Source organism: Thermobia domestica, chromosome 5 (genome assembly GCF_964235325.1).
Source record: "Thermobia domestica chromosome 5, izTheDome1.hap1.1, whole genome shotgun sequence".
NCBI classification, from domain to species: domain Eukaryota; kingdom Metazoa; phylum Arthropoda; class Insecta; order Zygentoma; family Lepismatidae; genus Thermobia; species Thermobia domestica.
The window spans coordinates 223,546,539-223,668,434 of NC_137458.1; the positions used below are offsets into that span (position 1 = coordinate 223,546,539).

Here is a 121,896-nt window from a genome sequence, read left to right on the forward strand (position 1 = left end):
TTTGATCACGAGCTGTGCATATTAGAATGAACAAAACAAAATAGCACCAACTATGCAGGAAACCGACGTACCTAGAGTCGAAAAGAAAAACGAGTTCCAAAGTTGGCAACACTGCCAATGGAAATCCAGACAATTCTAATATAGTTAGGCCACTCGCTTCACAAAAAGAAAATTCCGGCAAGAGGCATTAGCTTTCGCATCATTTGTACATGCTCGTCCACATTGTACGTGCAATTGTTCGATGAGACAATGGTCTAAACAGAATATATATTTGCAGTGAGCACAGCGGAATACTGCCAATTCGTCACACATGGTGCAATGATCGCCTGTGAATGTCTCGAAACAGTACTCTAGAGGTGTCGGAACCTTTGGAAATCTTTCTATCACATATCCACACCTGTAGAAAGCAAACATAATCAAAGGCTTGATCTGCTGTGTGTTGCTGTCTGCAGTACTATCACCGCCTATATGATATATCCAGAGTGTCCCACCTAACTCTGCGATTGAAATAGTTTCAAAGCGAAAAAATGTGACACATCCAGTTGTGTAGGAATGTACCCATGTCAGCGGACGACAAATTTCTGTGATACGCAAGTGCCCCCAAGTCCCTATCATAGGGTCCCAGGGGCCGATTTCAAAATTTCAAATAGCACCATCGGTCGAGTTATATTTCTTTCGATAAATCTTGGAATATGCAACAACGCATATCAGAAATATTTAGTATATGGGATTTCAAAATGGACGCCAGAAATTACTGCTCGGTGACAAGAACAACGTGCATTTTTGGCGGCCATTTTGAAACCCGTGCTTCATATAGCAAATGTTTCTTATAGGCGGTGTTGTATCTATCCAGAGAAATATCATCCGCCCCCTGTTCCCATTTGAAATGTTGAGGTTGACCCCGCGAGCCTTATGATGGGGGCCCTGGGGGACTTGCTTCTTACAAAGTTTTCTTGGCCCTCGACATGAGTATATTCCTGTGCAATTGGATTTGCAACATCTCTTTTCGCTTCGCAGCAATTTGAGATCACAATGTTCGATGCCATGTTAAGACACAACATATATTTTTGGCGGCCATTTTGAAACCCGTGCTTCATATAGCAAATGTTTCTTATAGGCGGTGTTGTATCTATCCAGAGAAATATCATCCGCCCCCTGTTCCCATTTGAAATGTTGAGGTTGACCCCGCGAGCCTTATGATGGGGGCCCTGGGGGACTTGCTTCTTACAAAGTTTTCTTGGCCCTCGACATGAGTATATTCCTGTGCAATTGGATTTGCAACATCTCTTTTCGCTTCGCAGCAATTTGAGATCACAATGTTCGATGCCATGTTAAGACACAACATATATTTGTGGCGGCCATTTTGAAAAACATGCTTCATATAGCAAATGTTTCCTATATGTGTTGTTGCACATTCCATGATTTATCGCGAGAGCTACCCCTCGGTCCCTATTGCCATTTGAAAGTTTGAAGTTAGCTCCTGGGGCCCTATGATGGGGATCCTGGGGGCACTTGCTTCTCACAGACTTTTATCACCCCCTGACATTGGTACATTCCTGCATAACTGGATCCGTCACATTTTTGTTCGTTTCGCAAATCTTTCAGGTCACAAAGTTTGGTGGGACACCCTGTATATTCCCACATACGACCCAACCATGACATAATGTTTACTTCTATTATCGGTTGTTGGCTCAACTCAACCATTTCATGTTCCCCGACTTTACATTGCCTCAACCACTCTAGCATTGATGCATTCCGAGTGATGCCTGTTGCCGAAATTTTCATTTTGTGAAGCGAGTGGCCTAACTATATTAGACTAGTCTGGATGTTCATGGCCACTATTGCCAACTTTGGAACTCGTTTTTCTTTTCGACTCTAGGTACGTCGGTTTCCTGCATAGTCGGTGCTTCTTGCTTTGTTCATTCTAATATGCACAGCTCGTGATCAAATGTTGCGCATTATGGCCAACTCCGTCTTTTCCATATATATTTTGTACTTCTGTTTTTTATTTTCTTTTGTTAGATTGTACCACTGATTATACACGTCATATCTTATGTTCTACATGACACTGAATATTGAACTCTCTTCATATAGTGCTCTTTGCAAAATATGTACTTTTCATTGCAGTTGGCAACACTGTTAACCCCACTGGTGGCCTTCATTTGTTCCCTATTGTGGCAAGTCTCTTTCTATACATCACTTGTCAGCATTGTATTTTGCCGTATTTTTTTTTTTTTTTTTTTTTTTTTTTTTTTTTGCGGAATTTGCACTTTTCCCCCTTGTCCAACCTTGCTGTTTCCCGAACTTCCACCCCTTATATTTCTTGAACCTATTGCTATAGGCAGTTAATTTTTTGGGAATGAACATCTCTGTTACAGCTCTTTCAATTGGCATAGGCCACATCTTTCACTGCAACTATCATTTTCGGAAGGTTTCCTTGTGAGTTATAGGTTAGCAGTCCAAAATCTAGCTATTTTTTGTGTGAAAATGCTTAATTCCTGAGGGTCATCTAGACTTGTTTTTTGGGAGGTTGTTGGCAACACTGTGCTGAACTCTAGTTGATAAAGTTCGGCACAAGCTTCAGTCCAGTGTTGCCAATTTGGGTGAAAAGTCGCTAAATCTAGGGGATTCGCCTTCCAGAATAGCGACAAAAAATAATTTTTCCGATTAGCGACTTTTTTGGTGATTTTGGAATGACGATTTGGCGACTTACTTACAAATCTAACGACTTTTGCGCTGCGAACAACTTATCCTAAAATAAGTACTATTAACTCGAATCAGTTCAGATATATGTTTATTTTTCTTTTGCTTATTTGAATCAGTTCAGATGTTGACGAGCTGGGAAAGTAGGCTACGTAACATTTGTCTCTATATCCCCTTCTTTGATTGCTGTTCTCTCTTATCTTCTAACGGGGACCAACTCCAGCTTTTATAATTTAGTTTACAAAGCTTCCGTTTAGAGGCACAAATAATACATTAACGTTAGCAAACAGATTATCTGTAGAAGCGTGAATAGAAGTGAAGTAAGATTTTTTTCTAGACCTTTAATTTTGTTCGTTTCTCTAAACTCACTTTTGATTTCGTTGAAGCAAAATTGATCATAAAGTTAAAAATATATAAAAGTGAAATTATTGTTAGTTATACAATGAGTTTTTGAGTATTTTATATACGTTCTTGTAGCGTAGATAGTACTATGGCTTAAATTGATCACGTATCTTATATATATATATATATATATATATATATATATATATATATATATATATATATATATATATATATATATATGAAAGAGCAAAATTCCACGAAAATTTTTAGCAACTTTTCACCCAAAATTGGAGTCATTTCGTCTCCTATTTAGCAACTTTTTGTATCAACTTGTTGGCAACACTGCTTCAGTCAGTTCCTGGTGAATTCGGGCGCTCTGTGGAAAAGAAAATGATGGATGTTCTTCCCAGAAACTCTAACTATAACACAACTGAAGACACGGGAAAATACTTTCAAGGGTTATGTCCCAACTTGCCAGAAATACAGATAACTAGTAATATTACTTCTCTGTATAAATGTTTTCCAGCAACGTTTGTTGATCTTCACAAGTCATTTTCTGGTTATAAACATCACAAACAGACACCAGAAAATGTAGAAAGCCATCTTGTGATATACTGTAAAGTTAATTATGGGAAGAAATAAATTCTTAAAAACGAACACTTCGTCGCTGCACCTCGAAGAACCGCTATGTAACATTTTTGTCGAAAATGAGTTATGTCGTGCAAATAAACCAGAAAGCTGTGAGGCAGCGTCCCTTAAAATGTCATAAGTTCATATTCAATTGTTTCGCCACAACAATGAAAAATTATAGATTCAAATTAAAGGCTTCTTGTTGTCATCACGTACGCATTGATTAATAAATCCTCTATGTTTATAAAAGCGCAAAAGGTGCTACGTAAACATAAATATAGTAATATAATACTGTTGAAGCAAGCTATAACAATGTGCAGTGCATAATATATGCAGAACCAATTTTATTACATTTTTCAAATGTTTCCGTGTATTTGGCAAAAAATTTCGAGTTCGATTTTTTTTTTTTTTTTTTGCTTAGCGGTCCTTCGAGGCGCAGCGACGACTTGTGTTTTGGGATAGTGGAAACAAAATCTGAGGCTCATCAAAATGGATGCACTATAAAATACAGTTATAAAGAAAAACTAGTAATTGCGATTTGGTATTACTGTCTTCGATTTAATCTCATAATATGTGTATGTTTTTAGAACTTATGAATATACAAGCTGTAAATATCATGAAAAGAAGTTCTGAAGAGAAATCTCTAGAACGTAAAGTACACTTTCGATGTTATATTTCACCTACAAAATTTCTGTCACGACTTCGCTGCATGTTTCGAATTGTTCTATTTTATTCCATTATTAGTGCATATTAAGTGCATACTTTAACGCATTTAACAGCATAGTTGCATGCATATAATATACATTTTTTTGAGTGCAGAAATTCTGATGTCTACTTCTGGCACATTATCCACATTTCGAAACGATTGTGCTCCATCAGGTAAGTACTTCATAGTTTCACCTGCAGCTTATAGAGTGCACTGTCGTAGTGTTTATAGAATGCTGCCATCTTTCGAACATATCGTGAACTATTTAAAATGTTCTTTTTACTGTCAGTATTGGCGGTTAGCAATAAGTAAATTTTACAACACGAAACAACCAGAAAGACAACTTTATTTTTCATATTTCCTGTCACAGATATCACAAAGAAACTGATTGAAAACTCAATAAGGTAACAAAAACAAAAAAAAAAAAAAGCAAGCAAGAAAGAAAAAAGAAAAATCTGTGTTTAAAAAATAAAAGGCAAGTAAAGCTAACTTAGTCATTTCCAAATAAAATTAAAATTGAAATTAAATGTAATATTTCAGATTAATGTCCCATATTTATGAGCTTTAGGTTAAGGCAGACAATGTTGAAAACAAGTGAATAACGATGGAAGAACTGGTGGAATGAGAAAGTGGGAGGAAACAGAAGTACCCGAGAGAACTAACAGACACAATGTTGTCCACCACAAACTTACCTGGCCGTGGATCGAACCAGGGACCCCATTCACCAGAGATAAGCACTCTACCATACAGCCACCTTGCCCCTCTAGAATAAAAGAGATACTGTAAGAGTAAATAAATGGACTTCAGCTACGCTGCTCCCTGGGTTTCTTTTAACGCTATTATTTCTTTTCTTTTTGTATCTACTCGGAAATTAGACACATATATAAGTTCACTAGATTCTCGGAGGGGCGAAGACTAACGTATTTTAATAAAGGAGAGGAAGCCGGAGTAACCTTGTTACAAATATATTACTGCTTCTGATGGTGCCATCAGGTGCGGTTCACATTTCACAAGCGACTCCTATATTTTGTTCATGATCTCAACAAAAATCTATTTTAGAACGTCAAATCATGGAAAGAAAATTATGTAAAATCAGAGTTATTAACGGCTCTAATTAGATGTCAGACCAAAATTTGGAAGGACCAGAGAAGTGGATTAGCCCAGCCGTTACTCACTCTCTCGGGATACATGTTAAGTATCAAAGAACATCAATATTTCTCTTTTATCCTTTCTCGTTTTTCTTTTTATCTTTTTTTTATCTTCACATAGTTCCCTCACTCCAGCCTCAGCTATCAATAGTATTTGTTGCTCCAGTTCATCTACTGTATATTATGAACTAAACTTATGATCCTCGCCCTCACTCTACTGTCTTAACATCAGTGTTTCTTCTAGCTATATTTCTTGGGAGAGAGAACCTATGCCTGCCGCAGTTGGCCAATAGCCCTCTCGAATCTACGGAAAACTAAATTGCAATTTAATGGTACACTTGTGCAGGGTATGTATTTTTTAACATATAACGTTCAAGTGTAGCCTCATAGTATTTTGATTTTACTCCTTTTCGCCGGACAAAATTTTCTGAAAGGAGGCCTGATTAAAATAATTATAACTGAGGATAAAGGAGCTCTCATGAGCAAAGTTGTCCCCTTGGATTTAATCTTATGCTCACTCCATCAGCCCGATATCATGTTCACCTAGAATGACAAGATTTAGAAAAAGAAAAAAAGGAAACTCAGCACATTGGCATGATTTGATAATCTAGGGCTACCTGGGAACAATCATTGTTGTATCATTTTTCGCGCCAGTAAGGGAGAAGTCTCTAGCTTCTCAAAAGTAGCTAGATGTTTACTTATTTAAACATATTCTAATTTTAATATTTACATTTTGTTTTGACATTTAACACGAACAAGGATTACAGGCATTGATTGATTCTTGAATATAATTTTTTATGACTAAAATTCTGGTAGGAGTGTCTTCCCTTAAAAGTTGTAGAAGTCTAAAGTTTTTCACTCAAAATTATAGACGTAAACATTATACTATTTATACTTACTTACGAATCAAAAACGAGATACTTTTTTATTTTGCCCCACGGGGGGAAGAGGGCCGGCTCCCCTAAATTTTTACTCGCCCCCCTAAAATTTTCACGGAATTCTTGCAAGAAATCTCGATTAATTCTATGTGTAAACCCAAGAATAAAATGCAATATAAAAGAGATTATTTCCCAAAAAAATTCCATTTTAACTATTTGACGAACACTTCTAAACATATTTTAAAGGAGTTAAAGTGAAGTTTATCAGTCTTCTCGAATGTCGATATGAAATCAGGGGGGCGCGGTAGCTCAGTGGTAGAGCGTTCACCTCCGGTGCTTGGGGTCCCGGGTTCGATCCCAGCTCGCGCCGTGTGGCCTTTGTGGTGGACAAACACCGTGCTCGTGAGTTTTCTCGGGGTTCTCCCGTTTCTTCCCACTTTCTTCATTTCACTCATCTCTCATCATCGCCACCTCCTTTAGCCTAACCGGCATAACCATGGGACGTAAAACTTAACGATTTCATTTCATTTTCATTTTTCGATATGAAATCACACAATACATATTGAAGCAAGTTTTCCGAAAAGACGGAATATGTTCATAGTATTTCACGCCACAGTTGTAATAGCGATCTGGGAGATAGGAGACGAAGTGTGAAGTGCTTACTGCAAGCCAAGTCATAAAAACAGAAGCAGGAACAAAGCGCTTATCTTTTGTCGATTGCAGTAACGGCGGTAGGTTATTGTTATTCTATTGTGTAGTTGTAGTACATACATGCATCGCAAAATCCTCGTCAACAGAAAACCTTAGACTAACAATTAGTAGTGAAGTGAATTAAGAGCTCCGAGTTCCGTTAAAGGCGATTGATTCTAGTAAATTATTGTGGTGTGATATGTAAAACAAGAACTGTGGTAAAATATTCACAAAGAGTAATGGTTGCGAAGACTTTCATATGTTTCTTCTCGTAGAAGGTAGTTAAGCAAAATTATCTTAATTAGATGAGTAACTGAACATGTGAACATATTTAACGTTTAAGTTTAAGGATTAAATTCCGGGTTGTGTAGCCAGGACTAGTAAAAATTTGCAAGGTTTAGAGGAGAAATTAAGTAGCAGAATGTTTTTTATTGTACTTGAGGTGGAGGATCCCGTATGTTGTAAATTGGAACTATTTCTTAGTCGCGTAATTCAACATGAAAGAAGCAGTGATGCTTTTACTCGATACTAGATGGGCGTAACGTTTTAATTACATTGAGAAAAATCCGTTCTTCGGACAGTGGTATATTGTACAAATTGAATAACATTATATTATTTTTTTTAGCTGTTTTGGCATTATCTTCTTGGTATAGTGTAGAGGTGGTTCGTTTATATAAAACGAGATTAATTTAAAATTTTAAACAAGAACTTACTATAAATATTTTTAAAAAAATATAACTGTAATTGTAAACAAGGGAATTACTTCAAAGTTACCCATCCACCTAATTTTTAACAAAAAACATAATAAAATCTACAATCATCAATTTCTACTTAAACTTTACTCATTTTATGTTCTGTTACGTTACCTCGAGGGTGGGAGTATGAGGGGGGACCACATTTACATATGGAAATCCATTATTAACCTACAGGTGAGACTGGCGGGCCGCGCCGAGCCACTACTCTCGGAAGAGAGAAGGCCTTCGTCGTAGCGAATGACGTCACACAAAGTAGGGACAGGCAGGCGCAGTGTGTCGGGCAGAGTTGGGCAACTCTACACGTGAGCTAAAAACAAGTTGTATTACAAAAATGATTTTTAAAGTATATATATATATATATATATATATATATATATATATATATATATATATATAGGGTGGGAGAGAGAGAGAGAGATAAAGTAATTTCAAGCGATACGCATAGAGTGCTAAGAAGAAATGCGAAGGGACAGAGAGACATAGAACTTTGATCATATTCAAATTAAGAATATTATTGAGAGGATAATGGAAATAAGAAACTTATTATCAAGAAAATTATTCTTAAATATTATATTTCTGACATCGAAATTTTAACAGAATATTAGGTTAGAAACATTTAAAACTACAAATTTTTCCAAAATCTTTGTATCATGTTAGAGCGCATAGAGAAAATGTTCATGAAAATCTTTCGAGAGCATATTTGGCAATTAGAAACACATTTAAATGTATTACTGGCGTGCACGCATATGTTGTTTTGTTTTACTTTTTAGGTGTGGTTTGTGCTTGCTAGGGATTAGTTGCATTTGTTTTTAACTAACAATTATGATCCTAGTCTAATGGAGAAGGTGATGATGATAATGAACGAAATGGTGGAGTAAAGAAAATGGGAGAACTCCAAGACACTCACCCATGCGATATTTGTTCACTATAAAGCTCACTTCGAGAGAGCTGGGATCGAACCAGAGACTCCATACCCCAGAGGTGAGTGCTCTACCACTGGGGCACCATGAACCTGTTGCAAATTAATGTTGTTATACCAAGGAAATAAAACTCGCACTACTACTGCGACTAACTCTTCTTCCTCTTTACTATTATTATTATTATTATTATTATTATTATTATTATTATTATTATTATTATTATTATTATTATTATTATTATTATTCCCCGCTTTCCACGTCACCCAGGAGATACGGTGATCAAACGCGTTTACTACTTCAGCTTGTTATTATTAGCTATTTGCATTTAAGAAAATGTTTTTGGCGTATTGCAAGATACAGTCCTCGCGTTTGCGAGACGAAACTTTAAAAAAAAAAAAAAAAAAGTTGATTACAAAGAAGTTATATTTAAAAGATAAGCTGAATTTAAGAAGTGACACGAAAGGTGACTGAGAAATTCAGTAGTTAAAGAAGCTCAAGAGTAATGCCTCGATACAGAAATTTCTGGGAAACGAGACGAGAAGTGTATGTTCAAATTGGAGACGAGCCTACAAAAATGACAATTCTCGTCTCATCTTCGAGACAAAATATTTGGTCAAGTCTCGTGGGCAACACTGGTTTACTCAAGTCTTAGATCTCAGTGTTTTACTATTACACGATTCATAGTAAAATTTCATAAATTATTACAGTGATTGTACGAACATACTGAAGAGCGTTCATCAACATTTGAAGATACGTAAGTGATTACATAATATACTTCAATAACCAATATGATTTGAATGTTGTTCTATTACACTCGTCGTGGACCACGAGAGTAGAAAATCTTTCTCCATTTTTGTAGGATTCTCGTCTCGTCTCGATTTACGAAGAACTATTTCTCGTCTTGTCTAAATTCTTTAAAAAGATTTTCTCGTCTCGTCTCGTAAAGTAATTTCTGGTCTTGATACAGAAGAAATAATCTGCTAAATTTTGTTGCTTAATGGTAATTGTTCAGAGATCTTCAAATCTGTTTTGAGAAAGCCTTCTGTAATTGACTATGTAACTGGGAGAGACACGAAACCAAATCAAACAAAACCATACTTTTTCAGCACCGAGTCTGTATGAGACGAGGACGGTAGATCTACAGTTGAGGGTGGAATTTAAACCCGAGACCTGATGCACAAAAGATTCACGCACTAGCCACTGAACCAACACCTAGGGCGAAGATAATAACTGAAATCGGAGAAGTCAATAAAATTACATTCTGTAACCAACACTTAACAATTAACACGGACAGTGCCAAATCATCAGAATCGAATTTGTGTGAAGGACTGAAAAATAAAAACTTTCCATTGGAACGCTTTGACAAAGATCACATATATGAACATTCGTAATTATTACATAATGTGGAATTATGTACACAAAGTTGACAGATCATAATAACCCTAGTTGCTTCTTGTCTTTCTTTAATGTTTGAGCCATTTTCTTCGTGAAATTTTGCGTACACCACTGACTTTCCATATCACTAGTTCACCCGTTAATTACATATAAATTACTGTAATTAATTTTCATACTACTGACAATTGTATAATTTTATTCATTCCCCTACCCAGCCCCAATAACTTGCTAATGGGATTAAACCAAAACTATTAAGTGAAGGTAAATTTCTTTCGTTCTCCCATCAGGATTTCGCATCCTGAATTTGTTCTACAAATGAAGTAGACCTATCGAAATAATCACATTCCACTCACTGACCCTCTTAACCATATAGGCTAAATTACTGAAGCTTGTTTCGAAGAAGATACAGGCTCCTTATTCATATTTGATGCTGTTACTTCTTTTTATAATTAATGTATGATAAACAAATATTGCTGCTGTCTGTCAATTGTGAATGCCCAAACATGAATATAAAATAAATTACCATTCTTTTTAAAAATACTTTTTTTTTAACAACCATAGGCATTATTGATACTCGCAGATACATTTTTGGCGTTTTTGCCATTGATACAGTAAACAAATTCTATAATTAAACTATAATTACGTATGGTACTGATTTATTGATCTGGTACTTAAATATAATTATTATCATTGAATCTGAGGAATATGTCAATATATCGTACTGTTGCCTACTTCCAGAGAAGACTATATGATATGTGATTGAGAAGGTCGTGGCCGAGCACGGTTGTGGGTAGTTACTGGGGAGTGCGGAGTTGAGAGGGAAGAACAAGCGAAGCGAGAAGTCGTAGTAAGGTGGGATGACGCACTACTAAGTCACTTAGGTTAGGTTATGTCTACTTCCCACTTACCTTAGTACTTAGGTTTGTAGAGCTTTCCTATCTCAAACAGAAAATCGTGAACGATTGTTGGTAGTCTTTGTTCTTTCATTCATTATCCCATGAATTTTACACATATTCAAAAGATTAACCTCATTATCAACATCATGTTTTACAAATGTTAGTACTGTCTATTCACATCCAGCACAAAGACCCCGTACACTTGCAGGCATGTTTACTCCAAAATTATCCACAATCCAACCGTCCTGAACCTAGACACAAGTAATTCCCTCTACTTGCGAATTAGTCCCGTCTTTATAACCGCTTATCAAAAGATATTACACATAAATTACGTTTCACTTACATGTTATCAAGCACACAAGCAATCAAATTATCAATTTCTTCTAGGTAAAATTTCAAAATTTTGATAAAAACGGACGGGCAACTTTGCAAGATAACCCTAAAGAGCCTAAGTAAAGTTGAATTTCACAGTAGATCATCTCTCGTTCGTGATCTTAATGGTAGTATTATTCTACATGTGGGACTATTAGAACATTTATATTTTAATTCTAATTCGTGTAGTTAGTAATACCTATTTAATAAAATTTACCTTTTTTTAATGTAGATTACAGAATGTTAACTTAATACGTGTGTGTAGAGGGGGATAATAGAATTATGTAGAAGCAAAATACTTAAACATTAGGCTCATACCCCCCAACTTTTACTAGGCCCCTCTACATTTTTGAGCTGCCTACGGGCCTTCTGGTTACCCTATGCTAAATGCTGGATTTATACGTATAAGGTAGATAAGCTATAACTTAGGTCCCCACTCTCTTGGGAGCCCCACAAAAACTAACAGGAAAAGTGTAATCATCACAGTCTCCTTTAGCTAGCCGGCGTAACTATGGGCTGTAAAAGTGAAAGATTTCATTTCATTTCATTTTTGATCTCACACTCACAACATTTCAACATCACGCAAAAATATAACTTCGACATCATGCTCACTCAATATCACGCTTACTTCGTAGAGTTGAGGTCGAGCGAGCGTGAGTTTCGCACTCGTTAGCGCCAACTTCACGAGAACGATCAGTTTTGCTATGAAGAGGAAATGAGAAAGTCTATCCCTACCAAGTGTAACAATTACAGCAGGATATTTCTGGTGATAGCTCCCTAGCAGCACAGACAGTAAGACTAACAGTGGGGGAACGGTAGGCTTGTCCACTGCCAAAGTTGACCTTACATGATACCTGGCCTATTTGCCCATTACTGACCAAGCAAGTGCCGCGGTGGGTCTGTAGTAGAGTCCTCATTTCAGGTACATGGGGTCCTGGGTTCGATCCCAGCTTTGCGGTGGAGAAACAACGAGCGTGGGTTTCCTCGGGGTTCACCCGTTTCCTACCTTTTTCTTCATTCCACAATTTCACTCATTTATCATCGTCTCCTTTAGCCTAGCCAGCAAAATCGTGGGACGTAAAACTTAAGGACCTTATTTCATTTTTGGCTAACCAACTAATTACCAATATAATTCCTATGAAAGAATTAAAATTGTGCGTTGTACTTGGCCAACTTGCCAACATTGGCCAACGAATTCAATTACCCATATATTCGATAAGTATTCGATAAGTTACGGCAAATTGTCGGTTGGCCAACACACACGTATTTTAACTCAATTGCAACAACAGCAAGCCCCTTCTTCAATTTATTTATACATGCGTAAAGTGAATGTCGCAAAATATGGGCACTAGTTCCACATCGCCGGACCAAAAGAAAACTGAAAATGCATACCAAAATGTACTAAATTACGTTAGAATTATACAAATACCCTTTTTAATTACTAAAGTTAGACAATATCCGTTGAACAATGGGTAAGAACGAAACCAAAATGCGCGTATTTTAATAGGCATTACTCAAGCAGACGGTTCTACCAAATTTTAACACGATAACTGTTTAGTAGTGGGGATCAACACTAAAGAAGACAGAAAACAACGTGACCTACAGGGCTCTAACCCGCCTTCACTCCTTAATGCTCGTTCGGGAATACTAATTTAATATTGTTAACTTAATCTAACCGAATGTGAATAGAATATCGCAAAAAAAAAAAAAAAAAAAAAAGGTCGGTTAAAAGCCTGGCCCTCAAAAGGTAAACAATAACCTTTGACACATTTCTTACATTTTCAGGTTAGGTTCGAACTTTTTATTTCTTTTAGCAGATCATGCACTACATGACGAGCTCCATTTCTACTTGCAGAATAAATTCAGGAGGACTGAGTTGAAAATCTGTGTGGGAGTATGGCATAAAAACTACAGTGCGTAAAACACGTACCGGTACCAATTTGTTCTAGGTGAGCACTAAAACACGAAAGTTACCTGAGTCAGAGCAGGAGTACAACAAGTGAACCTGAGCGTTAGTGAGGAGGGTGTGTCTATAGGGGGCAGGCACATCAGCGACGGGGGTATACGCATAAATAAGGATAGTGAAGACCACACTTATAAAATATTTTCACTGTCACTCAAAATTCATTTTGATATGCTGTTCACTGACAGTAATTACATATATTCATACTCTCATTCCTTTAAAAATGTTTTATACCTTTTTACCTATAAATTTTCTTTTTGGTAGAATCATTTGCTCATAGGCGGCGCCACAGTGGATGCAGGTGCACCCACATTAATTTCGAATGTAAGATTTCCTATAATAATCCTTTCAATTTTGTATATTTCTTGTTTCCCATGTTTGGATATATTTGAGTGACTTCTTAAGTTTCTCTTAAATTACTTGCAATCATACCATGTTTTTTTTTTTTTTTTTTGTTTGTTTGTTTTAAGTTAAACTTAGGGATTATTTTTGAGATCTTAAGGCTCTATAATGTAGAAGATTCTGGCAACAATGTTAGGATGTGTCCCATCCTAGTCTGCACCCACATTACCAAAATCCTGGCGTCGCCTATGCATCTGCTCGAGTGATCCCTTCTAATAATAGGATGAGGGTCGAGGTAGGGAATGCGCGAAAATATATAACGCCTTCGGTTAGAAAAGGGTTAGGTTGAGTCACTTTTTCATTAATCAAAATATGCAATATCAACTGAATTTCGTTAACTCTTTCTAAGAAACCCCTATAAATTCTCCAATTCATATGGTAAACTTTCTAGAACTGATCTGGCGCAGCGGAACTTCACCCAAAATTTGGGTACAAGTGTATCTAATATTGGATTTTAATCCGCAGAGAGGGACCAGAAATACACCAAAAAGCTTCATTTATGTATCATTCTGGAGTTCAAAAGGACAAAAAAGTGTAAAATTTACAGGGGAAATGAGTTCAAGAAAGGGAAGCATAATAGATTTTTGTCTCATTCAAAAGAATGGGATAGAATTTAATTTTCTATAAGTGTAAGGTGCTATTTATAGGAGTACAAGGGGTAAAATTCTGCACAGAAAGAGGCTTGCCTCCAGAGGGGTACCCTTAAGAGATTTTGGGAAATACACCACTAGTTTCCTTCTTAAATTGCAATTATTTCACTAGTCTTCTAAATAATTTACGTAAAATGAAATGAAATATATCTCACTTGGCATAAATAAAATTCAAGGAGGCATAAGAAGTAAATGCTGAAAACTTACAATTCTTTATGATTTGCGTATAAACATGGCATCTTAATGTATGGCATAAAAACTAAAGTGCACAAATTACAAATAAGCCTCTCCTATGTGGCCACTATAAAGCGCGAATGCTATCTAAACGAGTCAGGAAAGGGTAAAGCTGGTTGGCCCGCGCGATAGTGCGGCGTTTTATTCAAAATGAGCAGGCACGTCAGTGACGGTTGGTATACTCGTAAGTGAGGGTAGTGAAAACAAGCAGCTTTTGGCAATGATATGTACTAGTAGCGTTCCACTTATAAACATAAAAGACGGCTTATCTGCACTGTCCACAAATACACTAAATGTTAAAATAATATCTAATACCGGTACCTTTTTTCATATGCACTCACTTATTTTATCAATCGCAGAGAACTTGTAATGATTTTACAATACTAACCCTACATTCGTAAACCTAAAATACAACTCTAATACTTTGTATTTAATAGGCCTACCATCGCCAACAGAAATCTGTTCATTGTAAATAATGTATTGTATTGTATTGCATTGTATTTATTTCGTCCTTTTTCATACATTTAGCACTGTATTACAATATATATGATTTGGACATGTCATTTATATATAAATACAGAAGCAAACGAAACAATAGTAGTGAAAATTACGCACACTGTGTTAATAATTATGCCTTACATCTTATATCTTATTACACAATACATTTACATGACATCATTGTTAAAAATAAAGTTAGAGTAAGCAACTATTACTTGCAGTGTATTTAGAAGTCCTTAAACAAATATCTAATATTAAAAGCAAGTAATTACACTGATTTACTGTACATTTTTATTCAGTTAGTAATTCATGTATTCCTCTACCGAGTAAAAGCAGTATTGTAATAGATATTTCTGGAGTACTTGCTTTTTTAATTTAGCAAGAGTCCTGTGTCTTTATATCTTTGGGAAGTTTATTGTAAAACATGATACCCGCGTATTTACACCCTTTTCATATAATACTGTTCGTTTATTTTTTGTATCATGGTCATATTGCTGTTCTACTCTCGTAAGGACACCTTGTAGGTGTCTCTTTACAAATATCAGTAGAATATCAGTAAAATATCAGTAAAATATACAACAGGGTACTCGAAGTATACGAAGTTTCTTTAAACATTGGTTTGCAGTGATCTTTTGGTTTAGTAGTTGCCATAATTCTTATTATTCGTTTGTGTATTGTAAAAATTACTTCGGCCTTGTGTATTTCACAAAAATATAATATTATCTGTTAAATTCGACTGTGATAATCCTAAGGAAATTGTTTTTTAAAGTAGACTCTCTTGAAACATTTTAAGTACCGGTACTTTAATTGCGAAATACATTTGGTTTAAAGTTTTACTAAGCTTAGTTATTTGCACATCTCACGAGAGATTTTTATCTATTCAAATTCCTAAGAACTTAGTTGAGTTTACATGGTCTATTTCGTTATTTTGAATTACATTGTTCACAGGCTGTGTATGTTTGTTGCACATGTGATGAAAATTGATTGCTTGTGTCTTTTCAATTTAAGCTTATTTTCTTTAACGAAGTGAGATAGTTTACAAAGAATTTCGTTAGCACTACCTTCAACATCCTCATTTATTTTACCTTTAACTACAATATTAGCGTCATCTGCTTAAAGGGATGATTCTACTGGAACAATAGTACTTGGTAGGTCGATAATATATATAAAAATAATAGCGGCCCTAATACGGATCTTTGTGGCACTCCACATGATGTTTCTTGTTTCAGTGATATATAATATGTAGCTTGGTTTTTATATCTGTTATTGTATGTAATTTCTACCACTTGCTGCTGATTTCTCAGATACGATTGAAACCATTTGGACGGAGTTCCTCTTATTCCATAATCTTGTAGATTTGGAAAAAGATTTCTATGTGACACTAAGTCAAATGCTTTGGAAAGATCAAGGAAAATACCTATACATTTCTCCTCACTATCTAAACTTTTATGTACAATTTCTACGAAGTTATATATTGCAGTGTCCGTTGATTTCCCCTTTAAGGAAGTCATGTTGCTCGTGTGTTATTAGATCATGTTTAAGTAAAAATGATGCTAGCCGGACACTCATTGTGGTTTCTATGATTTTTGAGAAAGTTGAGAGAAGTGAAATAGGTCTATAATTTTCAAGAGCTGATTTGTCGCCATTTTTATATATTGGTTTTACTTTTGCAATTTTTAATATACTAGGGAATTGTCCACTTGAGAATTAAATATTTATGTGAAAAAAGAGAGGGTCAGCAATCCATTTAATGCTTTTCTTTACAATACTTGGCGGTATGCCATCTACGCCAGCTGACCATTTACTTTTCATTTTCTTTACCACTTTTATTTTTTCTGCATTAGTAGCTGAATGTAGATCCATTGTATTGCAAGCTTTTAAGAATATTTTCGAAGAGGACAATGCTGGATCATTACTGTACGTTCTTGATAAGTTGGTGTAATAGTAATTAAATAGGTGTAATAGTTATTAAATTGTTACCAATTTTTTCCAAAAATTATTCTCAAATTCTTTCAACTGAGCGCCATTCACTTTATTTTCCTTCTTAGGTTCTTCAAACTGAGCACGATATTGCTGAAGAAGTAAATCTAGTTTCCGATCGTGTAATGCTAGTTCTGCTTGCGTATATGACGTCTTGGACAAAATTAAATAAACTTCCATAAATACATATGACAAAATTCACCTAGAAGGAAAAATTGATGGGTCTAAGCTGGAAAAGAAATCGACATTAAAGTATTAAACTTATGTATACTTAAATGGTGCTTGAATTAAACTTATTCAAGCACCAACAGTCTCAACTCGGGTCGCTGTTTTCAGATATCGTTATCCTGTAACCGTATTCTATATTTGTTCGAGCATAAATGGTCTCGATTTAGGTCGCCTTTTGTTCTGTAAGCGTATTCCATATCTATTGGAGCACCAGTGGTCACTATTCATGTTCCTGTATTAGGGCGACATTTATTCTTTAACCGCTTTCCAGATCTGCCCACTGCTGTCCCACCAACGAGTACTTTCAGAAGACCTGAACTTACTTGGTTAAGACATCAAAGAACATTTCCAAAAAGGGATTACAGAACTTTCAACAATGAGATGAGCATCAAGCACCGAGAGGTTCTGATGTCTAGTCCCGAAATCCTCACAGACGTCCAGATGATCGCTCAGACTACGACACATAAAAATATCATTCATATACATGGAATCACAACGTAGAATTAGGACATTAGAGGACCTGTACTACTTATACCAACAGTCAGCGGACCCGGGACTTCACTAAGTAGGAGCTAACCGTTATTCAGTCTTTGATCACCTGCTAGCTCATGCCCTTTTGCGTAATTCTATATTGAATTAAACGAACCTATTGGCTATATTGACGCGTGGAGAAAACTCTTAGAGTCCAGGTGCCCTGGGTGTAAGCTGAATTAACCGACTGGTCAATTTTGGTAGTTCATTTTAAAATGTAATTAGGTTAAGTCACCTGTATGGATATGCAAATTAAATGTTAAAAGAATTCGTGTTAATACACAGTTCACTGGCTATAATGCAAGAGAACACGATAAACTTATCGTGGGAACTTCTAGATAAAACTGAGTGAGCAATATGGTTGGCCCCGCTGTGTCGTTCGCACACCTGGCAGTCTGCTTTTGCCTGCCGCAGCTGTGCCTAGTATTTCCATAAGCAATTAAAGAAAACGTAATTTAATTTCAAGCGCCCATATAACGTAGTCTTTGCATATTAATGAGTAAGGAAGAAGCACTCAGGACCCGAGGACACTGTAAGAGAAAATACAATTATGATATATGTAGTTCAGATAATGAACGTAGCCTTTGTTACTCACTAAAAGCATCTCACAGTGAAAAAAACGTTTCAGGTATAGGTATGAGTGATCGATGAAAGACGCTTTTGTTCTAGTTTGTGGGAAAGAAATTGAATTATCAGCAATTCCCACCGAAGAAAATAAATTATTTGCGTGGCAAAAATAAAGTATAAATTGAAGAATGATTTCTGTCTTTCCAAAATATACAGAGCGTCCACAAAAATTTTTATATAATCTGTTTGGGGGTCTATATTCAGTAAGAGAATACATTATATTATCATTTGGGAAATCATAACTAGAGTTACAGAAAAGTTGGGATTTCCGCAGGAGCCGAGATCCCCAAAGCCCATCCCTTGCAGTCTCTGAGTAACACAATTAGGGTGCTCATAAACAGTAATACACTAAGAAATTTTTAATTTATATTGTTTGTTTTGTGGGCATACAAGAACATGCTTTCAAGCTATCATTGTGAGAGTACGTATTCTTCAAATAGAGGAAATTACGTAAATAACTGATAATTTTCTCATTATAGTTTGGGAAATATTTAAACTAAACCAACACTGATCAAATCAACAGATGTAACTGTTTCGGCACTGTAACCAATCTAACTTTGAACTCATCGGAAACTTTACCTAAGCTACATTAGCTTGTGTCAGGAGTAGCATCGGAAAATAATGTATACAAATGGTAATGGTGGACAGAATGTGATTCCTTAATAGTTTTGTGTTGTCATCATATTATATATTCCTCCCCTCTAGAGCCACTCTCCTATGGTGTTAATGTCCTGAGAGTGTTGATGAAAGTTTCCTAGCTTTTTGGGAATGTTAAATGACATATCTTGAGGTAAATGACACATGTATCGTGGAAGGTGCTCACTGTGAATAGTGCCTATGGCCTCAAAAGCAATATTCCTAGCAAAGAAGGGGCCCTTTTTCACAGGGACATGAAATTATTACTCGTTCAGGCCGGGAGACTCTCGTCTGGATACTTGCGACATTTGTATTCGTTTTAATATGAAAGACAGGTTCTCACCATTGGATGGGTCCTGTGATGGCCCCAAGGGGACATGGGGTCTCAAAACGTATTTTAGGTAGGTTTATGGTCCTCAACAGCTTAAAATTATTATTATTACACATATTAAAAATTTATTTCCAACACTGGATGGGACCTGTGATGGAATACAGGGATTATTGGGTTTAGAAATGTATATTCCGTGCAGAGTTTAATAATATTTGGCCAGCATGCACGGTTTCAAGACTGCATTCACGTTTCGAACACAGAACATTTGTAATTGGATCCAGTGCCGTCGAGTGAGTTGCAAGTGCCCGGGGCGATAATTTCCACCCCCCCCACCCCCCAGTGTGTTATGAGAAACAACCAGAGTTTATTCTGTACTGTTATATAAATATGCAATGTAAAATAAAAGAAGTTTGTTTTATGTCAATTTTTAAAAGTGAATGGCTTTTGTTAATGAAAACTGTTTTGAATTTTTGAAATCGAGTTCTTGTTTTATTTTGGACTTGATATACATCAACATACTAATAGCATAGAATATACAAATAACAATACCAATATTAAAACCCAATGTGTAAGTGATAAAAGCTGTAACTTTCTGACTTTTGCTAAAAAAAAGAAATAAAAAAAGAAAAGAAAGAAAAGAGAATAAATAAACTTTTCTTTCCTTGCGATTAATACATAAAATTTTCAGTAAATTTATCGTAGCATTAGAATATTAATGCAACTTTTTCAGGTGACGTCTGTAATTACTTGTATTTGCTTCAATTCAATCCTACAATTATAATTTAAGTTAAAAATCAAAATGTGCGGTTTGTTAATATTTGTTCTGCAAAACGATATTAACGATACGTTGCTGCAAACGTGTAAAGATCATATAATGATAACCTAAAAATACTAATAAATTAAAATAAAAGTGAACTACATAACGATATATATATATATATATATATATATATATATATATATATATATATATATATATATATATATATATATATATATATATATATATGTACTTTATTCAAACACTAACTGACATTCTCCTGACTTTTCTGTGAGCTAATGTGGGCAATATCTCCTTGAAATCTAACTTTATGGCTTCATCATTTTCAATAGTTACTATGGTCAATTAATTGTCTTTGCTGGGCCATTGTTGAGCCTAAATATGCCTTTATTAGCTTCAAATTACTAAAATGTCAACTGGAGAGGCATTCTTACATAAATATAAAGAAAATAGAAAATTATTTTAACCCTTTATTGGGCAGTGTTACTCTTAAGCAATATCGCATTCTATTGGGTTATCTTTCATTCAATATTCATATACATGATTTGCGGGTCGCTTCTTTAGATACTTCTAATCTTTGTCAACAAGGGACAGTTAAATTTAGTATTGTAGAAGCTTTATCTCCTACGTTCCACGAAAGTTTTTTTTATATTTTTTTATTTGTTATTTCTTGCTTTGTAGGAAAATATTTCAATGAAACTGTTTGTAATTATTGAGATTAATCTTCTGATAATTGACCATAATATTGCAATGCTGTTCAGTAAAATATCTGAATTAACATTAATTAAAAAAAAAAAAACATTCACCAACATAACCTGAATTCCTTAATTTTGTTGGTGTGTTGTCCTGGTGGCATCCCTGGTCGCCCTACCTATGCGACGTCCCTGATGGGATCGATTAATTTTAAAATGTTCATACCTTTGATATTCTTGAAATTTATTTGATTGTTAAAAGTTGTGAGATATTAAAGCCATACAGTATTGTGTCTTCGCAAGCTGCGGGACCACACATTGATTGATTATGCACTTTACGGAAAATACTTATCTATGTAAAAAAAAAAAAAAAAAAAAAAAAAAGATAAAAAAAGATAAAAAAAATAAGACCTACCACGGTTTAATAGCACGAGAGAGGGAAATATATAAAGGATGAATGTACTTATTCATAATTTTTTTTCGTACTTACATGGTATATTCTGGAAGAACATACTTTGGCATCTTGATTGGCAGTCTTGACATTAGAACGTTGTTGAAGAAAGGTGGTGTATTGTAGACCGGTAGACCGGTGCATTGTATTCCCACTTCTTTTCGAGTATTTGTCGAATGGTAAATGTTTGGTCGATCGTTGATCGATTTCGTCCAAATCCGCACTGATAATCTCCAATAATTTCATCTGCGTATGAGGTCAATCTTGCTAATAGAATATTTGAAAAGATTTTATAGGATGTTGACAGATGAGAAATTGCTCGATAATTATTACAGTCACTTTTGTCGCCTTTCTTGTGAATTGGAACAATGATTGATTCTTTCCACTCTTGTGGCAATTCTTCCTTGTTCCAGATAAGGAGAATGAGTTTGTGTATCATGTTCCAGAATTTTTCGCCTCCAGCTAAAATTAACTGAGACGGAATTTCGCCTACACCTGTTGATTTGTGTTTCTTCAATTTCTTTATAGAGGTTTTTATTTTATTCGGTTGGGTTCTGGAATATACGGTTCTGCGGTGTGTATCTCCCTTTCTCCACACAGATTAGTTTTTGGCTGCGTGTTAAGCAAATCGTCAAAGAAATCTTTCCATCTACTTAATATGCTATCTGTATGAGTGTGAATTGTTTCGTCAGCTTTCTTTAATATATAAGCACGAGGTTGATAACCTTTCTTAAATTCGTTGATCCCCTTATACATGTTCCGAATGTTTTTATTTTTACTATTATCTTCAAGTTCCTTAATTTTAGCTTTCAAAAAATCGCCTTTCTTTGTTCTAAAAGTTCTGGAAGTTTCCCGCATAATGTTTGCGAAATTTTGTGTAGTTATTTCATTCGGAGTTTTTGCCTGTTTTCTCTGCTCTGTTAGTTTAATGCATTCCTGGTCGAACCACGGTTTGTTCCTACGTATTTCCGCGTGTCCCAGTTTCTTTTTTGCAGAAATTTTAATGCTATCTCTAATTTCAATCCAAGTATCCTCAACACTAGTGCACTCCGAATCTATTCTATTAAAACCGAGAATCTATTCGAAACTTCAATCTGGTATTCCTCTCTTACTTGACTCTCTTCTAATTTCTTTAAATTAAATCTTTCTGTTTTCGGACATTGAATATTACCTTTATTCAACGATAATCTCTCTCTTATTATCGCCAGTAGTCAGTGTCACAATCAGCCAATACGTAATTACTTGTTTAAAATTTAATTTAGATAAAAACAGCATATCGAATTAATTTATAGGTGATCTAATATTTTGTAAATGGCGTATTCTTCTGATTACTTTTGCAGTTATATAAAATAGTAAATTTAATTAGGAATAATCAACAAAGGGAAGCAGTTAATATCTGGAAATCCTTTGTATCTTTTCCCGTTCATTATTTTATTATGTTACAATATATTTGATTTTCTTACCGCCCTCTGTTCCCTAAAGTAACTATTTACTTTAGATGAAAATGTTTCATAATTATTAAAGCTAATAGCCTCTTTGTTTTGTAATTACTTGTAGAATTAAGGAGATTATTGAGTCATTTACAGACAATATAATCCGAAGACTGATTAAAGATTATAAATATAAAAGGAGTAAACACATTCTATCAAACGCAGAAAAAGATTGAGAAAAAGAAAAAAATTATACATAAAGGAGGAAGAATAACTAACAACACAAATATGTACCTGAGTATACAAAGTTATGAACAGAAATGATGAGGGATTTTTTAAGTCAAAGAAAATGAAACATAACTAGTGTAAATAGCTCTTCGAATCGTTATAGGAAGAGAAGTGGAAGTGGACTTAATATCTAAACCTTCACTTTTAACATCTTCCTTCATGGTGGTAATTTCTAAGCTAAAGATCTTAGAACACCATTAGCTAGTCTTGCAAGCAGGCCATTCTTGCAACCTACTTCAGATCTAGCAGTTTGTAATGGCCAATTGTTTGCTTACAAGTTAAAGCAGTAATCCGCAACCGGTGTGAAGTAGCAAACTGGTAAGTGAGACGCTAAGTTTTATTTGGGGTAAGAAATTAATTGCTGAGTTATTATTATTATTATTTTGTCCCAGTTAATGTGTTTTACATACTTCTGCAGTATTTTCGTCTACTGTCAAGACAAAACCAGCCATCGCACTAAACTTTCTCGCTCTAATTTCTCAAACTAAATCAGGTTATGCTGCTTTTATTACTGATATTTTTTTGTGAAATACGATAAAAATTATAAGACGTTTTCAGGAAATTTCGTTCAAAGAAAACTCACTCTCAATTGTAAACTACCCCTTGTAAATTTATATAAGAAGTAACTTAAGCAACATTATAGGTTATTAATCAAATATTTACTGATAAAATTTGAAGAAAATTACCTAAGTCGTTTTCGAGAAAGCTGTTCCAAAAGAAATTTACGTCCAAACATAAAGTCCACCTTAACTCACCCTAAATTAGAACTACTTCGTATATATTGTAATGAAATTTTAAGAACAGAGATTTTGTTTCTTTTAAGAAAAAAAGAACACATTTTATAACCATACTAAGACGTTTTATTCTAATGTTAAAAAATGTCATTTAAGTAATCTATATTATTTTTGTATTGATTTTAAAAATGGCAAATTCTTAAAAATCTGAAAATACTTCGTTAATTAGGCGATGGGAATTTAAATGGAACAAAAAGAATTTTAGACAAATAGTTTTAATGTTTTGTTAGTTAGTGAGGTTATGAGGCACGTAGCATTAAAATTCATTTTAGAAAAGTAATTATAGAGAACGTGAGGATTCAGAATAATGTAAATCATGAAATATAAAAAAGTACGAGAGACCAGGCATTCATTCAGATTACAAATTAAAATTAAAATACAGATCCACAGTCGGATTCAGAGCCTGACTCGGACATGGGTGCACAACTAAAAACTGAAGAACCGCTCTTAATCTTAATGTAAATTGTATTTTTCATCCTTGTATATTAAATGCTATCACTTAAAGAGTTCTAAGCTTCACGTTTTGGTTTCCCAAGTAATGGTAGAAAGTTGTATTATTAGTTATCCTTTTTATATCATTTGTCTTTAACTTTTACATAAACAAAGCCTTGTATTTTGTAGAAAAGAAAAAAAAACGCTAGCCTTTTGATTTAATTTTGCTTAACGTCTAATTCAATTAACGACAGGCAGAGATATTTGTTTTTCAAAAATTTGGTCCCCATGGCATTCAAAATACTAAACCCTATTATCCTCAGGATTTAAACAATATTTATATATTTATATATGAAGTAATGTACGCAATAGGCTATACGCTATTAATGAAATATGAACAAAATAGCTTTAATCGTTTTTGAGAAAACGTCTGAAAAGAAATTCACTCGTAGACTGAGATATTTATGAGAAAATCACCTGACAATAAACTGTCCGTTCTGATTTCTCTAAAAGAAATAACTTTTTCTATACTATAGATTCTTAATGAAACATTGAAGTACAAAAAAAAAGTTAGACTTGTTTTCAAGAAAATTCGTTATTACAGTTTTTCTTTGTCAGCCTTCAGTAAACTACTCTTATTTTGAAGGGCAAGAAGAAAATTCTAAATCTCTCCAATAGAGAATCTTATAGAAATCTTAAGTTTAGAATTAAGTTCGAGCTGAAGTTGAAACTGTTACGTTGAACAGTATGGTCTCTAGGCGAGTGAACATGTTTCTATGTGATTAATGAACGAACGGATAGACATCATAAAACAACTTATTAGGGATGTTGGGACTATGAAAAGTGTAAATTCGTTGAAATTTTGAATTAGACTTCCTTTTCACGATGAGGTTTTTTTTTTATCATCACAGCAAAGTAAAGTTTTTAAATAAAAAAACGTTGATGACTACTACGGATAAGGTACAGAAAATTAGTTATAAGACAGCCAAACTCATCGTAAAGGCTAAGAAATCTTATGTAATAGCTGAATTGTTATTAATGTATTTCTTACCTTTGTAAAGAGATGATGAAAATAATATGGGACTCAGAAACTGTAAGTGAAATCTAAAAGAAAGTCATCTATCTGCTGGCACAGTCACCAAATTAGTTTATTCTCCATTACGTATTTGTGTGGACAGCGAGAGCTATCGACGATAAGTGACATTTAAAATATCCGAGGGAAATATTTATATCAATGAACGAGAATTGCATTGTTCGTTTCTTTCTTGGGTCAGTCGCTTTGATGCAGTTAAGCAGGTATAAACAACACATTGAAGGTGTGTGTGCAATTATTTACTATTATAGTAACAGAAAAGTGATTTTGTGTGTGTGTGTGTGTGTTCCTGGAGAAAAATAACTTATGTCATGCTCAATTTCAATTCTTGTTCGAAAATTATTAACAAATAATCTATTCGATTTCTGTTTAATAATAATAATAATAATAATAATAATAATAATAATAATAATAATAATAATAATAATAATAATAATAATAATAATAATAATAATTGGTTGATTAGAGTATTCATTATTTTAATAGTGTCATTATGTAATGCGTTTTTGAGTGGGATAATATTTTGGTGTGTCATGTTGAGTAATGGATAATTTATGCTTTGCCGTGGTAGAAAAACGTTGCGGAACACTAGCTTAGACAATTTCGTTGTCTTTATAAAGTTGCTCTGCATATGCTTGTAGTGCATGATGGAAAAAAAAAAAAAAGGAGTTTACTCAAATGCTCGGTGCTTTCTACCGTCAAATTTCAAGTCTAGAGATGGGCAGCTGAAAAATAGCTATTTCAGACATTTTTCCAATCATCATCGATCAGCACAACTGTTTTTAATTATTTAATTTTATTAAACGAAAAGTATAAATGCCAAATTACATATCTCAAATCTTAAGAAATTCCAAGGTATGGACACTTCGTTACAATAATTGCAACCCCCATTTTCTCTCTTCCACGTCTAATTTCCAAAACAAACAAAAAAGATCCTTCCTTGGTGATACTTTATGTCACAAATTCTGTGAACTGTCCTCATTTCAAGTTTCTAGCTTAAGTAGTTTGGTCTAGACATTGATAAGTTAGTCAAAACTTCAACTTTTATATAGAAAGATGAGAAAATGGTTCATAAAATGTAGTGATTAGAGAAACCCACATTATGCTTTATTTTTTGTTTAATTAGGTCTTATTTTTTGAAATTATGCTTTGTTATGCTTTATTGTTAATTTCAATCATTGTTTTACGTTAATCGTGTATAATATATAATATTTACTATACATTAAATATTCTAAATATCTTGATCTATTTATTAATATTTTATGCAACCGGTTTCTTTTATATTCAATGAACTTTCTACTTGATGCACTGTAAAGAGATACGCTTTACTCGAGTCAGTTTATCACTTGTGTGCACCTTACAAGGGAGGGTCACGAAGTGGCTCCGCTGAGATCCGAACGAGACAATTGTGTTTGCATTTGATGTATTATAACTAGACAAATCCCAAAGTTGTACGTGCCACCGGGCGGAATGTCGTGACTTACAACATATTTTGTAATTTAAAAGCTACAAAAAATTACCTGGCAGAATAGTTTAAACCGGGTCATTTCTTCGGAAACGGTTGCTTAAATGGAAAGCTCGGCGAACACGTATCCCATTGTTTTCAAGGACACATTTTTTGGGATAAAAAATTTTGGCCCAGGGTCCACTGCAGGGTAACAGACGGGGTCCTACTCACAATTTTCATACGGCAAAAAGAGTTAAGTGGCACTTCGTTGGAAAGGTTGTAAAATGAAATAAAATGGAGCAAGTCTCGACTCTCTACGAGAAACCTGTGCAAAATGACGGTGGGTCAAAATGGAAACAGAAACCTAATTGAAAAGTCCATGGTCACCCGTATAAATTGGAAACGGTGAGACAAATGTGAAAACAGGAAAGGAAATGTAGTATTATTTTCAAAGTACGATTTAAGTTAAAACGTCCTGGCCCAGGGTCCCAGGTGGGGTCCAACTGAAAAAGTTTCAAATTGCAAGAGGGGTTAAGTAGCACATCGTTTGAAAGCTGTTGTTAAATGAAAAAAGATGGAGTAAGTCTCGACTTTCTACGACAACCCTGTGCAAAATGGCGACGGGTCAAAATGTAAACAAAAGCTTAATTGAAAATCTATGGCCACCTTGAATCTAAGATGGTGCTTAAAACTTATGTCATTTATAACAGTACAAATCTAAATTTCTGTTTTTCTATATTATGTATTTAGAAACAATAGGAAGACTAAAGAACAATTGAATTTCGATTCACTTCAACTATTATTCCATTCCGTAACAACACATGTATGTTTTGTTCCTAATTCACGTTCGTCATGTTTCTCTCGATATCATTTACGTGAATATAACGAATATGCGATGAACACACAACTCTTACCTAATATTCATACTGCTAAACAAAAGTTGAATACCTTCGGGTATTTTTCTAATTTTGTCATACGTGGTTCATACATAAAGGATTTGCTGCACCAGTCAGGTAGGGGGCTCTATTTTAACGTGTTCGTGATTGGTACATTTGTATACTACTCACTGGTTTCATCGCAATATTTCAAGCAATACCAAATATACAAATAAATAAATAAATAAAAATAACATTCATTTACAAGATTGGCGAGCAGTACCAAACTAGGTGTAAACTATTTCAGTGCATCGAGCTGCGCAAACTTTGTTAGTTTGTCATAATATTCCAAGAAATAGCATATTTATATACAAACTCATTTTGCACGCTGGTAGCCATTTTGGATTACAGATGATACTCTGATATTTTATGGATATCTGCTATTAACCAGAGAAATCAGAGAATACAAAAACACATGTTGCATTATTTTAAATGAAGAGTATTACTACCAATTTCAAATCTCTAAACTTAAAGAATTGGAAGTATAGACATCTTACAGTTAGTAGAACCCCTACTTCTTCCCTCCACATTCTCTTTCAAATCGAATTCCCAATAATACTTCTTGAACTTCCTCCTGGCTGTGTTGTTTGCGTGCGCACCTTCAGTGCAAGAACAAGGATTAGATTCTCAATGGAATTCCATGTGGTTTCCATAAACGCTAAACTGTACGTCCACGTCTCACACAGCCTCTGTACTGAACAGAACGCTAAAGCCGAAAGCAACCAGTCACTAGAAATTAAAAAAAAAGAAAAAACTTTCCTTATTGGCACTTTATGTCACAAATCTTATGAACTGTCCAAATTTCAAGTTTTTAACTTAAGTAGTCTTGTCTAGGAGTTGATCAGTCAGTCAGTAAGGACTTATTTTATATTGAGAGATTGTGTTTTTGGTGTTTACAGTTATTACCAAAAGAAACACTTCATGAAATATTACGTATTTAAAAAAATAAACCAAGACCATCATTCGATACATTTCTTGTTCACATGAGAATTTAAATGTATATCTGTGTATTCTATAGTGTTCAGTTTGATGTTTTTATCGCAGATTAAGATTTTATTTAAGTGACAAATATGCTACATGTACTTCTAAAAAATACTTCAGTGTTGAGATATTTGTTACATAAAATTCAAACCAATTAAAAATGAGTTGAGAAAGAAATCTACTTGTATCTTTCTTTTTTATTTTCTTCTTCTTTTTCACATTTGAGTTTTATTTTAGGATACAAACATCTAAACAATAGACATATGGAACTACGGACATCTCTTGAATGTAACATTCACATCAAGTTTCGCTACAATCTCGTTAAAATCATTATTTCCAGATAATACTGACACGTTCTATATAAAATTAAGGAACAGTGAATTACTTTTTATTTGATCAATCAGCAAAAACCGTCAGTATTTTCTGCAGGTATTTGAGTCTTTTATGTGACTATAAATCCAGTCAACATAATTCTCCACTCGTGTGTACACTCCGGGTCTTCCAGGTTCTGCACACCCTACTCCCCATGATACAATGCCTACAAAGAGATATATATTTATGAGATGTGATTGTTTACATTGGAAGAACATAATTAAAGTAGAATATCATAAATTTAAATCTATTTAAAAAGTGTAGTTCAGATGATAGGCTTTCGTTAGAGATTTCTAAATTCATTCAAATAAATCAATCTCATCCCTGAAATTCATAAATATTTCATTAGTGATGCAATATGTAGGTATGTGTAAGATCTAATACTGCAAGTCATAAAAAAGTACTCATAGTCTATCTTGAAGATTGATGTTACAACAATTTCAAATTGATCAGAAGATGGAGTTAGAGCCCTTAAAATAGTTTTCTGCATTGATGATCCATCTTTAACTTTTAACTGTCTGGTTTTCTTAAATTTATGCTGATTCTCTCTTTGCAGTTTACTTCTGTCTAAACCGTTTCATCTCCACAGCATATATTTTTTATTTCTTCTTATTACTTTGCCATAACATGTTCAAAATGCGAAAAATTATGAAATTTGCCTGACTTATCAAAAGCTGATAAGGAGAAAGAACAAAAATAAACGGGCAGAGAGGGTAACGGACGAAAATGTTTTCAAACGGATAGGAAAGAAGAGGGATATTTGAACCGTCATCCTCCGAAAGAACCCTAATTGGATTGGACCTATCCTGCGAAAAAGAGTCTTCTTCATGACGCCATAGAAGAAAAGGTGGATTGAAAGCAAGTAGTAAGTGGAAGGAAAATAAAAATGATCGATGATTTGAAAAATGGAAGGAAATATTAAGAGTTAAAAGAGGAAGCTGAAGATGGAAAGGCGTAGAAGAAAAATTTCAAACTAGAAACTAAAAGGAAAAAACGACTGTTAGTTCCAGGATTTGCAGATATGCAGAATAGTTAATAATAATAATAATAATAATAATAATAATAATAATAATAATAATAATAATAATAATAATAATAATAATAATAATAATAATAATAATATAGTATATATCATAAATTGTATTAACGTAAAAAGGACTTGACTGTCTACATATTGAAGACGATAACGTTGTGAAGTTTCCAGTTCTCTTAGGTTCTAACAAGTAAATTCAATTACTTAACTCCAAACTATTGCGTGTCTGTCTCTAACGTAACTCGGTAACCTTTAAGAGATTACTCTAGAAGAATTTATAAAATCGACCTGAATTTTCTGTTTTTAGAATTGGTCGCAATGTATGTATTAAATAATGTTTATTTATACTCATATTAAAACATTTTCTACTTTTATTTATTTTAACAAATAAATAAATAATAATCATTCATTTGCACTCAGAAGAAACTCAAATTCACTTATAAAGCTTCTCAACTGTGATCTACTTATTTAACAGCGCAAAGACCCAATGGAAGATCTCTGATTTGAAACCAGGTAATGTGAATCTTTTTAGACAACATTATGTCCGTGTTTTTCGAAGGTCTCCTTTCTACTCCCTCATTCTCATTTCACGACAATTTTCTCATAATCATTTATTATCATTAATCGTTCTCCTCCTTTAGAATACAGGTCAATTGCCACTCGCTGAACCCTAAGTGTATGATAAATAAAAGAGAGGCTAACAGAATTGGCATAGTCTCTTATAGAATCGCACATGAAAAGACGTCCCACACTTGGAATCCAGTGGAGCACCAAACTTGCAGTGAATATTAGTTCCGGAAATACGAAGATACAGGTCTCTTTAACATACTCACCTGTTACTGAGCACTAATTCTGAGGAGCCCTCAAAACAAAAAAAAAAAAAAAAAAAAAAACTATTTTGTGCGACTGTAATGGAGGCCATAAACGCACACACTTGCATGACCAACTTGAATGAAAGATTTGTGACGTCATGCATGTGGGAAGAATTTTTCGCCCACACACGTACCAACTTGCTGTTCAACTTACTAGAAGAATAAATGTGGAGGAAGAGTCACGAGATTTCTTTTGCTGTCGTTATTGGCGAACCTAAATATAAAGCAACCAACTTGCATGAACGAGCACATACACAGTAAACATGTATGAAGAACAGCAAAACCATCATGCATGTTTTCAGAAGATTTTGAAAACTTTCAACATGCATGAACAAGGCCATACACAATTAACTTGCTGTGGTTTTATCATTTTTCATGCATGTTGGAAGGTTCTTCATGCATGTGTCTGCGTGTATGAGTCTCTTAAGGAAGAGAAGAGGCAGAAATAAATCGGTTACAAATTCGAAAGAAATGTCTACTCAGAACACTCAACTCAACATGCCTGTGTTTGCTTATAAAATTCAATAATATGTGAATAACTTTATTTGTATATATAATAATCTGAAGTAATGACACTCAACAGAGGCAGTAAAACAACTCTAAATCTTATACTTGAAACTTGTTATACATGAAACTACAGAAGGAAGGCATGTTTTTTCTTTAATTTAACGTCCCACGTATATGATGAGATTTATTATAATAGGGGAAACAGGAAAGTGAAAGGAACCAGAGAACACAGTGAAAATTCAAGCACACGGTGCTTCTCCACCTCAAAGCCCACTTGACGGATGCTGGGATCAAACCAGGGGGATCAAGTGTCAGACGTGAGTGTCGTACCACTGATCCACCCCAGCCGCACAGAAGACATGTAAAGTTACTTCTAGATGCAATGTATAACTTAGTAGTTCCCCTATGTAGTGAGGTGATTACAGAGAGATAAACGGATTCACCTTATGTTAATTGTGTTAATTCATTTGCAATAAGCCTGAAGCTTACTACTGTTAAACATAGGTTATTGCTATTCTAAATTTTATATATATATATATATATATATAGAGAGAGAGAGAGAGAGAGAGAGATAATTCAACCCCCTGACTCTATGGCACATATCCCTGCCCTCCCTCCTCTGAGTTCCAGTATGGTATTTGAGTATGAAACACATTTGTAATTTGTATAAAGTTTTTTTAAGTAGTTCATTCCTATATATATATCTAAAAAAAAAGTTAAATCAAAAATGTTTCGCAAAAGTATTACTTCCTTATTACTCCTTAGTTTATACCGTTAAAAACATAAAAGAATTTGAAATCCTAACAGTATCACATTATAGCCTCTCCCGTTGATGCAGTAGCTAGCACGTGCGCCTTTGAAGCACGTGGTCCAGTGTTCGATTTCCGGTGGGAGAGTACAAAAATTAATTTCACAATAATGCTATTTCATAATAATTCTTGTCCTTTAGCCTAAATGGCACATACATGAGACTTTAAGCTAAAATATTTAATTTCATTTTCTTTTCATTTCACTATCACATTAAATTTAGATAAATTCAGAAAAGAGTGATACCAATAATTTATATCAATGTCACAATATATTTCATATATCAGATACCATGTTGGAACTCGGATATTGTGGCATCATAAGCGCTAAGTTGCAAAGTCCCTTAGTTTACTTATAAGATATTATAATCTTCCGATACCTATTTGCTGATATTGGTCACTTCCTGGAGTAATCTCATTAATCAATGGTCCTCCGCTGTCACCCTGCAATAAAAGTTTATATTTTTAATAAGAATAGTACAGATGCGTATTACATTCAATTACATAAAATTTCCGAAAAACAAAAATTATAAGGACGTTTGAAATTTAGATTCGTGACTTATAATTAGGGAAGCAGTAAGTTTGTTTGAAAATATACGTTTGACCTAACGATGCCGTAAGTGAACTTAGTACAATTTGTTTTATAATAACTTTCATCTAATTGTATACCTTCACTATCTATATAGTTTTCGTGTAAAGACATTAAATGCAGTTAAACAACGTAATACGAAAATTACGTTATTACATTTATTAAATTTACAGAACTAGAATCTATGCCACATTATTACTTCCATAATATAGCAATGTGTTTCTATATTTTTAGTAGCAGAATTAGTAAGCTATTGTGAAGTGGGACAATTCTGGCACGGGGCAGTTATGCCAAGGTCCTATTATTTCTACGTATTTCAGTTATGTAGCATAATTCAGTATCCAATACTTAGCATTACACCTGCACAAGGTAAGTATAATTGCTTAAAACACTGGTTTTAGTAGCTGTTATAAGCAATAGAAAAATGTTTCCATCCACCCCAAAGGAGAGTTCATAACGAATTGTCGGGCGTTAATTTTTAAACTGGTCATTTTTTCTTTAAAAGAATGTTTTAAGTAATGGAGGTGTTTCCACCATATTCCAAGACACTATAAAAATTATCATATTAATTATTACAATAAATTATATGATTTACCAGGGATGTTATAACTGTCCTATTTTATTATGCTATGGGTTAATTATGGCGATGTCCTCTTTTAGCGAAAAAGAAAATGTATTAATACAATTCTTATTGTATTAATACATTTCGAAAATTCGAAAAAGAAAATGTATTAATACAATGCTTATTGGGACTCTTAGTCCCAATTTATTTTTGTTTCAGAATTTCGTAATTCTTTCTAAACTTATTGTTTCTGACCTCATTTAATATATTTTGAGAATGTTAGTGGTAGTAGATGGGCTGGTACCAGGTCCTAATTGTAAAAGACAAAATAAATTCATAAATAATCCACTAACAAAAAAGGATAAAAATAAATTGTTCCCATTTGGGAACAGTGGGCTTAAATGGGTTTAAGACCTGCTGAAATTGGATGTCTTTGTAAACATATGAGACGTACATTACTGGTCAGGAATTTTTTCGACGTTAATGTAGTGAAGTGGATTTTTTTCGCCCGCATACGCTAAATATAGTACTTGAAACGTATAGTAGAGGACAGTGAAATAACAGTGAAAACATACAAATGCGTTTCTAGGTATAACGTTGATCCTTTCCCAATAGATCTGGACTCAGACTTTGACAGAGAAGTTCCTAGTTAATCTGTGCCTTTACAAAGTGTCTCAATGTAGGCGACAATAAAGGTTGCTTATCTCCTATATAGGTATGTTTTCAGGTTAACTACAAGTGTGGTTTCTTTTCGTAGACTATTGATAGTGTGTAACTTCGGCAGTCATTTCTACCTAACTAGTGAGTTGTATGACAAACCAGAATTGTTCATTTTTCTCGTATTTTTATTTTAGTGTTATTCCTTATGCAAATACGGTATTTATTTTGGCTTTCATATTAATTTTCTGGTACAGTACAGTACATTTATGATATTCATTGCAAAGTCTGAAACCAAATAGAATATTCACATGACCATGCGGAGGCAATGTTATCCTTAAATGAAGAGAGAGTTTGCTCTTCAAAGGGTTGTGTGTCGTTATTTCAGGAAGGGGTGAATTCCTTAACCAACGAAGCTGAAACTGTATTTTTTGTAAAATTGTTAATGAAAGCATAGAAAGGTGCCCTACATTTTGTATTTAGTCAATCCATTCGAAGTGATCCAGAATGTGCACTCGAAAATCTCAAAAAATTTAATTTTTTAATGAATATATATCCTATATAAGGGTACTTCAAAACCACGAAAAAAAATTCTTTACAACACCCCATTTTGACCTAGCTGCTGCGGCCATTTTGTTTTCAGGCGTTTATGTTTTTCTGAATATCCCAGAATATATTTGTTTTATCGAATTGAAAATGGCAGAATAAATCTTAATTTCAAATTCCCTTTAGAAATATGAAGCTACTGAGTCATAATGTTGTAGGCATCACTTTCACTCTTCTAAAACAAACAAACCCCAGACCCCCAAGCTTTACTGGACCAAATGTCCTTTGAACGAAATGTGCTTTGGACCAAATATCCCTGGACCAAATGTCGTTGGACTGAATATCTCTGGACGAAATGTCCTGTGGATGAAATATCTTTGGACGAAAAGGGTGGTTACCGTTTCAACATCACTCCTCACTTTACACGGTAAAAACAACGTAATACATTAGTAAAGATTTTCACTTCACCTATAAGATCACTGAACTATACCTATATATTTATTTGTTATAATTAAATTACATTGAATTAGAATTTTCAACGTTTCTGTGAAACAGCTTAATAACACATTGTTATGCATTTAATAATAATAAAAAAGTATTCATGGAAACAGTGACACAAGGTCCATGTTGAAAGTTCCAAAGATTTATAATGTTCTGTGTCTCTTCTGCTTAAAGCCAGTAATGTACTCTCTTCCCGTTAGTAATCCAGGTGCAAAGTCAATATGATGTTCTTCTTTCATTATTTTTCATACATTTCTTTGTCATAATATTTTAAACGCAAGCTTGGAAGTAAAAGATAAAATCTATCATTGTTCTGTAGAAAGTTCAATGTTTATATAACAAGTTTGCCAAATGGACGTTGTCTGCACTTTCGCATTTTACAGTATGGTAACACTAGAAGAAAGAATTGAATTTCTCCTGGCGACATGATTCTAATAAATGTTTTCGGGCTATGAGCCAAGTACAAAAATTGATTCCTGACGTTTCGAATGCAGACATTGCATTCAACTTCAGGGATTGTGACGATCTACTGAAAATGAATGCAATGTCTACATTCGAAACGTCAGAAGTCAATATTTTCATTTGACTAATAGCCTGAAAAAGTACTAAAATGTAACGCTATTCATGCATATCATTTTGTAGAATTTAATGAAACCTATTGGTTGGTGTATGTATCATTTTGAACTTCTTTTCTCGCAAATAATAATAATGCAGAATTTCGTTTTTTTTTTTTTTAATTTTATTTTATAAATAGTAGAGAGCTACTAAAGCTCAAAACTGGTATTATTGTTTCAGTTAATTGGAAAATTCTAACTAAATAATAATTAAGTTTTTATTTTTTCTCATTCAGCATTTACCTGACAGGCATCCTGCCCTCCTTGGTCATATCCGGCACATAACATATTGTCAGTAATATCTGCGGCTTTGTATTGTATTTTGCTGCTCTTACAATAAGATTGCTCTATAAGAGGAACTGTTACTTCCCGTAGAAATTCTGCTGGACCACTGTCTTCACTAACAGCACCCCATCCACTTACTATGGCTACCTTGCTGTTGAATGTTCCACCTAGCAACAAGTTAAGCAAATTGATTAGCCACAAGAATAGAAGATACAGGTTATGAGGCTCTGCAATAGCATATATTCATCAGTAAACTACATTTTTCGGCTTTCACTAAGAAAGATGAATAGTATTACATTCTGTGAAATGTATTTGTGAAATCTAAACAAAATTACCTATTAAAACTAGTTTTGAAATTTCAGAATTTTCAGTTTTCATCCTCAGTAAACAATCTGCATTATTGACTTTATGGGAAACTTCTCTGCGAATTCCATGTAAATCTAAAGTTTAAAACTTAGTCCCGTTATGCTGAATTGTGTAAGCTTGAGCTCTTCGTAAACACAGGCCGACTAACCGACACAAGGCAAGACATGTAACAAATACATTTTCGAGATGTAAGGATCATGAAATATGTAAATTGTTTTCTTAAAACAAACCATGAAAAAGTTCAAATTTCACTAAAACGTGGTATATGCTTGTCTTCATAGGTGCGTTACTCTCTCCCCATTTAAAACCTTGTTTTTTTAGAAAATGTTCAATTTTGATTTAATATGACGAATATATATTTTTAAAACTTCCAAGATAACCTTCATTTGATTTTGATTCATTATTCTGTAAATTTTCGTAGGGACTCTTTTCCCTAATCCCCAGTGCTTGGGATTAAAATCAGTCAAGAATGTGAAATGAATTAACTTTTAGGATGGATTATTAAAATAAGATCCCCACTCTCGCTATTAAAATAAGATCCGCGATATTTTTCATAGAAATATTTAGCTTTCCATGCAATATGGCGCCTATTTTATGAGGTTTCACAATCATTTCCACTAATGTAATTTCAAATCAGTTGAAAACAAGAAAGTGGCAATTTCTCCCGACTCGGGTTTTAAAAATATGTTATATGATAACTTCCGTAAAAACTATTCGATTTTGATTCTTTGTGATATATGTTTTTATTGAGGCTTTCATGTAATCCTTACTGATTGCAATTGAGGTAACTCAAATGTGAGAAATCATTTAACTTCCTACCCATAATGATTTTTTTTTTAAATGTTCTACCATCACTTTCGTAAAATATATATACGAACAAAATAGACACTATGTTCTATAAACTCCTGAGCTTTTAAATACATTTTCACTGAAAATGAAGTGTAACGTAAAAACTGAGAAAATGTATTCCCTCATTATCCAAGCAGTTGAGACGATTGGAAATTCTTACATTATATATATTAAACATAACACAATAACACACTGAACAAGGCTATGTGATAATATGTGAAAAACACAATCACGTAACAGTTTCAACACAATAACTGTGCCTTCATCAGACTTCCACTTCTTCTGAAATCGAATAAGCGTCTCAACAATACAGCAGTAACGATAATGGATACAGAGCAGTGATTTCCTACAATCGCTTACGCGTTCCAAGAATACATTATGTCTTCATCCTTAACTCTCTACTGAAGCCGGAATGCACTACAAGTTCTGGTTTCAGTATTGATCTACATAAAACAGAAACGATAGTGGATAGCGAGAAGCAGTCTTATGTAATCGATTAAGCGTTCTAACAATAAGTACCACTTTCTCTTTTAACCATTTATTCAAACCGAAAATTTCAGAAAATCAACCTGCTCCTTCGCCGCTAAGCTATTAGCTTACGCGTCTTTACTGTCAGAGACCCGGGTCCAATTCCCCGCGGGAGCTCATGTGGTCTGAATTTCACGTTAATCAGTTGGCCCACGTCTCATATAGCCTCTCTGCTAAAATCAACTCAAACACAAACTCAAAAGATCAACTACTTCCAATTTTAACATTGCTCACCATAGAATAAGAACCGCAATAGATAGCGAAAAGTTATTTTCTGCAATCAATTTAGCGTTCCAAAAATGTATTCTATTTCTCTACTGAAATCGGAAGTGGTAGAAATAAACCACTTGCAGCTTCAACATTGATCATTATGAAGTGAAAATAGTAACATATAGTAAGAAGCGGTTTTTTGTTATCCATTAAACATAAATTTCATTTCCATTATTAAGTCTCTACTTAAACCAGAAGCAGTAAAAATCCTCTATGGTTTTCGGGATTGCTCTGCTTAAAGCAAAAGCGATGAGAGCCCGGTTTTTAACGGTTATAGAATGAAGATGGCATCGAGAAGCAGTTTTCTGCAATCGATAAAGCGTATCCAAGAATACATTCCATCTCCACTATAATATATCTACTAAAACTAGAAGTGGTATAAATTTACTACCACTTCCGGTTTCTATAATTATCGAACCAAACTCCTTCACGCGGTGTACACGTGATAATACTACTTGCTATATTTTGAGTAAACTGCAACACAAAAGTAATGTACAGGGTGGACCAAAAGTCTACATACACATTACCCTCACTATGGCTCTTGTGGGTGGTTTCTGCTTCCTCCACGCCGAACACAATCTCTATTTCTGTAGTTATATAGTACTTGTATTCACGACGCTTGGTGAACTCTTCGTTGCCAATGTTATCTGATTTTCGTCAATGGTCATCTCCGGTCCGCAGACAAAATACTAAAACAATTGGCCGACATAATTTTTGAGGAATCTAACATGAATTAGTCTTACATTCATGTCAACAAACCATTGGAAGTTTCTGTGGAACTAAACGTGGTTGCAGGAAGGATTCAGGCTCGCTTCTAACCTCACTTGTCTGGGACGTCCATTGAAGTACTCGCTTTACCTAGCACTAGTTTATTTAAACCATTCCACTAGATTAATTTTAAAATAAGTAAATAATATAACATAAAATAGAATTACCTTTCTCCACAAGGCACACAGGCAAGGCTCTTGGATTAAACTGAATTGGCGTTTCCAGTTCCACCAAAGCAATGTCATTATTAAAAGTTGATTTCTCGAATTTCTCATGTTGAATAAATCGTTTAACCTGTTTGATAATTCCTTCTTCATTAATTCTATATTTATCATGAAATCCAAAAGCAGCATCCACAATATCAGGTACTACCCTGAACAAAGAAAGAATAAAATAAATTATAATTATGTATAATAAGAATAAAATTGTAATTGGAACATGTAAGATATGAAAATTGATTCCCAGAGTACACCTGCAAAAATTACGTACATTTGTAACACATACATTAGTGGTAATATGGCATTTTAGTTTTAACAAATTTAAGACAAAATATTTTAGTAACTAAAGACGACTCACCAATAGTTCGACTAGATGAACATCATCCTCCATTAATAATCGAAGTAAACCTTCATAGAAATAAAGATTACCGGTACACAAAAAAATATTCAGCGTACAGGTACAACTTTCAAAACGCGGATTTTTTAAAAATGTATTAAATATTTCGTGAAACGGATTGGGCATTTCTGCAGAGAATTGGTAATGTAGATGTAGCTGTAGAACACTTTAATGAAGCAATAAAACAAAAAAATTAGCATAACCGTACCCAAAAGGAAAACGAACTCAAGTAAAACGTTTCCTTGTTGGTTCAATAAGGATATACTGGACACGATTAAGCTAAAGGAATACCATAGAAAACACAAAAAACAATCTGAATATAACACAATGTTGTATAAAGAATATCGAAAACGATTAAAAATGGTCTAATGATGAATAAAGCATATAAAGATTTCGTAAGGGAAATGGAAGATAATATTATAAGGGATGCAAATGCATTCTGGAAGGTTACTAAAACTAAAAAGGAAAGGTAATCTTCTATAAATAAAAAAATAACATTAAATAATAAGATTTTATGTGATGATAAAAATATATCTGCTGGTTTTGCAACATATTTTAGGTCATTGTATGCTGAGAACAAAGCATATTACAGCATGTGTGAATGTATCAAAATACACGTAAATAATTCATTAGTGTTACAGTCCATAAAGATAGATGAATATAAAGCAGCAATAAAAAAAATAAAACACAAAAGGGCGAGTGGACCTGAAAAGACACCACCATATATACTTAAGACTTGCTCTGAAGTATTGATGTATCCTTTGTGTACAATTTATAATCTAATCCTGAAGAGCAATTATTTCCCAGTCTCTGGAAAATTACAAGAGTCTGTCCAATTTATAAGTCGGGAGAAGAAAATAAGGTAGAAAAATTATAGACCTGTAAGCATAAAATGTACATCTGCGAAAATATTAGAGCAAATAATATATATGCGTATTTTTAATCATATAAAATATTTTATTTCTGAAAACCAACATGGTTGGTACTCGGGTAAATCAACATTGACTAACTTGATAGATTTTACCCACGATGTTTATGATGCATTTCATAGAAAAACACAGGTGGATACTATATATATGGCTTTCGCTAAAGCTTTTGATAAAATTAACCATGACATCTTATTACAAAAATTTTCTATCTTTGGTATGTCTAGTCAAATATGAAATATATAAGTATGTAAAATCTTTTAAATATGATGTAAACTCAGGAGTTCCACAAGGGTCCAATTTGGGACCATTATTTTTCTTGTTGTTTATAGACGACCTTCCAACCAAAATTAAAAGTTCAAAATGTCTCCTATATGCTGATGATATCAAAGTATATCAAGAAATTAATAGTTACGAAGATACATTGCTACTACAAGATGATGTAACTGCTATATACAATTGGAGTGTAGATAATGACCTCCCATTGAATTTTAGAAAGTGTTACTACTTCAGGTATGTAAGTAAAACAGACACTGAAAAATATACATATACAATTAATGGTAATAATATATCAAGAGTATATTCTATAAGAGACCTGGGAGTTACAATTAATTTTAATTTGTCATTTCATGACTACATACGAAATATTATAAGAGATGCATATAAACCATTAGGGTTTGTAATTAGAAATTCAAAACATTTTCATAACTTGCATACCATTATTGTGATTTACAATGCTATGGTTAGATCAAAATTAGAATATTGCTATCTTATATGGAATCCATATCAGAAATTTCTCCAGGGACACCTCGAACAAATTCAAAAGAAATTTTTAAGATATTTATATTTTTAAAAAATATAATATGTCTACCTATGAAAACAAATTACCGTATGTTGCACTATTGAAAGAGTTTGACTTTACATCGTTAACTAACAGGAGAGAATATTTTGAACAACTATTTCTTTATAAAGTCATAAATGGAGTAATGCAAAACAGTTCCTTTTTAGATAAAATTAGTTTTAATGTAAAACAAAATCATTTAAGAAGTACATATCTATTCTAATGCGAAGTAGACAGAACAGAAATGTATAGAAACTGGCCACTTATAAGAGTGTGTTCGAAGTATAATGGAATAATTTCGACAAAGAAAGAGATAGATTTGGATTTTAGCGAAAACATTATGAATTTTAAGAAGAAATTAGAGAAGGTTTATACAATGTAAAATATTTTAAATTTAATTTGATATATAAAATGTTTTATTTGTAAATGAGTACACGAGGATCTTATTAACATCAAGTGAATTTTCAAATTTATTTTTACTTAATTTTATTTTTAATTAGTTCTTGTGGAAGTGAAAAGTGAAGCTTTTGAGATGTTACATTCTTACAAATAATATGGATATTTTAGTTTGTTTAATTTATATATTTTTTCATTTCATTTTTGTATTTTTTTTTTTTTGTGTGTGTGTGTGTGTGTGTTTCTGCATAATAAGTATACAAATGTGCCTCTCATATTTGAGTACGAATGATATATTTTTTTTTTTTTCAAATCTTTTGTTTCCAAGTTATGAGCCACCAAAATTGTATTATATTTGGACAAAGAAACAATGAACTAATCACATTTTAGATGGACAATTGGTGGTTAACAATATTGTTGTATTTTTTCTTTCTTTTGGGCACGATTACCATGAAAATGGAAATTTTGAGTTATCATCTCTCAAAAGAGAATAGACAGAGAAGAGCAAGGTCTATTTGATGGTATTTTAGCATAAACGTAACTAAACAAATTAACAGCGTAGACCTCAGAAATACCAGTACTCCAGGGAGCGATTTTGATAGAATAACAAACTTTAAAAGTCATGTTCCCACAAATGAGTCTTCTAACGGGTGTGCGATATATAATCTTTTAAGCTAGAACATAAAAATCTTCAATATGATGTAGTGTGGGAACCGTAATTAACATATTTCAATGTGTGTGTGTGTGTGTTCATTCATATAATTTCAACATAGATGCAGAGATTTTTATGATATGTATTTATTTATTTGCAAGAGTATTCTTTCTCGGTGGTCTCATATAAACTTCATGAGGATCTAACATCAGTGTTTGTAGCTAGACCATGAAAATTTTTCACAACTGTCAGTGCTTGTACTATAGTTGTGTGTATGATTGCGTGTAACTTCAATATAGGTGCACCAGGTTCTCTTGTTCAGATTCCTTTCGTTTGAAAGAGTATGCTTTCATGATGGTTTCATGTAAATTTCATTAGGATCTGATGATAATCTTCGGAACTAGACCTTAAAAATCTTCAACGCCTGACAAGTGTTAATACCATAATCAACTGATTCACTGTGTGCATGTTCATGCATAACTTCAACATAGATGTACGAATTTTGATTATTCTCTTTTAGTTTCAAGATTATAGATCCGCAGGTTTCATATAAATTTTATCAGGGTCTGACGAAAGACTTTGGAAACACGATATATATATATATATATATATATATATATATATAGGCTTGCCAGCGACCTGGAAAACCTTAAAACCTGGAAATGTCAGGAAATGTTGTATACTGGTGATATTAACTTTTTAAGAGGTCTAATTACCTTATTTTGAGTGGATGTATGTTATCTGTTGTACATTACATTGAAAGCACTTATTGAAAAATGTCCATTGAAATACAAAATAGTGCGAAATCTGTCATGTCTTATTCCAAATAAAATTAGTACTAACCAAAGTGTAAGCGAAGGGAAGATGTATAATGTTCTTGAGGAACCTCATAACAAGAATATAGTTGTAGCTGCCAGAGCTGGAAAAGTAAAACGTCAGTTTCCCAAATTGTGTATTTCAGCGAAAAAAGAGTGGAAGAAGGAATTCGAATCATTTAATGTATACACAAATAGGTTAGATGTCTTTTATTGCAATCTACTTCACAATAGTGAATTCGTTGATTTGTGGGACATAATTAAAATGTTACTTGTCCTTTCCCATGGAAATCTTTCCATTGAGATGAGTGGAAAGACATGCTAAGTTAACAAAGACATGCTGGTGGAAAATATGCATGAAGAATCTTTAGAGAGTTAACGAATTATTCATGATACTATACAATGTTCTGGAGGACCCCTTGGTATTGATATAGACTCAAAAATTCTTCAGTACGTACGTGGATCATATGCATGTTATGAAGAAGCCATGCAAAGGAAAAGGACGGAAACCACTATTAAACGAATTAAAGTAGAAGGAAAATAAGCGCGTGGCTAATCAGATTACAATTTTAGAAAAAAAGAAAAGGATAGCAAAACTTTCATTAGACTTCCACTGAATGCAAAAATTTGGAACATGAAATTAAAACCTTGAAAGCATCCCTACAGTAGAGAACTGTGGAAACTAAGGAAACATGCAGTAGTAATCTGTTTAGTGTGAACTTCTATAACATAAATTATGTAGACTGCAATCATGAGTACGATAGTATAATTTTATTATAGTGAAGGAGGTGTATCACAGATTTAAACCTTGTTAATTGTATATTTAGAAAAAAATGAATGGAAAGCAGTGAGTGGATGTTGTGGAGTGCTTTCCATTCATTCTTCTTTGGAGGAAGGAATTATGCCTGGAAAATAATAGATCTTGCCTGGAAAACCTGGAATTGTCAGGGAAAATCGATTTCAGAAACCCCTGGCAACCCTGGTAATTTCGTGTTCCGATATGCACACCCGCTAAATGTATTGTATGTGACAGTAAACACGCATTAGTGCAATAACAGCTCTCTACAAGAACGTTAACCCGTGCCGACTTAACGACAAAGTAATGAAATAACGTTTCCACATTATAATTTACAATGTCCAACCGTGATAACGGAGAAACCAAAAGAGACAGAGAAACGAAACTTTGCATGAAGCAACCAGAGGAAGGAAAACACCTGCCCGTGTATTAACGAATATCACCCCAGATGAACATTGTCGCCAACCCAAGAGAAAGTTATGGTTTTGTAAGTCGAATGACCTAAATTGGATAAGCAATAACGAAAATAAAGACAAAGAGATTGTAAACGCAGATCAGTGTTCCAAACTTTTCGAGAAATAACATAAAACATGTATTAAATGCAAATGCATACCTATATGTTTGTACACTCATGTTAACTAGATCGACCCATTATATCCCATTTTATAAGAATTAGTCTCGTCTTCCCTTTAGTTTAGGTATCTAACTAATTACTGGGTAACGAGAAAGTAGAACAATTAAATAAACTTACAAGAAAAGCAACCGATTTTTTTTTTAAAAAAAAACATTAAAAACAGAAAATAAAGACTTTTTTAAATAATAAAGAAGAAGCAATAGTAATCGACGTCAACAAAGAGTTAAAAGGTAAAAAATAATAATAAACCATTTAAAAGCAGTTGATTACTATTATCTATATAAAAAAAATACAGTTTGTGCCAAGCAAAACAAATTATTGCCTCCTAATATTATCACCCAAACTAATTTTATATTAGGAATTATTTTGTTGAGTTGACACAGACTTAGATAGATAGATAAGAATGAACTGCTTTTAAATGCTTTATCATCAATGTTATCTGCTTTTTAGCACTTTTATTATTTTCTGGTTTTAGAGCTTTTGTTGAAGTCGGTTAATATTACTTTATTTATTTATTTTTAATTTTAATACAGTATGAAGAATTTTTATAAGCATGAAGAACTTATCTAGGCTTAAGATATTTTTATCATCTACCTAGGTATGTCAGAGGTATGTAACAATTTTGAAAGACAGCAAGAGGAGTCTCAGCGAATTGAATCCCAACTTTCTGTTGATCGTAGTTGAAAATCCAGGGAAGAACATGTTTAATTTCGCTAGTGAAATGAAATGAAATCTTTCAGTTTTACGTCCCACGATTATGCCGGCTAGGCTAAAGAAGACGATGATGAGAAGAGAATGCAATGGTGGAATGAATAGAGTACGAGAAAATGCGAGGACCCCGAGAAAATCCACGCATATGGCTTTTGTCCATCACAAAGTTCACTTGGCAACCTGGGATCGAACAGGATACCCCATACTCAATGCTCTAGCACTGAGCCACAGCTGTCCTTCTGGGATCGAACAGGACACCCCATACTCAATGCTCTAGCACTGAGCCACAGCTGTCCTTCTGGGATCGAACAGGATATCCCATACTCAATGCTCTAGCAGTGAGCCACAGCTGTCCTTAATTCCAATAGTGTTTACAATTTTACTAATACTAGTCTACATAGACCATTATCCAAAACTAGTGAGCGTAGTATGGCTTCTGAATGTGTCATACACAATTTAAAAAACATACACTAATCACTTTAAAAGCACGCCAATCTTCAGCGTAAACAGAAGTCTGGCCAGGGACCTGGTAGAATAGTAACCGAGGGCCTTATGCAGAATCGTTTTGACGTATGATGAGTCTCATACTAAAGGCTTCATTATTGCAGGAAACATATGTTAGTCGAACTCTTTAGCATGACACTAATCACGTGTCAGAACGACTCTGCATAAGGACCCGAATGTCTATCTCGACTATAATATCCAACGCGGGCTTCAGACCTTCATACATCTGGGTAGCAGTCATCACTGGAGCTGAGCTGGGAGTCAGGCACTGTCCTATCTGTCTCGCATACCTTTAATAGAACATTAGGTCCGATTATCTACTAGGACTATTGAGAAGTAGTAGTACAAATACAGCACCTTGACAGTATAACAACGCTCGTTATTCTGCTGGAAGCCTCGCAAGGTTAGTGCACAGATATGCTTAATACTAATTAAATTCTCTTGAATAAAGACCAGAGGCGATCGAGATGGTAAGTTATTGAAACGGTAAATGCCAGGTGTGAGAAACGGTTAAATATCTTTAAGATGTTACGACGCACATTTTGTGAATCACATTGTATGGAGAAGAAAAGTGGACAATGCAAAAAAAAAAAAAAAAAAAAAAAAAAGGAGTACTTGAATTCTCAAAAATTTGTCCACCAAAAAGTCCACTTGGCAAACTGGGATCGTACCAGGGACCCCATGTATCAGAGGTGAACGCTCGAGCACTAAGCCAAGCTGCCCTTAATTCCACTAGTGATTATCGTTTTACTAATACTAGTCTACACAAGCCATTATCCAAAACTAATGAGCCTAGTATGGCTTCTGAATGTGCTATACACGATGTTAAAAACATATACTAATCACTTTAAAAGTACGTCAATCTTCCGCGTAAGTAGCTGTTTGGACTCATATGTTGAGTATTGCATTGTATGGAGAAAAAATTGGACAGTGAAAAAAAAAAAAAAAAACAGAAAAATATAGTACTTGAATTCTCGGAAATTTGTACATTGAGGAGATGGAAAAACTGCCTTAATTGGAGCAAAAAACCAAAGTAATGCATTGTAACCAAAAGAATAAAAGAATATAATTTGAAATAATAAAAAATATATTAGAATATTTATTAAAGAAGAAATTGTACACTGAGTGACGTGGAAGAAGCTAGAACGGAAGGAAAGCAAGGAAGGCAAAGAACTATAAAATTGATAGTGAGTCATTCCATGTCAAATCACCTAATTTTAAAACATGACCGTGCTTCAATGTCTCAGATTCTCTTTAATTTTTTTTTCATACATTAATACCAATGAAATTATGCTAAATTATTTTTTTCTAATTTTTTGGATGAGAAATGGGCCGGGGAAAAATTTTTGAAAATTATGAATTTTGCTTCAATTTCACTTTCCGGCACTCAGCATCATGGAACTAAAATTACCATAACTTCCTTATTTTTGAAGTTATTAGGCTCACCCAGGTGTCAAATGAAAGCTTAACTTTTGCTCTTTCTGTAGATTCTAAGTAACCTAGCAGAAAGTTTTTTGTATTTTTGTAATTATTATTTTTATGTACGGAAATATACAGTTTTAAGCTTTGTTACAAATTGTGTCATTGATCGTAAATTACAACTACGAAATTTTGGAGCTTTTTAAATAGAATCATCTTAGCACATACATGATATGGTTTTAAAAAAGGGCGCTTATGGTATTTTTGTAATTATTATTTTTTTGGTATTTTACATGTATGGAAATATACAGTTTTAAAATTTGTTACAAATTGTGTCATTGCTCGTAAGTTACAGCTATAAAATTTTCGAAACTTTTTAAATAGAATCATCTTAGCACACACATGATATGGTTAAAAAATAAAAAGAGTGCTTTTGGTATTTTTGTAATTAATATTTTGTGGCGTTTTGCATGCATGGAAATATACAGTTTTAAGTTTTGTTAGAAATTGTGTCATTGTTCATCAGTTACAACTATGACACTCTTGAAGCTTCTTTTTATAGAATCATTTTAGCACATACATGATATGGTTAAAAAATAAAAAAGGGTGATTTTGGTATTTTTGCAATTATTATTATTATTATTATTATTATTATTATTATTATTATTATTATTATTATTATTATTATTATTATTATTATTTGTGTTTTAAATGTACAGAAATATACAGATTTACTGTTGTTAATAGATTATGCCTTTTCTCTGAAGTAGTGATGGCTAATTCCGGAATTTTTACTTTCCGAATTCCGGAAAGTAAAATCGGAAAAATTTCGGAATTCGGAAAAATTATTATTTCGGAAAAATCTGAAATTCGGAAAAATTCCGGAAAGTGAAATTTCCGATTTCGGAAAATTTTGGCCATTATTACTCTGAAGTGACAACAGTCACACTTTAAAACTTTTTCAAATAATCATGTTAGTAAATATTAGGTATGTTTAAAAATAAAACTTGTGTAATGTGTAGGTTTGGTATTAAATAATATATTTTTGTATTTTAACTATGACTTTCAAATTTTTTCCTAACTGTACCATCGCTTACAACTATCAAACTTTTGTAACTTTTTATACGATTAGTTTGCATTTAGTAGGTATGATTAAATAACAAAATGGGATACCTTTTTTGTAATAATCTTGCTGTTTTGTGAATGGAAAAATAGGCTTAGCAATATAAGAAGTTGAGTGATTATTACAAACCCTATCAACAGAAATAAGAAATAATAGACTAATGTACATAGATGAAAACAATAAACATACATAGAAATACCAGTAATACTTTTTAGAATTACATAGATTTACATACAAAATGTTGTGTCCTATATTTCGCTGCTCATTTTTTTCATTGATGATATGATGTCTTCTTTTAATTTTGTTTTCAGTTGCGTAAGTCCGGGCTGATTGGCTTGTAAGAGATGGAACAGGAACTTACCAGATGATATTTTCAAAAGATATCCAACAAAAGTCTTCATTTTCTGGCCAGTAGAGTATAGAAGGGACAGAGCGATTCATGAATTACACTCTGACGTACAAAAATAATAATTACAAAAATACCATGAGCACCCTTTTCATACTTTAACCATATCATGTATATGTTAAAATGATCCTATGAAAAAGGTTTCAAGAGTTTCACAGTTGTAATTTACGATCAGTGACACAATTTGTAACAAAGCTTAAAACTGTATATTTCCGTACACGTAAAATACAAAAAAAAAAATAAAAATTACAAAAATACCAAAGCACCCTTTTTATTTTTTTAACCATATCATGTGTGTGCTAAGATGATTCTATTTAAAAAGTTTCAAAAATTTCATAGCTGTAACTTACGAGCAATGACACAATTCGTAACAAATTTTAAAACTGTATATTTCCATACATGTAAAATACCAAAAAAATAATAATTACAAAAATACCAAAGCACCCTTTTTATTTTTTTAACCATATCATGTATGGGCTAAGATAATTCTATTTAAAAAGTTTCAAAAGTTTCATAGTTGTAAGTTACGTGCAATGACACAATTTGTAACAAAATTTAAAACTTTATATTTCCGTACATAAAAAATAATAATTACAAAAATACAAAAAGCACTTTCTTTATTTTTAACCATACCATGTACGTGTTAAGGTGAATGTACAAAATAATTTCAAAAGTTTCATAGTTGTAACTTTTGAGCAATGGCACAATTTGTAAAAACCCTAAAATTTGCTTTGTATGCCCCTTAATGTTTGACAGTGTACTCTTTTGCAAGATTACTTAAGATCTACTGAAAGAGCAATAATTAAGCTTTCATTTGACACCTGGATGAGCCCAATAACTTCAAAAATAAGGAAGTTATGGTAATTTAGTTTCATGATGCTGAGTGCCAAAAAATGAAATTGAAGCAAAATTCACATTTTTTTTTTCAAAAATTTCTCCCCGGACCATTTCTCATCCAAAAAAATCGGAAAAGAATTATTTAGCATAAATTCATTGGTATTAATGTATGAAAAAATTTTGAAGAGAATCTGAGACATTGAAAGACAGTGCTCTAGGTGATTTGACATGGAATGATCCTAGTATTGATAGTATAATTTCTTCATCAAAAAGAAGTTCCCTAAGGATCTTACTATATGGAAACTTCTATATATGCGGTAAGTGACCTGGAAGATATGGTATAAAATCATAATTGATTGAACTGGTAGAGGTAGAATCTGTTCTCTAGTTCTAATTTGAGGTAGCTTCCCATTTATCTCACGATTTTGAACTAAATTTAATTGGAGTCTACAAGGATTCTGTGGCCTAGTTGTCCCCCTCATTTTTTTGCAAACCAGAGATGTCTATGGTTTCAGCAGAGAGGTGCACCCATTACTGTTACCAGACTTTTCAGAGAAGAAGAAAAACATTCTAGCAATATATGATACTCACATATGATTCACATACTAAAACGCACCAGAAAAAAGGTAAAACTTACAGGGAAAACAAAATCTGGTAATCTAATACCTACCTCTCCTACTGTTTGTGTCATTATATCAACAAGTTTTTGAGTAATATATTTTAGTAATTTTGTTAACTGTTATTTACGTTTCTTTATATTTCCATCAACTGTTCTTTCATTGTTCCACAAAATCGAAAACATTTTCTTTTCTTTTCTTTTATTTCTTTGCTTCAGCCATAAGAAAGCTACTGTGTTGTTTAATTCTCTCTTCCAACCCCTTTCTTATTTCTACTATATAACTCATAGCCTGTTCTTTGCATTTAATTCTATATACAACTCCTTCATCACATAGTGTACACAGGAAAGGTATTATGTAGGCCAGGAACTTAGGCAGGAGTAGGTCTTGGGCGTCCAGACCCCAACCCTTCAAAATTCATATTTATCTACAAATTTAGTCTAATTTTAGGTGTGAATTAACAAATTTTAATGTAACTTATCCTCATAATGAATCTGGATCCCTCGCACAAGCTTTGGATTCCCCCCCCCCCGAAAAAATCTTTGTAGGTACCTGGTGTAGACTGCAGGGTCATACTCAAAGGAAGATTTGAATTAACCCCTTCCCTTGCGCAAGATCTTATGGCAAAATTAACATTTACTATACTAAAATGTCTGTACAATAATCTGAAATTATATGAACTTGAAACCTTGATGAAATTATGTTTCTGGATGCGCTACTGGTATATACAGTAGGTTATAGTAGTAATATGTGTGGTCACACATACAGTCAACCTTTGACGCATCATCCGCATTTGGAAAGGATTGTCCGTCATGTGGTAAGCACTACGCAATTGAAGTTTCATCAGCAGCTTATAGAGTGCACTGTCGCAGCGCTTATACAATGCTGCCATCTTTGGAATATATCTCGAACTACTTAGAATGTTGTCTAGTGTCCTATTAGTATCAGTGGTTAGCAATGCTTTGGTAAGTAAACTTTACAATACGAAAACAACCAGATAAACAACCGGCATAAATATCACAAACAAACTGAGTGAGAAGAATTCAATTGGGGTAACAAAAGCAGAAAAGAAAAGAAAAATAAAATAAAAGAAAGAAAAAGAGAAATCGGAGTTTAAGAAATAAAACCAGCTAGTAAAGTGAAATGAAATTAAATATTTCAGTTTAACGTCCAACATTTATGGACTTTAGGCTAAGGGAGACAATGATTAGAACAAGTGAATAACGATGGAAGAACTGGTGGAATGAAAAAGTGGGAGGAAACAGAACTACCCGAGAGAACTAACAGACACAATGTTGTCCATCACAAACTTACCTGGCCGTGCATCGAACCAGGGTCTCTATGCACCAGAAATAAGCGCTCTATCGCAGAGCCACCTTGCTCCTCTAGAATAAAAGAGATACTGAAGGAGTAAATAAATGTACTTCATCTACGCTGCTCCCTGGGTTTCTTTTAACGCTATTATTTCTTTTCTTTTTGTACCTACTCGGAAATTAGACATAAATATAAATTCATTAGGTTCTCAGAGGGCGAAGACTAACGTATGCTAATAAAGGATGGTAAGCCGGAGTAACCTTGTTAAAAATATATTACGGTACTGTTTCTGATGATGCCATCAGGTGCGGTTCACATTTCACAAGCGACTCCTGTATTTTGTTCATGATCTCAGCAAGAATTGATTTTAGAACTTAACATGGTGTAAATATTATCTGAACCAAGAATTTTAGGAATGATCCAAAAAATGGATCAAAAGATTGTGATCTTGGCCAAGAATTTTAGGAATGATAAAAAAAAATTATGAAAAGTTTGTGATCTTGGCCAATAATTAGTTTTCGGATCAGGGGCCACAACATTTTTGAACGGCCACTAAATTGAAAATGAAATTAAAATTCGGGTTTTACGTCCCATGGTTGTGCCCACTAGGCTAAAGGAGACGGTGATGATGAGGAATGAATGAAATGGTGGAATGACGAAAGTGGAAGGAAACGGGAGAACCCCGAGGAAACCCACGCACACGTTGTTTGTTCACCACAAAGTTCACTTGCCTGCAGGATGGTTTGACCGGGACCCCATGCACCAATGGTGAACTAGACCCTAAATTCAGTTTTTTTTTTTTTTTTTTTTTTTTTTAATGGAATAAGCACATCATACTAAGTTAAGTGATAGTTTGGGTTTCGTTACACTGTAGTCGTTCTCCAGATATAAGGCCTACAAGAATTTTTTACCTGAAATATATTGAATCCCCCCCAAAAAAAAGTTATTAACGACGGTAGATATGAAGCCAAAAGTTTGGAAGAGGAAATGAAGGAATGATCATCCATTGTAACTTGGTTACGATCTTTTGCTACATGAAACTCATTTTCATTCAAAGTTTGGTTTTACAAGGATCAGAGATGGGGATTTTACTAACCGTTACTCACCCTCTCCTAGATACATGTTTAGTTTCAATATTTATCCGTTTATCCTTTCTTTTTTGAAATTATTTTCAATAGCTTCCTCACCCCAAAATAATATTTACCCCGTTGCTCACAGACTCGATATCATCGACTTCTTGTCCTTAATAATAGTCTATTGGTCACTCTCATTCATCTGTCTTGAAATAAAGTTATGATCCTCGCCCTCACTTTCTTATTTTAATAGTGTTTTTTAACCCCTTAACGTCCAAAGGGACATATTTGTCCCATTTCTTTAAACTTCCTAAAATTGCAACCAATCATTGAAAATATTCCATTTTTTGTATCGTGGCTCTTAAAAGTACAGGAAATATTAAAATAAGCTTAATCTTTGCATTTATGGTTTTGCAACGTTGCCACATTTACTAGAAAAATCTGTTTTCTGTGAAATATCAATATGAAATTTAAAAATTTCCATAAAATTTAAAAATGTTTCTGAACTACATTTATTAGTTGTGGCAGTTTTGTATGTGTCTAGTGTAACCTATTCATAAACTGAATACTTTATATGTTTGTTACTTTTCAATATACAGCCGTTTTTCTCCTATGGGATATATATGTAACAATTTTCGGTAAGAAAATGAGATTTTACACAAGTGTATTCTTTGAGATTTTTCGAGTACATATTTTCGATAGTACTCTTACCATATCGTACGATAGTGATGATGAAGACAGCCTACGACTTGATGATGAGAACTTGGACTTTTCTGAGGATGATGTCGACCGTATAGACGAGGAAGTTATAATTCAAAAATCCATTTCACAAGCCCCCACGTGCGATAGTTCTGTTCCATCAACGTCAACAACTACAGAGAAGTCGGTCTTGTCACCAGTTTCTTTCTCATTAAATCACCAGAAATCAAGAATTTGCCAGGAAATTCTAAAACAAAATGTACCAGTGCGAGAACCCAGAAGGAACAAATCGCATTCAACTGGAAACCTGGCGGAGCAGTGTATCAGAACAACTCTATTGATTATGATAATGGAAAAGTAAATATAAGTGTTGATTGTAATGTGGAGCCGGATCCTGTAGACGTGTTCAAAAAAACTTGTGATTTTAATGGTTTGGTTGCACTTATTGTAGAATGAAGTGAATTGTATATGAAGCAAAAGGGCATTCCGTAACAAATTAATTGGAAAATGTGTGCGTTCTTAGGAATGAATTTTTGGTAATAAGCTACCATGTTGTTCATGGTTGAGAGATTTATTGGTCTAATGATCCTGATCTTCAAGTGCAATACATAGCAAATGTGATGCCTTGAAGACGTTTCGAATTAATCAGAAGTGCGTTCATTTTCCAAATAATGAGGAGATGCTTTCTAGAACTGACCCAGATTATGGCAGAGCATTTGAGATACTACCTGAGCGATTAATCATTTCAATCGCTGCTTTCAGAATGCAAGAAACCCAAGCAAACAACAATCCATAGGTGAACAAATCAAGTTCAAAGGGCACAATAAAATGAAGCAGTACGTAATGGGCAAACCCATAAAATGGGTTCAAGGTGAGGTGCAGATGTGACTCAGACTGGTTACTTATACCAATGTGACTTGTACGCGGGGAAGAAAAGTGACCCGGACTAGGAGAGAGTGTAGTCATGGTTCTATCGAAACCTATTAAGAACTTAAGCTGTGAGATCTACATAGACATATTTTTCTTCAATTCTCCTTTGCTTCAAGTGAATGAAAATTGAAAAAGATATATTTGTGCCGAACGGTGTGGACTGACAGAAAGTATATGCCAAAATCTATAAAGAAAAACAAAGACATGGAAGGACGGGAAAGTCAAATCTTGTGATAAAATGGAATAACATATATTACATGGATGGATAACAAATCTGTGGTTCTGCTTTCAAACTGTTTGCATTCCGATGAGGTAACAAGAGCGATCAGAAAACAAAGAACAAGTGCAGAAAAAATATAAGTCTCTTGCCCTGAAATAGTTTCTGAGTATAACAACTATATCGGTGGTGTTGATGTGATGGATCAGAAAAAGGTTACCTACGAAGTCGACAGAAAATCCAAGGTGAAGAACTACTTGAGAATATTTTTGATTTGCTTGATATATCAGTGTACAAAGCTCACTGTGTTTACACGCTACTAAAACGGAACATGGATCCTCCATACAAGGAAATTTCTCCCCTAAAATACAGACAGATCATAGCAAAATTTCTAATTGAGAATTACACAGACAGGAACCAAAGTTTTCCAACAGGTCCGGTACGAAGCAGTATTAACATATTACCAGCTCCAAGTCCAGATCATAGGATAGTAAAAGCACCAAAAAGGAAAAGGTGTTCCCAATGTGCAAAGGACAAGAGTGAAAATAAGGCTGACAATATGTGAGACATGTGTGCTGTTCATTTATGCTACACATCATTGGGGAGTTATTTCGATATTAATCATTCTTAAAGGCGAAAGTTTACAAATTTAGAACTCATTTAGTGCATCAAATATTCCCTATGGGTATGAGTAATATATATATTTCTATATTTCGATCTATATGAGTGATATACACACCTTCTCTCTCAGTTGCTTGAGAGTGATTCAAAGCTTGTGCATCTTTCGCGTGAGAACTGTTATTCCTATTTACTTTAACAATCATATTTTATTCATTTCTAATAAGAAAATCTAGTATTCTTCGAACTGGTAGGAATGTATGAATTCTCAGTATTTGTCTAACTGGTGACCTTCCGGGCTATATCTATAACAATAACATAATCTAATCTAAACATTTGCAAGAATACCGGTAAGATTAGTTTACGTTCTTGTTATAGATATAGCCCAGTAGGTCGCCAGTTAGATGAATACTGAAAATCCATATGTTCCTGTCTAATAACATTGTTAACCAGCCATTTATTTGTACAATTTATATGATACTTATTTATTTTTTAAGTATAAGAGCAATACTGTTATTTGTATAAACAAAATTTGTACCACTAAGATTCTGCATTATAATAATAATAAAACTTTCAAAATACTTATGAAAAGAAGAGCGACTTACTTAGGTATGCTTCATTATTTTGAAAACAATCCTTTGTTGTAAATAGAGACATATTTGTCCCAGGCCATAACTAAGCAACCATTGATGCGGTGAACTTGAGGTGTTGATTTTTTGAACAAATATGTTACATTTAGCATATACAGGGTTTTCATAAAGTCTGGACGGATTTAATTTGCTTATAATTTTCATAAAAATGCTCATAATGAAATCAAATAAAGTGCAAACGGTAGCGGAAGGATTAAATTTTTAGTTGGCAACACTGTTAGATAAGTGGCAACTCTGAACACGTTGAGAGAGGGACAGGGAGGGCAAGGCCAATTCTGGTGTGTCGAAAGTTCACCAAAGAGTTCAAAAAGCCGGCACCGACTGAGAGTGCAATCCGAAAGTGGCATGCTAAGTTCTTGGAGAAAGGAAGCGTCCTGGACCGTCCTCGAAGTGGGAGGCCGCCAATATCGCCTGCAACAGTGAGCAGGGTAAGGGAAAGCATCATCAACAGCCCACAGAAGTCGATTCCTAGACGGCCCTATGCGAATGTGTGGACGTAAATGGCGTCCAGTTGGAGGTGTGGCGGTGAATGAACTGAGCTGGTGCAGATTACAGGTAAAAATTTAATCCTTCCGCTACCGTTTGCACTTTATTTGATTTCAATATGAGCATTTTTATGAAAATTATAAGCAAAATAAATCCGTCCAGACTTTATGAAAACCTTGTATTACTCAAAAAATACATTTTATAAAACCTAGAAATCTTATGGTCCTGAAGGGGTTAAAGATATATTTCCCGAGGGATTGGGAAGTTTTGCCTTCCAGAGTTGACAATACAATGGATCTATCTACAACCATCTAGAAGTGTTCCAAGTTATGGGGTTTACTTAGAGCCCTCCCGAAGCTGAGAAAAATTCAATTGAATTTTAGTTTACTCTTGTGCAGAACATGTCTTTCAGCAAATAAGTGTTGAAGTGTAGCCGTGAATTTTGATTTTGCTAGTTTCCCGGAACAAAATTTTCTGGAAGAAAGCCTAATTGAGGGGCGTAGCCACGAGGAGTGCACCGGGTCCGAACACTCCCCTCCCACAAAATTTTCTAACTCAATATATATTTCTACACTTTCTTAATAAAAGTTCATTTGTTTAGCAGGGAAATGATTCATGTAGCATGAACATTTGATTTTACACTTCACCTATACTCTTATAACAACACTTTAATTCTATCATTTTTTCTGAAAATATAGGTAGAAATATTTTACAATTATTTATTGGGTACAGAATAATATCCGTTCAGTACTGCATAGAATTAGTCGCTTGTATTATTAGACCCCCCAAACCTTAGACCCCCCCCAAGGGTCAATCCATACGAAGTAGTCCAAAGGTGGTTGCTCGATCATCTCCGAAAATTCTAAAAAAATGAGTGTGACGAACCGTGTGTATGAGAAGATAAATAACATAATTCACGTTGTCGTATGTACAAGTGTTCCTGAATGGCGGCCATCTTTGTTGTCGGTGGAGTGACAACTTTTGCATTTGCAAGCGTTTACGAAAACTATAGTTGTTCAGGATGTACAGATCAGACGAACACCAAACAAAAACTAATGTTTAGAGGAGAGACTAAGGTACGGTGAATATAAACTTTTGCGTCTAAATAAATATGCAGGGTTGCAAACCAATACATGAAATCATCAGAAAAACTAGAGAAAATTACACTTTTAAACGGGCTGTATTTTGGAATGGCATAAAGTGGGAGTTTCATAAGTTTTGTGCTGAATTCTATTGCATGTAAAGATTCTGTAGAAGTATCCACAGCTATGATACTACTGGCAACGTAGATTTATGGGGGTCCGAAAGTTGAAGTTTGTTATTTTGATGCCATTTTTGGGGCCTAATATCTCAGGAGGGCTAAAAATTGCTGCTTATGCCACAAAGTAATTCTGTATGTGAATAAACTATTGAAAAAAAATCATGACTGATATTACATGGAGAGAAAAGTGAGGACATCGTAAAAATGCGAAAAAAGCACCTGCGTGACAATGGTCGTAGCTCGGAAAAATTTAATTGTTTGGATATGTTTCATGCTAGATCTCAAAAACTATGCATAGTGCAGCAATTAGGCCCGCTTTTGTTTGTGTTCAGTTGTAAAAAAAGCTTGCGAGTAGCCTTTCTTCCATCTTTCTAGCTCCATGATCATTGCCACGTCTATATGGTAAGGGGGTTAGCTCCTCCTTGTACCCACAATATCCATCGTCGAACTGGACCTAGGTATTTAGACACTTAATGTATCAGCAAAGTGATATTGAAATCCAATCCAAGTTACAGAAGTTAATATGTTCACAAAGTTGTGTTACATCTATCCTAACTAAATATAAAACTACATGAACTGACATAAAATAAAAGGATACTTCCGGTTGACGTGGAAAGGAGAAATTTAGCATGATTGTAGCTTTCAAGTACTAACCCACAAAAAAATTGCCAAAAGTTAATATTTTTAATTTTTAGAGGGTCTAAAGCAGGGATGCAAATAAGCAACAAAATTTTACAAGCCCAAGAAAAAAGCTACTAGTCCATATTCCACAATAGAAACCATTTACTTACGTTTCAAATAAATAACAGGGATATTAAACACTCGCCCGCACCGATGAACCAGTCGCCCAGGGCAAATGGGTGAGTGCTTATTTTCATCCCTGGTCTAAAGGGAGGATGAAGACATTCTCTGTTATTTAAATGGACCCTTTTTTGAACTTATAATCTCATATTTTAGATACTTGGAATTGAAATAAAAACTTTAAATTCGGTATGCTTGTAAGTTACCATTAGCGTTACTTAAGTAAATGACCAAAAATAAAGATTTTCAACCGTACAGAGATTTTATGGGGAACCGCAAGGTCTTTCAAATGTTATTTATATGGGTCATCTACACTTCAAAATGTTTAGGCACTTCCGGCAGGATTATAATTATAAAAGTTGGCATGATTGTAGACTTCCGCAACCAACCCACTTGAAAATTGCCAAAAGTGAGTATTTTTAGTTTTTAAGGTACCGGTATCTATTAACTAACTAACTATATGGCCTATGGAACCCGGAGGTTCAATGCCGCGTTCACAAAAGCTTTCCACTGACTTCTACCCTTAGCTAACTGCATCAAGTTTTTACTTTATATTCCAATCTCTGCGAGATCCATCTTAATATTGTCCTAGGTCTTTCTAATGGTCGTTTTCCGATTTGTTTTCCAGTCACGAGTTTGAAAGCGTTTCTACTTTCTTCCATTCTAGCTACATGACCCACCCACCTAAGCCTCCTAGACTTGACGACCCTAACAATGTTGGGTAAACCGTATAAATTATGTAGTTCCTCGTTATGAAGTTTCGGCCATTTCCCATTCCCGTTCCTCTTGGGTCTTAATATTTGTCTCAGGATCTTGTTCTCAAATACTTTCAGCCTATGTTCTTCCCTTTGACTAAACGACCATGTTTCGCAACCATACAGAACAACAGGCATGATTATTATTTTGTATATTTTAAGCTTCAGGTATCTATTAGAGGGATAACATAATTCCCGTGTTATTTAAATGGATGTTATCTTGTGATATAAAATATTATCTCTTAGATAGTTGAAATACAAAAAGAAACCTGAAATTTCGCAGAATTCTAGGTTTTAGAGGTTGGAAGCCGTAGGCCAAGCAAACACGGGAGTCTGGGGGCGGAGTTCCCAGGTAGGCAAAAGCTAGTCTATCCTATATAATGCAACCTTGTGAACATATGAACTTCTGTAACTTGGATTGGATTTGAATTACACTTTACTGATATATTAAATACTTTAATACTATGGTCCAGTTCGGCGATGTGTGTCCTGGACGCAAGGAGGAGCTAACTCCCTTACCATATAGACGTAACAATGATCATGGGGCTAGAAAGATGGAACAAAGGTCACTCGCAAGCTTTTGCTTAACCGAACACAAACAAAAGCGAGCCTAATTGCTGCACCATGCATAGTTTTTGAGATCTAGCATGAAACATATCCAAACATTTAAATTTTTCCGAGCTACGACCATCGTCACGCAGGTGCTTTTTTCGCGTTTTTACCATGTCCTCACTTTTCTCTCCATACATGTAATATCAGTCGTGATTTTTTTGCAATAGTTTATTCACATACAGAATCACTTTGTGGCATAAGCAGCAATTTTTAGCATTTTGCCCTCCTGAGGTATTAGGCCCCAAAAATGGCATCAAAATAACAAACTTCAACTTTCGGACTCCCATAACTCTACGGTGTCAGTAGTATCATAGCTGTGGATACTTCTACAGAATCTTTACCTGCAATAGTATTCAGCACAAAACTTATGAAACTCCCACTTTATGCCATTAGACGCAAATGTTTATATTCACCGTGTACCTTAGTCTCTCCTCTGAACATTAGTTTTTGATTGGTGTTCGTCTGATCCGTACATCCTGAGCAACTATAGTTTACGTAAACGCTTCCAAATGCAAAAATTGTCACTCCACCGACAACAAAGATGACCGCCATTCAGGAACACTTGTACATACGACAACGTGAATTATGTTATTGACCTTCTCATACACACGGTTCGTCACACTCATTTTTTTAGAATTTTCGGAGATGATCGAGCAACCACCTTTGGACTACTTCGTATGGATTGACCCCCAAGAGAAAATTCTGAGTGAGTGCCTGGCCTGATTGAAAAGAGGATGACTGAGGATAAAGTAGCCCTGATGAACAAAGATGTCCCCTTTGATCTAATCTTACGCTCACGCCATCAGCCCGACATCATGTTCACCTAGAATGACAAGATTTAGAAAAACAAGAAAAGGAAACTCAGCAATTTGGCATAATTTGATAATCCACCTAAGAACAATCGTTGTGTCGTTATTCGTGCCAGTAAGGGAAAAGTCTCCACCTTTTCAATATAGCTAGATTTTTATTTATTTAAACACATTCCAATTTTAATATCTACATTTCTTTTTAATATTTATCTGGAACGAAGATTACAGGCACTGATTGTCTCTTGAAGATATGACTAAAATTCTGGTAGGAGTGGTCTTCCCTTCAAAATTGTAGAAGTCCAGAGTTTTACACTCAAAATTGCAGACAGAAAAATTATACTACCTACCAAGAGTCAAAAACGAGATACCTTTTTTTCTTTCACGCCGTTTGCATTGTTCGTCGGAAAAGGACGACTATTTGGAAAACAAATAGAGGACAATCCCGTTAGAAACCGGATGTCTGGTCACCTATGCGTCACATTATTTGGAGTACCCTACTCATCCAACATTATGATCATGTCACCATCTGACCTCATGGCTCATTCGACCTCACACTCATACTATTTGAACATCACACGTACTCGATCTCACAATCACAACAACATTTCAACATCACGCGCACGACATGATTTCGACATTATTCTTTCTCAATCTCACACTCACTTCGTAAAGCTGAGATCGTGTAAACGTGAGTTTCGAACTATCAATTTTGCTCATGAGGAGAAAATGAGAGAGGAGCTCTATCCCTTGCAAATGCACAGCAGGCTATTTCTGCTGGACAAAGACTAGCAGCACGGACAGCACAAACAGTTTGGAATTGTGAGCTTGCCCATTGCCAACATTAGCTCCTACATTATACGTGGCCGATTTGCCAATCATTGGCCAATCAATTCAATATTACCAATGTAATCCCTATGAAAGAAATTAAATTACCGTTGTAATTAACCAATTTGTCGATCATTGGTCAACAAACTCAATTATCAATGCAATCCCTATGAAAGAATTAAACTTGCAGGTTGTACCTGGCCATTTACTGATCATTTGCCAAACAATTCAATTATCAATGTAATCTCTATGAAAGAAATGAAATTGCTATTGGGAAAGCGAGGTTGAAATTGTGGGATAACGTATTTTTGTTTTGCAATTACCAATTAACAGACATGCCAATAATTAGCCTGCCTTCCAAGTGTGCTCCAAGGATATAGTTATTATGTCTTATTGAATTTACAAAACACAAAATCTACAGGGTGGCCAGAAAGTCCCTGTACACCTGAACTGCGTGCAATAATATAAGATGTTAAAATACTGAAGGCTTGAACCTCCTTTCCAGATCATTGATATGACAACAGTGCTCCAAACGTGAATTACCAAGTGATTACCGCGTAACTGCTACGTGACTGCCCGCGGAGGAAGGAGAATAATGTCTGTGCGTTGATCAGTTCCGTGTTTGGTGAACAACAATGGCACATACCAGTGACTTCACTTTGGAGGAGCGCCCAGTGTCGGACTAGGAACGGAAGCACAACAAGGAAAATATATTGCAGGTGATGGATAGGCTTCGTGAACGGTTCGGTAGGAAGCCCGAGAGTTGCCAGACTTTAATCACATGGGAGAAGGATGCTTTTCGCCTGGGAAGTGTTTTGGATGCCTCTCGTTCTGATTGTAACCGAAAGGAAACATATGTAGAAGTTAGTGCGTCAGTTCATCCAGCAAGTTGATCAGAGAGCGTTCTGCATAACTTGGAATTGTAAGGAGCACTATGGAGATTCACGTGAAAATGGAGCTTCCGCCCACTTCGGACATGCTGTTCGTGAAACCCTGAACGAATTGTTTCCTGGTCACTGGGTAGGACGTGGTTTCGCCATATTCACCAGGCCCTTATGCTTGGTCGCCTTGAAGTCCGTACCTTACGACACCAACCAATGCCCTGTGGGGTGTTATCAAATTATATGTCAGGAAGAAGCAATACGAGGACAATGATTCTCTCCAAGTAAGTGTGCTTTAATCCTTCGAGCCTGTCACACCGTAGCTGCTAAAGCGGATGAGTAGTTAGAGATGGAGGCGTATTAAACTGTTCACGGATAATGGAGTTGCACATACGGTCCTTTTGGACACACAGTTGTAAGTATTATTAATGTAGGGATGAAATAAATGCAGGTGTAAAGGGACTTTCTGGCCACACTGTGCATTATTGAACTTAAAATAGTATACTTACTTATCAACACAATGTCCTGCCGTTAATACATATCGATCACTGATTATTGTACAACCGCAATACGGCCAATAGGCAATTCGAAGCATTCCCAACCAAGGGTATTTGTACGGAATAGTTTCCTGGCCTCCCACAACTCTTGATTCTTTGTTTGGTTGACCACAAACTGCAAATATGACAGATTTTTAAGTCAAAGATATTCCCTTCTAGGACAAATATCGAAAACACTGGAACGTGTATTTAATTACTTTTAACAAGAAGTTTAAATACCAATTTTCGTGTTTCGAACGTCAAGGAATCCAGAGATATGACCATTTTATTATAATAATTGCTATCCCAATCCTTTTTTATTATGCTCACTACTTTTTCTTCCATTCTAGGACAAATATCAAATCAGGGGCCGCAGTGGCTCAGTGAAATTGCGTTCACCTCTGGTGCTGCGGATTCCGGGTTCGACCACAGCCCCCGCCAAGTAAACTTTGTGGTGGACAAACACCGTGTGCGTGGGTTTCCTCGGGATTCTCTCGTTTCCTCGCACTTTCTTCATTTCATTCATTTCTCATCATCAGCGTCTCTTTTAGCCTAGCAGGCATAATCGTGGGACATAAAACTCAAAGATTCATTCAATTATCAAATCATGCTGAAACATGTGTCTTACCATTTTCTTTTCCTAATTTTAATAGACTTTGAGTTCTGGAGTCTTGTTTTAATAATTGTAATCCCCGCCCTTTTTCCTTCTCATTCCTCCTCCTTCCGTTCTAGGTCAAAATCGAAGAACACTTGAAAACGTGTCTTAATACTTTAAATGAGAAGTCCAAATACCAAGTTTCATATCTCTAACCTTAAGATATTCCCATATATTGCTATCTTATCATAATTACTGTAACTTCAAAACGTTTACCTTCCCAACCATTTTCTTCCCTCCTAAAACGAGCACTGAAACGTGTATCATTATTTCAAATGAGATTTCGAATACCAAATTTCATGTCTCTAACGTTCAGGAATTCGGAAATATGAACAATTTAATAATTGTAGCCCCTGCCCCTTTTCTTTCTCACCCGTTTACTCTCCTTCTAGGTCCAATTAAAAAAAAAACTTGCTTATAATTTCAAATGGGAAGTCCATATACCAAATGTCATGTCTCTGACCTTCAGGAATTCGGAGATATGGACATTTTGAAGTAGTAATTGTTACCCTTATCTCTCTCCCCTTCGACGTCGAATTTCCAAATATTCTTCTTGGTGTTTTTTAGTGACACAAATCCTAAGCCCTGTCTAAAGTTTCTACTTGAAGCAGTTTGGCCTAGGTGTTGATCTGTCACTTACTCAAGACCTTTTATATTGAGATTATTCCCATACAAAAACAATACGTAACACAGGAAAGAAAAAAATGAAATGAAATGAAATTTTTAAGTTTTACGTCCCACGATATCGCCGGCGGGAGACGGTGTAAAGAGAATGAATGAAATGATGGATTGAATAAAGTGGGAGGAAACCGCAAAAGCAATTGAAAACCCTTTGCTCACTGAGTCTGTCCAACACAAAATTAATTTGGTGCAAACTGGAGTCAAAGCAAGGATCCCATGCACTAGAAGCGAATTCTCTACCACTGAGGCATCGCGGTCCACACAGGAACGGAGACATAACGAGGATTACGTGATGTAGTATATCACATAGCAAGGTTTAAAATGAAGTGAAATGAAATTAAATCTTTCAGTTTAACGTCTCACGATTATGTCCTTAAGCAAATGAATGGTTATGCAAGAATTGGTGGAATGAAAAACTGCGAGGAAACTGGCGTATTCCGAGAAACCCCACACTGAGAAAAATCCATTTCCGGACAGCGATATATTGTAAAAATATCGGAATCCTCTTGCTTATATCAGTAGGGACATACGTTATCCGTATGCTACATAGGCACTACTCTTAGATGTTACATCATACAGTTGCAGGACGTCTGACATCTAACAGTTTTCTGTATATCACATGCATATACTTATGTTACATTCCTGAGCTATATGTTATATACGTCCACTTGTATGTGAAATCCTGACCGCCTATATTGTTTCATACGGAAGGTACGTATAGATGGAACTTATACGGAAAGTATTATAAAACGTGCGTTTTCAGTTACATGTCCGCTTTACGTTAAGGGTCTTCACTACAGCGAAATTAAATTACCGCTAATTTTAGAGTTTTTCTGTAATATCGTCAAAATAAATACAAATATTCGAAAAACAGAAACGTAGTGAACTAGACAATACGATTTTGTATGTGGTACCTTTAGCACAATTCACCTAACTGTTTTTGGTGTGCCGCTATTTACAGAACCCGCAATAAATGCTAAATCTATCTGCAGTTGCAAATCGAAAGCAGATGGATCACTTGTGATAACGCTATCACGTGCAAAATCGTATTGTCTAGTTTACTATGCTTCTGTTTTTCGAATATTTTATTTGTTTTCAAGATATTACAGAAAAGCTTTAAAATTAGTGGTAGTTTAATTTCACTGTAGTGAACACCCTTAAGTCCAAAACCTACAGGAATTACGCATGTAACCTACCTTTTTAAGTACGTCACTTACAATTTTTTCTCAGTGCACGGACACGATGTTGTCCACTACTAACTTATTTGGTCTAGGACCGAACCACGGACCCCACGCAACAGAAGTAAGCACTCTACCACTGAGCCATCTTCACCGTAGCAAGGTTTAAATTGATTAGGTGTAATATCATAATACAAAAAGAGTAGAAAATCTTCTTTAACAACTCAAAGTTTGTAAAAAGTGTAAACATAAAATATTGAAACCTATCAAACATTTATTGTGAATCTCATTATAAAGTATTTGTTGGTCTACTGGTAGATATGCATAGATTGGATAAAAGGTAGTGGCAAGATTGTTCCCACGTCAGAGGATTGTGCCTCAGCACTATAAGATTTCCGTAACTGATAAGGTGATGTGTGGCACTTGTACGTGGATCAAGATTCAAATGGCACATGCGTGCAGTGCACAACAATGTTTCTAGAGAGTCTTCCTTTCGTCAAAATGACGTAACCTCGTTGCGGGAAGTACTACAACAGAGGAGAAGTCGTAATCCGTGCCATATGGCGCTCCATGAGAGACATCGATAATGATTGACACGCTGACGGTGCACGACATCTGCACACGTGTAGCAGAAGATGATAAGATGGAAAGCGGTTACTTTAAAAGAATACAACAGGAGTCCTTCTGTGCTGAAAACCAGGCATGAATTATAAATTTTTGGACAATATTATTGTTAAATAGAAATTAGAGAGCGAATCATAGTTTCGAGTAATATCTCATTAAACGTACTATGTATTGTCATCTTGCTAATGTCATAATGAAGAGCTTGACAAAGGTACACTTCAGTCTTGTGCTTATCGTGCAGCGTCAATTTTTCATTTCAAAATAGGTTCGTTTTCCTCGATTTTCTTTAAAATTATGCCTGTGGATTTACACTCATCGATATCATTTTGCTTAGCCAACCAGAATCATGGAATGGCATATCTCATCATTGTAGGCCTACATTTGTGTTCCTTATACGTTGAAGATATTACTATATAGAATCCATGAAGCATATAGTGAGTTCTATTGTCCAAAATTTAAATGATGATTTGAGTACTTACTGCAATCTATAGGCCTCTCTTTCCTTTCCTTTTGCTCGGATTCATCTTGAGACTGTAAGGTAAAAAACAAACACGTATAAGTTATAAGTGAAAATGTATAGCTATAGTTAAGAAGTAAATAAATATATGAATAATATTAATTTATGAAACATTTTCATATCTATTAATAATTCAACAAAGAATTTCCTTCATCTTAGGAATCAAGTCAAAGTCACAAGAGCTTATGTCAGAGAAGTAGGGTGGATAGTATAACACTTTTCACCCCTATTGATAGAATAAATCAGTTCTACGTTGCGCTGCTTGCGTCCGAGCATTGTCCAGCTAAATGATGGGCGAGTTCTGCAAAAAAGTGACGCCGCTACTTTCTCAAGGCTGGTCACAGGTTGTGTTTCAGAAACGGATAAAAATACTGCATATGACAGTCTGATGTGCGGAAATAGTTTGTGTGAGGGTTACATCATCTCAGTCGTACACGAGAATTACCATGACTTTCATACTGTCGGGGCTCTGACAAACTTTGGATTTTCGTGGTGACCCAGAATGACACCATTAATTTAATTGGCGTTTCAATTATAGCTCGTATGATTTGCCCTATGTTTCATCCAGTGTAATCATATGGCGCAAGAAAGGTTCTCCTTTCCGCTCGTCGTGTTGAAAATGGGTACGAGCAGAGTCATATCGTAGTCATTTCTGTACTTCATCAACTCATTTGGAATCCATCGTGACACAATTTTTCTCATGTCCAAGCGTTCCTTCAGAATATGAACAACAGCCGTATGCGCTAATACTTTCTCTTGGTGCAGCACTGTGGCGTCGATGAGTGTCCAGAAACACGGTAACAGCATTCAAGTAATTTTCACTGACACGGAAACGACCAGGCCGTTGCATATCTTCAAAATTTTAGCGTCCCACTTTGAAGGGTCCTACCCACCTTGCCACTGTTCTGCAAAGCAATGTAGATACCCAGCAAGCGTAGTTGAAGACCTTGACATTCTCGTGCAGTACAGCCTCTGGCACATCCAATTTTTATCAAACTACGTTGTTCTTGTTTCGTGACAACAATAACCCTGCCTATCCCGTGTGTAACATACATCGACCGCTACACGAGGTTCTGTTTTTTTCGTCTACTGCTCTTGTGCCTCACATCGGAAGTGAGAGTCCATTTGCGTTGAGGTAAGATAGGTATGTAACTAACATGTGGTATGAGGGACTTTAATTGAATCCGTTGCGTAGCGTCTCTAAAGCAGTCTTGACAGTACTAAAGTTGCAACCCCCATACATTACAACCACGAAAGATGGCAAAAATATTCCCGCTGACATGCTTGTTTACCTGCCTTCGGCCACTGAAAACTGATCTTCTTGAGGAAGTGAAAGGGATTGACGAAAAAATTCAATTTTGAATACAAACTACTCTAACTCAATGACACCTTCTTCGCAATTTGCTCAAACGAGATTCAAAACAACCTTTTATCTACCCTCATGTATGATCAAATCCAGTGTCATATTCATGTACTCAAGCATAATAAATCTCTGAAATTTCCCGAACAAGAGTATGAAAAAACTGGTCCGAGAAACTGCCGCTCTGGGCCATCCCCTATGTTGACTTATGCGTAAATACATCACTGGCTCCAAGGTAACAGATTCAGAGGTCAAATCCATAATGCCATTAAGGAAAATCTATCCACTAGCACACGGTAAATATCAAACCAACTCGACATGTCTCAATCCAAGTAGTGCGTCACCTTCACAAACTAGGAAAACCATCAGAGCTAGCACTTTATGCCATACTTGTTAACTCCAGCTCAGGCCCAGAGTAAGGCGAATGCTTGGTAACAATTACAGCGAATTTGTCTGATGTGCGTTAATTAAAATGGATTGTCATATCGTCATAAAAGTCGTAGTTTTTCCGAAAACAAAATGTGCAAAAACATTGGTTGAGCAAGAGCTAACTTCCAGAATCAGTCGTCAAACAAGGCCATTTCGAGCATAAAATCATGTTCTGTGTGTGGTGGAACTACGAGGGAGTAATTCATTTCCAGTTCGTTCCTATTGTTCGTATCGTCAATGCCGCACTTTATTCTGAACAATTGGAGCGGATGTGTCCTTCACTACTCTAAAACTATCTTGCATTGGTGAACCGAAATCGCGCCTGCTGCAACAGGATAACGCAGAACCACACTCTGTTCGAGAAACGCCAGAGAAAATTCAGGAACTTGATGGCATCGAACTGATGCCAAACCCGACATATAGCCCTGACCTTACCCTTCGTATTACTATCTCTTTCGATCCATGTCATATCTTGTAATATCAGAATGCTCACCAAACAGCAAGAGGTGGAAACAGCAGTGACTGACTTCTTTGCCTCTAGGGACAAGACGTAGCGTCGATCTAGAATCAATTAACTGGCAGGAAAGTGGCTGCAGACAGTCCATCATAAGAGGCTACAGATAAGTTGTGTACCAGAATATTGCAAGACTAACTTCCCTTGCATTAAATATCCAGGAGAGAAAATTAGTTGTTATATTTTGATTTTGACATCTCAAAATAAAAAGTAAAGTTATGTAATTATATTATGTGTAAGTACTTATACAATCATTATATGTATGTATGTATGTATTGCCAGCAACTGCCCTTCCTGCATCGTAGTAAAGGATTATCAGGTGATCATAAGCGCCAATCTGCATCAGTTGCGAAAATTCAATATGAGAAACAGTTGCGACCTAACAATGTTTCACAATCATTTATTGTATTTTGTGTATTTGTTTGTATTTAAATGTTTCTTGTAAAATGCTAAACGATAAAATAAAAATACTGTACGAGCTAGCTATAACTAATATTTGATCTGTACTTTTCTAAAAAACATATGGAAGTTCCTATAATCGATTTTGCCTAGTCTCAAGCCCTACTTGTTCGTTTTGGTGATGTCAAAGTATTTATAAATATCGGACTCATTTTATACTACACATGACATCAGAACACTGGTGCTGCAATCTAAAAGTTTGAGTTCTTTTACAGAAATTAGTCCTACACTCTTAATCTAGCTGAATTATTTTTCATTGCAACAACATATTGGGTAAGATAGCTTCAAATCTTATTTTCAACAATAGGCTAATCCAAACTAAGAAAACTACCACCACTATTACTGTAATTCTAACGGGTTTGAGTTTCAATCCTCGTCATAGCAGTGATTTGTGAATGAAAGATTCCTCGTGAAACTAAACACGAAAACATCACAACAGTTTTATCAAGGTACAGGGTGTTAAGCCTCCACCCCCTTGAAAACCTTAAAACATAAGGAAATCGTTTTGGAATTATTACTGAAGGTCTAGGAAAGAAGTCCAGAAGCTTCAAAGTTAACCATTCCCAGGATACATGGCAACAAAATAGTGGAGGGCTAACTTCATGAAGTTAGCCCCTTTATTCCTCGAGAATTTTCATAAAATCGAAATCAATCGCTTTGGAATTGTTTGGGAGGATGTAGGAATGAAATCACAATATTTGATAATTCATGGTTTTCGAGACACAGAATTCCAAGATAATGGGAGAAGGTTATAATTACCATCTACCCCTTACGAATCACTATGAAACCAACGTATTATTTGGAAGATGTTTGGAGGAATTTAGGAATGGAATCCTCAAGTTTGGTCTTTGACTTTTATCGCGATACAGTGCCACAAAATACAGTGATAATTGTTTAACTTCATGTACCTTCATTGCTCACGAATAATAACGAAATACGTACAGTCGTTTGGGAGAATTTGGTAGTGAAGTCTCAACATTTGGGTTTAACTCCTTTAAAGACACTTGCCAATAGAAAACTTTAGAGCTAAGCTCGCACTGCCTACTTATGATTCACTAGTCTTTGCTGGCTTATTTGAAACCAGTAAGAAATATATTTCTGATGTACGGAAGTAAAGACATTGTGTGAAAACATGGATGCCAGATTAGGGGCTATTTTACGGCCCTGTATCAACAACACGATCAACTTCTAAAGTCAGTTCCGCTACTAAATCCTCCCACTATCATTGCAGTTCTGTATCTCTATGACGTATTGCTCCCAAAAGTCATCCTATGGTTCAGATTCCGCGTTAAACTGCAGATCCATGTCTTCTATAGCCTCGCTTCTCAAAGGGGACGTTGAACTTCAAAACAACAACAGCAAATCGTAAATGTCGATAGTTCTCTCACAAATTTACTAAAACAACGAGGAACTGTATAATTTATACGGTTTACCAAACATTGTTAGGGTCATCAAGTCTAGGAGGCTTAGGTGAGCAGGTCACGAAGTCAAAATGGACGAAAGTAGGAACGCTTTCAAAGTTCTAACTGGAAGCCCAGTTGGAAAACGACCATTAGGAAGATTTAGGCACAGATGGTGGGACAATATTAAGGTAGATCTCGCAGATATCGGAATACAAAGTAGAATCTGGATCCAGTTGGCTTAGAATAGAAGTCAATGGAGAACTTTTGTAAACGCGACATTGAATCTTCGATATCCATAGGTCATAGAGTTAGTTAGTGAGTGTCTAGATAACGGTTAACCCTCAAACGTCGAGGTTTCATTGCTAAACCCTCCCAAACGATTCGCATATGTCTCCTGGTTATTCGTACTTCTCGGGGGCTGCGTGCAGTAATCCCCCATTATTTTGTGGCCTTGTTATTCTAAATAGCAAAGAATAATTCATTTATTTCTATTGGAGAATAAATGTTGCTGCATAATACAAATTTTCATTTTAATACTTTAGCACATTGTTCTGCAACATTTTTCCTTGTGGCATACCAAAATGTTAATTAATTTTTATTCATACTTCATTCTTCACCCCACTATAATATTCCTGTGTCAATTCATGCTAAGTGATCGAGAAAAAAGGAAAATTGCCCCTCGACCTTTTCAAAAAATATTAATTTCTTCAGAAATGTTGAATTAATATGTAAGCACTTCAAAACCACAATTAATTATATTTTTCAACATCGCATGGCGAAGGAGCGGCTGCCGCCATTTTGTGTTTATTTTTTTCGATTTTAAGCGTTTACGTTGTTTTGAATATCTCAGCATGTATTTGTCCTACCAAATTGAAAGTTACTGGACATCTCCAACTTGTGCAGAGCTAAAACTTTGATCTCTTAACATTTTTGCCTGAAACCACTTTGGGATTCGTTTAAACCACTTTCGCTTATTCAATCTTGAAGAGTGCTGAATGGACAGACTTGAAAATAATTTGTAAATCATTTGTAAAACTATTTTACGTATTACCTCGAGTTAGACCTATTTTATTGTTTAAAAAATAGAGGCCACGATTATCCACAAAATACACAGAAAAATCCGTTCTCCGGACAGCGGTATATTGTACAAAAATACAGTATCCTCTTGCTTACTATAGAAGTCAGTACGGAGCATACGTTATCCGTATGCTACATGGGCACTGCCCTTTGGTGTTACATCATGACGTTGCAAGATGTCTGACATCTAACAGTTATCCGTATATCACATGCATATACTTATGTTACCTTCGTCAGCTATAGTTATATACGTCCATTTGTATGTGAGATTCTGACCGCCTACATTGTTTCATACGGAAAGTACGTATAGATGGAACACTTATACAGAAAGTATTATAAAACATGCATTTTCAGTTATACGTCTGCTGTACGTTAAGTCCAAATACTACAGGAATTGTGCATGTAACCTATCTTTTTAAGTACGTCACCTACAATTTTTTCTAAGTGTAAAGACAATGGTTAAAAAACAAGTAGCAGTGTTACAAGTAAACCACGCAAAAGAGTTTGGTTTCTGTGGTACCAGTGGCGGCCGGTGGATTGTGGTTTCGGGTGTTGCAGTGCGAGAGATAAGAGACAGAAGATATAAAGTTGACTCATTGACTAATCAGCATAACTTTAGATGCAAATGCTATGTGACATGTTAAATTAAATAAAATTCTGTTTTTAAAAAATAAAAAATGCAGAACATTTTATCCGATTAATCACCTTAATTAATTAGTAAGTTCATTTTCCTCTCTTTGATTGGAGCAAATCTGTCTAATACATGCTGGTTGAACTCTGGTATTCTTATTGTAAGGTCTTTTTCAATGGAAAGCATAACCAATGATGATAACCTTTCTAGGGACATTCAATTCCTTGAAAGTGTCAATTCTTTCTCATGTGGAAAAAAACTTTTCGTCTTTTGCTGACGCCAGAGGTACTGTTAATATTAATTTCAAAGCTTTGTAGATTTAATAAATATTTTTTCTAGATTATTGCGAACGATTCATTCTAGCAAACTCAGTCCTTGACAGTGATCCGAATTCCTCTTCAGCGTTGACTGAAGAGAGTTCGTAGCAGAGATTAGTGTTATAAAAAATGTACATTGAACACACTTTATTCACAGTTTATCCAGGAAAATTTAAAATAAATTGAGGAAATGTTTCTGGTGCAAACAACACTACTGCATAAGATATCCTGTAAATTTAAACTGGATTTTTTTTTTCGAACACTCTCCTGAATTGCCCTTTGCTTGTTTTGTCTAAGATTTAATTGCAAATTTTTCCTCAGTTGAAAGCTGGTCAATGTTTTTTGTAAGTTATTTACAGAAGTCATGGTATACAATTCATTCAGAATTTGTAGGTTATTTAAAGAATTAAAGCACACACAATAAAATTAAACCTAATAATTAAAAACCAAAACAGCTGATACAAAATAGGTACTGGTATATGAATTCCGAATGTCACATATTCATACATCAACACACACACACACACACACACATGTGCGTAAAAGAAAAAAAAAACTACATTCCAAATCATCCGTCTTGGTTGTTACGCAATGCACGATGAACACAATATACTTCCACATGAGTCGAAAAAATGCCTACCAATGTGATATGTTCTGGAAAGGAAACCTCGAAACCCGCCAGATGAAGGATCAGCATGTAACAGAAGCCAAAAAAATCAAAGAACATCAAAACAAACAGTACTGCCAGTTCTACACCCAGAAGTATTAACTGGGAGGGGTCCAAAGTATTTGAGGGAGGTCCAATACGTCTACATAATATGGAACCTGAATTATACTGCACCCGAAAAGACGATAAGTAATTCTTACTTACTTTCACCTATATTTTTAGAAAAAAATGATAGAACGATTATTTTTATAAGAAAAGAAGAGTACATGATGAGGCGTAAAATAAAATATTTAGCCTACATCAATCGTTTCTGTGTTAGGAAAGTATAGTTTATTAAGAAAGTCTACAATGTTAGTCAAGTTTCGAAATTTTTGGGAGGTCCGGACCCGGTGGACCCCTTCGTAGCTACGCCCCTGAGCATTGCTAATTAGTCCCAAATTCAATGTGGCGTTCCCCATCATACAGTTTTATGTGGAAATTATCAAGAGTATAAAATATACTTATTTTATAAAAGAAATATGTTTATACTAAAATACTATCCACAGAGGAGGGGGCGATTCTACATACTGACTTATTAATATTTGATTCACAAATTACTGTAGAAGAAGCCTTCATTATCAATATAAGCTAAGAATTAACTTGTAAACGTGGGTCCACTTTCATTTGTTTTCTCCTCTACTAGATATTTTCTTTCTTATTTTGTAATTTTGCAATCACTTTTTTTAATTGCCATTATATTGATTTACTTCAGTATGGTCCCGTAATTTAAAAATATGAATTCATAAAAACAAATTCCATTTGTTAATTGCTAGTGAAAGAAAATTCAGAAATCTTATTTAGCGTGACAAACCTTCTCGTTCACTGGAAATCGTGCTGTGTTGCAGAAGCACTGCAACGACCAGTCCCTTTAACTTCTGAGATAGGTGTAACGAGATGTTTATTTAGAGTTTTTTTTTAAAAAAAAGTAAATCAGCTTCACATTATAACAGCGCCAACAGCGGAATTTGTGCGAACTATCTTCCTACGTTTAATTTCTGTCTATAGGCAACAGCACTTTAGCTGTTGAATCCAAAGGTAGAAGTCTGAGCTATCCTGAGTTTCGCATTTTGTTCGAAATGGGTAAAACCAGTTAACCAGTTGCTATTTTGTATCTTGAAAGCATAGTTCTGAAAGTTAAAATCTTATTACGTGATATTATTATATTCTAAGAATTCAATTGAGGATCGGTGTATGTGTGAAATAAGTTATAGTTATTTGGTGCTACGTTTAAAAAAAAAAAAAAAAAGGTGTGTTTCCATTTGATCCTGTTAATACATGTTTTGTGTGAAGTTCCATGCCTATAGTATGCAAATAACAAGGAGGAATATTGTATTCAAAATATTGGTGAGTTAATTACTGTATTTATTAATTATAAAGAAATAAGTTTGATATAAGTAACTAAGAATTGTTCAGATTTAAAAAATTCTTACAGATTATATGTAATTTTCTAGGAAGTTAAGGTTATTTGCTTATTTGCTGGAGAAATATTTGTCTATTGAAGTAGCCTCTTTGGATGGAATTCTTTATTAGCAGTCATTATATGTATTACTTTATTGAATTTGTTATAAAGTTAATGAATAGAACAAAGAATATTATTTTCCCGATTAACCATACTATTAAGTATATTTATGAATAGTAGCTGCATTCGCTCTAATATTTTTGAACTCAGGATTACTATATATTTAATTAACATTGTTTATGCATTAAATAATTTAATTTCTGAACCTGCTATACGTTATAAGTGTGGATGTGCCCGAAGGGTACATTTGTTCTACCTAACGACGGCTCCATTCAATCACTTGTACGAGTAAAGGGTGGAGATCGCGTTACACAAATTCAACAGCTAAAGTCTTCCTTCTTATTTTTCATTAGTAGAAATATTATTATTATAAGTAGCAGGAAGGATAGATTTGGGAGAGCAGGTTCTGTTTTTCATCTACATGAAATATAGTATTGCTAGCACCAGTGAAGTTAATTTTGTTACGATACACGTATCTAGTTCTTACTTGTTAGGAAATTCCTTGTCTGGTAACATATTGGCTGTATATAGAAAGAATTTTGTAAGAGTTGAGTTTTATATATTCCGGGGTTCGAACCAGAAACATGTCAGATACGAGTAGTGAACGTACCCATCAGGGCCAGTTAAATTTAAATCATTTTCCCAATGGAGATGGTGGTTTGATAATACCTAATCCATTAAATCCTTTTTTGAGGGAGCAAGATTTTTCGTTTTTAGAAAACGAAAGATATAGGGACAGTTACTGTAGGGCAGTTGAGCCACAAACAGCTGGTAGTTTATCACCGTTGTTAGATTCAGATACCAGCAGTGTTTATACTTCGACCTTGGCAGGTGCAACGACTCACGATTTGAGGAATGAGAGTGAGAGTGTTGATGTAGGTCAGTTAAGGCAAACTGGTTTTAGCGCACCTGTGGTAGATAAGAGCTGTTTTGCTTTAAATGAAAAAGACTGTTGGAAAATTGATAAACAAATCAATACAGAGAATGAACGTAGTAAGCCATATTTACATAATTTTATGCCGTTCTCTGTGGATATGAATAAATTAGCAGTATCAGCTGCCAATGAGAATTTTTCGGAAAAAATAAAAAGAATCCCTTTTTGTGATGGAACTAAAGACGAAATTATTTTTCTTTTCTTATTAGAGATTTATAAGATTATGAAACTCAACTTGTTCCCGATAGAAGCTTTGTTTATTATAGCTTTAGGAAGGAGTAGTGGCCTTATCAATCATGAGTTATCTAATTTGATAAATTGTTCAAATCAGTGGGTACATATTAGTTACCTGTTGTATTCAAAATTTGTGACCCCGATAGGTAAACAACAAATAGAACGTAAATATATTTATTGTTTGCAAAAGCCGGGGGTTAATATAGTATCTCACGTCGAGAGTGTGGTGGATAGTTATGTGATCACACACGGGAGAGAAGATATACAAACATTAATTGACATTCTTTTAAATGGGATGAAGCCTCAAATACGTTATGAACTTTTTAAATATAATCGTCCAGTATCTCTAGAATTTGTGAAAGCAGAAGTGGAAAAATATGAGTTACATCAGCGGAACTTAATTGTTTACAATAGTTTAGTTAAACATCAACAAAAGGAAACAGTAGGAAGAAAAGTAGTTCAGTGCTATTTTTGTCAAGGAAATCATAGAGTTTCCCAGTGCCCACATAAACTTTCTCAATGTATAGCTAAGTTGAACATTGAAAGCGGTGAGCGGGTACGCAGTGTTACAAATAGTGAGAGGTCCCGGGTTAGTTCCCAAGCAAGTAAGGTGAATAACGGTCCAGTTAATAAACTTTCTTCAAACTTTAAGGAGGTTAAGAGTGAGAATCCATATAAAGGAACATTCAAGAACTTAATTGCAGCATTTGTCAATGCCTTTATTATGGGGAAACAATTAAAAGGAGGACTTGACAGTTGTAGCTCAGTTTCCATGGTGAATAAACAATACTTTGAGAAGTGGAATAAAACTTTAAATAATCCTGTGCGTGTTTATGAGCAAAAATTTAGTGGAGTAGGTGTGGACAGACAAAAGATCGAGTTGAATTCCTGTGTTTTCTTATTTATTAGATTTCATAAGAAAACTTACAAATTGAAATTCTTTCTAGTGGAAGGTTTAGAACCTACATTTATCGTAGGAGTCCAGGAACTAAAATTTATAAGTGCTCAGATAGACTTTGACAATAACAAACTTTTATTGAAACAAGAACGTGCCGTGGTACCCCTTACTTATAATCTGTCACCCCCCTCCCAAAAAGATAATTCTTATTCTGCGCAAAGCGATTTATTTTGTAGCGATGGTGCTTCTGCTTATGCCAATTTGTTTATGAGGATGGACGGTTGTAGAGAAAGGGAAATGACTTCGTCGCCAGGCGTCTGCAAGGTTTCCATATCGTCAGCGCTCTTGGATCCTCCCATTGTTGCCAACCCAGGAGAGACTTTTTCTTCATTGTATCCGGAGAGGTCAGGGAATTTTGAACAGCGGCCATCAGCATTGTCACCAATCACAGTAGACCCTAGTTTCTTGGAACAGGATCATACTTTACAAGGGTATGTTGATAATTTAATAAATAAATATCCTAATGTTTTTAGTGATAAGATAGGATGTATTAATGGATTTGAACATCAAATATTGTTAAAAGACGATACACCTATACGGAAAAAACCTTACCCTCTTTCGCGGGCAGAACAAAAGCAAATGGATGTAATTTTGGATGATTTACTTGCTCAAGAAATAATTCGTCCTAGTAATTCCCAGTGGGCTTTTCCTTGTTTTCTTGTCAACAATAAGTCAGGAAGTAAAAGGCTTGTAGTGAATTATCAATCTCTAAATTCTCGTTTGTGTTTAAATGCACAATATACTCCTCGTATGGAAGATGTGTTAGCTAGTCTATCACAGGGAGTTATTTACAGCCATTTTGATGTTCACGCAGCATATCATCATTTGAAACTTAGTGAAAATTCGACTCAATATACCGCCTTTTTAACTCATCGCGGTTTATTTGAATATAAGTATGTGCCTTTTGGTATATCTTCAGGATCATTTATTTTGTCAAAGGTTTTAACTGATTTGCTATATCCTTTGAAAGAACAAGGTGTGGATTGGTTTTTTGATGATATAGTGGCAGTAAGTAAAGATATAGAGAGTCATAAACAGCTAATTGAGTCAATTTTGCAGAAGTTTAATGAGGTTGGTATAACATTGTCGATTAATAAATCTGCATTATTTCAGAGAAAGATCTCATATTTGGGATTTGTTGTTGAAAACGGAAATCTATGTATGGATCCTTCTAGAATAGAAGTTATCAGGAAATTACCTGCACCGAAAAATCGGAAAAGTTTGATTAGCTTAGCTAGTTTTTTACAGTTTTATAGTAGGTTTATACCAAACTTTCATGATGTGATGGAACCGATAACTCGACTTCGTTCGGCGAAGTGTAAATTTGAGTGGGGAAAAGAGCAGCAAAGAGCTTTAGATCAGATAAAGGAATTATTTGAAGCTTATGTAGTATTGAAACTTCCAGATTTGAATAAACCCTTTATAATTACATCAGATGCCTGTTTAAAATCTTTAGGAGGCACGTTAGAACAATTAGATAGTCAGGGAAACAGAGTTCCGGTAGCATTCTTTTCTAGACGCTTACGTAAATATGATTTAAATAAGCCGATCTTTTTGTTGGAACTTATGGCGGCGGTTGAATGCATGGAACGATATAAAACGTTTTTGCATAATAAATTCGAATTGAGGGTAGACCATGTGGGTTTAGCATATGCTATACGTAACATACGAAGGGTCAAAAGGTATGGTAGTTTATTGTATCGATTATTAGCGTTTGATTTCACTGTAAAATCTGTTTCAAGTAACTTGAATATAAGTGCAGATTTTATGTCACGATTGTTTGACGAGGAAAATTTTGAATCTATGTATTTAGAGCCAACCATGGAACAAGAGATTAATAATTTATGCTTAGTAAATCTCTGGAATATGCCATTTGCTAACATATCTATAAAAGATCATCAAGCTAGAGATCCTGAATTAATGGAGATTATACATCGTTTAGAACGAAAGGAGAGATTAGAGGATTATAAGTTAATTAAAGGGATTCTGTGTAAAAAGACTAAAGCTATAAAAAACCCGTATAAGATTTGTCTTCCAAAATGTCTAGCCAATAGTATTATAGAGTTTCATCATAGTTGTATTTTACCCGGAAGCCATTTAGGGACAAGAAAAACTATTGGGCGTATAGCAGCCAAATATACTTGGAGTGGGATGGTAGAAGATATAAAACAATTTGTGTCATGCTGTGAGCTATGTCAGAAAAATAAACCTAATAATAGGAAACAAATGGGTCAATTAACATCGGATTTTGAAAAATTTGTAAATGGGAGATGGTATACGGACACAATTGGTCCAATGTGCAATACACGATCGGGACGCCACTGTTTGATTGTGGTAGATTCGTTTTCTAAGCGAGTTTTCTTAGAACCACTCCGTGTACTCTCTAGTCAAGCCATTATCAATCGTTTATATAAATTAATGTGTAGACATGGCTTTATATTTTCTTTGGCACATGACAATGCTAGTGTGTATAGCTCTGCACTATTTAAAGATTTTTTATATAGTAATGGTATTCGCGATATTCGAATTTCTCCGTACCATAGTGCCTCAAACGCAGCTGAAAGATACATTTCAGTTTTGAAAAATTCGTTGAGGATATACTTTAGTAAGAGACAGAATCAATGGGATACGGGTCTATACGAAATAGAGTACTCGATTAACAGCGCTGTTCATGAGGAGACCAAGTGTAGTCCCTTTGATTTAGTTTGTAACTATAACTGCGGAGACCCATTAGAGGTAAAATGGAATGTGCAGGAGCTAGATATCCAAAAGAAAGACCCCAATTTGTGGGTAAATGCGCTCCATAATATGGAGAAAGCGTGGCTTAGGAAAAAGAAAATTTTTAATAAACGAAGAATACCTACTAATTATCAAGTGGGTGATAAACTTTTAATTAAAGCCCAAACCAAGTCATCTTTGGCTGATAACATTACGAAGAGTTTATCAGAAAGGTGGTTGGGGCCATTTGAACTCCAGAAATTCCTTGGTGAAAACTCCTTACAGGTTAAATCTGTTGTAAATGACAGAGATATTCGTAGAGTACATGTCTCAATGACAAAACCTTTCAGAGAAAGGAGAATCCCTATTGTTAATTAGAAATCTTCATTAAAAAAAAAATATATAAAAAAAAAGGAAAATTAAGAATCATAAAGTGTTATTGAAGCTTTACGTTGGTGCTATAAGACAATAGACGAACATAATTTTAAGTAATTTTTAAAGTGTTATATGTTAAAATAGTTTTCTCATTGCAGGCCTGTAATGTGTCCGTCTAAATATGTCTAATGTATTGCGTCCTTAATTGTAAATTGGGCTTTTAGTCCAATAGTCGGTGGATTGTATCGTCAATTGTTAATGAAGAATTCCGTGGACCGGATTCCAGTCTGTTTGTCATGTCTTTTGGATGAAAATGGATTATTCCGATAAAACTGGTTATGGATAAATCAACATATTATTTTTCAACTGGAAACTATTCGTTCAGTACGTAATCAAGACAGAAATTGTAAGTTACAATGTAATTTCTTTTTCTATTATTGAATATGTAAAATATATATATCTTTCGCTTTATATTTAATATTGCTTAGGAAAATCAGGAAATTGCATTTAGGCGCTATTTCATAATTTTCTGGAAGTGTTTGTAAATTTATGAAAGATGAGAATCATAGACGAATTACTATAGTTGCTAACTGTAGAGAGAGTGTAGAGTATGGTAGTGGTTTGATTGTATTTTGGGGGTTATTTTCTTTTAATTTTTGTTTATTTTTCTTTAGTTGGTGTAGTTGGGAAGTATGTTTCTGCTAGTTAGTAGGTATAGTGATACTAGTTTGGTGATTAATCGTGACTTTGAGACAAACGAGATTCTGCATATTTCATAACAAAAAAAAAAAAATTTTTTTTTGAGGGAGAGGTGAATGTGTAACGAGATGTTTATTTAGAGTTTTTTTTTAAAAAAAAGTAAATCAGCTTCACATTATAACAGCGCCAACAGCGGAATTTGTGCGAACTATCTTCCTACGTTTAATTTCTGTCTATAGGCAACAGCACTTTAGCTGTTGAATCCAAAGGTAGAAGTCTGAGCTATCCTGAGTTTCGCATTTTGTTCGAAATGGGTAAAACCAGTTAACCAGTTGCTATTTTGTATCTTGAAAGCATAGTTCTGAAAGTTAAAATCTTATTACGTGATATTATTATATTCTAAGAATTCAATTGAGGATCGGTGTATGTGTGAAATAAGTTATAGTTATTTGGTGCTACGTTTAAAAAAAAAAAAAAAAAGGTGTGTTTCCATTTGATCCTGTTAATACATGTTTTGTGTGAAGTTCCATGCCTATAGTATGCAAATAACAAGGAGGAATATTGTATTCAAAATATTGGTGAGTTAATTACTGTATTTATTAATTATAAAGAAATAAGTTTGATATAAGTAACTAAGAATTGTTCAGATTTAAAAAATTCTTACAGATTATATGTAATTTTCTAGGAAGTTAAGGTTATTTGCTTATTTGCTGGAGAAATATTTGTCTATTGAAGTAGCCTCTTTGGATGGAATTCTTTATTAGCAGTCATTATATGTATTACTTTATTGAATTTGTTATAAAGTTAATGAATAGAACAAAGAATATTATTTTCCCGATTAACCATACTATTAAGTATATTTATGAATAGTAGCTGCATTCGCTCTAATATTTTTGAACTCAGGATTACTATATATTTAATTAACATTGTTTATGCATTAAATAATTTAATTTCTGAACCTGCTATACGTTATAAGTGTGGATGTGCCCGAAGGGTACATTTGTTCTACCTAACGACGGCTCCATTCAATCACTTGTACGAGTAAAGGGTGGAGATCGCGTTACATAGGGGAAAAGAGACTTAACATTTGCTCCAATCCCCGCGCTGAAGGAATCTGGTCGTTGCATGCTCGCTGCAACACAATGTAAATTAGAGACTCTGTGACGGATTATTTTTCGCTTTTTAAAATGGATTAACGGAACGGAGAGTTACAGAAGTAAAAAATATGTTATTTAAAGTGTATATATGCAAGTATTAAAAAGTATTTTTTATGTTCTTTACTACTATTGATAATAATATTTTTTTTCTTGAAATACTTTGGTCGTTGCGCAACGCTGCAACACTTACATTAGCCGCCACTGTGTGGTACGATATTTTCACAATTAATATTGAAACTGGCAATTGTAGTAGATTTCTACCACTTCCAGTTTTAGTAAAGAGGTTAGACTAGAGACAAAATATATTATTGGGACACCTAATTAATTGCAGAAAACAGCTTGTTGTTATCTATTACATGTTTTATTCTATAGCCATCAACGTTTAAACCGGAAGTAGTAAAGTTCCACCTCTTTTGTTTGAAATATTTGTTTTACGTCCCGCGGTTATGCCGGTTAGGCTAAAGGAGACCTTTTGGTTTGGATAGAGGCGGATAGAGGCTTAAGACAGAAGATAGTAATTATTTTTAGAATGCTGAATAGAAAGCAAGAAACCGCTTCTCACTTTTACAATTCCTATTCTATGGAGATCACTATTGAAACCAGATGTGGTTAAATTCTACGACTTCATGTTTTAATTGAAGATCGAAAGAGAAGACGAAAGGTCCTTAAGACGCTTGAGAGCTGCTCGATTGGAGGAAATCGCTTTCATATATATATATATATATATATATATTACCGTTTTTTCTCTACGTAGATCGATATTTATTGAAACCAGAAACTACGCAGCCAAAAACTAATGTTCGTGGGAAAAGAGAAATGCACAGCAGAACCATAAATTTCAGAGCCTAGCCGAACAGAAGTAAAAATTGCTATAAAGAAATTAAAGTAACACAAATCTCCCGGTGTAGACGAAATTCTGGCTGAGTTGATTTAGCTAGAGGAGAAAATTGTGGAACAAGATACACAAACGCATTCTCCTTATCTGGAACAAAAAGGAATCATCACAAGAATGGAAAGAATGAATCATTGTTCCAATTCATAAAAAAGGCTACAAAGTGTATTGTAATAATTTTCGAGACATTTCTCTTCGGCCAACATCTTATAAAATCCTCTCAACATTTTATTAGTAAGATTGGTCCCATATACAGATTAAATTATTGGAGATTATCCTTGTGGGTTTAGACGAAATCAATCAACAATGGACCAGATATTTACCATTCGACAAATGCTCGAAAAGAAATGGGAATACAAAACCCAGTACATCCATTATATTGATTTTGGAAAGGCTTACGATTCTATTAGGAGATAAATATTATACAACATTCCTGCAGAATTTGTAAAACCGAAAACAGCTACTTAGGTTTATTGAGATGTGTTTAAACGAATCCCAAAGTGAAGTCCGAGTAGGAAACTTCTTGTGCACGAGCTTCCTCGTCAAGAATGGTCTGACACAAAGAGATGACATTATTATTCAAATTTATTCTGGAGTATACTATTGGGGAAATCAAAGATAGCAACCAGAGCCTAGAGTTGAATGGTATTCACCAGGTTATAGCGTATGCTGATGATGTAAATCTGATAGGAGAAAATAGGAGAACAATATAAAGAAATGTAGAGACATTATTAAATGCTTGCAGGTTTAGAAGTAAATACAGAAAAAACTAAATACATAGAAGTTCACTGGTATCGTAATACTGCAAATTATGGATACGTCAAAGTATAAAATAACATTTTAGATAAAGTTTATACTTTGAAGTATCCAGGATCAATATTAACAGCGCGAAATCATATCCACGAAGCAATTAAATGTCTACTGAAAACAGGGAATTCGTGTTTTATTCAGTTCAAAATAGTTTGTCATCGCAAATTCTGTCGAGCAATTTGTAGCTCAAAATATATAGAATGATAATCATTCCTTTTGTTCTGTATTGTTGCGATACAGTAGCTTACTTTAGCGGAAGAATGCAAACTGAAAGTATTTGAGAATAAAATCCCGAGACGAATATTCGGACCCAAAGGGAACGACAATCGGAAATGGCGGAAACTTCATAACGAGAACTGCATAATTTACACCCTTTACCAAACATTCTTAGGGTCATCAAGTCTAGGAGGCTCAGGTAGGTAGATCATGTAGCGAAAATGGAAGAAACTAGGAACGCTTTCAAAGATTTGACTGGAAATCCAATCGGAAAAGGTCCATTAGGAAAACTAAGGGTACGAACATGCCGAAGAGATCTCACGATCGAGGTTGAGGTTTAAGTCGCGGTCGCACCCTCGATACTGGCACAAATCCGTGGATTCGAATGAGTAAGCGCATGCCGAAGATGTACGCTACATTGCGACCTAGGGGTCGACCGCGAGGGTGAATTAGTGGTCGCGATGATAAACAACCGAGTTTGTTTTACATCGTTGTTCAGCGGAAGCATCGCTGTGGCTCGTGTTCTCATTGGTTCTTCCTAAAGCTCTGCACGGAATAAAGTGTTCATTTGTTTAGAATTTCGGGTGTGCCTATGCTCGAGAGGTTTTGCTGCACTATTAAATTTGATTATGAAAGACATATTAACAGAACTAGTGAGGAATGTCCCAGCAATATGGATTAAGAAACACAAACATTATAATAGGCATGTTTTAAATAGAGAATGGAAGAAAATAGCAACTGAAATGGGAATGTCAGATAAGTTATTCATATTTATATGAGAATTGTGCTGTAGCTTATTATTATATAAGGCAGTGGTGGTTAAAGGGAGGGAGCTTTCGGGCTGAAAAGTCCGCAAATTGTGGAATTCGGACGTCTGTATATGTTCACTCAGTAGCGTAAGCAGAATTTCATCACGAAATGAGTTCAAGCACTTTGAAATCCTTTCAGGACAAGTGTGATTTTTGTAGGCCTATATAAATATTAATATAGTAAGTTTTTATTCTTCCGTAATATCTTGCTTAATGGAGAGGCATTAAAGTTTTAAACACTCACCCTTACGTACGCCACTGCATATACCAATAGTACAAGCAATTCGATAAATTGATTAAAAATAACATAGGCGCGCGCGATGAATTGTTTCCATTGACGACAATATCTTTTCAACCACTTGTAACTGCTCAACTGAATATCACGAAAATGGAACGTAGAGGGGAGTAGCCAAAATCGCACCACTTTTTACATAAATGGTTTCAATTCGAAACTTTTGAAGAAATTTAAAATGATTTTTTGACCGTATTGAACTTTATAGTTTTCCAATTCTTTTACATTGATTTCATAACGATATCTTATCATTATCATGATAAAAATGATGATATTTTAGAAGCCTCCGATTGGTGCGATTTACACAACAGGTTTCCCAAATCGCACTGTGAAGTGAAAATCGCACCGCCATTTGAATATATGCAAATTTTTACAGTAATGCATATGGGTAAAGCAAATTATAATTTCCACCTTTAAAGAGAAAAAATACTGCAATGTAAATAACCGAGCACAGAAATAACACCTTAGAAATAAACTAAGTAGAAATGCAACCTACAAGTAAACCAAATTAATATTTCTATGATATATCACATTCTTTTATATCGGTGTTATTAATACGAGGAAGAACATGTCATTAAAGAAAAAAAAATATCCATATTGGTGATCCAATGATTAATATTGTTCATAATCCTATGAAACGTAAAGTATCTATATTTATGGAAAACAGACTGCTACACCTTATTTGCACAAAAATTACATTAGAAGGCACGTTTATCTCCTGAAACACCCGCACAAGACTCATGTATCCAGATTTTACACAAAACACTCTGTACCATATCTTCGACTAAATTTTGTTGACAAAGGACGCAAAACAAATCTTGTTCATAGATTTCAAAAGCCACATTTGAAACACTGCGAATATGTAGCTCGGAGTATTGTGATTTGGATGTATCTACTTTTCGAATACACTTTTTGGTGTTAAGATTTCCTGAAGTATATGCAGACCTAGTTGACGGTTCAGAAATATTAGATCTTTTCATACGTTTGGATACTCTTGATTTCCTTTGCCGTTATTCTTCAAGATGTTTTTTGTAAGAACTTGATGAGAGTACTTCTGTCCTTTGTGATTGTATGTTGGTAGTTCTAGTTCCTCCTGCTATTGGGCTGAGCAGCGTCACTTTATTTTCTATATATTTTTTCAAAGCACGATTCACAGACTCCGGAGACCATTTCTCATATTGCCATGTGCCTAGCTTGTGTGAGTGTAACGAGAAAGAAACCAGGAAAAACAATTCATCACGGGAGCCAAAACGCACTGGTGCGATTTCTGACATACGGTAGTAGTGCGATTTGGGAAACTACACCATTTTAAAAAAATTACATACCTCACAAATAGAAAAAGGAATAACTTGAGTTTGTCACTATAATATTAACGGTATTTTGTTTATTACTACTTATTGAAACATAAGCTAATTCTCTTACTTTAGTCAGTATTCTACTATGAAATACTCCGAAAATGAATAAGAAATACTCCAATTATATTGTACTGCAACTGCACACACTCATAACTTACTGAACGTCATCACTTAACTCTGTAATTATGGAAATATGCTTAAGTACTTAATTTAACTACCAGATGTCTTGTTAGTACTACGGTTCTTTTTAAACTAAAGGTGGTGCGATTTAGAACCCGGTGTGATATTGGGAACTCTCCCCTACCACGTCACGTAGCAAATGATTCCACTTAAAAAAAAAAAAAAAAAAAAAGATAGAAGAAACAGGAATAGGAGTAGTGCTGCTTCAGTGCAGCCAAGTTTCAAGTTAGACAGGTGAAAAACTTGAAATCTAATAATTAGTTCCAGTCTTACGAGTTCAATATTAGAAATTCGATAAAAATCGGGTCAAGTTATGCGAGTGGCCAACTAACAGAGCTGTATATTGAATGTCACATTGTTTTTGTCATGTTAGAACGAAGTGCATCTTCATCGAACATGTTTCTTGGACATTCTCAACTAAAAGAAGTGATTTAACAAAATGCTAAAAATGCTTACCCCAGTAAAGAGAGACTTGACATTTGATAGGATTCCCATCCCGCTGTTGGACCTGCCAAACAGAAACTGAAAGAAATAATCAACACAAATATCCATCGAGTATAATTTAAATAAAAGATATTCATCTTATTCATAAATATATAATCACCATATTATCATATAAAGATACCCATAGTCTTCTTTTTTTTAAAATTGATTCATTAACTTCCTAATACTGTAGAGTTCCATAGCTGAGAAATTTATTTACGGTTAAAAAGAATAAATAGAAACAAAATGTTACAGAGATTTATGAAGAATTTCGTTTCAAGAATCTTCACTTCATCAACAAACCACATTGGCGAAAGAAACTAGTAATAAAATGTTTACTTAGGAAATACGAGAGTAGTAATTGAGTCGTACAATTCCAAAATGGTTCTTGCCCATTTACAGAAGATCCTAGAAAACCGAAAAAAAAACTGTAGGATCGATGCGTTTTGTAGAACTGGAAATATATGAGGATGTTCAGGTTTTTGGTATGAACACACTGAAATATTCCTAGTTATACAAAACATGTAGATCCTACATTTTTCTTTTTCAGTTTTCTGGGATTTTCTGTAAATAACAAGAGCCGTTTTGGAACTGGACGACTCAACTACAAACTCTTTAGAAAATGTATCGACCGGACAGATCTCACCTCACCACTGTCATACCTACAGATCCTGCAAGACATGCTGAAAATGGTAAAAGATTGACACAAAAGAGCAGTTGCTAATACAAATACATCTTGGGTATGCGTGCATATAATAGTTCATATAAAAACCGGGGTAATTCTGTAATGCAGTCATGAAGTCGTGTCCAGTCCGTGTACGAAGAATTCTTTTTAATAATTATGAATATTTAGTTCTGTATACGAATAAGAAGCGGCTAAACATAAATTTTTGTCTTTTTTAATATAGAACCTGCAACCTGATTCATGTTCGTGAGAGATTTGGTAACATAGCTTATAGTTCTTTTCTGTTCACGTGTTCTAGTTTGACTTTTCCTGGCGTTCGCTTGTCTAACACAACAGCTCTTTAAATGCTTGCCCTTACGTACAATGTAATAACTAGGGATGGCAATTTTTTTCTGAATTCCGGATTTTTTTCCATCCGGATTTTTTTCGAAATCCGAATTTCTATCGAATTCTGGATTTTTCCGATTTTACTTTGTAGACTCCGGAATTGGCCATCCCTAGACTTTTACCGTTACCAGTGCCGTAGCGTGAAAATCAGCGCTCGGGGTGAGAGTATACGGTGGTGCCCCGTTCATATGTGTGAGGTCGACAGACCGGGGGGTGAATCATCATGTCAAACACGTTTCCCTCCAGTGTTTTCGGACAGTTCGACTTTCAAGGTATTCTGCTGCTAAGTTTATCAAAAGCTGTATTTTTGAAATGTATGTCAACAATAAAGTATTCTCAGCAATACAGATTAAAATAAGCGTGTCGTTAATTAAATCGGAGCCCAATATTTAAGAAATATGAAGACAAATTATATAAACTTTTGTGATTGTTCTTTTCCTGTTCTTGCTTAGTTCACTCTGCACTCATAAGGTTCAAAGTATAGGTTTCTTCCAAGAATACCTAAACAATGAAGATGTAAGCCATCATGTCCGAATGCGTAATGTATTGACATTAATACCATCAAGCAGAATCGATGAAGGTTGGCTCATCGTCATGGAGGATTGTAAATCTAGCCAGAAAATCTAAGTTCAACGATTATTCCATTGAACAATGGATGGAATATCCGAACACTCTAAGGGTAGGGACATGCCGAAGATACATCGCGATCGAGGTTGAGGTTTAAGTCGCGATCGCACCCTCTATACTGGCACAAACCCATGGATTCAAACGAGTAAGCGCATGCCAAAGATGCACCCTACATCGCGACCATATATATGAGGGTAATTAACCTCTCACCATTTTTAATTTCTCGTATCCGCTTCAAATTAAACTGTTAATAAATATGGAATGAATGAGTTTTACAAAATCTTTTGAGAAGTTGAAATTGAGGAACTTGATTGAGCGAGTTGGAAATATAAATTGTTTTCCACTTTTTCAATAGTTTCAATTCTTTGTAATGAGCAAAAATATTTAAAATTAAGTTTAATGATTCTGTATATACAAATACGGTTATGCAATGGTAAATTCGTTATTTTTCCTGCAATATTCGTGCATCACATCAGAATTTAAAGAATGCCTTCAAACTGAAAATTCACTCTCTCGGTCGACCTCTAAGTTGCGATATAGCGTACATCTCCGGCATGTGCTTACCCATTTGAATTCATGGATTTGTGCCATTATTGAGGTAGCGATCGCGTCTTGAACATCGATCGTGAGGTATCTTCGGTATGTCCTTAGCCTTAGCAGTAAAAATGGAAACACCGCATGGCAACTAATCTTAGAAAGTTAACCTTTCGAAGCACATGTCTCACAACAACATATGTTTATTAGATTTCATTGAATCAATTTCTGAAGTTGAATCCATTATTTTGACGTGCTTTGTGTAATATCCTGGGATCTCATTTTCGTTCAGTAATTTTATATATAATATCTATATATTATATAGATAGGTAATTTTAGACTATATCTCATTAACTATTCTATGTACTATCATTTTCTAGCGTTATAATGAAGAAATTGATGAGGGTATATTTCAATGTCAGTTTTAAGTAAATAGATGGCGTGGTTTTAGTACAGCATTAACTATTAAGTTTACAAAATAGTTTTTCTCCAAAAATTACACATGAGCTTTTCTACTGACATGTGTCGTTTTGTTCACTGTATGATATTTATCGATCGGTCTATGCGCCATCTTTAAACATTCTCTTTTTTCTTTTGTTAAGGTGTAATAATATAGAATTTGAGACTAAAACTCAAGATACTAATGGGAGTTTTCATGTATTAGTCATCTGTTTGCCATTTACATTCGAACAGAGCTATCAGGTCCCTTGTGACTCAGCGTACGCGCCTTTCGCGTAGGAGACCCGTGTTCGATTCCCGGCAAGAGCTCATGTAGTTTCGATCTCACGTTAAGCTGTAGATCAAATTCTCATATAGCCTCGCTGCTGAAATCAAATCAATCGAACAGAGCTCTCTCTTAGACTTTCCGTTCTCGATATTGAAAACAATGTATCTAGTGACTGCGTGACTTCACAATATAAAACGAGAAAAAATAAACCCGGAAGACCATAATTCTGTTATAGGATTCGAATGCACCTGGGGACGTTTTCTGGTCGTGTTTTAACAAGAAATTTCTCCAACATAAAATAATGATACACGTGGGAAATTCGAATAACAAAGCGGTAATTTATAAGTGGGTTATCAGTTACATACTTACTGATTGGCTACTTCCTTGACTACTTTCCTTCTCAAACTACCACATTTTTTTTCTACAAGAAAACCACAACAGTGTCCTTCACCAAACTAATTAGCAGCTCAATGTAACTGCATGTATAACACATCTTATTCTCAAATGTACCCAAGCTTTTAGCTTCTTGCGGAAACGATATTTTCATGGTTTGTGTTTAGACCTGTTTTTGGAACTAAAGCTGAGATTTCTTGTCTCGAGAATGTATTGTGAAAGCGACTCGTCTCGAAAAGGGTATTTGTTTCTACTAGAAGAGCTCTCTTTTCTCTTGTTTCATCTTATTAGCAATCCTAGTTTTCTTGTTGCATTCCTATTTTCGCTCTTCTATACGCGCGTGGGTCACAATAATTCTCAGCACGAAATTTCTCTTCCATAAAATTTGTTGGCTATATTAACCAAATATCATATCTATCTGTATGATGCTCTTAGCAGTTCAAGTTCTTTCGTATCAATTTCGTTTTCCGAAGAGTTCTATGAACTTCATGTGTTGTCTATAAATAATAGGGTCTAATGCAAAGAAATTCCTATTCAATAGTTATCAATGTGCTTGTAATATCTTAAACACATTGAACGATAACTTGAAGACGAAGATGGATTCATAAGCATGAATTTATACGTTATTAAGTAGAAGTGCCTATTCTTCAGACGGAAAGAGTAAAGCTTAATAAATATATATAAAACCGAAAGTTTGAATAGTGAAGAACTATTCCCCGATTTTTCCTTTCATATGTAAAACTTTTGAAAACGCTGTAATACATGTTGGTTTGCTTTAAATCAAGTGTTTATTTATACCAAATTTCAGACCTCCAAATTAACAAATTCTCACATTTCGCATTTTCTGAATATATAAATAAATAAAGTAAAATCAGGATATTATAAAAATTGTTCCCCTTTCCCCTTTTAGGAGAAGAATTTTAGAAAATTCTGAAACACATTTTCAGTTATTTTAAATTCGGGATGTATATACGGAGTTTCTTCTTCGCACCTAACTTCAGTGATTTCTGAGATAGTCTAATGTTTGAGGAGAAAATGAAATCCGTTTACCCTCCTTAGAATACGAAATTCAAAAATTCTTTCTTGTCTCTTACTTCTGTGACAAAAAGACCTCATGCTTAAATTTCAATTTTCTATCTATAACAGTATAACATTTGTGTTTTATAACTGTAGGGCTATCACTTTTACTCCTTTATTATAATAGTACAGATTGTCATTTATTAAGTCTCTCAATGCTAGGAGTCTTTCTAACAAAACCCATCAAAGTACCGGGTGAGTCCCCAATTTCATTAATTTATTATTCGAACAGTAATGAGCTTTTCTTGCCTATATATATATATATATATAGATAGATAGATATAGATATACGAGGGACATCCCGTATTACGGTGGATGTGTAGCGAGTAGACATTGTTAAAGTGATTATTATGTAAAATGTTCACGCATGCAGAATAGCGTCTGTTTATGAAATTCCAGATAGCACGAGGGCGAAATGCTAAGACGATTCACAGAAGATTAGTAGAGGCCTGTCGTGAAGCTACTCTATCGTATCGGACAGTGGCGAGATGGGTTGCAGCATTTCAGGTGGAATGATAGTCAACAGAAAAAATGCACGGTGGAGGGCATATGCGAACGGCTACGGACCTGAGTCGCCATTTGCGACCAGCAATACGGAGCAAACGTTCACACCTCCTGGAGTCTGAACCAATTCTCCTACACGACAATACCAGATGCCATACAGCCAATTCAGTACAGACTCTGATAGGACAATGTTGTTGGGAAGTACTGGAGCACCCGCCATACTAACCGCATATGAGCCCCTGCGATTTTGATCTTTCCCCCAAAATGAAAGAACCTCTCAGAGGCAAACGTTTCAGAAACATTCCCAGCATTGTTCGAGCCTTAGGGCGCACTGTCAACACCCTCTCACAAAGTGGGGCTTTGACAGGTATTAACCAGATATCTGGCGAAGGGTTCAACAGGCTGCATGGAAGGAATGTAAGCTTCTTGAGATGAGTGATTTACTACATTCCATTTCACAACTATGTTACCACTTCGAGTAAAATGACCCTCATATATATATATAATGTCAAAAAGTTTTTTTGTCTTCCTATTGCAGAGGCAAAGCTACATAGACGTCCACCAGGAGGCAGTTTAGTCGAGTGAGCAAATAGGCTTCTACAGGCCACAGAGTGTTCTCTGTGTGTGATTTGTGTAATTTTCATGCAACTAAGTCAGTTGTGCAAGTTAAACCGCATTTCTGTCGAAAATTTAGTCTTTGTGCTGCCATTTGCTACGACTGTGGTTGAATTGCTTGAGCGCATAACTGCAGTTGTGACCGATATCGACCCTGACATGCTAAGAAGAGTTTGGCAGAAACTTGATAATAGATTAGACATGTGTCGTGTAACTCGTGGATCGCATATTAAAGACTTATAATATGCTAGAAAAAAACTTTTTGTGTTGATCAATCAGTATGTGTACTCTCTGTTTACATATGTGTTATTAAAAGAAATAAGGACACTGAAATTGGGACACATCATTTTGACTCTCCCTGTATTTGAAGCATTCATATCCATAAAATTCATTTTCTGTTTAAGCATTTTCCTTTAGTTTTTACTCAGTAATGTGGGCATTATATGTCAAGGAAATTGGGTTAAGATGTGAGTATTTGAGATAGATGAACGCGTTATTTAGATTAAAGTAAAGCAGTAATACTGAATCAACTACGTACTATGCATTTTCAATAGTCAAATGTACACTCATGTCCAAAATTATTGTCGCATGTCTATAAATATGTTGTTGTAGGAATATAATTTGATAACGAATTCGCCGGTATTTCTTCTAATGTTATTGTGTGTATAATCGCTAAAGACATGTATGTGGAAAGTTTCATGTCAAAAGAGCAGTAAATACGAACAATAAAACGAAAATAAAACTTTCTTGTCCATTTAGCAACATTTTGTTTTACTCATTCTAATTTTCATATTAATATTTTTTTCCTACGAAATTTACCACAAATATACATTTCCCGATTATGCACATAGTATCAGTATTAAAAGTACCCTGCAAAATCATTATCACATTATATTCTTACAAGAAGACAGTTATAGACATGCGACAATAATTTTGGACATGAGTGTACATATAATTTCATCCAATAGCAGATGTAACATAATTTTCAATCGATTGGTGTATTGCTCTTTTATTCCGTATTAACACGAAGGACCTATATCTGAAACGATCGTATCCTCTTTATTTATTTATTTATTTATTTATTTATTTATTTAAGTCATGAGCCCATTATAAATGTGCGTAACTTATCCAGATTAGCGAACAAGATCTTTATACGAATGTTTCTTTGACTTGCACAAATGTTGGAACTTCCACCTAGTAGAGGTTGTGGGTGAATTAAATATGAAAAAAAAAGAAAGAAAGAAAAGGGGGAATACCTTCTTGAACCAATAGACATGAAAAATGTGTTAAATAATACTTTTGATGAAGTGGATAGTTTCAAATATGTAAGATCAATATTACCAGATGGAAATCATATTCACGAAGAAATTAAATGTCGATTAAAAGCACGGAATTCGTCATATTATTCAGTTCAAAAGCTCTTGTTGTCGCGAATTCTTTCGAGGAATTTGAATTGAATTGAATTTCTCTTTATTTCAGCGGGCGAGGTTCAGCCGGAGGCTGCTCTGCCACCTAACCCTTGTCATCATTACAAAGAAAAGAAAGAAAAAAAATAGACACAAATAAGAGAATTTGAAGCTTAAAATATATAAAACGATAATAACGCCCGTTGTTCTGTATGGTTGCGAAACATGGTCACTTACTCTGAGGGAAGAACATAGACTAAAAGTATTTAAGAACAAGATACTGAGACGAATATTCGGACCCAAGAGGAACGGATATGAAGAATGGTAGAAACGAGAAACTGCATAATTTATACCATTTACCAAACATTGTTAGGGTCATCAATTCTAGGAGGCTCAAGTGAGCAGGTCATGTAGCGAGAATGGAAGAAAGTAGAAACGCTTTCAAAGTCTTGACTGGAAGTCCAATCGGGAAACGACCATTAGGAAGACCTAGGCGCAGATGGGAGGACAATATTAAGATGGATCTTACAGAAGTAGGAATACAAACTAGAAACTGGATCCAGTTAGCTAAGGATAGAAGTCAGTGGAGAGTTTTTGTAACGAGGCATTGAAAATCCGGGTTCCATAGGCTATAGAGTTCGTTAGTTTAGTTAATGGACATGAAGAAACAAAATTTTGTATATAATGGACTCTGGATAGGTTTTGGAAATCAGACTTTCAAAGGTAGAATGAAAATTTAACATGGCAGGTGAGAATAAAATTAAATTTTCAACGTACCACGATTATACCGTAGGCTAAAGGAAACGAGTGATTAAGAAATAAAATATGAAAGAATTGATCGAATGGGAATGTGAGACACGAAATTGGACCAAATCGAGGAAAGCCACAGACAAGATGTTCTTCGCCAAAAATTTGCTTGAATCTGGCATCTCTTGCACTAGATATGAGTGTTCTGTCACTAAGTCACTATGTTTCCATGATGGATGGGGAAAATACCGGTATTTTATTTTCTTAACTGTTGGTCATAAACAAACAATTTAAACATGATACACTTTTCAGGATCCATTAGTTACTGAAATTTCGAAAAGAAAAATCCACTTTAAATGGAAGAGCTCTATTGTACTATTACTTTATTGTATTTTGCGGTATCCTTGCACATAAATGAGTGATATTTGGCTTGTATAGGACCGTTGATGCAGTGACGTGGGACAATTATGGCTGCTAAATTTAAACCTTAACTTTAACTGCTTATGTCCCAAACTAATATCTTTCGTTTTAATTGTGACAAATACCATAATAATTACATGGTACTTAATGTATTATTTGCATGAGTTAAGAAGGAAAAGTTCAAGAATCTGCAAGAGAAATTTGAGATTTGTTTTTTTTTTAAAATTTTTCAATTACTAGAATTATTCCAAAATGAGGAAATTACGGCATGGTTTCCAACCTTCTATTGTATTTGAATTCAACATAATGTTGGGCAATCGTATTATACTCCTGTTTTAGCTACTTAAAATGATACTTTTAAATATTTTTCTATCTCAATTTATAAGGAAGTTATGAACAAGGTTCGTATATACACTACAGGTTGCGCCAGCCCAATCGTTGGATGTGTGACGTCACCGGGTAAGCAGACGCGAGTATTTTCTTGCAGCAAAATTCCCGTCCAAAGCCACAAAATTTCCCGATGTGATGCAAAATTTCCCGCTAACCTAAATTGATATAGTTTACATCTAGTAGTAAACAATTTTAAAAAATACCGCTTTAGACAGACTATGATGTACAATGGAATTCATTCTCGTAGTATAAAAAGGTATTATTTATAGTTATGCATGATAAGGTAAAAAACATTTTTTTAAAAAATACTCTGTACACTTTTTTTGTAACGAACAGTATGTCGTTCTTTATGGGTCTTCTTCCTTCTTTTAGGAATTGCAGTTTAATTTAAGTTGCAGATATCTGTCCCTGTCGTCTGTCACCAATTATCTAAACGATATTAATCAATGAAAAATGATCATAATTTAAACATAAATAAATGATTTAAAACAATAAACATTTCTGCTTTTCGAATATTTTTATTAGTTTTGAAGATATTATAGAAAAACTAAAATTAGCGGTAGTTTAATTTCGCTGAAGTGAAGACCCTTAAAGAAAGTCATCGTAAAGTGAATCTGCACTCATGAATGCAACTCCTACCCTGAGAAACAATTTTTAAGGCATTAAATTAATTTCGTGAAGAAATAACTACATATAACAAGATAGCACATGATCGTTCCATACACATCATATACAGGCATATTGTCAATCTGTACGCAATAATCTGAGCATGCGCCAAAGTAATAACATGCCAGAACGTCTTAAGAAATCTTTTAAATCAAGAAAAGTGAAAAAAATGTTTGTTTTTTTTTTAAAAAAAAAGTCACGGAATATTCTCAATCTAAGCCAATTTTGGGAAGTCGCCTAGTAGTTGTGGGAAAACTACTCGCCCATATTAATGAGGCAGTTTGGGCGATATTTCTGACATTTTAGCAGTTCCTAATGCACGTTTGAAAAATGGTTACACCCTTTTCCGCATACTAATGACACATAATGTATGCAGGTGCGGCCGGAGGTTGTATAAAGAACATGACACATAATAAATTGGTTTCCGGTAAAAAAAAGAAATGTTAATTGGACAAGCAGAATACAGAAAAGACCTTTCGGGAATAAAATATGCAGATCACACACGTAGAACAAGGTAATTCATTAATATGCAGCACATGTAACGCGGCAGCTGCTGCTGGAGAATATGCTAGAAATTTGGATCGTTGGAATGGGATATCACGTGATGGACGAAGCATATTAAATACCCAGTGTTTTTTAGTGAAAAGTAGTTATAGATTGGTTTTAAAGCATGGATTTACCGAAACCTTTGAATTTTAGTACAAGAGGTGAAAGTGATCTCGCAGAATCGTCATCTTTGCCGGGGGCAGAGGTTTTATCCCAACCGGTGGTGAGCCCGCATTTTCCGCCATTGGAAACAGAAGTTACTCCGGCCAACTTGGATGTATTACCGGGAACAGAATTTTCATCCCAACCGGTGGTGAGCCCGCAATCTCCGCCACTGGAAACAGAAGTTACCCCGGCCAACTCGGATGTATTGACGTCTTTATCGGGGACATCCCAACCGGTGGTAAGCCCGCAACCTCCGCCACTGGAAACAGAAGTTTTCCCGTTACTTGATGTGGATCATGAAATAGAAGAATATCCCCCTACACCTTCACCAACAGTGAGTAATTCCCCGGTGGAGAATTGGGAGTTGGAAGAATTTTTGAATTTAACATGTGAGTGTACTGTGGAACGTACATCATTGGATTGTATAAAAGACTGTATAATATACTGGAAACCAGACGATATATGTATTTGTTTTGCTTGCGGGTTCGGAGACGGCAGTCAATGGACACACGATTGTTTGGTGTTGGATACGGAATCTCTTGAACGGAAAGCTATAGATGCTGTAATGAAATTTGAAGTTCGTGAAGAATTATTATCAATTTACAGAAAAAAGCATGGACAGCCTTTTGCGATGATATGGAATTTCATTGAACGTTTCCGAGATCTTGTGTGGGACTTTGAATACAGACTCATTCTATTAAAAATTTTACTGGAAAAAGATTATGGGAAATACGTGGACATATGGTAAATTGTGTATTGTTTGATTTCCTTTTATTAGTAATCATGTATTGTGATAGTGAGAATTGTGGACAAAACATTAGTGAAAATTGTGTGTTAGAAACGATAACTGTATACTTACGCTCAAATGGAATAAGTGGTATGCAGCATAATCCTGGAACTTTTCTTGAAAAGCACTTGTTGAATGATAAGACTTTAGTAGAACTCTTTGAAATTTTTCATGAACGGCATCGTGAAATTTCAATCACAAACTTTATGTTAAAAACTGGTGAATGTTTAAAAAATATTGAATTTATTGGACAACTTATTCCAGTTGTCATGGAACGTTCGTGTGAAATTTCAGTTTGCCATAAAATGTATATTGTAGACATACAGGGATTTAAGATTTCTCCGAATGAATTTGTGATACGTGAATTTTGTCTTACTGCGTGTGATGATACTTTAAATTTTCATTGTTTAGTAAAAGTACCATGTGAATTTAACGATTTACCAATAGGTTGCCAAAAACAAATCGATTGGCTTACAAACCACTTGCATGGCTTGTCATGGTCTAGTAAGACTGGCTATCTCGTATCACATATTCGGAATATTATGTATGATTTTTGTGCATCAGATGCAACTTTCCTTTGTAAAGGTGGGGAAAAATCCATTTGGATAAAGAAAATCTTTGCGTTAGCAAACGTTGTGGATCTGGAAAGAAAAGGTTGTCCACCATTAACAGAATTACAAGGTACCGTTTGTAATGAAATTTGTTCATTTCATAAGCAAGTAGAATCAAAATCGGCATGTGCATATCGAAATGCACAACAATTGAATTATTGGTGGAAAAATGAGCGATCCACAACCCTTACTAAGGGCATAGCAAGTTTAATGTTTTCATTGTAATCTTAAAATTATTGTAAGGAAGATATATTTTATGGAGAAATAAAAATATAAAAGTTTAAAAAATTGGTATTTATTTATTTCTAAAAATCTACAAACATCTACTTTTTTTCTTTTTCATTATGTTTTCTACATGTTTTTTGACAAGCTTATCATTATTTTTTATTTTTTTATGATTAAACATTGCAATACATTTGTCAAATGAAACACCACGTATCATATAATACAGAAAATATAATACAAAATATCCACACATGATAGAATGATTATCTTGAACTTGTACAGTATTTACAAAATAGAGTTTACAATTCCTTTGTAGGAACTGTTGAATTAGTTTAGGCACACCCTGTGCCAGAGAATCAAAATAGTATCCATGTTTATTGTTATTGATATAGATCGCTACCCAATGGCTACCAGGTAAATCAGACTTGTCCAAATTAATAATCAGTCCTACAGGGTGTTGAACAAGTATAGGTAAACGATCAATGGGATAAATTCCAGTCACATTTGCAGCGGTAATACAGTCCTTTAGTAACACTTGTAATAATTGATCACTATACATGTTTATTAGTCTATTTCATCCTTACTTTCCTCCTCTTGTTTTATTTTTGATGGAACATACGTTGCACTATTTGAATTTACGTATAAAACATAACCATAGACTTTTAAGTATTCGACATATAATAAAGCTTCACGCACACAACACTTAAATTGTCCAAATCTATGTTTTAAATAAGCACAAGAGTAAACATGAAATCCCAAGGAAGACGCTTTTGGGCACTGTAAATCTTCTAAATTCACAACAGTCCGTTCCAATAGTTGCTGCAGATAGTCCTGACGTGTTTTACCATAAGTATACAAGGTACAGGTATTAGCACAATATTGTTTCAATATAGTAGGTAACAATGAGTAATCTACATCGCCATTGTACCAGTCAATACCATAATCATGTTGTGAAAGTATGAGCGGCACACGTAATTCATGTAATGGATATGGTGGTTTAAAAATCCAGCTTTGTACAAAGGGGATATCAGGATTTACAATTGCAAGTTCCTTAATAATAACATGATCATCATTATCGTTGAACGCGGAGAAGTGAACAATAACCCTCATGGCACTCAAATGACGAAATTTTACATTGTATGATCAGTATATACATTCCTGTCTTTATCGATTTGAATGAGAGAGTCAAATTGAGCGTACACAATACATGTGATGGAATTTTGTAGAGGTTGAGAAAATGATAATTTTAAATTGACAGGGGAATCACGTATGACATCCCACGTAGAATCATCTAATGTTCCTGTTGGAGATAGAATGAACGGGTACAAAGTGTATCCATGTCGAAATTCTTCACGGGAAATTGTATGTGAATGATCTTGATAATATATACCGGTACCGGAAAACAGAGTGGAATATGTTTGAACATATAATCCATTTTCAAAATTAGGAGTGAGGGGTGTCGGTGGAAATGATTTTGAACCAACTTGTAATTGCAGTTTGTTAACGTTAAAATGTTGAAATTCAAAAGGATTTACATGTGGTTGACCATTAAATGCAGCGTTTGATACAAAACCTATAACAACACCTTTTGGTACTTTACCCAAAAATAAATTATCGAGATTATATGAACTTACTTCTGCGGGAATGGTATAGGTACGAGTTTCAACACGAGTAAGAGGTATGCTGGCCGGAATGTGTTCCATGCCAGCATTGATTTGCATAGCTAAGTCGGCAGCAATATCTAGACGCCGCACGTGAAGTGTTACGTCTTCAAGTTTGACTTTATATGCTGTATTTTCAGCAGACATTAAACAAAACGTATCTTTTGTACGATGTAATTTTACACGTAAGCTTACTTTATTACTAAGCATACATCCCACACCGGCAATATCAGCATGGATACGGCCATACATATCGAATGATGCACTATTTCTAACATACTGGGCACGATTTGTAAATCCTGTATTTGCATTACCTAATACATTAAATTGGTTTGCAGTATCTTTATACCATAATCCCCCAGTTAAATGGGTTCGAGCGGCATCACTACCATAATTTAATAATGTTTCGATATAAGCACGGTATGGATATGAACCAGATGATGAACTAATTAATTTATCGTTTAATAAAACATCAACTTGACTAAATAACGAATGAAGAAAATTATTTACAGGTGCAACAATATCCGCCGCAACTAAATTTGTATTATCGTTTTTTGTAATTTTACATTTTACATAGAGATACAAATATGCAGTGTGAATAAAATCACCAGTTTCACCAGGTACAACAAATTCAATTGGTCCTTCTGACGATAAAGTAGAAACCGGACGATATTCAACAGTGGAAGATGACTCAATAGCAGTTTGAGTCATTGGAATAGTAAACAAATCAAGTTCACTTGTACAACATTCAGGACTACTTCCACTGAGTAAAGCCATGATTAACTAAATATATCACCGGAATATTTTCGATTACGTTTGACCGGAGGACCGAATTGTACAATAGCAGGAGCCTTACGTTTTCGTGGACGTCTCTTACCACTACCGGTTAACAACTGACTAAGTTTATTTGCAGCTTTAGTTTTTAATGTTTCTCCAGCTTCTTCTACGCGAGCACGAACGGATTCTTTAAATGGACGGTCTTCTAGTACATCACCTGCAACTTGTATACCGGTTTGTAACGCTTGCCGGCCTACAGCTTTGGCACCTTGTTTTAATAAAGGTAATGCAAAACGAAATAAACCTTTAAAGAAACTACCAATCCCATGACCCCGTTGATAAACTGGACCTGAAAAGAAGGGAAGGCCACGTCCCCGCTGATAATACGTATGTTGCTTTTTCATTTTCCAGGAGAACGTTTAAAATGAAGTGTCACTGTCAATGTCCCGGAACGAAATGGTAAATTTCGTCCTGCGTGGTCCTTTAGTAATATTTCAACACTGTTAAAGCAAAATTTAGAGAGTGGTATATAGTGAATATCTTGATATCGTAACGTTTGAACTTTTCCATAAGTCATATTGCCAACAGTTGCAATACGTAGTAAGGGAGCTTGCGTATCTCCCACCAATTGATATTCAATAAGATCAGTATACACAAAAATTTGAAAAGGATATCCAATATCTAAGTATGGTTGTTTAAATCCCTGTTTTTGAATAATGAGATCATTTTTTTCATGAAAACCTAGTTGTATAGCCAAAGTAGGTGAAAGTGTTATAAATTCAACGTTTGGTTCAGAAGTAACATGAATAATATTGGAAGCGTTAAATCGTATAAATTCTGAAACTTTATTTAATTCTTCCAGTATGTGTTCAATGTTTGCATAATATCCAGGAGTAATTTTACTTTTCATAATTTCATGACCTTCTAATTTGTACCAAACGATATTTTCATCTTCGGTGACATTATGACACGTTAAAGGAATATGTATTTCACTTAATCCGATACACCAATCCGTATCTGTTAAAAGTACAGTATTTTTCAAATTATTAATGAAATGGGTTGGACTATTTTTAGGATAAACGTCTGTACTTGCATTTGAAACCAGTGTAATGTAGAAACTGTCTTCGATGCTTTCAGAAATCATTTTCGTTTAAAGTGAAGTGTCAAGTTCGAAGTTCCAAAACGAAATGGTAAGTTTATACCGAGTTCATCTTTTAAGTTTACTTCTATCGTATCAAAATATTTCTTTTCAACTTTCACGTACTGCGGGTTATGAAATAAAATATTTTTGATTCGTCCATACCGCTCGTAAAATATACTAATTTTACGAAGTAAAGGTCCAATTTCTTCTTGTTGTTTTACAATATCCACACATACGTTAACTTCTGTTGGAATATTATAATCAAGGTTACAGGGATATTTTCCCTGAGGAGCCAGAAATTGTTCCCTATGTTGATCTTTTATATACACCACTGAATTATAAAAATTTGAATTTTCATTCATAAAACCGAGTATATGTTGTAAACCTTTTGTTATGTCTAGAATACACCGATCACGTGACCGGAAGGAATGTTGAATATACACTTGATTCTTAAAATAATTATATTTTATTATACGTACTTTCTCGGGAATTAGATTTAAGATGGCTTTAATGGATGCATAATATCCCTCCGTTACTTTAACAGGATATCGAATATATTCACCATCAATAAATGTATCGATTGTAATTTGTTCACCCGGACCAACATTATAAAAACTCCACGGTATATTAATTTGTGTTAAGCCCACAACCCACTCTCCGTCCGTTAAATCTATGGCCCTTGCAAGTTTTACTCGAAATGAGGATGTTGTATTATCAAAAAGTGTACTACTTGCATTGAAAGGTAACGTCACGTAAAAACCGTGTTTCAATGACGAATTCATTATGCAGACTGAATACTAGATACTCGAATCCACGAATTCATACTTTCTGGGTAGCCTAACCATTTTACGAAAACCCACCCCTTCTTACGTTGAAGAACTTTTTCAATTAAATAGGTTTTGTTTGAGCTTAGAAATATTTTTTGTAATTCTTCAGCATAAAATATTCCTTTAATTTCATCACCATTCCAGTCTTTTAATTTATAAGTTACAGGATTTGATTTTATACATTTATCAACGAGAAATATTTCTCGAGACCAATTTGGCAAATATCCTTTTTCAAGCTTATGTTTATATTTAGTAATACGAACATAATCTCCTGCTTGAAATTTACAAGTTAATTTCTTCTTATGTACAATCTTTCCGTACAGCGTATTCCACACTTGATTGATATTTGAATCATTTACTTCTGCGGGTGCCATTTTAATAGTTGAATGATAACTATGATTATAATTGTGTACAATTTGATCCAACACATCAATGTACCGATACGTATTTTCTGCAGTAAAATAACGATATATTTTACTTTTAATGGTACTAATTACTCTTTCTACTAACGCACATTTCATTTCCGAATGTACACTATAATGATTAATCCCAAAATCTTTAAACACTTTCTTTACATGGCGATTATAAAATTCTGACCCTAAATCAGTTTGAACGTGAACCAGTAATGGCACTTGGTTTAAAATTGAAGTTATTGCACTAGTCATTTCAGGCCCTTTTTTTGTTTTCACAGGAATGCAATACAAGTACCGTGAAAAAATGTCAATTGCACATAAAATATAGCGATATCCGTCATTATACTTTGCAATATTTTGCATGTCCGCCAAATCGCATTGTAATGTTTCATTAGGACCACTAACATAATATTGTTTCCGTGGAAATGTTTTTCGTATTGGAGCGTGCATTGTATATGCATCTTGTGATGCTAACAATTTTTTTATTTTCTCTCGGGATAATTTTGTTTTACGTTCTAATGTACTAACACTGGATAAAGATGCAGGATCTGAATACTTGTAATAGATTTTTGATAATTTTGTCATTTCTTATTTTACATTTTATATTCTTTCCAATACCGAAATACGTTAGCTGCAATTGCGGGAGATACTGCAGTCGAAGAATAATACCGTTTTCGAATTTTACTGCCAGTCACTTTCGGGGTTGTAAAAGCAGGTGAAGGCGGTCCTGGTGTACGTGAACTAATAAATTCCCGAGGAACATTAATATCATCCAATAACGTTTTAAATGACTGTAATCCTACTGGTTGTGTTGAATATTTCCGTGTACGAACGACATCATTTACTAAATCGATAATATTGGAACCGGGAATGATATTTCCATCGATAGCTACTGTACCTGTTTGATCCCACGAGATTTTCTGTGAATTAATGAGTTGTTTAAGTAATAAATCCGTTTTCCTTCGAAGTGTTTTTGGTACTGATTGTAATATGTCGGGTACAAGAGTTAAAATACCACTATCTGTACGACTACTTGCATTTTCTGAGTCAACAATGGGTAGGGCAATAGGAATTTCCGGTGTGGGACCCGATTTATAATGTAAATATTGATGTAATACTTGCTGATACAATTTCCATTTTTGTTCTCTACTCAAATCTGTACGATGTAAGATTTCGCTCATATCTTTATCTAGTCTTGATTGATATGCTTCATGCGTCTTTAAATTAGATTGTATTCTATGAAGTGCATTTTCTGGAACTAATAGCATTTTACGTAATTCCGACATGTTATCTTCCAAAAATTGTTGAGGCTAAGGCACCAATGAGTGGCCCGAGAATTAATGGAAGTAATGCACCACCTTTCTGTAGTAATAATTTCTTTTTCTTTTTAAGAGAAAGTTTTGAGGAGAGAGCACGTAAGATCTTCTTATGTCTACGGAGCCTTTGCTTCTGAATTAATGATATGGGGATATTTCCTTTTATAGTATTTTTTGCTACTTGTGATATGGTACGAATCAAATCACCCGGTGCGTTTTGAAGAATAACTTTCCGATCGGATGGCTTGCATTTCGCAAGCGTGCAGAGCGTATTATAATGATGTTTTACCTTCAACATCTTGATGCTAACTAAACATAAAACGGTGTGGCAGCGTTTTTAACACTACTGTACACATGCATTATTTCTCCGGGAAATATATTTGTTCTCAGTCGTAGGGCATCATGTGTTTGTTGTGTAAGATCAAACAATAAATACGTGTGTGGTTTTTGTGTAATTTCCTCAAAGACATTTACGAGTTGTTTGCTTTCACGAGGCATAATTTGTCTTGCTAAATATTCAATTTGTAACTTATCACGTGGATTCTTAAATACCACTATATAATGTGCATTTAAACTAATATCTCGAGCATGCCGGTTTTTTGGAAATAAATTTTGAACAATAAATATTACGGTTAATTTCTTGTGGTGAGCGTACTTGGTAAATAATTTGGCCACATCGTCATTTGTTTCTGATATTAAATCATCTAATATGAGTAATGAATTTTCACTTATATCAAAAGTATTTATATCGGGGATTCCTTCCAGAAAACGTATTTTTGCATCAACGTCCAAGTTTGGTATAACTGCGCCATAACACCATACAATTTCTTTAAAGGAAACATTAAACATATCATTTCTTTCTTTGATTAATCGATTCACAAAGTGAGTTTTACCAGCACGGGAAGGACCAGCTATGAGAATAGTGCACGGATGTTTAAAACGTAACATCTTCGTTGCAAATGACACAATGTGATAGAAACTCTGCTTTTTATCCCAAAAAAAACGAGTCTCTGGCCAATCATTTATGAGATCTATAGCCATACGGAACAGTAACACTTCTTGGCACGTCAGTCACAATGTCAGCGTCTATTCGTCTGCGTTTACTGGTCACCATTCGATGTGTCTTTAGTTCTCTTCGAGAAAAGATGCGCAAATCTGGTTTCCGAACAATTTTGGATGGCATTTCGATTACAGTTGCCTCCCGATTCCCCGTCACTAAATCATAAAAACTATCAAAATTAATTTTATCACTTGTTCTGTGATTTAATGTTATTCCACGTATTTTATAGACATATTTCATTTCCCCACTAGCATTGCGTAAAGCGTAGGCGTAATTCTTTGCACCTAATGCTATTACTTTACGTATTTCCCAACCTTCGGGAACTTCATTTGTTAACCCACCCAAATACGAACTTAATTTTAATGGGAGTTGCTCATCTTTTCTTTGTATAAACATGATACTGTCCGTATCGCAATAGATTACATTCTGTTCTCCAACACTTGTTAGTAGATCATACAACCACAGTCGTGCCCATGAGGTTATAAATGCTGCCAGCACAACATTTGAAAATGCTAATGGGATATTTTCACTCTCACAGTCTTTATATTGAACAATTAAATGAGTTTCACCAACTGGTGTTACAGCTTGAATTTCATATTTAGGATCTGTTAAAATTTTTAAAAAATCCTCTGCTGTATCAACCATTGTGCACTGTGAAAGGTCTGTTCTTTGTCCCCATTTCCCGTACAGCGAATTCAAAAACAGTTTCGCTGTACTGCGCAGGCCTGGATTATATTCTATGTTCTCATAATTTAACTGTATTCCCTCATGCCTGAAATATTCTTGAATGTACTTTTCCTGCTCTTCTTTTGTAGTGCATTCTGCAGGAAAGCCTGAAGCTTCTTGTTTCATTTGTAAAAAGGATTTCACATATGACCCAAATAATCCTTCACAAACATCTTTTTCCGGGACTAATAAATCAAACTCCCACATTTCATGAATTTCAATTAGCTCATACCCATTGTCTAATGCTTTGTGCAGTTCGTGGGTACAAAACGTACCGGTAATGATACGTTCAAGATCTATGTGCGTACATTCATCATCATTTTGTTCATCCATGCACGATTTACACAATCCAAAGATTAATCTTCCTCCCGTAACATAAGGGAGGATTGGAAAATATAAATCGGAGGGTGGAAGAACACTGCATTTTACAAGTCCATGAATGTTTCGCACATTGGGGAAATTGGGGCCATTGTGTACTTTAGGTACATTCACAGGCATGCCTCGTTTACACATTGTTGCGGGATAAAGCGAGGTGACATCTACGTAAACTACGTATTCGTCCTCTGCACAGTCTACATATAACTTAAAATTTTCTGTTCTACCTCCTTGATAGGCAGATTTCGGAATGAGAGGATCACGAATATGTTTGCACCGTTGTTCGAGGATCTTCTGTATATGTTTATCACGTTTTACCATTGCATCCCATTCACATTCCCAAATTTCTATTAAATTATAACCTAATTTTTTCAAATAGTTGCGGCAGTGCACTGTTTGTTCGTATCTCTTTTCAAAAGTGTTGTACGCACCATTTTCTTTGCATAAAATGCTATTTCTATTATCTTTATAACAGCTTTTACAGGAATGCCAGTAACATCCCATGAACTGATATATAGTGTTTGTTTTAGCGTCAAAACCATCGACTTTATATCTGCCAAACCGTTCCTCCAACGCATTATTCGAAGTAACAATAGATCTCTTTGTTACATGTTCCATATACTTCAACCATTTTAATGCTTTAATACTCTGTTGTTGGGTAAGTTGGAACCCGTTTGGAGGAATAACTGGAATTGTGTTTTCAATCAGGTGATGGCACCGGTACGTCAACATTGCTAGACTAGCGATTGTTGGCTGGAAATGAAACATTGAATACCATTTGTTTTCTCTTCAATCATGGAGGTAAATTTAATTACTGCCTCCGCCAATATACGCACATCGTTCCGGCAGTACTCCAACAATTCTTTCTGAAAATCAAAAATATCACCATTCCGTACTCGCTCTTCATGCCACAGCATAAGTTCTGCCCGGTCTGCCGTACTACGTGAGTCTGGGTCATAATAATGCAATGCCGGCCATTCTCCAACATAATTTTGATGTTCCTCTGTATTAAAGAGATATGGAAAATCTCCTTTTTTCAATTCAACATTCAATCCTAAGGTTTTCGGTAATTTGGATAATTTTACACCAAGATAAAGAAAAGTGTCCCGAAAATAAAAACGATTACTAATACTAATTTGAAATATCTTTTGACCGTGCATAAGAACATGTGGAGTTATTTTTTGTTTCTCAATAAGTGTGCGAACACAAAATAGACCATCATATCGCGAATTATTGTGAGCAAGTGCCACAATGATCTGATACTCTGGTCTTTCCATAAGCACATGTTCAATAAACGCCTCCATGGTTGTGAAAGAAAACATACGGTTCCCGGATATTTTATCTCCGCACTTGAAACACAAACTATCTACTCCTGTATTTATGCAGTGAAAACATACATTCAAACAACAACATAAATTTACAGCATGCTCCCGTTCACCTTTCTCATTTGGTGCTAATAGCATGGTTTCCACATCAAATATAATATACAAAAACCGTTCAGTGCGTTTTAGCTTACACTTTTGAACGAAACATCGATGGCCAACAGTTACGTGCACTTTACAAAGACTACAATAGTAGTCGCCACATACATGAGCCGATTTTCTTTTTCTCACATCATAAATTACACCACATGCGTTACACAATTTTACGTAATCACATGTGGATTTCTTTACTTTATTTAGTGTTAAATGGTTATTAAAGCAAATGCCTTCAGCAAAGTTTCTATTACATTGTGTACAATGTACCAATTTCGCGGTAGTTTCTTTACCATGAAAATGTTCACAGTACGAACATCTCATCAGGCATTGGTGAGCACTACGATCTGATCTAAATCCTTCCAAGCACGAAAAGCAAAACTTCTTCTTACCCATAAACGAAGTAATATTCTTAATGGGCTGGAAATGGCCCACAGTATCCCCTCTCTGATACAGAATAAATATCTTTTTCTCTGCATTTATTCCTGGGTAGCGTACCACAGGTGTTCTGGAATTTTCCGGTAATTCATATACTACAATTTGATAATTCTTTTTCACTAAATAATTTTGAAATGCAACTACATCTTCTAAATCAAATCCCTGTTTCCGTTCAACGTACATTTTCGCATCGTTACACAATTGTTGTGCTTTATTTTCCCAGGTTTTGCGTGTAGGCAGGGTCATATTGTATAGTGCATCCTTACTCTCTTCATGTTTCGTAATCCAATATACTATGGATTTTGGCAGACAAAGAAAATCGCTAGCCTTTGTGGCCACCACATGATCCTTGAGAAAAATACTCATTTCTGCATATTTTCTTACCGCTGCGCGTTTAGATATACCCTGTCCGTGTAATCCATCAACGATATCAAACCGGAATTCTAATTGATTTCCTAAAAGAAATGATTCATTGCTATTTAATACGTTCGCCACCGTTCTAAGAACCACATCAGTATTCAAATTTTGACGTTTTCGCCATGGAACAAACACTTCTTTATTCAGGAGATCTCTGTCGGAATTTATTCTTAAACCGACAAAATCGTGGGGACGTGTATCCCTCAGAACGGTAGAAAGCGCATAATCCATCATGGATGTAATATAATCCATGGGATTTGTAATTATATGTTGCACCGTTGGTTTTACAATAATTTCCACCCCTTTCATATTGAAACGCGGGTACTCTCTCACATTTCTCCCCACAATTTCAAACATATTACACTCTCTTTCATTTCCTCCATACCCTCGCAATGGAGGGTGCTGAGAAGTTGTGGGCCGCATATCTTCTGAATAATGTGCATTATTCAGACGATCAACACGCGCATTTTCTTCCTCAATTTCTTGTAATTTTTGCCACAACACCTCTGTAAAGTCAGATTCGGAATTTTGAATTTCTACTGGTTCATCCAAATTAATTTCATTTAATAGTGCCCAATCAATATGTAATGAGTCATCATCATCATCATGTTCTGATTGAACATTTTCTCGATTTCCCGTAAATGAAAAGAACGCGGATACACTTTTGTCACTCACTCGCTCTAACTGCCCCTTCTCAGAAGCCATATAATTTAAATATGACATAAATGCCGCATCATACAGTCGATCTTCACGGAAAAATCCGTGGTCAAAAAGCTCTATAATGTCCGCTGCTGAGCGAACATTATTCAGTATGATATATTGATTATTTTTATAATATAGGTACAAAAGCGATAGTAGATCACTTACAATTTCAGACGATCCAACATACCCTGCTGCTTGCAGGTCCACTACTTGTTGCCACGTATGTAAAACACGTTCAGCACTATCCAAGCCTCTCAGTCTTCCCTGGAAAATGGTTTCATCAATCACGTTAAATTCCTCAAAGTAAAACTCCATTTTTTTCTGTAAAATACAAGACAAAAAAGTGCAATCAATATATGTATACAATGACTTGACAACCTGAAAACAAGCAAAATTTTGAAAATAATAATAATAATAATAATAATAATAATAATAATAATAATACTTACCGAATATTAGTTTATCTCTGTTTAAGTGATGATCCAATTGAAATCCACGTCGCTCTCTGCTTTTTCTCGTTTCTATCACTTATATGCTTCAGCACCTAAAACAGAAAAGAAAAAAAATGCAATTAGTTACCGTATTACGACTTTTCAAATTACAAAATATAATATTCAACGTAACACTAACGCTCAACCATATTGGCTTTGCATGTAAGAGAGCCATGGTTCGATTCGCGATGCAGATTCTGTTAACTACCTATCCAATATAAGTTTGTAAAATATAGCATTTATAACTGAAAAAAGTCTACAGTACAAGCAAGCGTGCGGTTCTCCACGTAAAATAGCCCTGGTTCGAATTCCGGCAGTGTCATGACTCCCTGCTCAATAAAATTTCCCATATACTTTCTAAATACCTGTTATATCTTACACAATTCATAGCTACATATAAGTAACAACATCTGCTAAGCAAAAGGTTTGTCGTACGGCTTTCACGTGGAATAGCTCTGGTTCGATTCCCGGGAGCGCATTTTGCTAACTTTCTGTACAATATAATTTATATATACCTGTTATGTCATACACAATTCATAGCTATGTATAAGTAACAAGTTCGCACTTCAAGCATAAAATTTAGCGTACGGTTCTCCACCTGGGAGAATACTCATTCGATTCCCGGTGCAATCATTAATGTTGATTCCCTCCATATTACATTATACTATATCTTAGTCACGTTATAATTCCATAAAAGTACACCGAGTCATATCATTTTTCAATGCCGGAAAATCCGCAATCAATTCCCGATAAAACCAAACAGTTCCGTCCCCCTTATACTCCTAACAATTACAATATGTCCCTTTCCCATATAAAAATGAACAAGTATACTACAAGACAACTACAATGTTAGTACTTACCAATCTTCAGTCTCTCCTAGTAGTAAAATATCTTCTTCGCAAAGTTAACACTTGATGTTCCTGCTGTCTTCTTTCTAAATGTACACATCATGCAAATGCATCAGTATTTATATGCCCTTCAATCTTTCTAGAAGTTTCGAGTGTGTTCTTCCCCCTATTCCAACAATAATAAATTTAAAAAAAGATCTGGAAGTTTCCAGTGCTTTCTTTCACTCATTCCAACGATCCAAATTTCTAGCATATTCTCCAGCAGCAGCTGCCGCGTTACATGTGCTGCATATTAATGAATTACCTTGTTCTACGTGTGTGATCTGCATATTTTATTTCCGAAAGGTCTTTTCTGTATTCTGCTTGTCCAATTAACATTTCTTTTTTACCGGAAACCAATTTATTATGTGTCATGTTCTTTATACAACCTCCGGCCGCACCTGCATACATTATGTGTCATTAGTATGCGGAAAAGGGTGTATCCATTTTTCAAACGTGCATTAGGAACTGCTAAAATGTCAGAAATATCGCCCAAACTGCCTCATTAATATGGGCGAGTAGTTTTCCCACAACTACTTCGCCTGTAGTACTTAGCACTAATATTCTTTAATTTTATAGTTATACAAAACAGATTACTGCTAGTATGCATCAAAATAATGTCAATTGCTTTCCGTGTCCACATACTCAATTTTAGTGCCACCGCATAGCCATTTTCGTTTGTTTTATTTGATATAATGTTGGATAGAAATAGAACAAGTTCTAATTTAGAGCAGTTGTGTCAAATGTTGTAACCAACCAAAAGTTGCATACAACTTGGTATCATAAATGTTCAAATTCCACTTTGATGAAATATTTGATACAATATATGATGGAATGTTCGTCTATAGCGTATTTAAAAAAGTTGAGAATGTCTCCATTTCCCGTTTCCAGCCTATTTTAAAGAAAAATTCCCGCATTCCCACCAGTGCTCAGAATTTCGCATTTTACGGGAAATTTCCCGCAAACTGGCATCACTGGCTTGGCTGTGCTTACCACATGACGTCACACGTGTTCGGCATAGTTCGTAATCTCAGTTTGCGGCGCCCCCCTGGTTATGAATAACGAAGACTGGCAGCAAAATCGACTATTGTTATTTATTTTTAATTCTACAGAAACAAATAAGAAGAATATGAAACTCACAAATAGATTTTCAAACTCTTAGGCGTCGATTAATTTAAAACATTTACAGTTCCTTCATGTTTTAGACAATGTAAAGAGTCTGTATTGTAAGTTGCATTAAGAGACTTTCTAGAGGAACAACATAGAGACTTTTCAATCAATTCGGAGTCCGGATCTGTTGGTAAAAGATCATCTTTATACCTAGAAGCTCATTTTTCCTGCCATTACACTGTCTTCTACTATAAATGGTTCATGTACATTCAGGGTAACAGTGTGAAAAATATTCACTTCATGGCATCAATAAAAAAAAAAAAAAAAAAAAAAAAAGAGTTGTAGTGTAGGAAACTAAGTCACAGATGTTTACAAAGAGTTGCAACGAGCGTTGTCTTGATACATTTTCTTCAAATTTTACATTTTTGCTGGAAGAAAACGCTCCTGCACTAGTCGAAAAAAAAACTTTTTCCCTGGCGAATAAAATACCTGATTCTAATAGAACTTTTCATGTAGAATTCGAATACAGGTAAGTAAGTGTTCATTTATTAAGAAGATACCACTCACTTCTTTTGTATTATTTATTAAGTAGACATAAAACTGTGTTTTAGTGCAGTTCCTGTTTCTGTATCACTATATACAAATAGCAAGTTGAGACAAAAAAATCTTATAAACTACTTTTGGGAGAGAATTTCCAACAAAATCACTCTAGAAATTTCCTCATACAAAAATGGCGACATGGTGTACACATCATTGAAAATATGTCTTATTGAAAGTCCAATGAGGTATAAACCGTGCTTATATTGTAATTTTCGTGGAAGTTATATGTGATTTTATCTGCACTAATGAATATGGTAAAATGAACAGTACACATAGCATATTTTTATATAAATATGTTTATTTCTCTAGAAAGAATAATGCGATTCTTATGAAACTTAGAGGGCTTACTAAAGCTAACATATAAATCAAGCTAACATACAATATAGTTTGTGTATTTATATACCTAAGGGTACCGGAGCTACACGTACAAAAATTGTAACAAAAAAAAAGGAAATTTGAAGGGAAATTTCCTGAAAATCCATCTGTTACTTGCAAACTGAAGGTGATGGAGAAAAGCTGATGGGAGATTCGAATTCTACGTGAAAAGTTCTATTAGAATCAGGTATTTTCATGTCTGTGCCAAAATCTTATTGACTTGTGTTGTCCCAGCTTTTGCAAAAATTGTTTCAGCTTCTATTCGCTGTAATTACCCCACAACATAGCATAATGGGATAAATCATATATTTTTTAATATCACCAATAACTAGTGTGATTTGTATAGTGCTTTGGAACTTAGAAAATGGCTAGCTTAAAAATTAACGCCAGGCGCAGTGCTATGAAATCTTAGTGTGGCGGTTGAAAGTAGTTTTTTTTTATTGTTTATAACAGCTATTAAGATAATTTTAAAAAATTATTATGTGTTGCATTGTGTAGATGTTACACTAAATAATATATATTATCATAAATTAAGCTATAAAACTGACTTACTCGTATATATAAATTATAGGTTCTTATTATAATTCTCTCAAAATATTCCATATTGAATGATATTGTTAACATATTATTTAGTATCACAAATATTAAAAGTTATCTAAAAGAATGCCAATTGGTCTCAAAGAAAGATAGGGGTCTTTTTTAAACCATTGAACACAGAGGCATGGAATTTTAAATCAGATGGTAATTGATACTCAGTAAACGAGTACTGCATTCATTTAAGTTAATTCAAAACCTGTAATCCTGAGAAGGTATGGGAAGTAACAAGCATAATTCCTCATCCATGTTCCTTCTCAAAACATGAAATGTGAGTTTTACGTCCCACGGTTATGCCGGTTAGGCTAAAGGAGACAGTGATGATGAGAAATGAATGAAAATGGTGGAATGAAGAAAGTGGGAGGAAACGGAAGAACCCCGAGAAAACCCACGAGCGCGGTGTTTGTCCACCACAAAGTCTACATGGCGCGAGCTGGGATCGAACCAGGGACCCCAAGCACCGGAGGTGAAAGCTCTACCACTGAGCCACCGCGCCCCACCTTCTCAAAATTGTACAGAAAGCACACTATTTGGTATGTAGTTTTTTTTTTTTTTTTTTTTTTGGACAAACATAATAAAATATCTCATTCATTTCCATGAATGTTAGGAGAACGGAAGAATAATTCATATTGCGAAGGAGAACCGAATTTAATATTGCTGATGTTGAGAGTGACCAGAAATGTTTTTCGAACTGTTACATAGATATGATATATAGATAATGCGTTCCACGAATAATACTAAGGCCCGTCTCCTGAAGAAACCAAGGCAGATAGAAACATGAAACCTTTTGTAACCTTCAAAGGACATAAAATACAACATTATGTTGAAATGGAAAACTTCCCATGAGTACGCTTAAGGGGGTTACGGGGGCTAACTCCAAAATTTTAAATAGCAACCCCCACCGTGTTGTACCTCGTTTGAAAGGTGATCATGTGTAGTGACCAGTTTTAGAAACTACAAGTCTCTAGCTTGTACCTATCCAACATGGCGGCCATCCGTATGTACGGTCGAAGTACGTTCCACGCATAACACTAAGATCTGTCTCCTGAAGAAACGAAGGGAGATAGAAACAAGTATGAAACATTTTGTAACTTGAAGGGATACAAAAGACATTATGCTGATAAGGAAAATCGGCTATCAGAGGGGCCTAAGGGGGTTACGAAGGGTAACTACGAGTACTTCGACCGTACTTACGGATTTCAGCCATGTTGGATAGAGACACGATATAGCGACAAGCAGTTTCCAGAACTGATCTCTACACGTCATTAGCTTTCAAACGAGGTAACTCACGATGGGAGTTGCTATTTAAAATTTTATAGTTATCCCCCGTAATTCCATTAAGTCCCCCTCTTGGAGAATTCTCCTAATCAGCATAATGTTATCTTTTATGTCCCTTGAAGGTTACAAGAGGTTTCATGTTTCTATCTGCCTTGGTCTCTTTAGAAGACGGGCCTTAGTGTTATGCGTGGAACGTACTTCGACCCTGCTTTACGGATGGATAGGGATAGGGATACGCTAGCGACATCCAGTTTCCATAATTGGTCTCTACTCGTGATTACTTTTCAAACAAGATACCACACGGTGGGGGTTGCTATTTAAAAGTTTGGAGTTACTCCCTGTAAGCTCTTTGAGTCCACCTCATAGGGGGTTCTCCATATCAGCATAATGTTGTCTTTTATGTCCCTTAAAGGTTTCAAAAGGTTTCATGTTTCTATCTGCCTTGGTTTCTTCAGGAGATGGGCCTTAGTGTTATTCGTGGAACGCACTATATATATATATATATATATATATATATATATATATATATATATATATATATATACAGTGGCGGATCCAGGATATGATCAAGGGAGGGGCTAAACCGTAATTTGTCGTTTTATCCAGTGTAAAGCAGAATTGAAGCCCATTTTATCCAGTGTAAACCTGAGCGTCAAGGGGGGGGGGCTATAGCCCCGTAGCCCCCCCTTAGATCCGCCCTTGTATATATATATATATATATATATATATATATATATATATATATATATATATATATATATATATATATATATATATATATATATATTCTCATTCACTTGTATTAATTACTTCCAAAGCATGGAAAGTAGGGGATTTAATGATTTGTTATACTTTCTTCTAAACTATTGGACATAAATGCATAGTATTTGCAATGTGGAACTTTTTGCTTGAGAGAGTACAGATTAGTCAATATGGAAGTCTTAGAGAGATGGGCGCAAATTACGTCTCACAGTAAAAAATGAAACATTTACTGACTTTTTGTTCTTCTTGTTTCTTAATTTTACTTTACATTTTTATCTTCTTTTTCCTATGTATACAAAACTCAAGATTAAAATAGGATGTTTTTAACACTTATTTCAGAGGATAGAATACTAATAATAGTGCAGGGCTAATTTCATTGTATGAATTGTGTTAATAGGCCTAATGCTACTTTCAGAATTGAGATTTGGATAGGGATTTATACAAGGAGTCAAAGATCTAGGAAATACATAAAACTATTCTAGTTCTTTAGACACACAAATGTCACTAATTAACACTTTCTCACACTTTATTTTGGTAATTTTCTATGAACGTAATAGATTTTCTCCTTATGCTCGCAGATATATTGCAATGTTTTGAGTTTTGCTGTATAAGTTAATAACTAATTACAAACAACAATAAATTTAACAGTTCCCTAGAAACATTTGCTTGTTTGTTGAAGTTTAGCGTCCCTTTTCAGTATACAGACTATATAAGACGTGTAGCTACAGTTTAAGATAGAACCCGACCCATCGTGATTTTCAAATTCCATTGATTTTACACTGGGAATTGAACTCAGAACCACCTCTACCAAAGGTGCATAATACAAGCCACTGGGCAAGTGGGGAGGGTCTCTGGGAAACGACGTGAATGTTTTAGCATTTTAGCTTACTTTGCTTTCGTAATATTTAAAAGAATTCTCGCTAGAGAGAAACATTCAAACTGTAGAGCTACTATACTTTCAAAACGAAAGGTATAAATATCAACGTATATAATTGCTCAGCCACTGAATGCATGTTCTCTCTTAATTTTATTTATTTATATTACTAATGATACGTGTAGACCACTGTTGATCACCAAGGTGAATGGAGAGACTAGGGTATATTTGTCACTTAATAACTGTTGACCCATCCGACCGATCTTGATCAAATTTTCGACATAGATGAGATTCGAGCTTGGGATAGTTTTGTCATTTCACTTTGACGATGCAGCTTAGGAGAGGGATATATATATATATATATATATATATATATATATATATATATATATAATGATCGAAAATGACCGATATTAGTGTCGAATCCATAGTTTTCGGGGTCGCTGAGATGAACAGTGACACTTCCGATGCCATTTAAATTAAAATTCAGCCCCGCAACTTAGGGGAAGGGGACGGGACGCTACATAAAAATGATCGAAAATGACCGATATTAGAGAGCGCATTATTAATAGTAAAAAGTGACTGTCTAACGGAACATATTACTAGATTTTCTTATTTTAACCCAGCGAAACGGGTAATTGACGCTAGCGATTTATATTAGTGCTAAAACGAAAACATAACTATCTAATCTAAGAATTGGTTAAATGTTTCCCCAAGAGTATGACATTTATTTTATGTAATGTATACTTACATGTGAGGATCCTATGTTGAAACCTGTGAAGTAAATCACTGAAAATAACAGAATATTCATCACAAATCTAGATTAATGAAAATATACACATCCAAGTAGGTTAATGTGACAATAGCTTTTTCTAGCTAAACAGGATGAGTAAGCTCGTTAAACCTGACAGGCTTCTTCGATGTGTTATCACAGGCTTAAAAAACTAAAGGTCAACCATGTACTCCAATAGTATTCTGGTATCTAAATGAGACAGAAGCAGTTCCGCAAGAATGTACACTGTCACACGGAAACATATTTTCTGTGCAGTTAACCTTCAGCTATTGATTTAATGCTGTCGGACATGCTAAGAACCAAGAAGACATGTCATTTAATCTCTTAAATGAAAGGAGTCATTTAGTAAATGAAAAGTTCAGCCGAGTTATCGGTTACAAAACTGCATGTACTTTTTCTTAGATAATATTATCATATCAAATGCCATTCGTAACATTCTTAGAAGTATTATCAACTTAGGTAAGCCTGTCTCCCAAACATGGTCGCTTACTCTGAAGAAGAACTCACACTGAAAGTATTTCAGAATAAAATCCTGGGACGAATATTCGGACCCAAGATTAACGGGAATGGGGAATTACGAAAGTTTCATAACGAGGAAGTGCATAATTTGTACCGTTTGCCGAACATTGTTAGGGCCATCAAGTCTAGGAGGCTCAGGTGGGCAGGTCATGTAACCGGAAAAGAACATAGGAACGCCTTCAAAGTTTTAACTGGAAATCCAATCGGAAAAGAAAGACCTGAGATTAATATTAAGATGGATCTCGCAGAAATAGAAGTACAAAGTAGAAACTGGTTCCAATGCAGGGGCGGATCCAGGATGGACTTCTAGGAGCGCTGAGTTGTAATACTGCGCTTAGAGCTACTTTTAAGATTAACAAACTCTGGGATGGATTTTATTTATATATAAAACCAGAAAGTTTCCTTTTCTGGGGGGTGGGGCGATCGACCCGATCGACCTCCTGCCTGGATCCGCCCCTGATCCAATGGGCTAAGGACAGAATCAATGGAGAGCTTTTCTGAATACGGATTGAACTTCCGTGTTCCATAAGCCAGAAAGTTAGTTCAGTTAGTAAGTCTATATCACCTGTAATAACAATATAGATTGCAAAACCTGAAACCATAGACACCAAAAGTCAGTAAATATGTAGGGTCTAGTAGGAATAGTAATAAAAAAAACCTAGTCTTTGAAATTCTTTAAATTAAACTACAACCTTACTAGAAACATACCTAAGTGATCGTCGTGTAATGTGAGAGGGAAGTTCACACTTCCATTATTTTCGCTTCTAGAACTGGTGATATAGTGAACATCATATTGCAGTAACGTTTTTGTCCAGATTTCCTCACCTACCCATTTGACAGACACTGGACGTGATCCGCATTTGGACGAAGGTAGGGCAAGAGAAAAAATTCTGGTCTCACCAAAAATTGAACCAAGGTAAACCAGTCGAAAGGTAGCCGGCTTATTGACTATGCTACTGTGGTTCTATATTTCTTATGAACTATCCGAAATAAAATTCTCCGTCGTTTTATTCTCTTCAAAATAACTTGCCAATACTAAAATTTTGGAATTTAGTTCCAATACATCCATAACTTGCACATCATCACTTGCTGCTAATTTAGAAGATTTCGTGTATAATGTAATGACCCTCACTAATCACTGTTTTGGTGTAAGAGTTGTTCTCCAAAACTCTCCATTGCTTTCTCACTTTCGGCTTCTAGGATACTGTCTTCCACTTAATTTTATTTTAAAGCAATTCCTAATTAATTTCTTTTTTCTCTTATTAACTATTCCCATAACTACTATTCTCTCCCCAACTTTCAGTAACACTTTCTTCTTGATTTTTGTCCCTTCTAACTAGTTTTCATTATTATTTTTCAAATGTATATTTTGAATACCTCCAGTAGGCCTCTTTTTCATCACTCTTTCATAGTCTCTGTTCTTCATCACTGGCACATTAACACAATTCTTTGCGAAAAGAACTCGATGAGTCTTTCATGTAATTTTATTTAACAACTCACAAAATACTCCGTTCTCGTGATACCTCGTCAGTCTTCTTACTTGTCAGTGAAAGTTTTCGGAGAGTTTTCATTATCTCAGCATACTTCAACCTGATAGTTACAATGGACTGATACCGTGAGTTCTAATTGGATTGAGCATTTTCAAAGTGATCTCCGATTCTCCTGTCAATGATGACAGAATATCCCACTTATTTATACTTTGGCCAAAAATTATATACAAATCCTGGAGCGTTGTGAAGTAACTGACAACTTCTTTTACACTTTTGACGACACATCATTGATGACAAGGTTTAAATTATGTACGCGCAGTGAATATATAAATATATAGCTCGTTCCTCAATTTCTTGAAGTCTCTTCTGAACACACGAGTAAAGCATCACTCATCATCACAGCAGCCTCATCATTTCCCTGCCCTCTGGGTTATTCTTTCTTTCTTCTTTTCTTCGCAGACAATCCGAATTTCTCCAAATGACTTAACACTATAGTTGCAAGTCCGGATGCAGTTGTTCTTACATGTATAAATCCTAAAACCCTTTTTCAGTCTCGACCAGTCTAGGAACTTCGTTTTCTAAGCTAGCGTTTATTTCTGTAAAATTTACATAGCGAGTGAATGATGTAACTCATTTAATCTTTCTTTGATAAATCTTAAGTCGCATCAATGATTAATGAGAAAAATGGCACTATTTTAATTTCATTCAACAGATTAGGTTTTAAGTTTAAAGACAGGCAATGGATGATTTGATCTTGAATATCATGGCTGAGATACTTAATCTGACATTCGGGTAGACTGATTACCTGTGCCATTGAGGGTCATATTTAGCTATCAACTGTACGAGAGACAAAAAGTTTCCATCGTAACTTCCATCATGTTCTTTACTGCCTCTAAATGCTTTTTTTTTTTTTTTTTTTTTTTTTTTAATGTGAGCGTAATATCGAAAAGTCTCTCCAGAACCTGGGCCCAAAACTTTGCTTCAAATTTCCTTTCACTCTCCAGTGAATTATCAACGGTTTCATCCATTTTCCACTTATCAAAAACAAAACATGCTGAAATGTGAATCGTTGTCAATCCTGGTGGCTCATTACTTGATTCAAATAATCAACTATTGTGAGAATATAATTCTTTTTCAGGTGTTTTAAAAATTAGTATTTAGAGGCAATGTGCAGGGGGACCTTTAAAAGCCCTTGGGCACTTACGGCCAGGGCCCCCCGCACCGCAGAGTTTTGCGGTTTATAGATCTGGCACTGACTGAGATCTAGCAAAGGAAAGTGACCTTAGTTTTCTTATCATTATTCATTTTTATTTTTCTTTCTGTACTAATTTGGTTTAACACATGTAGTGTATATTCAATTTATTTATATAGACCTATACACAATTGCATTATGTGCTCCGGAGTCCCTACAAATGCTCCGGAGTCCCTACAACTGTTCTTCGCTGGTCATTTTTTTCCAACGCTTACTTGTTAGTTATACGTATGGAGGGGGGATTTTGAGTAGTTAAAAAAGTACAAAATCGAAAGAGTAATTAATAAGTTGCCATAGAAAGTATCAACGAGAAGCTATTACCAAGGTGGGATAATTACATGTATAAAAAAATAATAAGCTTTTGTATATGACGCGTAAAACATGTAAAATACGTAAAGCACGTAAAAAAATCAGAAACAAATCTACAAATTAAAATAAATTGTATTTTGCGTTCTTTACTGTATGGTTTGGTACAAACAAAAAGGCTTTCAAAAGTTCCTTCCAAAGTTGTATGGATTTTCGCTCGGTTTGGCAATTTTAAAACTAATATATTGAGTTCCTAATGTAGCCTTGCTTTTATAAGTAACAAATAAGTATTACGATTTGCATGATTTTCTTTATGAAACATTTCATAATATATTGTGGTATACAGACAAAATCTCGTTGCTGAAACTTCACAGCCCTAAACTTTCACGTGGGCAAAACCTCGCGGACCAAAATCTCGCTAGCTACAAGCTCGTATAGATAAAAGTTTGCCATTAAAACATGGTTATATAAGAGTTTCTCATATGAAAGTAATAATAATAATAATAATAATAATAATAATAATAATAATAATAATAATAATAATAATAATAATAATAATAAATAATAATAATAATAATAATAATAATAATAATAATAATAATAATAATAATAATAAAGAAGAAGAAGAAGAAGAAAAGGCTTATATTAGATACTAGAAGCGAAAAAATGATTGTTCAAAATAAATGGATAAATAATTATAAAATAAACCCAAATTAAGAGAATTCTTATCCATTAAATCTAATTAAACTGTTTGTTGACAGTGAATAGCGAATCCCATCAGGGATTTACAATTATCCCCAGATCACAAACCTTAAAG

The 121,896-nt window shown here is 34.7% G+C and overlaps 1 protein-coding gene across 2 annotated transcripts; it reads right to left on the reverse strand.

Moving 5' to 3' along the window:
* Positions 1–28,876: 28,876 nt before the first annotated feature.
* Positions 28,877–117,781, reverse strand: LOC145686413 (trypsin-1-like). Of its 2 annotated transcripts, XM_081759706.1 has the most exons (8): positions 117,471–117,781; positions 86,882–86,947; positions 66,344–66,395; positions 62,700–62,862; positions 39,135–39,340; positions 36,145–36,353; positions 32,813–32,876; positions 28,877–29,380 (listed from the first exon to the last, which is right to left on the reverse strand). In XM_081759706.1, the coding sequence occupies exons 1-8, from the start codon at positions 117,528–117,530 to the stop codon at positions 29,256–29,258; spliced, it is 945 nt and encodes a 314-aa protein (XP_081615832.1). In that variant the 5' UTR covers positions 117,531–117,781; the 3' UTR covers positions 28,877–29,255. The 2 variants fall into 2 exon arrangements, with proteins under 2 accessions (XP_081615832.1, XP_081615833.1); XM_081759707.1 differs by lacking the exon at positions 86,882–86,947.
* Between the last annotated feature and the right edge of the window lie 4,115 nt (positions 117,782–121,896).

Coding starts and splice junctions, on each gene's coding strand:
- LOC145686413 (XM_081759706.1), bottom strand. CDS start 117,530: ATGAATATTCTGTTATTTTCAGTGATTTACTTCACAGGTTTCAACATA. Junction 62,863..66,343: donor AGAGAGGCCTATAGATTGCA/GTAAGTACTCAA, acceptor TCATATTTGCAG/TTTGTGGTCAACCAAACAAA. Junction 39,341..62,699: donor GCAGGACATTGTGTTGATAA/GTAAGTATACTA, acceptor TTCTTTGTTCAG/GGTAGTACCTGATATTGTGG.